The 144179-nt window shown below is 39.7% G+C and overlaps 4 protein-coding genes across 8 annotated transcripts; all 4 read right to left on the minus strand.

Annotated features, from left to right (window-relative positions):
• Nucleotides 1–3119: 3119 nt before the first annotated feature.
• Nucleotides 3120–95741, minus strand: LOC139471631 (neprilysin-1-like). 5 transcript variants are annotated; one of them, XR_011653858.1, is made up of 23 exons: nt 85439–85668; nt 77747–79000; nt 53254–54732; nt 47298–47339; nt 42300–42461; nt 38772–38855; nt 38022–38227; nt 34108–34287; nt 32360–32446; nt 29948–30072; nt 29683–29785; nt 17289–17408; nt 16162–16260; nt 15559–15636; nt 14460–14563; nt 14026–14084; nt 12135–12186; nt 11174–11241; nt 8438–8568; nt 5580–5645; nt 4912–5007; nt 3590–4449; nt 3120–3434 (listed from the first exon to the last, which is right to left on the minus strand). XR_011653858.1 is itself a non-coding variant. In XM_071254029.1 (22 exons), exons 3-22 carry the CDS (start codon nt 53516–53518, stop codon nt 4273–4275), a joined length of 2304 nt encoding a protein of 767 aa, XP_071110130.1. In that variant the 5' UTR covers nt 53519–54732; nt 77747–79000; nt 95652–95741; the 3' UTR covers nt 3120–4272. The 5 variants fall into 5 exon arrangements, 4 of the variants coding, with proteins under 4 accessions (XP_071110130.1, XP_071110129.1, XP_071110131.1 ...); XM_071254029.1 differs by lacking the exon at nt 85439–85668 and adding an exon at nt 95652–95741 and having other exon boundaries at nt 3120–4449; XM_071254028.1 differs by having other exon boundaries at nt 3120–4449.
• LOC139471953 (uncharacterized PE-PGRS family protein PE_PGRS46-like) lies at nt 73093–74562 on the minus strand. The gene has a single exon (XM_071254464.1). The coding sequence runs from the start codon at nt 74560–74562 to the stop codon at nt 73093–73095; it is 1470 nt and encodes a 489-aa protein (XP_071110565.1).
• Nucleotides 95742–101525: 5784 nt separating the features above from the next.
• Nucleotides 101526–108840, minus strand: LOC139471591 (ceramide-1-phosphate transfer protein-like). Its single transcript, XM_071253968.1, has 2 exons — nt 108714–108840; nt 101526–105341 (listed from the first exon to the last, which is right to left on the minus strand). Exons 1-2 carry the CDS (start codon nt 108830–108832, stop codon nt 104831–104833), a joined length of 630 nt encoding a protein of 209 aa, XP_071110069.1. The 5' UTR covers nt 108833–108840; the 3' UTR covers nt 101526–104830.
• A 9289-nt stretch (nt 108841–118129) lies between these two features.
• Nucleotides 118130–137063, minus strand: LOC139471710 (uncharacterized). Its single transcript, XM_071254179.1, has 3 exons — nt 136616–137063; nt 123059–123440; nt 118130–121011 (listed from the first exon to the last, which is right to left on the minus strand). Exons 1-3 carry the CDS (start codon nt 136772–136774, stop codon nt 119492–119494), a joined length of 2061 nt encoding a protein of 686 aa, XP_071110280.1. The 5' UTR covers nt 136775–137063; the 3' UTR covers nt 118130–119491.
• Between the last annotated feature and the right edge of the window lie 7116 nt (nt 137064–144179).

The following is a 144179-nucleotide window of genomic DNA, read 5'->3' on the forward strand; positions in this document are numbered from 1 at the left end:
AAACAGGAATGTGTGGTCTAACAGGAACAACCGCCATTATAACACACGGACAAAGGTACAGCAAACCCAGCTGTGTATTTCAATCTATCATGTTTTTAAAAAAGGTGCGTTCTGTATTCATTTTCTGGTGAAACACATCTTGTTTTGTGTACAAAGTGATATGTTTATACTGAAATACAACGTCCTTGTATCAGCTTTTCAGCAAATATCGATGGGATACTAAATATTTATGAAAGCGTCGTCAATGATTTATGTAGATATTTCCAACAGATACATGGAAAATGGATGGTGCTGATCTTTTTTCCAGATGTATAGATAACAACCTGTCGATATCTGCATCACGATCTAACAATGTAAACAGTCATGTTGGCGATACCTTCACATATGAATCTTAGATGATCGTATTCTTACACATGTGGATAAGACAAGATGCAATACAATTACGTCACTTGTCACACAGCGTCTATAGTTTTATCATGTTTTGTCTTTCTGTAAAGTGATTAAATTCCTTATTCATGCACTCCTAACAACATACATTGTACCACCATATAGCCGTACCATGGTAACGAACAGGCGTGTGTCCTCTCTGAACTTGTGTTTAAAGTTGGTATGATGGTATAATGTATCTATTAACATTTAGCAATGTGTCATGATGTTAGTTGTGAAGATTTTTGAACCACGGTATTCATTCTTTTCGGTGAATTCACAGTTTTTACCTGAGTTCGTTAACTATGCTGTCATGTTATTTTTGTGCGTACCTTGTTGTCATCTTGACTTATTTGTTTGACTGCTAATAAAGACATACCAGTTTTCTCTTTCATCTTTTGTCTAGTAGTTGTGATGTTTTTAATGCTTTATCACTTTTTGTAATGGCAAGTGACAGAGTGAATTATTGACGATTTATTATTTGACCTATTATTGAAATATAATAGCATGTGTGTATCTAAGACCAAGAAGTCATACTTTCCCACCTTGAAGCCAGGATATTTATTCTGGTTTTATGTCTACCTGCAGGTGTTAAACTAATTTCTGACTGTGAAGTATGCTTTTTGGTTGCAGCTAGCAAAGACAACTTTACCATTATTTCCATTTGTTCATTACTTGGTATTGCCGATTCAACACGATGTCGTAAGTATTTTCTGAAGCTAAAAATAACAAAGCTGTCTGTGTATGATATATAGATATAATATGTGTACTTCATGTAAGACAATATCTACTTCAGTATGTTTAAACATAGAAGCAGTTGCCCACACAAATGTCGAATTGTCATTTCGTTAATATGAATACCTTACCAGAATTCCTCCAGTCGTAATTCCATGTGAATTCAACTTGAAGTATTGATAGGAATGTCAAGCCTCAGATAGCTCAGGTTGACAAAAAGATATAGAAAGGCAGGCCAAGGCTGTCTAGCAATCCAATCCACATTGCAAATAAACTTCGGAAGAAAAACTATAAAAAAGTAAGTGTAGTTTCTCTGACAGTCGGATCATAAAGTTATTTTTTAGACAAGAAAACCGTTTCTTTGCCGTTCCAGTATTAAACGTTAAAGACAATTGCGATGTTTCATTAGCTCGGTGATGTGGAGGGGAAAGAGGGTTGTTGTCGAATCCTTGTCAGTTACTTAATTACCTGGCTTGATTGTATCCTCTGGTGAAAAGGTACGATACAAATAAAGATGCTATTGTCAACAGACCTTTCCGCTAAGAACAACGATGCTTAGTGATTTACGATGGATTGATTAAAATAGATGGACTGATGAAATCACAACCCCTACAACCCAGTTAATGTATGATACGATCATAAAATAATCACAAAAACTCAATATATCTTTTGAGATGATAAAACTGAAACGCTGTACAGTGTTGCGGGACTTACACATGCCAGGATCCGCTGGTTATAGCTTCGGATAATTATTTTTACCCATTATCTCAGCATGTATCTTGGTTTCACAAAAATGATGAATGCCTCTTGGGCCCTTTTTCCACATAAAGCTGACATATTCTGATAAAACTAAAATACTGTCAAACTGACTCCCAATGAATCACTGTGCCTAATATGGGTTTTCTGTTTGCCTCACCTTAATGATACTTGACATATACAACTAAAAGAAGTTGAAAAATACATCTGCTTTTTTGTCATATTACTGAAGTTAATGCCATGACTGATTAACTACAGTAATACGAAAGAATTGGGATTTCTTTAACAGCTCTTGAATAGTATATTTTAATTGACTCCACTTGAAGTTTGGTTGATTACTTTCCATTTTGAGTATCAGCATATCCATTAACTTAAGAATAAGAACGATACAGCTTTAACTAAATAGTCCGTTTCAACAACTGGTTGTCGAACACATGATACACACTGGCACCACAAAACACAACACATATATAGTCCTGTCTTATACAAACATATCAAATTAGGGCAAGAGTCTGTCAAAGCAGGGACCAGTCATTTATGATGAGATGACTCTGTCTTTACCAAGATTGGGGCTGGGTTAGATCTGTGAGGTGGCCAGGGCTATGGATAGTGGATGGTTGTAAAAAACAAATGCACCATTTCGGAGGGTAGCCAAATCATTTTCAAATGAGATAACTGTATGTCATGCACAATGGCAAAACATCCCCTGCTATAGTTAATGACTGGTCCCTGAATATGTAATGATAATTGATACATGTAATATACAGCATACAGTCCACGGACTGACATTATTTTTCAACAGTGAACAAGAACATGTACATGAAAGAAGTCATGATATATTGCACACACACATCTTCATCATTGTCTAGCCAACCACCAGCAAATGCTTCAGTCTGTCGGCTTCAAAAACCTATTTCAGATGCTACCTGCTGTCACAGTACCACATCATATATACTACTCAAAAGAAGTTAAGGATCACCCGATTCTTTCATATTGGTAAAGTTAATCTGTCATGCATGAGAGATGAACTATTGTAATATGAAAGAATCAGGTGATCCTTAACTTCTTTTGAGTAGTATATATCCTAATTGAACAAAGCAGCTTGAAGTAATATACATACCATCATTGATGTTCCTTTCCCCCTAATCTTTCTACCAAAATGGACCAACAAAACTAATAAAGTATAAATATTTTACATTTCAGTTGCTACCTCAATGGGATGAAACACAAAAATTCAGAATATTTCTGTTATTATCATCTGGGGCCAAGGCTATAATGATCACATTGTTTCATGAATAGCTTTCTGTTTATTAAATTTAAACTTCAAATGGTGTTTCTAGCAATACATAAGCATTTTAAATCTTTGAGGATAACACCATATTTCTTGTGGAATCATGAACTCCTATTGGAACCAAAGAATATTTTCATCTGAACAATTTCCTTCAAGAAAAAACTTTCATTGTCCAAATTTCCCCCTCCGTATATGACTTTTCCTTTCCTCCCCTTTAAAATATGGCCTTTCCACTCCTCCCATCCAATATATATGGCCTTTCCACTTCTCCCATCCAATATATATGGCTGTTGCACTCCTCTCATCCAATATATATGGCCTTTCCACTCCTCCCATTCAATATACATGGCTTTTCCACTCCTCCCATTCAATATATATGGCCTTTCCACTCCTCCCATTCAATATATATGGCTGTTCCACTCCTCCCATTCAATATATATGGCCTTTCCACTCCTCCCATTCAATATATATGGCCTTTCCACCCCTCCCATTCAATATATATGGCCTTTCCACTCCTCTTTCAGTATACAGCTTTTCCATCTTCTCCGTTCCACACATGGCTTTGGCTCTCCTCTCTCACCCACACCGTATTATTCATTTCTCACCACTACTCGTCTTTTGCACAGACATTGAGAGCCATATATGTCAATTCCCTAACAAGTGTTCACCTCCATATATGGTATTGACAATGTCCAGGTTTCCAACATCTCCCTGTATGGACGGACAGACAGGCAAGCATCACGTCCATATTTACCCATTTCACCACCACACCAAATTTAACATATATCAAAATATTACCCATGTAAAAAAAATGTCATCAAGATTCGGCTCCAGTATATTGCAGTTTGAATACATATTGAATGAAGTTTCAGTTCAGCATGAAAGTGTACTGAGTTGTTCAGGAATCTTGAGTTCCAGAGTAGAGACTATACATCCTCTGCTGTCACAACCAATGAGTCACGGAGAAAACACAGCTGATTCTCTTGAACTTTAATCTTTGCTTGGCTCGAGTTCGGTGTGACCTTGAATGAAGGTCATCATCATGGATGAATCTCACACTGGAATCACCACACAGAGCACTTTTTTGTCGGATTCATGCGACTTCCGACGGGACAATTATACGCTTCGGCAAAGTCAAGTGAGTTGGAGAGCGGCCCCAGGATCCGGAGAGGTCCGGGACTGTGGACTGCTGTGCGTATCTTGTGAAGAGCTTCTTCATCTCGCATCTTCCCACACCAGATCTGGAAAGACAACATGAGGGCACAAAACATACACAACTTTGAACTGATAAATAAGCACTCAATTAAAGAAACCAGAATCTGAGATTGTTTACATTGTCATGAAAACAGCGAAGGGAACGTCCTAAACAAACATATCTTAAGGGCCCAAGAAAGAAAAAGAAAATCAGTATGCAGTATTATCACACGTAATGTTGACAGGCCACAGATCATATTGAGTCAATTTACCTCTGAATGTCTACCAAACAATTACCCGTACTGGAATGACTAAAACAGATCTTTGATGGTGAAACCTTCATTGAAAAGTTTAGCTTTTTGCAAACTGCAACTGTGTGACATTTGAATGTAGGTCTGTGGTTCCTGATGACTTCTGAAGCCCTCTAGAATGTAATGATTACATCTATCACGTCTTGAAATCGCAGCATATTGCTCTGAAATTTACTTGAAGACACTTGAGTCACCTACCTGAGCATAGTTGAGGAAGAAGAGCTGGTTGTGACTCAGTCCGATGCCTGGTAGAAGCTGCTCCTCTCCATGTTCCTGCACCCACTTCCTGTAGGCCTGCAGGTAAATACAAATCATTTGGGACTATATGATGTGTGGGGTGCCTCACTCTAACTTTGTATTCATGACTGGTTTCTAAAGTCACTTTAGTGAGGGCAAATACGTGTGAAACATCCATCATACTTTTAGAAAGACATTAGGTGAGGTGAAATGGGGTTTAACATTGCATCCAAGATTATTGCACTCATATGGCGACGTGCAATGCAAGTGTGTGTGTTTGTGTGGCTGATTGTACTAGTCCGGACTAATGCCATTTTGAAGTGCTACCCCACTGAGATACCATGTTGCAGTTTAACATGAATACCCCACTCAGACACAGTATACTGACTCCGAGCCGACTAGTCCTTGTTTTAGACCCTGAGTTTCAGGCAGTTCCGTCTTTCAACATCTTTTGGTATGATGCAGCTGGGGATTGAACCCTGGACCTTTTGCTCCCCAGGTGGATGCTATACAAGACCATGAAGGCAGTCAAGAAAGGCGTTAAATCATAAAGAGCCTGGTGTGTTTCCGCGTTACAGTTATCATATATTAGGAAAAGAACATGTGTATAGAAAAGAGTAGCAACTCACTCTGTATGCCTGTTTCAGTCCTCCGTTATCTGCGATGTTCTCTCCCTGGGTGTTCTTACCATCAAGCTGGAAATAGAAATAGAATTACCATATTTAAATTTTCTTCTAATGTTCCCTCATTTTCCCTGTGGTTTGTCGTACCAGATACTGCAGACAGTACCCACGGAAACCATCCTGATAAGGTACCTTCCTACTTGGTACTCATATACTGCTTGCAGAAAGTGTCCCTTTGGTTTTTTGAGATGTTGGGACATCTTACGCATCAAACAATCACAGCTTTGTTCCCTTTGTGACATATTGTGAATAAAATACACATAACAGCACACCATAAACCACTTTATTTTAAGCTGCTTGTGTAAAAAGATACCTGAAAAATTTCAAAGCCCCTACAATACTGTGCATAAGTACCCAAAATAGCCTTTTCAACTTGCACAGCTTATGTCTTCACAGATCCTTTTTCACTGATTGAATGCATGTGTACATGATCTTTATTGCAATCAATAATGCACAAAAATGCTTCATCTCCCTAAGGCACTATCGTTGTTGTGAGCTTGTGACACAACTGGGACAGCAGATGAACAGATGCAAATTGGAAGTCTTCTGAAACCACATTTCCAGCAGAATGGATTCTTGCAATTAAAGTTTACTCACTGGTTTACAAATACCTTACAGACTAGACTACGGGAGTAATAATTGCCGCTGCTATATATTACATACAGTTACTGGACAAAACTAATATGTCCTCATGTTTCACAAAAGACAAATTGTTGGCTGGACATGCTTGATGTCCTGAAAATAGATTGTGTTGTGAAAAAATGTAAACTGTTCCGCTATTCCTGTGTTTTAAAGTTGTGACTGCAAAAGATATCCTGTCTCTTGCAAAATTCCCAAGGCCCCGAGATATAAGATAGTGGGTCCCATAGAGGAACATGCTGTGTGGCCTCCAAATGATTTTCAAATATTTTGTGACAGTATGTAAACTATTGCCATTGTCAAATGTATGATAGGCTTATCTATAAAATAAAAAAAATAACTTGATCTAGCCTAAAGATTGCAAAGAAAGCAATCCTGATAATAAAAATGTGTTTATCTACATGTACTCTGAAAACTCAGGAAACATTTTTTGAGGCAATGTCATGTCAAGGTGAAGATGGATCATGCAAAATGTGTTTATCAACCATTATGAGCGTAACTGGATAGATGAGTGGGTTGGAGATCAAGCTTCAAGCGAGTGAGTGGGTGAGAATCTGTAAACCTATAAAAATAGAATGCATTGACTTATGCCCCCATTTCACTACGACCACGAATATCCCGAATATCCCTAATCACCGTGAATAGGAAGTCTTCAAAGTTCGTAGATAAATCTCAATCATTTCTTGAAGTTCTTAAATAAATCTTATTTGATTTCCAAACATTCGTACAGTTTGCGGGAGTGCGTCAAAACGGCGAGAAAGTTTTTGTTTGTCAAAGACTTTCATTGAAGGATCCCCGAATTTCAATTTCATGGCTGTATCGTAATCCATTCGTAATTAATTCTTATGTTCCTTTACAGCTTCATAATCGATTCTTTTGCATTCTTGGCTATTCTTAGCGATTCGTGGCTCCCAAAATTTCTTGTCCTCAACCCCAAAACATCCCGAAACAACCACGAATGTCCCGGGTCAACTATCATGTAAGAATTAAGTAAGAACAACATTCGGCATATTCGTTACTCAGTCGTAGGTGATTCTTACAATTCGTGCATGATCCGTACAGGTATCTTGTAATTCCTATATGTCTCTTAACCAATTCCTGGTATTCTTCATATTTTTCAACCCGATTAGCCACGAAAGTTTGCATTATTGGCAGAATCATCACAAATTTTGAAAGTTTCCGATTCGGGTAATTCGGGATATTCGTGGTCGTAGTGAAAGGGGGCATTAGTCCAGTCAGGTACAGAGTCAAGCAGCTGAAGTCTGGTCAGGTATAGAATCACACAGAACATAACTAATCCGCTCCATACATGACCTGTACTTTTCTGCTGACCAAACTTAAGAAATATCAAGACCTGGTAATCGAACCAACGGCTCTGGACAATCCATGCAAAGGAGGGGTGGAAAGTTTATTTGTGGGCAAGTTGGTTGTGTTTGCTGGCTGACGACCATTAAAGCTACAAATCTATGATTCATATCTTAGCAGTCCAAGACAGCCATCTTCTACAATCACTTCACGAATGTGAAAAGCTACAGTTCACGTGTTGTGTTGACATGCTTAGATGAACACATGGAGAGCTTGAACATGTATGTCGTCTATGTATGGAAATGGGTTCTTCCTTTCCGCATGGAATGCCTTCTGTCTCAAAACTTGCACAAAATTAAGTTATTAAGTTAAATCATCTCACATCATGTCCTATTATAGTCATCACATCATACAACATGTTGTTTAGGGAACGATCTGGTTGTCTTTTTTGCAGTTTGACCTCAATGACATAAATCTCAACTACTTCATCAATTAGACAGAATGATAGATAGGTACATTTGACAAATGTAGGCATACTTTGGCTGACTTCTTTCCAGTCAGACAAAAGTACAAACAAGATTAACGATGTTTCAGACCATGTTTGTTTGTTTGCATTCCAGTTATCATTGTAAATACTCACATACATTCCTGTCTGCTCAGGCTTGTAGCTGGAATACTGGTTGATCATAAACTGGGCTAATGTATATCCTCACATACATCACTATCTGCTCCACCTTGAAGACGGAATACTGGTTGATCATGCACTGGGCAGGTGTCTATACTCGCATACATTCCTGTCTGCTCATGCTTGTATCCGGAATACATACTAGATCATGCACTGGGCTGGTGTATATACTCACATACATCCCTATCTGCACCAGCTTGTAGCCGGAATACTGGTTGATCATGCACTGGGCCTGGTTTCGGAACGCTTGGATGGTGTCCTCGTCCCACCACTGCTTTAGATTCCCATCTTTGTCGTACTGACGTCCTAGAGGAGAATAACATGTCACATGGTATTGTGTTTCTTTGAGTGAGTGAGTGAGTACGGTTTTACGCCCCTTTTAGCAATATTCCAGCAATATCACGGCGGGGGACACCAGAAATGGGCTTCACACATTGTACCCATGTCGGGAATCAAACCCCGGTCTTCGGTGTGACGAGCGAACGTTTTAACCACTAGGCTACCCGACCACCCCTGTGTTTCTTTGAAAATACACAATCAAACCTACAAATAATTACATCTGATACTGAAAAAGCATTACAATCAGTGTCGAGTAGATGAATGTTGTCTAACGTGGCAATATTCATCCTTATTTATCCCAACTTACAGTAAATAAACTGATGGGCAAATGAAAGTGTACCCTTGTTTGATGGTGGCTAAGAAATGAAACAAATAAGATATAGTTACTTGATGGTGATGTTTTTTATATGGGTATCAATCATAGCTGTGTTTTGTACCTCAGGTTTGCAGAGTTTCGGTAACCGTTTCTCAGCCTAGCAATGTTTTGATATCATTTGTAATTTTGGGTCAAATCCAATTTTCATGTGTAAACTTAGTTAATTGCAGCTTTAAAATGAGTTAAATATGTCACTAATCTATCATGAACTGATGTCACTTTTAGTGTAAGATTTCCATTAATGTGGCATTAAATACCAGTTCCCTATAATTTTAATATGTTAAATCAAGGATTACTTGTTTCCTCTTGAGAAAAGTTTGTTTGTCCTTTTTTGAAGCAGAATCAGCACTTCCAGAAAACCACTGCAGCAGAGTTCCAATTACAGTGAAATTTTGTTTGTCCTGTTAATCCAGGAACTTCGCCTCTTTACTGGTAGAAGCATCAATCTACAGTCAAGTCTCGTTAATCTGACACTCTTTAATCCGACAATCGGCTTTATCCGACACTGATGATGGGAACCGATGACATCATTGCCATTTAGACCCGTTAATCCGACAGTCTCGCACTCTGACTCCGATACACCTAATTTGCAACAAATTACCGAAATTTCTCATTAATCAGTCTCGTTAATCCGACACAGTGATCAGCGTACTCCATGGTCATCTGCCCGCGAGTACACAGCCCCTGTTTTGATGCGAGACGAGTCGGCTGGTAGCTGCATATAACAACGGCTGTAGAGATAAACTTGCTGAACAATAAACAATTAATGAACAATTAATGTTTGCATCGTTATCTATCGTGTATTTGTCTGATTTTCGATCACAAACGTTGATACTTAATTTTGTTTATCCGACATACTCGTTTATCCGACATAATCATATGCAACCAACCATGTCGGATTAACGGGACTTGACTGTATATCAGGACATTACCTGGTATCAGGTACTTTGTATACTCGTAAATCCGAAAATGTGTTACCGGTAATCAACACAATTTTGCTTGAAACAACACCATCCAGATTAACGAAGTTTCACTGCATGACGATAGTATGGTCACTGTGTATTCATTGTGTTCCAAATCGTGTATCTAGGGCTGGGACTGGTAACTTGTGTAAGACTCACAGGACTGCCCTGCCCTGGTCACATCGTACATTGTTTAATGACAGTAACATTGTTTACACTACAAGTCGCTTATGTTCACAATCTTTCTGACTCTGCATGCATTACTTCTGGCTTTCATTTGTGTAAGTAAGATAAAGCTTCAGTCAACTTCTGTGTATGCATGACCAGATCATTTTATATGTGTATGAAAATAGTTTGTGCCGGACCTCCGATAGGGGTCAACTTGTCCCAGCCCAGGAACATTCATAACATTGCTTCGTACACAATCCTCCATCAATGGGGTACCCAGCAATTTGATTCATGTCCCTCAGTCTCCATCTTGTTTGTCTGTTTGTGCATGTCTGTTGTGTTTTTTTGTCTTTGCATGTCTGTTTGTCTGTCTGCGCTTGTCTGTTAAGTTTGTCTGTCTGTGCATGTCTGTTTGTCTGTCTGTGCATGTCTGTTATGTTTGTTTGTCTCTCTGTGCATGTCTGTAATGTTTCTTTGTCTGTCTGCATGTCCTTTTGTCTGACTGTGCAAGCCTGTTATGTTTGTTCGTCTGTGCATGTCTGTTATGTTGGTCTGTGCAAGTCTGTTGGTCTGTCTGTGCTTGTCTGTTATGTTTCTTTGTCTGTGCATGTCTGTTTGTGCATGTCTGTTGTTTATTTGTCTGTCTGTGCATGTCTGTTATGTTTCTTTGTCTGTCTGTGCATGTCCGTTTGTCTATCTGTGCATATCTGTTATGTTTGTTCGTCTGTCTGTGCATGTCTGTTTATCTGTGCATGTCTGTTGTTTCTTTGTCTGTGCATGTCTGTTTGTTTGTCTGTGCATGTCTGTTATGTTTGTTTGTCTGTCTGTGCATGTCTGTTATGTTTGTTTGTCTGTCTGTGCATGTCTGTTATGTATGTCAATGTACTCGTTCATGCTTCGTCTAATTACACAGTTACAGTGTCAAAGTTTCACACACAGAACTAATTTCAATATTTAAATCTTGACACAAAAACGGCACCAGATTGGGAGTAGTCTCCTTCTCGTTGTTATCAATACAGAAAACAATCACTCTTGACTGGAATGCTGAAATGACAACATCAAATACCTTTGTCATCAAATCCATGTGTTATTTCATGTCCAATCACCACACCAATACCTCCATAGTTGAGTGACCTGTAACATGAAAACCATTACTATATAAGGCAGAAGATTTCAGATAATGAATGATCCCTCAAGTGAATGCTGCTTCGAACAATATTTACATCACAAAGTGTGTGAGTGAGTGAGTGAGTATGGTTTTACGCCGCTTTTAGCAATATTCCAGCAATATCACGGCGGGGGACACCAGAAATGGGCTTCACACATTGTACCCATGTCAGGAATCGACCCCAGCTCTTCGGCGTGGCGTGACTAGGCTACCCGACCGCCCCTACATCACAAAGAGATCTTACACTATTAAATTATTTACAAAAGCAAATCATGAGGGTATACAACAGACTATGAGTCCAATTACGAAAGCTAGATGTTTGTGAATGACAAGTCTTTATTTGAATATTGATTACTTTTCATTTGCATGTTGGAAATATTTCAGCCTTTTCCAGATCAGATTTTTCAATTTGACTTTTTGAACCTGTGCTTCAGCATTCCCACTATATCATCTCCTCAGTGATGATCTTATATAACATTTTAAATGTACATTGCACAATAATCAATCCAATCCAGCCATGTTGAGATCATGTGACCTTAGGTCTGGAAGCCTTTCAGTTGCCCTTAGTGATTATCTTTATGATATGATGGGGTTGGGGTGGATAGGTGGTGGGTCACTCTCTCTCGCCCACACACACTCATAGTATAAAAGACTTGTTTGTTGACAAAATTATAATTACATGTTTGCTGAAAAAGGATAAACCTGGTATATAAATATTCTAAATGTGATAAAGTGTTCGGGTTTTTGTAAGAAAAGCTTGTAAGGATCTCAAAAACGAGAAAGAGAGAAAGCTGAAATTCTGTTAGACTTGTTATGAAGAGACTTACAACAAACTTAAAGCAAAGTGACAGTTCCTTACTTGGGGAAATGTCTGCTGTAGAAGAGCGGCTGGAGGATGCCGGCTGGAAACACTGCAACATCAACATGACATGTCAGAGATATCCATTTGTTTAATAGAAGAACGACAGTAACACAGCTTCTTGTGCTCATTTAGGAGATACACTTTCATTTGGAATTGACAGCATTGGTCAGAGGTGTCAAATGTTACATTTCCTCAATAACATAAAGGTTATCAGTCGTTTTCTGAATCTCTCTCTCCCTCCCTACCTCCATCCCTCAAACCAATATCATCCCAGTAGGGATTGTAGAAAGCATTCACAACATACCGATATCATCCCTGTAGGGATTGTAGAAAGCATTCACAACATACCGATATCATCCCAGTAGGGATTGTAGAAAGCATTCACAACATACCGATATCATCCCTGTCGGGATTGTAGAAAGCATTCACAACATACCAATATCATTCCTGTTGGGATTGTAGAAAGCATTCACAACACACCAATATCATCCCAGTAGGGATTGTAGAAAGCATTCACAACATACCGATATCATCCCTGTAGGGATTGTAGAAAGCATTCACAACATACCAATATCATTCCTGTTGGGATTGTAGAAAGCATTCACAACATACCAATATCATTCCTGTTGGGATTGTAGAAAGCATTCACAACATACCATTATCATTCCTGTTCGGATTGTAGAAAGCATTCACAACATACCGATATCATTCCTGTTGGGATTGTAGAAAGCATTCACAACACACCGATATCATCCCTGTTGGGATTGTAGAAAGCATTCACAACATACCAATATCATTCCTGTTGGGATTGTAGAAAGCATTCACAACATACATATATCATTCCTGTTGGGATTGTAGAAAGCATTCACAACATACCAATATCATTCCTGTTGGGATTGTAGAAAGCATTCACAACATACCAGTATCATCCCTGTAGGGATTGTAGAAAGCATTCACAACACACCGATATCATCCCTGTTGGGATTGTAGAAAGCATTCACAACATACCGATATCATTCCTGTTGGGATTGTAGAAAGCATTCACAACATACCAATATCATCCCAGTAGGGATTGTAGAAAGCATTCACAACATACCAATATCATTCCTGTTGGGATTGTAGAAAGCATTCACAACATACCGATATCATCCCAGTAGGGATTGTAGAAAGCATTCACAACATACATATATCATTCCTGTTGGGATTGTAGAAAGCATTCACAACATACCAATATCATTCCTGTTGGGATTGTAGAAAGCATTCACAACATACCAATATCATCCCAGAAGGGATTGTAGAAAGCATTCACAACATACCAATATCATTCCTGTTGGGATTGTAGAAAGCATTCACAACATACCAATATCATTCCTGTTGGGATTGTAGAAAGCATTCACAACATACCAATATCATTCCTGTTGGGATTGTAGAAAGCATTCACAACATACCAATATCATTCCTGTTGGGATTGTAGAGAGCATTCACAACATACCAATATCATTCCTGATGGGATTGTAGAAAGCATTCACAACATACATATATCATTCCTGTTGGGATTGTAGAAAGCATTCACAACATACCAATATCATTCCTGTTGGGATTGTAGAAAGCATTCACAACATACATATATCATTCCTGTTGGGATTGTAGAAAGCATTCACAACATACATATATCATTCCTGTTGGGATTGTAGAAAGCATTCACAACATACCAATATCATTCCTGTTGGGATTGTAGAAAGCATTCACAACATACCAATATCATTCCTGTTGGGATTGTAGAAAGCATTCACAACATACCAATATCATTCCTGTTGGGATTGTAGAAAGCATTCACAACATACCGATATCATTCCTGTTGGGATTGTAGAAAGCATTCACAACATACCAATATCATTCCTGTTGGGATTGTAGAAAGCATTCACAACGGCAGGGTCCTGCTCCCAACTGAAATTAGAACAGGTTTTATCATTTAATAGCTGGTGTTATCGGTGTGATAAACTTAGTATCACGATCCGATAAATATGCAAATGATGTCACCTAGCTCCAGGAACTACTTTCATGCTCCATACATTGATGTTATGCCTTCTTTCTTAGTAAACTGCTTACCAATGTTCTTAATAGGCTTACATAGGGGTTTCCCAATGTGTCGTGTTACACGTCATTTGGCATGACAGATTAACTACAGTAATATAAAAGAATCAGAGTGACCTTAACTTCTTTTGAGTGGTATAAAACCACCTCAAGATAAGAAATTAACTGCCTCATTGTTCCCGGGCATTTATGGAGTGCTTCTTTCAATACGACATCAGTGGGACTTACGTGTCCTTCCTGACCGGTTCACGCAGTTTCCTCATCATGTTGATGGCGCTGTATTCCTCCACTCGTAGAATGTTCCTGAAGTACTGCTGTGCGTCAAACTGCAGCTGAACACAACAATCGGAACGCACATATGCAAATATTGTCTTAATTTAGAAATAATTTATATATCCTTAAATCGTTTAGATTTGTAGTAATTAAGTATTTCTGCCTCTATATATTCACATCTTAAGTAATTACTACAGGTCTGAGAGAGCTTAGGTAACTATATATACTCCTTTTCTCTTTCATTCACTCTTTGAGTGATGACTGACGATGGTTCAATAAGGTGAATCAGTGAGAGTCTAAAACTGCGATGATGTTTACATTTACGAGCATCTGCCCAGAGAGTGGAAAGTCGGTGGTTCGATCCCCGGCCACGTCATATGTAAGCTGTAAAAAGATGGTACTTGTTGTTACCCTGCCCGGCACTCGGCATAAAGGGTATAAAATAAAGATTGGTAGGCTAGGAGTCAGTATAGAATGTCTGACTAAGGTATTCATGTTAAACTGTGGCATGGTATCACCTCACCTCACATGATGGGTACACCAGTACTCAATGGACTTTAATGGACTGGAGTCCTTTGCCAAAAACTGAAGAAGCCAATCAGGGGAAATGAGACAGACGTGCAATAGTTTATTTACATCTCCAGTTTATGTACATGCTTGTTGCAGACTGGAAGAAAGCGGTCCAATGTCTGGACACAAATTGATAAGAAGAGGGTTAGAGACAGACACTCATAATTGGGAGACACCTAACTTTCCTTAACCAGCAAAAATAAAACAAGTCAGATTCGCCTTCACTTTCGAAACGGTTTCGACATTGCAATCACTGACTAAAATCCCAACACACATGTTCTGTACATTGTACAGCTTCAGAGCGGCAAATGTCTACCACTGAAATCAGCCACGCCAGGGGTCCGCAATCCGCAATAACCTTAGAATCAAAACACGCAAAATTAACGGATCCAAGACTGAACACTGTCTTGGGTTACCTTAGCCACCATTGCATGCTGTAAACAAAATTCCAGCCGTATTATTGACTTCACTACTAGACACTAACCAGGCTATATTTTTCATCCAGTTTCTTGCTGTCCTTGATGAAATCTGGGTAGCCGATTCGTTCATTCATAGCATTGGCCTGCAGACAAAATATTCACCATTTATAACAACAACAACAACAACAACAACAACAAGCCTGATATACTCATATTCCCCGCCAACATGACATGTCCAGTTGCGTGCAAGGCATTAGGCCTCCGGAAACGAGCACAACTGCCATTTTCAGTCTAAGTCAAAGTCATTACAATGGAAACTCGAAAAATAAATTTTTCAAAACTAATGATAAACCTATCTATGTACCAAGTTTTGTGAAGAAATTTTCAAGATCTGCTCCAGAAAGGGGCACTACTGCCATGGAAATAATAATAATAGATGATGATAATGAAGGCAATCATTAACACTTGATGCTATTTGAAGGTATTTAAAGTTTGATGCCAGGGTTGAAAATTTCAGAATCAGTATTCAATATACTGCAAGAGTAACTATTAAAAAAGTAACAGTTTACGAAAGATCAAGATTTTTTTACAGGCCTTAAATCCTTGGTAATGAATTGTGCATTCAAAAGGCATTTTCAACTCCCTGGGGAGTGTACATAACCCAGTACCTTCTCCTTGGCAAATGACTTGGTGATTTCATCCATCCAATGGTTCTCTTCCAGGAGTTCGTTGAAGGCTTCTCGGATATCGTGGATCATCTCCAAAGCCTGCTCAAATACAGTTGATCCAGTCAGCTTTGAATTGTTCAACTTTTTTATTTAGGTCCCACGTTCGATAATAAAATAAAACTAAAAATCATAAAATTCATGATATCTTAAAAAAATGTTGTCGAGTAAAATGTAAATGAAGAAATAAAACTGACATTGACCTTCTTTGAATTTTGTGTCATTACTGAAATAGAGAACGATGCAAATACACAAAAAATAAAATTATGTAATATGTCAGAAAATTAGGGTCAATATATAATGTGCCAGAGTCCATTCTCCAAATGAATGCTGATGCCGCAAAGTTATTGTTGTCCCAGTCAATGGATCAAGTTTCATTCTCAGCTTCCTGGGGAGTATACAAATCAAGTTGCCATGTGAGGCACAAGGAGGTTTATTATCATGTTGCCATCTCATCCTACAGGGTACCCATTCACTGCTGGGTGAACAGAGGCATATTGTGTACAAAGTCTCTTGCCTAAGGTGACACCTCATGTAACATAAGACCGAAGCAAAAAAAACTCTCAGAAGATACTATAATAATTATCTTTCTATGTTTGGCATCAAAACTGGTAGCTTGTGTAGGTGATCACCGAGGAGGAACAGCTATAGGTAACTCAATGGTCTAAGGTGCTGTAACTGTAACTTACTAAGAAGAGTCTTGTCCCTTGGCCATGCAAGAATCTGCTGTTTGTAAGTTTGAGACCAGATTCAATCTGGTAATGATTATTAATTTAATTGTCAGAACAATACCTGAGTTTATCGACCTGTACCAGTGTCTCAGGCCGAAGACACGGGTTCGATTCCCGACATGGGTACAATGTGTGAAGCCCATTTCTGGTGTCCCCCGCCGTGATATTGCTGGAATATTGCTAAAAGCAGCATAAAACCATACTCACTCACTCACTTACTCACTGTACCACTGTCGGTTTTCCATCCACATTAACCTGACATGCCATGATATAGCTGAAATATTACAAAGTAGCATAAGAACTGACACGCTCAGTCCAGCAACATTTCGTCCATCATACCGTGTCCTTGCTCTCCTTCTTGAAGTTGTCTCTGATGAACATGCTGCCCACCGCCATGCCCATCCGCTTGTTGACGTACTCCACACACTTCTGCCAGCGTATCTTGTCACGTTTCACGCCCTGTGTTGTGGGGTAAAAATAGCTTTCATCACAGCAATTATTACTTTTCAATCAAAGTTAGAGGCTGTGTATCTGAGCACTATTCATATAAGGGGAGGACAGATGCCTGGAGGAGAAAACATGTATACCTCTATCATTCCAAATCAAACGCAGACATGACCACACCGGTTTGAGTCAGGGGGGATGGCAGTGAGATTAGTCTTAGGACTGTATAATATTCTGCCCCAATTTAATGTAACATTTTTTCATGACCCCTATAATTAATTACCAGTCTCTGAATATGTTCATTTTATTGAAAAGAAAATTATTTGAAACCCTGACTTAATCTGACCAGGCCCCCCTCCCCTCCAATAAATTACCCTTTGTGCCCATACTTTTAATTACTGCCTACCTGTGGGGCTGATCTAAACACTGCCTACCTGTGGGGCTGATCTGAACACTGCCTACCTGTGGGGCTGATCTAAACTCTGCCTACCTGTTGGAGTCATTCAAACACTGCCTACCTGTATGGCTGATCTAAATACTGCCTACCTGTGGGGCTGATCTAAACACTGCCTAACTGTGGTGCTGATCTAAACACTGCCTACCTGTGGGGCTGATCTAAACACTGCTTACCTGTGGGGCTGATCTAAACACTGCCTACCTGTGGGGCTGATCTAAACACTGCCTACCTGTGGGGCTGATCTAAACACTGCCTACACTACTGCCTAAAAGTTCATTCCCCTAACACGCGTTGAGAACGCGTGTAACACGCAAGTGACACGGGTGCTCAACGGGTTGCACACGGGGTGAGCACCCGTTGGACACGGGTGTGCAACGGGTGTGCGTCGCGTGTGCAACCCGTTGCACACGCGTGTGCCACGCGTGTAACACGGGACCGGGTTCCAGTTGAAGTTGACAAATTTATCAAATGAATAGTGAGATAAAACAAAACAGTGAGATGTGAAATTTGAGTTAATGAGCGGCCATTGAGCTGTGCTCACCAGACCGTAAATACAAGGTCGGCCCATCTTAATTAGTGTTCGGTTGCTAGACTTTTATGGCATGAACCATTCCACTAGGGTCCAGTCTAGCCATTGTGGCTAGCCGACAGTAGAACAGTAGTGAATTTAGATGCGAGTTTATTGCAAGGGGAACCCCCGTGTTGACACGATTGTCGCGGGTTGGTAAATGTTCGCCATTAATAAAATGATTGTTTGTGGATTGCGAACATATTCATTTGCCCACACGAGTCATTCCATTTGATTGCAAATATAACGTTTTTCGTTCGCAAAATTTATGCTTTAGACAGTACAATTATGATATAGCCGTCACCACTACTAATGTCTCATTATTTCACGTAGGAATATGTCCCATTTCCCCACACCCCACTTTCTGTGTTGTATTTTGAAAGAATAAATAAAAGAAGGTTGACTGACTGATATAAAAGATTTAACGTGCGCTTTCCGACTACAGCGTATTTCGCACACGGGCCTGGTCGGACCATTTAGTGTATTCCGAGAAGGGTGAAAGTGGTGTGTGCAACCCAAGAGGGGGCTTTTAGGGGTTGCTTATATTGATTTTTTGAAATTTTTAAATTTGGAATAAATGCCGAGGTGGGTGGAGGAGGGAACTAAGGGAGCCGGGTGAGGTGGGTGTTTGTATGTTTATTGGATTTTGAATTGGTAGATTAATTAATTTTTAGATGCGCTTAATTAGGTCTGTTTTGATTAGGAATACGCCTAGGGCCTTGAAGTTTTCTAGTTTATTTTGAGGGTTTAGTATTTCATCTAGAGTAGGAACTTTATTTAGATTGAGGGCGGTTTGTAGTGTGGTTCTGTGTGTTTGATAGTGGGTGCAGTGAATGAGTGCGTGTTCTGTGGTTTCGGGTTGTTTGCAGTGGGGGCAGTTGCCTGTGGTGTGTCTTTTAAGTTGTTTTAGGTGGTTATTTAGGTTGGTGTGTCCTGTTTGGAGTTTTGTAATTAATCTGTCAATTTTTTTAGAGGGGTGTAGGATTTTAGGTTTGGCTAGTGGTTTTCTGAGCACTTTTTTGATTTGGCTATTTGAGTTTTGATATTGATTATGCCATTTTTTGGTTATTTTTTGTTTGTTTACACTTTTAATTTCTGATTTTGAGATGGGTAGGTTTAGGCTTATTTCTGGTATTTTGAGAGATAATTTAGCTGCTTTATCGGCGCTTTCATTGCCGTAAATTCCTACGTGGGCGGGGATCCACAAGAAGGTTATTTGTTTGCCTGCTTTTGTTAGGTCGTTGGAGCTTTTAAGTATTTGGTTTATTAATTTAGGTCGTTTTTTGGTATTTTTGTTTTGGAGGGCTTGTAGTCCACTAAGGGAGTCAGTGAGAATTAGGATTTTTTTGTTGTTTTTAGATAGTTGGTTATGCAGGGCTGAGGCCATGCCCATAAGTTCGGCCGTGAATATAGATTGGTTGTTAGGGAGTCGGTAAGATTGTGTGGATATAACTGGTTGTGTGGTATGGACTCCGAAGCCTGTGTGGTTGGAGATCGGGTCTGAAGATCCGTCAGTGTATATGTGACACCAATTTGGCCAATTTTCGTGTATGTATGCAAGTGTGGTGGTTTTAGCTATGTTTGGGTAGGTTTGTTTATTTATTTGGTTAGCTAGCGTTGTGTCTATTTGGGGTATTTTGAGTTTAGGGGTGAAGATATTTGATTTTTTGCAGTTTTGTTTAAGATTTTGAGTTTGGTGTTCATTGAGGTAGTTAGTTATTCTTTGGGATATTGGGGTGAGTAAGGGGTGTTTGCGAGCTAGAGCTTGGTTTCTTGGGCTAATGTTTTGGTTAATTAGGTTTTGGATGAGAGGGTTTGTTTGGGACGCGGCCCAGAAGTTAAGGCTTAGATGTTCCCTGCGTAGATTTAGTGGCATTTCTCCTGTAAGGGCCTGAAGTGAGGTGTAGGAGGTGCCATGTTGGGTGCGTGTAATTAGTTTGAGAGCCTGATATTGTATTGAGTCAAGTTTTTTAGAAAGAGAGTTGTTTAGGGTATTGTATTTGGCACAGCCGTAGTCTAGTTTTGATCTAATTAGTGTTGTATATAGTGAGAGGAGGGTATCTTTGGAGGCTCCCCAGTTAGAGCCGGTGAGACATCTTAATGTGTTAAGGTCTTTGCTGCATCTAGTTTTTAGGTTTTGGACGTGAGCCTCCCAGGTGAGGTGTTGATCGAAAATAAGTCCTAAGAATTTTGTTTGTTTTTGGAATTTGATTGTTTGGTTGTTTAGCTGGAGGATTGGGTAGGCAGGTTTCATGTTTTTATGTTTGAATACTACTCCTGTTGTTTTATCTGAGTTAAGGGAGAAGCCCCATTTGTCTGCCCATTGTTGTATTTTATTTAGAGATTTTTGGATTAAGTTTTCTGCCATTTTAATGCTTTTAGTGCGGATCCATAGGGCTCCGTCATCCGCGAATTTTGAAGTGTTTAGTTTAGGGGATAATCCCTCGAATAGATCATTTATCATTATATTGAAGAGGGTTGGGCTGAGGATGCTGCCCTGGGGAGTGCCATTTTCTAGGGGACACTGGTCCGATAGTGTATGGTCTATACCCACGGTAATTTTGCGATTGTTTAGGAAATCTTGGATGAAGTTTATTATTTGACCTTTTAGTCCTATTTTTTTTAGTTTTTGTATTAGCCCGTGGTGCCATACCATATCGAAAGCTTTAGAGAAGTCGAGGAATATGCCTATGGTGTATTGCTTGTTTAGCTGTCCTGTTTTTATATCCTGTTCTAGTCGGGCAAGGTTATCGAGAGTTGATCGGCCAGGAGTGAAGCCGCTTTGGTCAGGATTTATGATGTTGTTTTGGTCTAGGTAGTGCTGTAGCCTATTTTTAGTCATAAGTTCCATTATTTTGCAGAGATTTGAGGTTAAGGAGATGGGCCTATAGGAGTTTGCCTGATCTGCTGGTTTATTTGGTTTAGGTATTGGGATTACTAGAGCTTCCTTCCATGAGGATGGGACCTGTCCGTTTAGGTAGACTAGGTTGTATAGTTTAAGTAAAGTTTGGAGTAGTTTGGTAGGTAAGTGTTTGATTATTTGGTAAGAGGTGAGGTCTAGGCCAGGGGCTGTTCCTTTTTTTCTATTGTTTAGTACGTGATTTAGTTCTTCTATGGTGTAAGGTTGATTTATTTCTAGGTTGTCTTGTCTGTTTTCTTTGGAGAATTTGGTTTCTTTATTTAGTTTATCTTGGAATTTCTTACTGAAGTTACTGTTGCTGCTAACTTTAGAGAAGTGTTTGGCTAGGTTGTTGGCCTTTTGGGTGGGGTTAGTTGAGTTGTTTATATTGGGGCTTTTTTTGTGCCGTTTGATGCCTCGGATGGCGTGAATTTTGCGCCACACCTTCCTAGCGTCGGTGTGGTGATTTAGCTCCTCACAGAATTTTTTCCAGTTTTTGGTTTTAGCAGTTTTAACTAGGTTTTGCACTTGGTGGTTAAGTTCATGAGCTGTTTTGAGATGAGAGGGGTCTCGTTTAGCTCTGTTGAAAGCTGATTTGCGTTTTAGTCTAGTTAGCTCTATTTCCTCATTCCACCAAGGGACAGTGGGTTTTCCTGGGTTGGATGATTTGAAGGGGATTGCGGATTTGGCTGCGTTGATTATGAAGTTAGTTAGGTTTTGACAGAATGTTTCGGGGTCTGTTGTTTCTAAATCGTTTAGATTAGCTTCGTTGCATAATTCTTGGAATTGGTCCCAGTTGGCGTTTTTGTACTGAAATTTAGGTTCCTGTTTAGGGGTTTGATTTGGTACTTTTATATTTCCTAGGGTTATATTTATGGGAAAGTGGTCGCTGCCTAGAGGTACTGGGTGGACGTCCCACATCAGACTTTGTGCTAAGTCTGGCGTACATATTGTTAAGTCGATAGCCGACATGGTGTGGTGGGTTTTGTCGTATCTAGTTGGTTGGTTATTGTTTAATAGTATTAGGTCATTTTTTTCGATCCACTCTGATATTAGTTGTCCATGGTTGTCTAGTTTATCTGCAATGCCCCAGGTAGGATGATGGGCATTGAAGTCTCCTAGGAAGATGGTTGATTTATTTCCTAATTGGTAAAGGACATCTAGGTCTGTATCTTTAATTGGTTTTAGTGTTGAGTGATAGATGTTAATGATTTTTATTTTTTGGTTATTGATGGTGACTTGGATTCCATTAGCTTCTAGATTAGGAGTGTTTACTTTAACTTCCTCGTAGTTAATATCCTCTCTAACGTAGATGATTAGACCTCCTCCTGTTCTGCCTGGCATGGTTTTGGACCTGTCGGTTCTCACTGCGTTATAATTTGGTAGGTTGAATTTAGTTTTATGTGAGAATTTGGTTTCTTGAATACAAGCTACATGGGGACCTTTATCTATTTTGAATTTGGCTTTGAGTTCAGAACCATGGCCGGCGAGGCCATTGGCATTCCATTGAAAAATGTTTAGGCCTTCCATTGGGAAACTGGGTGGATTTATGTTTGGTTTAGGCTTGGTTTAGGTATTTACTTTAGTAGGTTATTAAGGTTGCTGCTGAAACGGTCGAAAGAGGTGGTGACGAGTTTTAGTTTATGTGCTACACCAAAGAAGGCTTTGGAGCTGGCTTCTGGATTAGACTGCCTTAACACGTAAGCTAGTAGGAGGACTAAGTTGTTTAGATTTTTGCTTGCTACGTTTTGGGTGAGTTTTTTTCTATAGCTTTTGGTTTTTGGGGCTGACAAGGTAAGCTCGTTTATTTCCTCTGAGGATGTGTACTCGTCCTCTTCGGTTAAGTTGTCTTTAGTTTGGTCAATCTGTTCGGTGGTGGGTTGCATGCTGGTTTTGGGTGCGAGAGTCTGAGTGGTGTCTGTAGTTTCCCTGTTGACTGGTTGTTCGGGGGTTGCCTGTAGGTTTGGGAGTGTTGTTGCCCTTGTGGCTGTGATGGCTTGTGTTGGTGCTGGTTGTGTGGTGGTCGTTGTGCGTTGGGTTTTGCTTGCGGGTGTAGATGTGGTAATTGTAGGGTGAGAGGCGGGGAGGGTGAGAGTGTGAGTTTGTGGGATGTGTGGGGTGTTTGTTTCATTTGCGATGTATGCGTCTCGCTGATTTTGGTCCCATACGGAGACTGGGTATACTGTTTTGCGTGCGTGAGTGTTGTTGTTTGAGGGTGGTGTTGGTAGTAGTGGTTTGAAAAGAAGGTTTTGTGTGGGACACTTTTATACTAATTATAAGAGGATGTTGTAAATGAATATGAACAGCCATGCTGTCTGACAGTTGATAGAATTTGAGATCTTAACAATCACCGGGTGTGACCATGTTGACAGAATCTCGTTAGGGTTTGTGATTTTTACATTTGCCCAATGACCATGGTGACTATTGCTGGGGATACCAAACGTAACAGTTTATTGTTAGAGGTTGTGAGTACCTATACCACGTAGATAGGATATCTTTAGGATTTTAATCCTTCTTTGAGAGGCATTTCGAAGTTGGAGTACTACGTTAGGAGAAGGTGACTTTAATCCTTTCTTTCTCTGTGGGCAATCCTTTCATGTTGATTGGAGGAAGTCACTCAACCAGGTCATGACAGGTCGTGAGTTTACTCACTAACTACTGTGAGCGTTTTTGGCTTGACATCTTTTCTTGTATAAACATAGAAACGATGCTCACTCACTCACTGTTAATCTTCTGCAGTTTGCTGGCAAAGTGGGGATAAACCTCAGTGTCAAAGACGATCAAATTTAGTTCGAATCCTTGTTTATATGTGACATCTCCCAAATGGGGACATTTTCATAAACTTGGCAAGTGATGATGAATTTGAATATTAATATTATTATAGTTTATGAAATTGTTAATAAAACTTTAATAAAATTGTGCTTCACTCTCACGAAAAATATATTGTCTGTGAGTAAATTTATATGTCACGTTACATCGGCATTTTTCAGTGATATTGGGACTACATGAAACATGGCTGGTTTTACATTTCTGATACAGGTGCTTGACTGACTGAGTAGTTCATGATCAATAAGATATGTTTAAATCAGTCAAGTTTGCAACAATAGATGAATAAGTTGATACATTTGGACCGCAGTTACCGATTACCAACTTAAGACATAGAGACAGGGAGGAGATATATAACCAAACCTATGATCCTGTTGAGACAGTTGACAGTTAGAACGTTGGATTAAATGACAGTAACTAATTTGAACATTCCCCAGTTATATCATAAAATACATCATAACTCATAACAGTCCGAGAGACAGCTTCCAGACTTATACTAGTATTGAAGGGACAATAGCTTTTGACAGTTTAAAAGTAAACTCACCTTAAGGTGCTTGGCAAGTCAAAACTTACCTCCCTGTATATGTTTTTTAGGTTTGACAGCAACTATGCTTGTAGATTTCATAGATAGACATGATTGGTTAGCTAGATGTTATTACAATAAGCGAAAATGTCTTAAAAGTCCACAGTTTGTTTAAAAGTACAAAAAGTGTGTTATAGATCTATCAACGTTTTCTTTTATTGAACATAATATTTGCACTATATTGCTGTAAGCTGTAAATAATCTAGCCTCCCCGTGTACGTAACTTACATATATTTATGTATGACCAGAACAGCAAATAAAGTTCTGGTAGATAGGTACCTCGGAGATTTAACGTGCGCTTTCCGACTTTAGCCTATCTCGCACACGGGGAAGCACTTATACTATTAGGGTAAAAAAGCGTAATGATTAAATAAAGAAGTGCAAACTAAAAGTGTTTACTACTATAAGGTGTATGGTTGGAGGCAAGATCAAAGGCGCCGCACAGCATTTATTAGATAACAGACGGGGTCGTCCGTTTCGCTTTAAACAACCACCCCACCTGTCTGTAGGAGTTATATAATCAGTGCGCAAATAGCTGTGTCAAGTCCACTGCCGGGCTGATGCGGTGTCAGTGTCAGCGATGAACATGAATGCCCAAATCATAGACCTGTAGCACTCACAAGTTGCTTAGCCAAAATATTTGAAAAGTGTATATTCAATTCTCTGATAACAGCAAATATAACCTTAGAAAAAGATTCAACATACAAACAATCAAATGTAGAACACAGACCTATGCTTATTATCATTTCTTCTGGATATGATCAACCTGCGGAACCCTCTATCCGATGAAGTAACTAATGCTCGCTCATTAAAAGAAATCAAATCCTTAATTAATCGTTCTGATGCAATTATTAATATTTTTGACTTCAAATATTTTCATAGATCATGCCAAATTGTCCACTGTCGCCTTAGGCTCGGCTGCAGTGACTTAAACGCTGATAAGTTTAGACGACATGTATCAGACATACCAGACTGCACTTGTGGATATCACCTTGAAGATGCAATTCACTTTTTCTATAACTGTTAAAAAATACGATAATATCAGAAACACTGTGTATTTCTACACACATGGGTATGGTCTAAAAAGGATATTACGAGGCAGTACTTAAGCAGTTCTACAAACATGACTCTTCTTAAATCAGTTCATGACATCATTGTCAAAAGCAAAAGGTTTGAGTAGCTTAATTTTATGCATGTAGTAAAGGAAAACTGCATTACCTTATTTCACAGACACCACTTGCTTCAGTGTACTGGCTTCGTGTATTTCATTTGTGCGTTTTGTATGTTTATGTTCATCACTCTCTTATATATATATATATCCAGCTGTTGTTAAGTTGTTACCTGGAGAGGTATTACATAAGCAAGTTTTGCTTGTTTACCGATCCAGATTTCTTTTGAAATAAAAATACGTTTAAGCCAACACAGCTAACCCTAAAACACATGATTGTAAACTATTCAAAAAGGAGCACTAATCTCTGGCTTCTTCTCGGGTGTCGAACTCAAACTCAAACTCATTTATTCTTAGAATAACATGACATACAATTATCTACAATTTTTATTATGTACAATTTAACAAAAATAATAAAAATAGGATACGTGGACACTAATACAATTTACCAATTGTATTGTACACATTGTTAAGGAATTTAGATAGGCCTTTTAGATTTCTTACACTGTTAGTGGTCATAATTTTCTTAAATGTTTGGAAACTTAAGATATTGCTTATTTAAGAGTTCATATCGCCGTTGGTGTAAAGCTTCACATCGGAATGAATAATGCAATTCATCTCCCACAGCGATAGAATCACAGAGTGGACACTGGCTGTCTTCCCTGGGAGTGTTCAGCCATCGACCAGTTTCAACTGGTAATCCTTGGTTAGAAAGTTCTGAATTTTAGTATTGGGAGAAATATTGATTTTAAGAGCAGTAGATATTTCGCAAATGAAGGTTGATTCTTCAGGTAATACGACCTTTGGATTTCCGCTTGGGCTTACTAGCTGCCGTGAGTCAATTTGCTCGTTAACGCAACCGAGCGTGACAAGAGACTGGGCTACCAGTCTGCAAGGACAGCTAAATAAACTTACGCATTTTTGAAAACTGATTGGTTACCCGTGATCTATGAAGATTTCAACAAAGGGCGCATGGTAATTAATTTCTTCAGCCTAAACAAACAGACAAATAACGGCGAAAGCTCATCGGATGTCGTTATTTGGAAATACCCCTGATTGTTACAGTTTGATAATAAAAAAAGTATCCCTGAGTGAAAGCATTTGCGGATTTCGGATTGCGTGGATGATACAATTACTACTCCCTTGTTGTCATCCACATTTTCTGGTATAACCCTACACTTCTGTATTTGTCGTAATTCACATGCTGCTCATTTAATGAATTTATATTATGTATACTCAGTTGTAGCACCACTCAGATTACCGGATAAAGGTTCAAATTTGGTCTTTCTTGTACCTGGGATAATTATTTAATCTAAATCCAGGTTTGAAGTGAGGTGGAATGTGAATTATGCACGTGGCAGCCCAGCAAGAGATGTATGATCAGTTGATTTACTTTTTTTGTAAATCAACTGATCATTCCCAGACATCAAAGGATCAACAGGAAATACGTTGATTGATTAATTACTGTTATCTTGCACAGTGGATATGTCAAAAGTAAGTGTTTAATGTGAAGGTAGGGTTACTAAACCTAGGGAATACACTCATATCATGGCGTGAAGTACAGATGTAAAAACAACATACTTTGTTCAAAGGGTAACCGATAATACACTGACTGGTTGTTCATTGTTATCTAACTCAATGTATGTTTTTAAGAACCGTGGACATTATAAAAATAGTTGTCACGTGGGCTTTCTCAGCTAACTTGGCACCTATGTGAAACAACTGAAACAAACTAAGTGATCAGTTAAGAAACAGACACGGGTTATAATATTCGATACATTTAAATAACGTTTAAAAACGATATATTTAAATATTTTAATATATTTCATATATATTCCAAATATTGTTTCCAAATAATTATTATTAAAGTATTTGATTCTCACATAGACATTTGACATCGAATAAGTATTTTTGTACAGCTGCAGACGCAATTGATATTGTTCCTTTATGTTGATATTCCCGGATACATTATAACTTTGGTAGGTTGTAATAATGATATTTGCATTTTGTTTTCATTCATTCGCTGCAGCTTTGAACAGAATCATTCTTGTTCCTTTCCGTTTGGTTGGGAAGTTTTTCGATGCGCGATAGACGTTGTTTTCACAAGTATTTTCTTTTGTAAGCGTGTATATGTTACAGTCAATGTGTAAAATATGATTCACTCAGGCAATTTATTAAATATCTAAATATTTCAGTCATTTTACAAATTGACTGAATAATCCATTCATTTATTTAACCGACTGACTAAAAATGATAAAGACGACCAAAAGAGCTTAAACACATCACAATATATTAATTATGCTAAGAAAAGAAGCCAAACAATACAGAACTGTACTTGGTGATGATATTAAACATAAACAAATATTTGGAATTCGTTATCATATTAATAAAGATGGACATATTTTTCAGTTAATTTGTAAAATAAACTGAATATTTAGGCGTTTAATACATTTCCTTAGTGAAATCTGTTTACATTTTGAATGTAAACATATACACACGGTAAAATAAGCAATGTGCAGATGAAATATTTACTTTGTGTTGCAAGTCAAAATAGTGTACACGAAGATCGCACAATTACCAAGCAAGTGACTTATCAAAACTGCATCACCATTACCGATGCTCCCCACAAATATACCTACATTTCAAAAACTGTATTTCATTTTTGTTGATCAGTGTGACCATATGTCCTTCTACTTTCAATAAAAATGCGCTTACGAATGGCGAGCACAGGTCGCGAACAAGTCTAGATTTCTGCTATATCATCCGGGTACTCACTGAGAAAATACAGTAATGCACAGGTAACAACTACTCCCGCGGAATTGCTTTAGATCAGTGCTCTTTTGTACGTTGAAATACTATATATTGTGAATGCCAAAATGATGTATCAAGGATCAAGTAGAAGATACATTGACCGTTGCACTGGGAGTTTATTCAACAGACCGTGAAAATAACACTGCTGTATCTTATTATTTATTTTAGATGACGCAGTCAAAGCTCACTTCTGGCGGCCATTATCGAACGGCCAGCTAAAACACCACCCCGCGCTTACGTCTACAGGTCTCTTCCTGTAGTACGGTAATTAGTATTCTCTCCCTCAAGTGTATCCTCAATGATATAACCCACCCTCATTAATTACATGCTGCTCTTTTCCAACCTCACGGCTATGGAGCTGTGATAAAGAGTCCAAGTCATCATAAAGTAATTAGGGTCCAATAAAAACAATGCGCCGCCAAACCTCATACATATTATCACTGAAAGTCGTACTACAGGCGGTTAATGTCAAATCACAATAAAAGCATTTCAATTGCAATAACATGTTCCAGGACCATGTATTCTCTTAACACCATCGGATTTAGAAGCAATGGTCGTATAAAACAAAACACATCTATTTGATCACAACAGTATTCATGTTATTCCCACAAAATCACATAAAGAAAGGAGACATTAGGAAATGCATGTGCATTATCATTTTTCGTCAGGATAACAAAATCTTCTCTCCTTGTTACCACCTCCAGGTTCAGCTTAAGACGGGTCCTCCTTTGGTCAAAAGTTTGTTCCCCCTCTAATGAGTGTGTCACGCGTTGCACACGAGTGGCGGACGGGTTGCACACGGGTATCACACGCGTGACCAACCCGATGCACACTGGTTGCGTAACGCGTTGCCCATGCGTGTAAGGGGAATGAACTTCTAGGCAGTAGTGTACCTGTTGGAGTCATCCAAACACTGCCTACCTGTGGGGCTGATCTAAACTCTGCCTACCTGTGGGGCTGATCTAAACACTGCTTACCTGTAGGACTCGTCTGTACTGGCGTCCCACGTGTTGATAGGATTCTGTCAACTCAGCAGCAAAGTTTAGAATGACCCTCCACATGATGTAGTTGACGACTGTCCTGAGAGGTGAAATCAACAAAACTCATTTTCAAAACTTTCGCTTGGTTTGATTTAATTTGGTATGCAATCTGTCTTTTGTTGTGAGGGATATATGTGAAAGAGCATCACAGAGTAAAGCAATATGACATGATTCATTGCAAGTGGGAGAGCATGGGACTTACTGTCTGTCTGTTTCCATGACAGTGTTAAACATGTCGTGAAGGTACTCCGCAGCAAACACAACCACTGGCTCCTGCTCTGTGATTGGGTACGGCATGAACAGGTTGAAGTATCGCACCCAGTCAAACTGCAGCATACAAACACAACTATCAGCACCTATGAATTAACATTTGACAAGTAGACATCATTGTATAATGTAAATATGCAATATTTGTTTTCACATCCGAGTGGGAACAGAGATTAAGAGAGTATGACTTCAGTTGTAAACTCAGTGGAAACATAAATGGACTGACCATTTGATATTCTGTAAGAGGAAGAATATAATATGGGTCTCTTCTTTAAGACATACAGTTGAAAAAATTGACCCACAATATATTTTCAGACCGTACACTCAATAACATTTTGTTATAACTGAAGGCCAAGTTTTTTTCCGATATTTTCTGGAACAAATTATTTTTGAAAAATGATTTTGCAGGCAATTCCAGAATTTCAAATGGTGTGCTTGGCTAATTTAAGGTGAAGATGAGTGCAAATTTGTGCGAATCACTCATAAAATATATGTTCCAAAGCTGTGAACATGCTTCACAGAGAATGGCAGTAACTCATCATCAACTGAAGAAGAGCAGACTCCTGAAGCTAAATTTGTTGTTCTCATCCCATTGTCAGGTCAAACCTTTTTTCTTTTGTCTTATGGCTTGTTTTGGCCCAAAAAATATATATATAAAATTCCATTTTCAAATATTTATTTTGGTTTTCTCAAAAAGTTAAGTTGGTAGGAAAAGAAAAGGATGGGAGTTTTTAAGATAAAATTTCAACAGGTTTTAAACAAAGTATTTTACATTATTTATATTTAAAGCAACAGCATATGAGGATTTTACTTATATCTTATACTATATATACTTATATATACTTATATTTTTATACATTTCAACTTTTTGTAGTTGGCAGATTCATAATCCAAGTTATGTCTGGCCTTGGAGACTTTTTTAAATACTTAAATAATACATGCTACAATGTAATTACAAAATCGAAAAATCACTACTCTTTTTTCAAAAGTAGGTGAATATAGAGTGAAAAATGATAATATACACATAATAAAATAATAAAATGTTACATGTTAATTTATTTCATAATGGAAGTCACACTTTGACAAGCCATTCAAAAGATGTCATTTTGATATTTAGATAGTTTTTTCTTCAGTTTAATTCTTTCCAATCATTTGAATACCAGGACAATTTTATCAGCAAACCCAGTGAGAGAAACAAAACATATACCTTATGAAAACTGAAGCAGTTTCATTTCCTCTTTTTTTGTATTACCCAGCATGAATGATGTACATTTGTATTCAGTACACAATGTAACAAAGATTAACATAACATAATGGTTGATAACAGATATAATATACAGTAGTAGCAGGGTTTATAACAGATTTTTAGGGGCTGTCGGTAGCCTATTGGTTAAAGCGTTCGCTCGTCACGCCGAAGACCCGGGTTCGATTCCCGACATGGGTACAATGTACAATTTCTGGTGTCACCCGCCGTGATATTGCTGGAATATTGCTAAAAGCGACGTAAAACCATACTCACTCACTCACTATAACAGATTTTACATACAGTGGTAACAGATTTATAACAGATATAGCATATAGTGCTACTGAATCCTTTGCAGATTTTGCATACAGTGGTAACAGATTATATAACAGATTTAACATACAGTGGTAACAGATTCATAACATATTTTGCATACATTGTTGGAAGATCATAACAGATTTAGCACACAGTGCTACCAGATTATACAGTTTTAGCATACAGTGGCAACAGATTATATAACAGATTTAGCATTCAGTGTTAATAGATTATATACAGTTTTAGGATACAGTGGCAACAGATTTAGCATACAGTGTATCCGATTATGCAGTTTTTTGCTATACAGTGCTGACAGTTTATTTATCATCTAAAACTGGCTCCCACAGGAGATATTGCTTGGGTGAGATTGAGCGATATCTACATTGTAGATATGTTGCTGCAATGAAATTGCATCACAATGCATTGTAGGCCATTGTGACCATTGGTTACCATGACGTCACAATCAAATGACATCAGTAATGGCTCTGCTACTGAAGCTGTTAGCAGTTCTTTCTACACTTGAGAGAATGCTTATTACTGTCTACAAACTGAAAAAGTTGGAAGAATGATGTTGGATGATAAGTAAAATCTCACCCTCGTGTCTTTTGAGATCAAATAATATATATCAACACTCGTTGATAAAAGTGGAAGAAACTCCTCGTCAAGCCATGTTTTTCAACGTTTATCGACTTGTGTTGATATATTTGATATCAAGAGATACGAGGGTGAGATTCTCTATGTAACAGACACAGTACTGGAAGTTATAAATATCATCTGTGAAGAACTTACGGTTGGCGTCACTTGCTGTAGCTCCTTAATAGTCATCTTGTCATAGATGGCGCCTGTATCATGGCGCTCAGACTGAGGTTTTGTCACCTGCAAACATGAGGAAATGGTCAAAGTAGGATGAGTAACCTTGACCCCCCAGGATCTGCATGACTTAAGGAATCAGTAAGATGTTTAGTTCATATTATCAGTTCATATGAATGAGAATTATATTTTGTTCATTTCAGAATTTGCATGTTTTGGATGCAACCGGTAGGGCAGGACATAATTACCCTTTGCATGAACACCTGGTGTCATCACTCATTTTCAGTTATCTCCCACTTTTTTTCCTTCAATGTCCTTGAATCAGTTTTGACATATAATCAAGACTGGTTATTCTCTTGCGCAGATGTTTTATACTGGACTAATGACAACTCCTAATGCTTAGGCAAGGCTTTAATGTTATAAAAATATTTATCTTAAAGGTTTTTCAGGAAGCATTTTTTCAATATTTGAACATGACCAAGTCCTTGACCCAAGTTGTTTTTCTCGAAAAAGTTATCTAAGACTGGAATAGTAAAAAATTCACCTTTGTGAAGAACTTGTTCAATGTTAGATTTTCTCTTGAAGTTTAAAAAATCACTAATTACAGTCAAACTTTTTTTACTGTTCATGTCAGAAGTCCACAACTTGTAAGCCTAACAAAGTTAAAGGGCTAGCTATCAGCCATTATTTGGACACATCTGATAACCTTCATACCAATATTTCAAGTTTACTGTCACCCGTGAAGATCTGGGTTAGAATAGATCTTGAACAACCCATGCTTGCTGAAAAGGCGACTAGCATGATTGGGTGGTCAGGCTTGCTGACTTGGTTGATGCATGTTATCTATCCCAATTGCATGGATCGATGCTCATGATATTAATCACTGGATTGTCTGGTCCAGACTTGATTATTTACAGACCGCTGTCATATAGCTGGAATACTGCAGCGTTAAACAACAAACAAACCAACCAAAGTTTTCTGTCAATATACAATTTGACATTTACAGTGGGCTGAATAGGATCCTAGTTAATCCGAGTTACATCCCAATTCAAATCAACCACTTCTACTCCAGCTAAATAAAATTCATCGTCTATCAATGTTCATCATGTTGTATACTATCAACATATTTCTCCTGCATTTTTCTACCCAAACATGGGTTTTACTGAGTGTCCTCATGGGAAGTAGCAGACATTGAGATTGTGACAATGAGGGTTCAGATCAGGGGACCCTTTCGCTCAGAAATGAGTAATTACTTTTTACATGGTCAATGACCCAGACCCTTGGCAAACTGAAACACCGATAATATGCCCATGAAGATCCGGGTTAGAAATGGTCTTCAGCAACCTATGCTTGTTCCTTGTAAAGATCAGGGTAAGAAGTCTTGTCATAAGATGTGACTTTGTTTGTCGTTAGAGGCGTGTCATAGTATCCCAATTGCATGGATTTTAATGGATATTTACAGACCACCATTATAAAGCTGGAATATTGATAAGTGCGACGTCAAACAACAAACAAACAAACACTGATGATGTGACAAAATGTGCAACTTAAGCCACTTGATCAAAGCCAAAAGAAAGTCTGATTGTTTCAGATTAGAAAGCTCCTCATACCACAGCCCATGGGTCAGGAGAAAAATGTAACTGAAGTGACAATACAAGACTGGAAGAAGATTAAAAGGTTCTGGAATAGGTTATTCCCTAAGTGTTATAATGAATACAGGAACTCACATTTGCCAGCTTGATCTCGAACTCGAGGACTTCGTGCAGCTCGTCCTGCGCCTTATGCATGTCTGCCCCAAGCAGGTGCGCCACGTCCAGCATGTACTTGTAGTACGCGTGGAAATACACCTTGTCCTCCGCCTGCAGGTAGTACTCCCGACTGGGCATCCCCAACTTTGGCTGATCTATCTGTAACAGTGAGTGAGTGAGTGAGTGAGTGAGTGAGTGAGTGGATCATGGGTGGTTGAGTGAGTGGGTGGGTGGGTGAGTGAGTGAGTGGGTGGGTGGGTGTGTGAGTTAGTGAGTGAGTGAGTGAGTGAGTGGATCATGGGTGGTTGAGTGAGTGGGTTGAGTGAGTTAATGGTTGAGTGAGTGGCTGAGTGAGTGGTTGAGTGGTTGAGTGAGTAAGTGGTTATGTGAGTAAGTGAGTGGATTTGTTTTTGGGTATTTTGGGTGGATGTTTGGGTGGATATTTGAGTGAGTGACTGAGTGCTTAGGAGTGAGGGTGCGGTTGTGAGTGAGTGAGTGAGGTAGTGTGTGAGTTAACAAGCGAGAGGACCCCTTGTCACGTCCTAGTATAATGCCAAGTCATCAAGATAAACATTGACAGAACCTCCAAACAATGAGTTTATGTAAAATGAAAAACAACCACTAAATACCTATTTCTTAGTGAATGAAATGGTTATTTTCTTTACTCGATGCATTATCAATGAATTATGGACATATAACTTGTTACTGAACAAAACTTATGTCTGTCAAAAACATTTCTAAAACATTAAGATATGAACCTCCAAACAGGGAGTGCAGTAAACATACCATTGTTCTGTCTAGATATGACATTGAGTTAGTAAATTGATGAAGCTCAGGATATAGTTTTATTTCATATCATTCGTCACCAACTCTTCCAGGACAAGTCGAATAACGACTTGTGACCCTCTTGTGGCCATTTTTTGCAACTGGGTTCCGTCAAATGGGCATAGCTAAAAGAATTGTCAACTCGTTACGTAATGATCATATATATATTTCCCCATGTATATATTTTCCAGATGCTATTTAAAACACATCGAGACTTACAGTAATATACAGCATGTTTGAACACATTTAACTGTTTGTTGGGTATATTATCAGATGCAAGACATATGTTAAATCAAAAATTATTTCTGAGGGATTCTTTGACCGAAGTACTTGAAGTCATATGGGCATTCTGATTGGTTTGTCGTATTTTCGCACATAACATTCATCAATAGGGGGATGAGTCTTCTTGCAGGTTACGGAAAGGGGCGAGTGGTGATGAAGATATATACAAGTCCTCAATTACAAATACAACTTCCATGATTGGATAAAATATGTGATTACACATCACAAAGCAGTCCTTCATGTGATGGTAATACACTTGAAAGCCTAAGATGCAACATCACAGAGGAAGTGGGTACTTCTCATTACTCTCGTTCACGGGACATTGTGCATTCAATTGGATTCTCAGCTCCCTGGGGATCATACATCACAAGCTGCAGGAAGGTTTCCATTGACGTCACAATCTCATCCTATCACAGATCATTTCACAGCTGAGGGAACAGAGGCCATGTTGAATAAAGTCTCATGGCCATGGAGACACAACTATTTATATCTCATCTGACCTTTATAATCAAAACAGCATCAGGATGTCTGTTGTGTCATATCATCAGATGAACAAAACCTTCCAAATGGCGTGCTGGTTTTCTTGGGGGAATTAGTCAGCAAAGAGCCGGAGTCACAGGAGACTAATCACAATTTTATTTACAAGAACAATTAACAATTTACAATATCTTAAAATATAGCTGAGGGTGCCACAGAGAGTCGGTACAACCCTCTGGGCTGTGGGAGAGAGATCTGCTTGGTATGAGCATCAAACCCCTTCTGCTTAACATTTTGCTTCTGTATGTGTTTAACAAAACTTAGATAAAAAAAAGGAATATGATTGGTTGATACATGATGGGGTGTGCCCTATGATTAATGAATGGCTAGACAGAGGGGAATACTTAATCCTGTTAATCCTGTTAATCCTGTTGGACTTGCACTAATCTTGTTCACATATTTAATGGGTGCTTGGAAAGAGATTATGGCATCACTATAGACAAGCTTGTATGGGGGCTAATCATTAATGAGTCTAAATTGAAGTAATTGCTGAATGTTATTCCCAAAAAGGTGATGACAGATTTACTTTAACAAAACAGTTCAAGGCAATCTATAAGACAATGTAGACATATCTTCTGTCTTATTGGATATTATGTCTGGGAGATGGGATCTTGATACCTTAGGCTAGTATTTATCTGAAAGCTTTAAATCTATTAAACTATGTAGACATTACTAACATATCTAAATTGTTATGACTGAAACTATTTTGTATATGCATTTTATCCAGGTCAGGTGGGTACTGAAAAGGATCCAGGTACCCACAGGACTACCCGGACCCGTGGTTAGTCACGTAATATATTGTTTTATGACAAAAATTATGCACCCATTCCTTTTGACTATATATGGCTGTGTAAAGATATAACTGAAGTCAACTTCAGTGTATACATGACCAGATTGTTAAATATGTGAATCTAAAAACGTTTTGCCAGGGCTATGGTAAAAAAATTCCCAATCGGACATTTTGTACCTATCTCTTGAGGCCTACAGCGAGTACAAGGGTAGGTTCAGGTAATAGGGTGGTTGGTACCCAGGTAGTAAATTTGGACTCGTCCCAGCCCTAATAATCAGATAGGCCATTCTATTTAAACATACACTTGACACGAGTATCCGTTTTGAGTATCATGGAGAGACAAAAATATCCCTATCAAAGGTGGAGAAGTACATTTCTGGTAAGTTCAGCGCATATGCAGCTTGTTATTCATGCAAAATCAGTATGGGTGTATTGCAACAAAGGTCCGTACAGCAGGTACCAGGTTAGCTTCACCACAGCACTGCTTTGTTATGTTTGGTTTACATACAGCCCATGTTTAAGTGTATATTTAAAAAGAATGACATTTCGGAAAAATCGAGTCCTTTAATATCTGTCAGCATGCAACTGACTGCAAAATAAGCAACCATGGTTGGCCATTTGAAAAGTTTGATCAAAACCTCTTCAGCAGATTTGGTGTCATTTTGGGTAGATGGATTACTCTCAGTTTCAGCTTTATCAGTCCAGTGTTAGAAATATAATATGACAGTAATCTCCCCTGGCGTATTTTCGTAGCTGTAACATGCTATTTTATTTGGATAGAAATTAGTTTCTAATGACACTTTCTTGCTGAAATCTGCTACAAGAATCGTGATTGATCAAATGCAAGCACCTAGCCTTAGGCAGCCAATTACTTACAACCATAGATACCGTCCAAGTACGTGATAAATTTCATATTTAGGTGAAAGGTTTTGGTTAAATTGTGTTATTCTTAATGTTTAAGTAAAAAATCACAACCAATATTAAAAATATGGAACTCCGTGGAAGTATTATGCTAGGTTACGACCTTTGATACAGAATGCTCATGCATACATTTTGGCATGTCCAAGCCTTATAATGGAGGTTACATTAAACGTCATGGCATGAAAAGATGGTAAGTTTGACAACTTTTAGATAAATTTTTGTTGCCTTTATAAAAATAATTTATTTACAGATTTGCTTGAAACATCCTTATGTTGCTCTTTGATATGTGTGATGTGGACCCGTTGTCCCAAAGCATGTGTCCTAGAAATCTTTGTTTTCAATAACATTGTGGGAAATAGTTTTAAAATATTTTTAATCAATCGATAAAATATGATAAGTTGAAATGAAATACATATTTTAAAAAATTGTGAAAAATGATAGATTTAATCATGAATGATATGACAGTTAGGTTCATAAAATTATATCTGTGTGTCTGGGGACTCGTCGTTGAAAGAGCTAATAGGTGCCCTGTTTCTACCTGTAGGATGTTGACGGAAGAGTTTTTGTCATCAGCGCTGACCAAGATGTCCATAAGAACTGGAGCGTTGTACTTCCCTCGCAGTTTCCCAAGCAACACTTCAAGGTCAAAGGTGGATGGATCCCAGCTGGCATCAATGAGTGGCCATCCTCCCAGGCTCTCCAGCACCTCCCGGAGCGGGGTATCTCCGACTCGCTCCACTTGGGCTGCAACGATGTTACACAGTACGGCAACCAATGTGTGTGTGTGTGTTTCATGTTGCACTCACAATGTTCCAGCTGTATGTAATTAATAAAGTATGAACCAAACAGACAGATCGTATCCTGGGATATCTCGGATATATATTCAAGAGTTCTTTCTTTTGCCTTATTCTTTCAAAACTTTTCACACAAATGTCACCCGTGAAGATCAGGGTTAGAATAGGTCTTCAGCAACCAATTCTTGCCGTAAAAGGCAACTATGCTTGTCGTAAGAGGCGAGTAACAGCATCGGGTGGTCAGGCAGGCTGACTGGGTCTATGCATGTTATCATATCCAAATTGCGTAGATCTATTCTTATGATGTCCATCACTGGATTGTCTGGTCCAGACGTGATAATTTACAAACCACCATCAAATATCTGGAATATTGCTGAGTGTGGCGTTAAACAACAAACAAACACACAAAAGTCACAAAAAGGCTGAATGCAGTAGAACGATAAGACCTCAGCATCATGTCTTCACAGATTATTTATGCCACAAAACATACTTACAGACATTGATGCAGGATCGGTACAAGACCTTGGCCTTGAGAGTGGCCTCGCAGTCATGGGGGGTAGGGTATTCCTCCAGGAGACCTGTAGAATAATAACTTTATATGAGAGTTATTATTTTTTATGTGAAAAGGCAAATATCATCCTTCTGATTTAATGATATTCATGATAGCCAAATAAGAAATATGTACATATTCATTTATTCTAAATGTATTTTTTCACCCAACCAACATTATACATGTACTCAGAGATCAGTTTAAAAAAACAAATTTATGAATTAAATCTTTCACTGTTTTAGACCTCAGGGAATGGGTAAAGTTTCTTTTTTATAGGATAGGACAATTTCATTCATCTAATTTATATTTGTGCTTCACAAACAATGCATGAGACAAAACAAAAAATATAACTACACGGCTTTGTAGCTCACATGAATATAGAAGAAATAATGGCAGCTGTGTTTAAAATCAGATCAGAATTCTGTGAGCATTATACAGAGACAACATAGCTGGGATCCAGGGCTGGGACGAGTCCAAATTTACTACCCAGGTACCCGCCCACCTATTGCCCGACCCTACGTGGGTACCCACTGTAGGTCTCAGGAGATGTCTCAAAATGTCCGATTGGGAACATTTTTAGAATAGCCCCGGCGAAATGTATTCAGATACATGTATTAAACAATCTGGTCATTCATACACTGAAGTTGAATTAAGTTTTATCTTTATTCAACCATATGAAAAATCAGAAGGAATGGGTTCATAATCAGAAAGAAATGCGGACATTAGTGACTTGTAGTGTAACCATAGAGTTCTAGATAATACTTGTCATTAATCAATATATCATGTGACTAACCACGGGTCCGGGTAGTCCTATGGGTACCCGGGCCCTACTCAGGACCCACCCAACCCGGGTACCCAAGTCACCCGTCCTTGCCCTACTGGGATCATTTACCCAAAGTTTCAGTTCCATACAACTTGTAGTTTCAGAGGAGATGTGGAACATGTGAAGGTTAATGACGGATAGACAACACACCATGACATCAACTAATTTGATTTTTAGTCAAGTAAAATCTGAAACCTTTGGTTTTCTTTTATTAAATGATGGACAACAAATGACTTTAAAGAAATATTTATGAACTCCTATATTTATCTTAATTACCAAAATGAACTATAACCTATAAGTGATCAAAAGAAAAGACCTTCCTGTGAGGTGATTACTTTCAATGTATTGTAAATGCATTCACACTTTCAATACTTGCAGAAAAAACAACTTCGCACATTTTCCTTCACGTTAAAAAACATAAAATATCTTGATCGACTGTTTGGGGCAAATTAACCTAAGTTTTCCTTATATAAGAGTAATATTTCATGCAACAGTAATAACATATGGAGGTATTTCTGAATATTTTTTCAAGTCTTGGCAAAATATCAAGTGAAGAAAAAGTGAAGAATTACCTTTTGACGTGACTTTTTCTTTTACATAACTGATGATAGAGACAGAATATTTTTTGTTTTATATTTCTTTTTACCAGCAAATCTACGGTTTTGTAAAAAATACACCTCTTTGTTTTTTCCGTTGATTGATTGTAATGCATCACTAATTGTATTATGAAGTCAACGATGCACATGTAACTGAACACTGGGCTCCACTGAGAAAACACAAATTCCCACAACACAAAAAGCTACAAAAAATATCAAAATTAAATAATTTTTTAAAATTTTTTTAAATAGTTTATTTCTGTAAATGATGCCATTGTTTAACAATGACCTAAATAACCCCAGGAAGTACTTCGTCCTTTTTGCAGAAGTAAATGTCTGATCCCCCTGACTCACAGACAGTGTGAGTGAGTGAGTGAGTTGGTTTTAATGCCGCTTTAAACAGTATACCAGTTATATCGCGGCATGTCAGCTTAATGTGGGAGGAAAGCCCGAAGTGATGCAGGTCTCAGACTTTTTCCCACTTTGGTGAAACCCACGAGCACGGGTATGGTGCTGACAAACCTAGAAACATAATCGGGGCGAACCACGATTCGAACCCACAATCAGGTTTCTGGCGTGCCCAAGGGACGCAACTCTGCACAGTGAATTGCGGCGCCTTAGACGACTGGGCCAAAATAATGTGTGAGTAAATTGGGAGATAAACATTCCGTGATTTCAGTGAAGATCCCTGCTTTCAAAAACCTACATGTTAAAATTATCATTTGTGCCTACTGACTATGACTGAGAGGGATTGGTACTTTCCTACGCATATTTTCTTTCTCAGAGATGAAGACATTAAAGTATCTGTTTTAATCTAGATTGTTGTTGTGATTTGAAACCTCTGAATGTAAACAATGAGAAAAAAGTTTTCATTCAAACTAATTTTATGTTGCTGCACTATGTATATTCAGGCTACAAATATATTAGTGGCTTTATTTCTTATAATTTTCACCTGCCAATTTTGATATCCCCTGTCAAATATTAATCTCAAGTATGGGCAAAGCTGACCAGGGTTCCTCTTCAATGTGGTATCATCTTCTTGATCTTTGATACCTCTCTGCATGGGCTCCTAATAACTTGACAATTTTTTTCCATTGGCTGGGACATAAACACCGATAGGTCAAATATCCCGTGCTTGACCAATGTCACTCTCATTCAAGGGTAAATGTTAACCCCTGATCTGTTCATTTTCTGCCCATGCTGCTGCCGTCCAATCTGTGGGTATGACCAGGAGAACAAAAGTTTCCACTACCCAGGGCATATTTAGAGGAGGAGCAATCTGGCATGTCCCCCACCTATGATATAGAGATGACGGTTGCTGTCATCTTCCTGAGGCAAGGACTTAATTGACGATGTCCAGTTTCCACCCTTGCCGAACTAGGCTGGAATTCCGTAGTTACATTTTGGCTGGACTAATGAGTCTATGCATAGTCCAATCAAAATCGCGTAACAAGCTATACATCCGGTTCACAAACAACATCGATTTTAACATGCAGATTTCAGTCGACTGCAGGATTTGCAAAGCATGTAAACTGCCATTTAGCACCAACAGACATTTTCCAAATGTTTTCATGTTTTAAATCAATGTGCACCAAGTGATTTCATGCGCTTCGTGAGGTAAGACCTGTTCTATTACAATATACATCTTGATTATCGACCATATCATCTTGACTGGGTGCTGATAGTTTGTTTGAAGCAGAGCCTGATCCATGTTATTCAGAGTTGCAAATAAGAGCCTATCCCGTCATCTGTGATGGGTTATTTCAATAAGAACGGGTGAAATACAAAGTGGACTTGTCCTCTGGAAGGCCATATTTTTTTCTGCCAATAATATCTCCATGTTGTCCACTTTTTACAAAAACTAAACAATCCCATTCAAGTTCCCAGTGATAGACACCAGAAAAAGAGGTGGAAGTCTGTCATAATCAGTTCATACTGCAGGCATGAGGTATTTCAGACCCATGCTGATCCAGACATTATGACTTCATATTCACCTATAAAGATGTTTACAGATCCTGAAGAATTTGCAGTGACACAAACATGCATTGCTCACCTTTTAAAATGATCTGTAGTTCATCATGCAGTTTCTCAAAGGTGTTGAAGCTGGACTTCTCCTCGGGGATGACATAGGTCTTGTCCCACTGACCACAGGCGAACTGGTAGAAGTCCTCACACGGGTTGACCGTCACATCCATCATGTCCATCAGCTGGGACGCTAGCACATGAAAAAATACCACACGGTGACATCAATAGCTCATTTATATAACAAAAGAGCAGAGGAAACACTTTTACATACATATGCAAAAATTATGTCCAATGTAATTCTCTAATTTGACTTGTACCATATGTACCTGTTTTTTTTCAGGTGAACTATTGACTTGCCTTTGCACGTGTCTGTGATGGGTGTCACCAGTGGGGTAGGATATACTCACCTTTGTGGGAACACCAGGGCCCACTTGCACAAAGCAATCTTAGCGCTAAGATGATTGTAACTCCCATACTTTAACATAGGCTTACAATAGTTGTAGTGCTAAGATCGCTTTGTGCAAGTGGGCCCTGGTGTCATCACTGGTAGTGATGCTCATGAAGTAGCAATCATAGAAGTAGTAAAAGAATCATAGCAGAGAATTCTTACAATTATGGAAATAGTTTTCTTCATTTTAATTATGACAAACAGCGCCGAACACAAAGAATGAAAATGTGGACACAAATCATTTCTGTTCCTTTCATGTTTAACAGAATCTGTTTCATATAACACTGGAAAGCTGAGATATATGTTTTTAGTTGCAAGACATATGACAGGTTAGCCTGACTTAAAGTGTAGTACCAATGCCAGAGAAACATTTCATTTGAATTCTAGCCTTCCCCAGTAGGCAAATTTGGGTCATTTCTTGGTTTTCTGTATATCTTAGTTAGAAGTTGCCCTAAGGGGAAACAGTCATATCGGTCATGGTACAACCAAACCAGAAATTGATATGATTTTTCCATATTTCACTTCTCTTCTAAATTCCTACTTTTCTTTTCATATATTTATCTGGGAGAAGAATTAAAGCTGTAAGTCACAAGAGCTTTAGTCATGTCAAGTGACACCAGAAACAAAGAACAAGATAATGAGCACAAATCAAGGAATTGAACCCAGTCATCACGGTTTGTCAGCCAGGCAGGCAGCGCATCATCCTAGTTTGGCTATCTCCATGGATACAATCTTTCTTGCAAATTTTGCCCTATTATTGATGCTTTTGACACCATCATAATCTGTAAAGATGGAGTCTTGTTTGACGCTATTGATAAATATTTTTAGCCAACAATTACCGGGGTAACCGCAGTGGGATTTCAATTTTATAGCCATCCCGTATCATTTTCCTGGGTAATAAATATCATATTTTCAAATATATTCTCAAGTCAAATAAAAACATTTTCACTTTCAAAGATTCAGAAATTTGATCTTGCACCTTTAAAACTGATTAACTTTTATGATTGATTGGTGGCTTGTGATGAAAAAGTAATTGATTTTAGATTTTCATCCAATCATCCCTTATATTCACACATGACCTTTACTGTTCTGTTCCTGGAAGTCTGCAAGTTGGGATGTGTTAATGACATATTCTTGTACTGGAATTTCCAACTCAAAAAGCGATTGCATTCAACGTGAAAACTGAAACCAACCAGTCCCTACAGCTTTCATGAGTGCAAGAAATTTGAAGTTTACCCAAATTAATTCTATCTAATTACTAACTACTTGGGAGATAAACAGGCTGTGTTTTCAATGTATCTAATGAGTCAACCAGCATCCTGGATTTACATTCTCGGAACAAGATTAATGATTTCTGTATCTCAAAAACAAATAAACAGTGAACTACATCAGCGTTCGAAATACCTGCCTGCCCGATTGTCCGAGACGGGTTGATTTCAACTCGGACTGCCAGATTTTCAAATCCCCCTGCCCGACGGTCGGGTTATATTTCGTAGGTGAAAATACTCTTAATATTTCCCGATAATAAGCATTAATTCACATGTAAAGATGAATGATAAAATGTAACCAAAAAGAAACCCCGTTAGCTTTTAGACAACCTAACATTTAGCGATGCGCTTATGCTACAAGCAATCAGTTTCCATATTTTTAATTAAATTATCCTGAGAAACATATGATTATAGTGGGCAGGGAGGTTTTGGTCAGGCTGGCAAGTATTTCAGGTAGCCAGTCCTGTGGTCTGGCTGAAATTTTTGGGAGTTTCATACCCTGACTACATTCATATCCAACACGCTTATAATGAACTGACGGATATAACAACATGTATTTTTGGTCCTGGACATTTGTGGTATGATAGCTGTATGTATATGCTTATAACAAACTACAGTTAAAATTCGTGGTCCTTTCAGTTTGGTCTAACCGTAGTTTACTGTAATCTGGGAGTTCCAGATGCAACGCCATGAAGACATTATCAATACATCCTGTTGCTTCCTCACCAAAAGGATGAGCTATCGATGGAATATTTATGTTGTTTTCTTTAGTTAAGACCAGAATTTCTGAATGCAGGTGGTAAAGTCATAAAGCTTAATCATTATAGAAGCTGACTTCTGATTGACCCAATAACCATACATCATTTAGTTAGATTGGGTGGTCAAAGTTCACTCACAGTTCACTGTGATCTAAGGAGGTGCCCTCTTTTCTAAGTTTCAGAGTATAAGATCTGATCGTAATGAGATTGTAAAGGTTTCAACATGTATCCACATTTCCTCTAAGGTAAACCTGATGCCTCACAGGCCCATAGCGAGCAAAGTTTTGTTCAGAATTCTGATATACCCTGGGCCAACCAGCTACTGAAATGTTAACAGTGATATTTTTGGCTATCCTCTTTGTTGATTAAAATTTTTAAAAGTTTGATCACCAAAAATAAAAAAAATATCCCAAAAATATAATAAAATTAATAACGAATTGAGGTGGCGTGATCAGAGTTATCCCCCTTGATCTTGTTTGAGTGATAGCTCTGTTACTGTAACATTGGTTGTAATTTCGTGGTTTAAGCAATCAAACTTTTGACTAGCAAAGTCAAACATTGCAGAAGACAAAACTTAAACTGGTATATCTTTAAGCAAGTGTAAACATGAAACTGGCTAGCTTACTCAGCTGGCCAGCAATGTTTTGCGATTATTTCACACACAGATCTGGGGTAGCAGAAATTCTGCTGTCCTGCTCTAAAGGGAACTATACAATACTACTCAACTTTTGATAGGAAAACGGGATATTTCTTACTGATGACCTGCCATGCGCACCTGCCTTACACACTGTTCATGATTGTTCGCAAAAGGTCAGTGGATGTTGTTAGGTGTAAGTGAGTGTGTTAGTGAGCATTATTTTATGTTGCTGTTAGCAATATTACAGCAATATCAAAGCAGGGGACAACGGAGGTGAGCTTCACACACTGTACCCATATGGGGAATTGTACCCGAGTCTTCGGCGTGACAAGCGAATGCTTCATGTGTAAGTACTTTTAGTAGAGAGAGAACTGTCGTAAATATATTTGTATTAACTGTCAGTGGGAGAAAGTGGTTAAACTGCTGGTAAAAAAATGTAAAGTGCTGTCATGGCCCAATTTGAACAGTCAACAGTAGAGTGGAGCTTTCTAGAAATATTTTGCAGTTGACTTAGAGTTATCTGCCCTTGTTGGCAACATGAACATCGCAGGCTTGATAATTTAGAAGTTTCTGGACAGGACAGCAACAAGAGGGTGATTCGGGCATTTTTGACCTGACCGCTGCCCTGGTCTGGTTGATACAGCTTCTACCCGGAGAGAGGAAGGTCAGTGGTTTGAACCCTGGCTGCATCATGCCAAGATCTTACTCTTACTTTGTTACCTTGCCTGGCGCTTAAGGGGATTAAACAAAGACCGGTCAGCTCAGAGTCCGTATACTGTGTCTGAAAGGGGTATCCATGCTAATGTGGCATGGTATCCCTCTGGGCTAATACTACAAAACCAGCAATAGTCTGGACTATTCCAAGCAGATACCTGTTTGGAAACATCAAGTTCCTGCCAACTTCCAACAGTATTCTGGATTCAAGTACGAGACCGTTCTCCTTCAATATATTCCACAGTGACAATATTCTGAATCTTTGTGAGCATAATCATTAGTACTAGGGCCTGTTACCTGTTACTGCTGCTACAAATTACTTGACCTGCTGTATTGACCTTTTATTTGTAATACAAAAACTGTGTGTAAAAATACATTGTTTGATCTTGTGTGGCCATTTACTGATTTCACAACCTATTCTGTGGGAACAGTTTTGCGGTTAACCTCTGCGCTCAATTTGGAAATCACCTTGTAACAATGGTTCTCGATCAGAAGTGAAAACATTGATAGCTTGCAGGATATTTAATATGCAGGTAGATATAAACAATCACTGTCTGCCAGGTCAGTTCATAGTGGTTGTGGTTGTGGTGTTGGTGCCCTTGGAACCTACCTAAACTCTAGCTAGGGTGAGACCACTGTTTTTCTTCATCAATAGATCATGGTTTTTATAGCCAAGGTCATCTGACATTGATAAAGTCATAATTATAAACAACAGTATTAATGAGGAGTGACACAGTTCAGCAAGCATGGGGGCAAAACAATTGAACAATCAATTTGAGGATGATTAAACAAAAGAAAGAAATATATTTTTGTACATATCAAGGGTAAATAAGGCTGTCAACCATCCCCACACCACAGAAAAACCATGTTGAACACAAATTTGGTACTTCTTTCAGGGGATATTTTGGCTCTCAGAAGTTGCAGGGAGTACAAAATATTGACAACAAAATAATTGTGGGGCCATAATCATCTACATTCAGAACCAAACATTTGAATTCAAAAGCCTCAACACAGAAATCAGATATGTTAGTGACGAGAATTCAAAAGCCTCAACACTGATCGGCTCAGGTCTTGAAGAACAATATTGTAAAAAATCAGATTTTGATTAAATTGAATCAAGTCCCATATTACATTTATGATCATAAGTAATTCTGCCATATAAATCATGGCTGAAGATAATAAATGTTAAGTCTCATATTACCTGTTTTAATGCAGTCAGCTGTTAAACAGTGTTTGGATTCTTCTGAAATACAAACATACATGGCACTATCAATAATTCATAACTGAATGTTCAGGTGAGTGTATGAGTCAATTATTAAGCTGCTTTTCACAATATATGCAAACAACATTGAGTGGGAGCACCATTAAATGAGCTTCACAACTTGTACCCAGAAAAGAATCAAATCTAAGTCTTATCAGAAATAGGCCAACTCTCTCCTGTACACACTGTTACATGTGGTACAGTAGACCCTGTGTAGCAGGCTAAACCTTTACCACACCAGACGAAACAGCCAAGGCTAAACCCCAGGGAATCTTGGTCAGATCCTTCTCTTCTGGATTTCAGGGGGCACAGGTGGCACAGTCGTCTAAGAGTTGCGTCCCTTGGGCACGCCAGAAACCTATGATTGTGGGTTCGAATCCTGGTTCGCCCTGATAATGTTTCTAGGTTTGTCAGCACCATACCCGTGCTCGTGGGTTTCTGAGACCTGCATCACTTCAGGCTTTCCTCCCACATTATGCTGACATGCCGCGATATAACTGGAATACTTTTAAAAGCGGCGTTAAACCCAACTCACTCACTCTGGAATTCAGATATACTGTACATAAGACCATGCAAATTGGATTCTAAGTTTTCTTGGATTTTGGACATGAGTGCCTTAACTCACTGATGATGATGTGCAGGTCATGGGCCAGAATCACAGTTGTGCCATGATAATGACCATTAGTCAGTGGCACCAGGGATTTCTCCAGGATTCTAAACTAAATACCCCCTGCAGGCAATTTGGGAGAAAATGGCTATTAACAGTTCAAAACTGGGATTCTTAAAGTTCTTGTTTTCTTAAATTCAGAGGTAGGCCTATCATAACATTGTATTTTGAGATAGCATTCAATACAATAATATATAACTAAACATTACAACACCTTCCTTTTTGTTCGTCTTGTTACAAGTGAAATACATGTTATCTCTACAAAGCTATAAAAGTAGTTATTGGTTATATATATTAACATAAATTGGGAGACTTATCATTCCATTTGCTCTTAATATTTGACTGCGTGTTGAATATTGGCCTCAGAGCCTGTCTTGATAAATCCCTGGAAGCACCATAATTATGCTTGCAGATTTGAGACCAAAGTGATTGTTGTCTTGGACCTGCATCATTTTGGGCTTTCTTCAGCATTAGCAGCTTTGTCCAAGGTACTGAGGATGTCTGCTGGAATTGGTTTTGGTTCACTGCGCAACCCCAAATGTCATTAATCATGAGGAAATCATGACATAGTCAACATCTACCTGTCGTACAGATGACATGGTACAGTTGAGAATCAGAGATCTATACAAAAGTAGATATTTGTGAATCAGGCATGAATGTACACAAATCAATAATTCCCAATATCTTCTTACTTTTGAAATAGTGATTTTTTACAAGGCCCTCGAAACAGGGACTGAGTGGCCAATATGACTGTGTGTGTCACTGTACCATGAGTGAACCTATCTATGTTCGTGCTATCAACCACTGGTTTGTCTGGTCCAGGCAAAATTAAACTGCATGCTGTCGTGATATATCTGCATTACTGATGACTTAAGCAATCCATGCACCCATCAATTCATTGATCCATCCATCGATCACCTCATCAATACATTATCCAACCATTCACCAAACAATTCATCAAACCATTCATCACCTTATCCATCACTCCATCCATCAATACAAATATCAATACATCCCTCCATCCATTCACCCTTCCATCAATTCATTGATCCATCCATCACCTCATCAATCCATCAATACAAAGATAAATACATCCCTCCATCCATCAATACAAAGATCAATACATCCCTCCATCCATCCATCAATACAAAGATCAATACATCCCTACATCCATCCATCAATACAAAGATCAATACACCCCTCCATCCATCACCTCATCCATCCATTGATACAAAGATCAATACATCCCTCCATCCATCCATCAATACACAGATCAATACATCCCTCCATCCATCACCTCATCCATTCATTGATACAAAGATCAATACATCCCTCCATCCATCCATCAATACAAAGATCAATACATCCCTCCATCCATCACCTCATCCATCCATTGATACAAAGATCAATACACCCCTCCATCCATCACCTCATCAATCCATCAATCCAAAGATCAATACATCCCTCCATTCATCAATACAAAGATCAATACATCCCTCCATCCATCATCTCTTCCATCCATTGATACAAAGATCAATACACCCCTCCATCCATCACCTCATCAATCCATCAATACAAAGATCAAAACATCCATCCATCCATCCATCAATACAAAGATCAATACATCCCTCCATCCATCAATCAATATAAAGATCAATACATCCCTGCATCCATCCATCAATACAAAGATCAATACATCCCTCCATCCATCACCTCATCCATCCATCAATACAAAGATCAATACATCCCTCCATCCACCACCTCATCAATCCATTGATACAAAGATCAATACACCCCTCCATCAATACAAAGATCAATACATCCCTCCATCCATCAATCAATATAAAGATCAATACATCCCTCCATCCATCACCTCATTCATCCATCAATACAAAGATCAATACATCCCTCCATCCATCACCTCATCCAACCATTACTACACAGATCAATACGTCCATCCATCACCTAATCAATCCATTAATACAAAGATCAATACATCCCTCCATCCCTCACCTCATTCATCCATTGATACAAAGATGAATACATCCATCCATCCATCCATCCCCTCATCAATACAAAGATCAATACATCCATCCATCCATCCATCTGAACCCAGTGAAACATCTGCCTTAATTTATTAAAAGAATTCTGTACAAGATAATATCTGTAAATAATCAGGTTTATACCTGGTAAAACTGTTTTCGTAAGTAGATAAAAATGTTTTAAACATGCTTCAACCAAGGCAGCGAGTCTGTTAGTACGTATGACAAGCGTAGTAACCTTCTTCTGCAAGCATGTGTTACTCGTGACCTTTTCTCTATCCGGATCTTCAAGGGTCCTTCACAATTAGAAGTGAATCCTTTCACCACTAGCCTACCTCACTGACTGTCCATAAAAATTGGGATTTATGTTAAGATATATCCTATAAGTTTTGCCAGTATGATAACATACATTACTCACCCAAACCCTTTGGAAAACATACCCAGGAATACTTTTTCTCATATTTATTGAAAATAAATCCTGCCTGTCATGTCTGTGTAACACAAATACTAACTTTCACATGTTTCAGATTCCTACAAAAGAGAAATTTGGACAAAATGTTTTTAAAAAGACACATTTGCAAAAAATAGAAAAATATATCAGTAGCCATCATTTTTAAATTCAGGAAATGTAAGCATCTGTCTACTGTCATACTGTCACAACTTTCTATTATCTGAAGACACCCACCAGCAAGATATCCATCTATTTGATTAGCCATCGCAGTTACCATGCTCTCATACAACACAGTTCCCACCACCATCAGATGAAATATAACTCCTGGCGACTGTTCGTCAAATCAATTACAGCAGCATTGTCTTGTTGAGAGGAATGAAGCCAGCATGTGGTTGTCACAGAACCACCCGCAGTGGAGCGGAAGGTACTGGAGACTTATGAAGTGTTGTGTAAACTAACTCTCCAAACTCACATGTTGAGATGCTCTCTGCAGAGAAAGGGGTTTGCAATTGACAGAAACTGAAACATTCTTTGTAGTTCTTATTTGTTCCATTGCAAACAGTGTAGCCACACAGGCTCTGTGTCCCTCAGTCACTGTGCCACCTGACACAAACCTATTTGCTGTTATATAACCAGTTTAGCTTATATATAACCTATCTGTTATGTAACCTATCGAGTTGAATTTTTTGTTATAACCTTTCTGTTATATAACCTATTGAACTGATTTTTTTGTTATAACCTATCTGTTGTAAAACCTATCAAACTTATTTTTTTGTTATAACCTATGTTATATAACCTATAGAACTGAATTTTTTGTTATAACCTATCTGTTATATAACCTTTCGAGCTGAACATTTTTTATAACCTATCTGTCTGTTAGGTTACATGTCAGCTGTCTAGCTGATTTGTTTGTTTGTTGTTTAACGCCACACTCAGCAATATTCCAGCAATACGATGGCAGTCTGTAAATAATCGAGTCTGGACCAGACAGTCCAGTGATTGATATCATGAATGGGCATGATCCACACTGATGGGTTTGATGACATGCATCAACCAAGTCAGCGAGTCTGACCATCCGATCCGTTAGTCACCTCTCACGACAAGCTAATATGTGACCTATCTAGCTGATATGATTTATATAACCTATCTATTTGTTATGTAACCTATCTATCTGTTATATACCAGTTATATAAGCTGTTATGTAACCTATCTAGCTAACAAGATTCATATGTTCGATGTAGCTTAATATATATATAGCTATCTAGCTGTTATGTCACCTATCTAGCTAACAAGATTCATATGACCTATGTAGCATAATGTATGACTATCTAGCTGTTATGTGTGTGTGTGTGTGTGAGTAAGGTTTTACGCCGCTTTTAGCAATATTCCAGCAATATCATGGCGGGGGACACCAGAAATGGGCTTCACACATTGTACCCATGTCGAGAATCGAACCCGGGTCTTCGGCGTGACGAGCGAACGCTTTAATCACTAGGCTACCCGACCACCCCTAGCTGTTAAGATTCATATAACCTATGTAGCTTTATATATATAGCTATCAAGCTGTTATGTAACCTGTCTAGCTAACAAGATGCATATGTTCAATGTAGCTTAATATATATAGCTATCTAGCTGTTATGTAACCTGTCTAGCTAACAAGATGCATATGTTCGATGTAGCTTAATATATATAGCTATCTAGCTGTTATGTAACCTGTCTAGCTAACAAGATGCATATGTTCGATGTAGCTTAATATATATAGCTATCTAGCTGTTATGTAACCTATCTAGCTAACAAGATTCATATAACCTATGTAGCATATATATGGCTATCTAGCTGTTATGTAACCTATCTAGCTAACAAGATTCATATGACTGAGGTAGCTTTATATATATAGCTATCTAGCTGTTATTTAACCTATCTAGCTAACAAGATTCATATAACCTATGTAGCTTAATATATACAGCTATCTACCTGTTAGGTAACCTATCTATTTGTTATATATGTATCAAGCTGATATCTATGTAGCTTAATATTTTGCTATCTAGCTGTTATGTAACCTATCCAGCTGATATGTAACATATATTGCTGTTATGTAACCTATCTAACTGTTATGTAACCAATCTACCTGGTGCATAACCTATCTATCTGATACATAACGTATGTAACATATATTGTACTGTATCCTAACTGTTAGGTTATATATAGATATATAACCTATCTAGCTGTTATGTAACCAATCTACCTGGTGCATAACCTGTCTATCTGATACATAACCTGTGTAACATATATTGCTGTAATGTAACCTAACTGTTATGTCATTTATCTAGCTGATATATAAACCATATACCCTTGCCATCACCCAACCAACACTCATCACACTGTGGACACTTAAACCCAGTTTAACTGCATGAGCACAATAGTTCTTTCCTTCAAGGTGGACCCAGGTGGCCCAGCTGACCAAGGCCCCACACTTCGCTGTGCAGAGTTGCGTCCCTTGGGCATTCAGAAACTTATGATTGTGAGTTTGAATCCTGGTTCACCCTGATTATGTTTCTAGGTTTGTCAGCACCATACCTAAGCTCATAGATTACGCTAAAGTTGTAAATGTCAAAGACCTGCAATACTTTAGGCTTTTCTAATAACTGGCTTACAGTCAAAAGCAGTGTTAAACCCACCTCACTCACTCTATTCTTCATACCAAATATGGAAACTAGCAAAAATACACCTCCTTACCAGACCTTGTAAATGCTACAGCAATAAAAGCGATGCATGCCAGGAAGAGCAGTGTACACACAGCCATGAGATACTTCTCTCTGCTCGTCCACCACGATGCCGGCACTTCCTGCACAGACATTCTTGGAAGGAACCCGAGCAAAGTCGGGTCGTCCCCCTTCTCCACATCTTTCCCTATCATGCCTTCCGTATGATTCGAGGTCATGACACATCCTGTGCCACCATTGCACTTGTCCTGGGGTCTGAGGTTACACCCTGATGGCATGGTTGAAGGCCTCCTAGAAAGTCACACCTTCGTCACGGTCATCAAGGTCATCTATGGACCTGTATTGTATACGTGGAGGTGTGTAGTATCACTTTCCCCAAACCAAATCACACTTGAACAAGGAAGCCATTATCAAAATATCTCATCTCACTGTTGGGGTGTTCTACTGATGGCTCCAGCTTGTTGGAAGAGGGAACAGAAGGGTCCTGTCCATGAAGAAACATCTCATTCCCAGTAATCACAGGTGATCTGAAATCACAGATTTGATTTCGAAGGTCTCAGAAAGGAGACTTAAGACTGGTAGGTTTCTGGGTTAAAAAAAATATCACTTGTTTCAAAGTTTCACAAAAAAATGCATGTCTTGTTCAGTTGTTACAAGTTGCAGCATGAAATAGAGTTTCAACCAGGACCTAAACGACACTGGCACAAAACGTCTTGGCAAGGTTATCCACGTCAAAAAGTCATTGTAAAACAAGCTTGTTCAAGGTGACTCTTCTTCCCTGGTAACACAATGAATTTCAATGAAAGGAAGCCCAAGAAACATAAACACGGTATCCTTGAACTGCTTGTTACACAACACAAGATATCCAAAGCACACTAATATTACAATTGTCTTCTCTCTTCTCAGAAATATCCAATTTCTTACCTTCTAGAACATGTGTACAACTAGTATCGAAGGCAACTAACAGTTAACTTGATTCCTCATTAATCCAAATGCACAGTTGTTGATATCAATGTTCTATTTCTGAAAAGCGTTGGCAGAGCCGTCATCCAATGTAATACACCCTACTGTACACAATCACTTCAGTCAGTGCAATGGAGTAGGGATCTTCTCTGGCAGAGCAGTAATCCAATGTAATACACCCTACTGTATACAATCACTTCAGTCAGTGCAGTGGAGTAGGGATCTTCTCTGTCAGCCACCTTTACAAAGCCTCTGCCTCTTCACACATGTAATCATTCAATACTCTTTAACAAAGAGTGTGCCTCTGTCAAGCCTTCAATGTGTTTGGCATTTTCCAATCAAACAATCCCAAACCAAACCCTCACTGGTCGTCGATTCCCACCATGAAATATCATTTCAGTTCCTGCTGAGAATATGGTATAACAAGCTCTGATGTTCTCCGATCCTTCCATATTAAATCTTGAATGAATGGCATTTGGGTGAGCCAACCATTATCACTTTGCGGCATCAGACAGCTCCAGCTCCATATCTGAAGAAAAATAATGTCTAGCTTTAGGGCATAACTACAGTAAATAAGGCTATAGCAAGGCTTGTTAATATTGTACTTAATACTGCATGCAAATGAACCTACACTTCACCGACCCCACATCTATCACTCCTGCTGTCCTGCAACATCGTTGACAGCAACGTCGACAACGCACCGCAGACTGGGCTGCAATCAATTAAGTCTTACCTTTGTCTCTGCTCATAACAAGCAACTAGGCATGGGGCAGGGCCTGCACACAACACAGCATTGTGTTACATAGTCAGTACACACTGGGAGCTAGTTCTACATTGTGTTAGACATGTGATGGAGGGAAAACACTGGTCAGTACACACTGGGAGCTAGTTCTACATTGTGTTAGACATGTGATGGAGGAAAAACACTAGTCAGTACACACTGGGAGCTAGTTCTACATTGTGTTAACACTGGTCAGTACACACTGGGAGCTAGTTCTACATTGTGTTAGACATGTGATGGAGGAAAAACACTAGTCAGTACACACTGGGAGCTAGTTCTACATTGTGTTAACACTGGTCAGTACACACTGGGAGATAGTTCTACATTGTGTTAACACTGGTCAGTACACACTGGGAGCTAGTTCTACATTGTGTTAACACTGATAAGTACACACTGGGGGATAGTTCTACATTGTGTTAACACTGATCAGTACACACTGGGAGCTAGTTCTACATTGTGTTAACACTGGTCAGTACACACTGGGAGATAGTTCTACATTGTGTTAACACTGGTCAGTACACACTGGGAGCTAGTTCTACATTGTGTTAACACTGGTCAGTACACACTGGGAGATAGTTCTACATTGTGTTAGACATGTGATGGAGGAAAAACACTAGTCAGTACACACTGGGAGCTAGTTCTACATTGTGTTAACACTGGTCAGTACACACTGGGAGCTAGTTCTACATTGTGTTAGACATGTGATGGAGGAAAAACACTAGTCAGTACACACTGGGAGCTAGTTCTACATTGTGTTAACACTGGTCAGTACACACTGGGAGATAGTTCTACACTGTGTTAACACTGATCAGTACACACTTGGGGCTAGTTCTACATTGTGTTAACACTGGTCAGTACACACTGGGAGCTAGTTCTACATTGTGTTAACACTGGTCAGTACACACTGGGAGTTCTACATTGTGTTAACACTGGTCAGTACACACTGGGAGAAAGTTCTACATTGTGTTAACACTGATCAGTACACACTTGGGGCTAGTTCTACATTGTGTTAACACTGATCAGTACACACTGGGAGCTAGTTCTACATTGTGTTAACACTGGTCAGTACACACTGGGAGTTCTACATTGTGTTAACACTGGTCAGTACACACTGGGAGATAGTTCTACATTGTGTTAACACTGATCAGTACACACTGGGGGCTAGTTCTACATTGTGTTAACACTGATAAGTACAACACTGGGAGCTAGTTCTACATTGTGTTAACACTGGTCAGTACACACTGGGAGTTCTACATTGTGTTAACACTGGTCAGTACACACTGGGAGATAGTTCTACATTGTGTTAACACTGATCAGTACACACTGGGGGCTAGTTCTACATTGTGTTAACACTGATAAGTACAACACTGGGAGATAGTTCTACATTGTGTTAGTTATGTGATGGAGGGAAAACACTGGTCAGTACACACTAGGAGATAGTTCTACATTGTGTTAACACTGGTCAGTACACACTGGGAGATAGTTCTACATTGTGATAACACTGATCAGTACACACTGGGGGCTAGTTCTACATTGTGTTAACACTGATAAGTACAACACTGGGAGATAGTTCTACATTGTGTTAACACTGGTCAGTACACACTGGGAGATAGTTCTCCATTGTGTTAACACTGGTCAGTACACACTGGGAGATAGTTCTACATTGTGTTAGTTATGTGATGGAGGGAAAACACTGGTCAGTACACACTAGGAGATAGTTCTACATTGTGTTAACACTGGTCAGTACACACTGGGAGCTAGTTCTACATTGTGTTCACACTGATCAGTACACATTGGGGGATAGTTCTACATTGTGTTAACACTGGTCAGTACACACTGGGAGTTCTACATTGTGTTAACACTGGTCAGTACACACTGGGAGATAGTTCTACATTGTGTTAACACTGATCAGTACACACTGGGGGCTAGTTCTACATTGTGTTAACACTGATAAGTACAACACTGGGAGATAGTTCTACATTGTGTTAGTTATGTGATGGAGGGAAAACACTGGTCAGTACACACTAGGAGATAGTTCTACATTGTGTTAACACTGGTCAGTACACACTGGGAGATAGTTCTACATTGTGATAACACTGATCAGTACACACTGGGGGCTAGTTCTACATTGTGTTAACACTGATAAGTACAACACTGGGAGATAGTTCTACATTGTGTTAACACTGGTCAGTACACACTGGGAGATAGTTCTCCATTGTGTTAACACTGGTCAGTACACACTGGGAGATAGTTCTACATTGTGTTAGTTATGTGATGGAGGGAAAACACTGGTCAGTACACACTAGGAGATAGTTCTACATTGTGTTAACACTGGTCAGTACACACTGGGAGCTAGTTCTACATTGTGTTCACACTGATCAGTACACATTGGGGGATAGTTCTACATTGTGTTAACACTGATAAGTACACACTGGGGGATAGTTCTACATTGTGTTAACACTGATCAGTACACACTGGGAGCTAGTTCTACATTGTGTTAACACTGGTCAGTACACACTGGGAGATAGTTCTACATTGTGTTAACACTGGTCAGTACACACTGGGAGATAGTTCTACATTGTGTTAACACTGGTCAGTACACACTGGGAGATAGTTCTACATTGTGTTAACACTGGTCAGTACACACTGGGAGATAGTTCTACATTGTGTTAACACTGATAAGTACACACTGGGGGATAGTTCTACATTGTGTTAACACTGATCAGTACACACTGGGAGAAGGTTCTACATTGTGTTAACACTGGTCAGTACACACTGGGAGCTAATTCTACATTGTGTTAGATATGTGATGGAGGGAAAACACTGATCGGAACATAAAGAGAACTGGTTCTACATTGTGTTAACACTGATCAAAACATAAAGAGAACTTGTTCAACATCGTAATAACATTGATCAGAAAACAAAGAGAACTAGTTCTACATTGTGTTAACACTGGTCAGTACACATTGAGAGCTAGATATACAATGTGTTAGATCTGTGATGGCAGTTTTAACACTGGTCAGTTATACACATCCAGATTGAAGGTGGTCAGTACACCAAGGGAACACTCCCAGCTGAGAGCCATTTTCCAACAGGGACATAAACAAGGTACTCATATTCTACAGAATCACAAATCATTGTACTTCAAAGGTTATTTATTCTTCCTGAAGTAATATTATTGAGGTAATTATTCCCATATCAACAGTCTTTCATCACATTCAGGGTCAGACAAGCTGGCTGCTGGCAGAATATGGGTCCTTGGGGAATACGAGACGAGATATATATGGGTATTTATTGCTGCATTTTCTGGGTTGTCTCACAGATATAGTTCACTGTGTCACTGCTGGGATGGAGATCTGGGTCACTGCTGGCTGAGAAAATGCTAAAGCACACATGTGATACCTCCGATCTGTCTGGGAGGCTCACGGATTAGTGAACCTTATAAAGGTCATCCACCAGGGTGGGGGGGGCCCATTTAACCCTGATGTATTTCAGTCACAGGGAGTCCTATCAACAATTATACCAAATAAAAAATCGAACAAAATCAGCAAGTTCATAGCTTTATGACCTTTATGAGCAGGAGGTACCTCCAACTGAAGTTTACGCGACTACACTGATATATGCCTTCCACAAGATGGGATTTTGATACACTGCCGCATGGCGATGACTGAGCAGTTTTCAGGGGAAACTATTCTATCCTGTCTATGACATCACATTATCTCTGCACCATTCATAACTATCGCAGTCAGGGCTTCCAGGTCATTTAGCTTGATGAAACCTGGGTGTTTAAGAATCATTCCACTGACTGCATGTGGCTACCGTCAGATGGACAAAAAGCACCCATGGTCCCATCAGGTAGAGCTAATCGATTCATTGTTTTGCACGCCAGAACCCGTGATTTAGGGCTTACTGATGAATGTGAGCTAGTTTTCGAGGCGAAAAAGAAAACTGGTGATTCTCAAAAGGAAATGAAAGGTGATGTGTTCATAGACTGGTTGGAACATCAGCTTCTGCTCAATCCGAACAACCCCTGTGTCATTGTCATGGATAACGCCAGTTAATATAACGTCAGGAACCAGATACTGTCGCACCAACCATGAGTAGTCTGAAGGTGACCATGCAGGAATATCTGACATCTTGCAATGTCGACTTCAGACCATATGAAACAAAAGTTCAACTCAAGGAGAAACTTTGCTTGAATAAGAAACCAGTAAAGTACAAGACATATGTGTTGGCATCACAACATGGTCTTGTTGTCTTATGCCAGTCAGACATTGTGAGCTCAAACCAATTGAGCCTATCTTAGCTAACAATAAAGGGTTCCTGGCAAGACATAACACGACATTCCAACTTATCTTATTCGACCTAATAAGCGCCCAGGTCGCTCTCAAAATTAGAAATAGGGGGCTCTTATTAGAATATAAATGTCGTGAGAAAAGAAACAGCGTTGAAAATTGTAAATTTTGTTACTTTTGCTGACAGACTGAAATGATATAAAAGAAGAATCTGTGCATATTGTACATATTAGACATATTTTCGAGAATTTAATTGCCAATATAACACACGATTATAAACGAATGAATACATCTTGTATACATTGATCAATCGGAAAAGGTGCTAATTATGATTGTTCACTTGCCAATATATTAGCAAATATCCCCGTGGGCCCTTATTTACTGCGGGGCGCTTATCACGTCGAATACGGTACACATGTTAAAGGGAGGATTAATGCAGTCTTTGCTAGATATCAGTCTTGCTCAGCTAGTTATCATACCTTTGGGTGATAGTACAGATTCATACACGTCATCAGGGGCATCAGATGCTATCTAAAGAAATCATCTGTTGAACAACAAATACTTCTTAATTAAAATACGCAACCTTCCAATACTCATCCCGTTTCATAGCTTTTAACTATTCCAAGCAAAGATATTGCTGTACATATATTAAATTATTAACCCGTCAACACATATCTCAATAAAGTACAATAAACAGCAATATTTTGAGCCCATCCCCAACTCAGGTGATATTTGCACCTGTGAGAATGCATGAGCATACATAGATAATTACCTCAGGTAACAGGCTGTTTCACACATGCATGACAACACATGAATGTTACCTGCATCATTGGTCGGTATAGCGTTAAAACAGCGAATGAAACAACCAACTCAGACAATTTGTTAGATTTCTGGATCGTGATGAAACAATCAAGGAGAGACTTGGTGATTAAATTACAGCCTCGGTGTTCGGAGGTGCTCGTCACCAAACTCAGTTATCATAATAAATATACAGTATGGTAGAAATATCATCATCATCATCATCATCATCACAAAAAAATGGGCATACTGCTACTGTTCACAGCTGCTTTGCTTGTTTGCAAAGTATTTTCAGATCAGTGCACATACACAAAACCAAACCTGCTTCACAACCCAGCCACCATAAAGATCACAATCAGCTTAAATAATCAATGAATTTAAACTGCTACATTATTAATACAACACTGCTTCCACAATACTTACAGAATTCAACAGCATCTCAACTGAAAAATCGTCTTCCTTAACCAGAGAGCATCTCTCACCTAGGGCTAAGCCTTTAGAGAACCAACTGGTAAAATTTAATAATCTTGAAAATTCTACTCCAATCAAAGCACTTTCCATACAATAAAAAATGCTTATTGAAATACGATTTCCATTTGCGCATAGATAAAAACAAATATAATTCTCCCATATCTGTGATATAACTGCGAACAGCTCAACTAAATTGGATAATAAATGAATAACTAGGTGTCCCTGGGGCCCTACATACATGCCCTAAATTCTTTACCTTAATCAAATTGTGTCTCCTTCCAAGAGAATATCCTGTTTTTGCATTTCTGAGCCAACTTGTGGAGGCTATAGAACCACAGGCTTGCCTTCGTTACATCCTGGAGGGGATCTTATCTAACTTTCATCGCGGATTAACCATTGAGCCTAGTTGGAGAATCTGCTCATGATAGGACAGAAGATGACGACACAAAATGAGTTATCTAAAGCTAGTAGACCCGCGGGATGAGTCACAGGCATATTAGCTCCAGATTTATCCCTCCTAAGTAGATGAAGACCCCTCAGATCACTCTGTTTGCTTTCACGGCACATTGTCTGTGGGTGATTTGTGCTGAAACATCTGTTTGATGAAAACAATCAAAAATATTCCAAATCCTTTCCATATTTCTGCCTTGAGTTTCAATCAGCGGCACTTTGTACCCTGCCCTTTTCTGTTAAAGGCGTTCTCCCATTTAGTCCAAGTTAAAGTCCCTCTCCCTTTCTGTCACAGTTAAAAGGCCTTTACCTTTTCAGTCACAGTAAAGGCCCTTCCTTTTTTCACAGTTAAAGACATTCCCTTGTCTGTCACAGTGAGAGACTCACCATGTTTCTGTCACAGTTACAACACTCTCCATTTAAAGGCCTTTCCATTTCTCAGCAAAAGTTGAACCGTGAAGATTCCGGGGTAGAATAGGTCTTCAGCAACCCATGCTTGCCGAAAAAGGTAACTATGCTTGTCATAAAAGGTGACTAACATGATCGGGTGATCGGATTGGTTGATGCATGTCATCGATCCCAATTGCGTGGATCAATGCTCATGATATTACTCACTGGATTGCCTGGTACAGAATTGATTATTTACAGACCGCCATCATTTAGCTGGAATATTGCTGAGTGTGGTGTAAAACAACCAACCAACTCAGCAAACGTCATTCCTATTTCTGTGACAATCCCTCTGCCCTCTGCCTCTGCCCTCTCCTTAAAAGTGAATACTGAAGGCCCTACAAATTCAATGACAGTTCTCATGGTGCTTCCCATTTCTGCAATAAGGAAAGGCCCTCTCCATTTCAAAGACAGGTAAAAGCCTGGTCCATTTCTCAGCCAAAGGTCCCTCTCCGTTTTAGAGACAAGTAAAAGCCTTGTCCATTTCTCAGCAAAGGACCCTCTCCGTTTTAGAGACAAGTAAAAGCCTTGTCCATTTCTCAGCAAAATGCCCTCTCCGTTTCACAGACAGGTAAAAGCCTTGTGCATTTCTCAGCAAAAGGCCCTCTCCATTTCAAAGACAGGTAAAAGTCTTGTCCATTTCTCAGCAAAAGGCCCTCTCCGTTTCAAAGACAGGTAAAAGCCTTGTCCATTTCTCAGCAAAAGGCCCTCTCCATTTCAAAGACAGGTAAAAGCCTGGTCAATTTCTCAGCAAAGGACCCTCTCCGTTTCAAAGACAAGTAAAAGCCTTGTCCATTTCTCAGTAAAGGACCCTTTCTGTTTCACAGACAGGTAAAAGCCTTGTCCATTTCTCAGCAAAAGGCCCTCTCTGTTTCACAGACAGGTAAAAGCCTTGTCCATTTCTCAGCAAAAGGCCCTCTCCATTTCAAAGACAGGTAAAAGCCTGGTCCATTTCTCAGTAAAAGGCCCTCTCCATTTCAAAGACAGGTAAAAGCCTTGTCCATTTCTCAGTAAAAGGCCCTCTCCATTTCAAAGACAGATAAAAGCCTTGTCCATTTCTCAGCAAAAGGCCCTCTCCATTTCAAAGACAGGTAAAAGCCTGGTCCATTTCTCAGCAAAGGGCCCTCTCCATTTCAAAGACAGGTAAAAGCCTGGTCCATTTCTCAGCAAAGGACCCTCTCCATTTCAAAGACTGGTAAAAGCCTTGTCCATTTCTCAGCAAAAGGCCCTCTCTGTTTCAAAGACAGGTACAAGCCTTGTCTATTTCTCAGCAAAAGGCCATCCCATTTCTGTCACAGTTTTGCATCCTTCCTTATTATGCAACATTAAAGGCCTACACCATTCTCAATAAAAGATCCTCACCATTTCTGTGACAGTTAATGTCTACTCCATTTCACAGTGAAAGTCCCTCCAACATCCGTGACAGTTCCAAGTTAGATAACAGTTAAAAGCTTGTTCCATTCTCATTGGAAGGCCCTTCCCATTTCTGTAAAAGTAAAAGGCCCTGTCCATTTCTGCGTAAAAGACCATCAACAGCTCTGTGACAATTAAAGGCTTACTCCATTTCTAAGTAAAAAGCCCTACAACTTCTATGACAGTTAAAGGTCCTTGCCATTTATCAATAAAAGCGGTCTCCATTATGCCCTTTTACATCTCCAGGATATCAATACCTCTGAAACTATTATTGTATCATGAATAATATATTCCAATATGATGTTATTTTAGTTGCAGCTTTTACCATATATATTTAAAATAACAATAACCATAAGCGTAGCACTTCGGTGTAGCTGATTGCTATTGCCGGATATTTTTTTTCTGCATGGAACAATTTGACTAGTCACTGTGGAGGCTCCCATGCTCGTGATCGTGAGACCTACATATCGACATAGAATCATCAAACTAAAACAAATATGACTTTTAACAAGTCAAAGTATGACATTTAAGATATATGTATCCAATATCGGTAATATGACTGTGGTTGCTGTATATAACTGTGGGTTGTGTGATCTACTGATTACTTCACACACGATTTCACCAAATTTTTATTTTAACAATATTGAAAGAAATTTTGAATAAAATTAATGAAAAAGGTTACAAACATAAGTCCAGATATACAATGAACACTTTTATAACCAGGCAGTGTAATTACATTGTGAACTCCAGAACAGATTTGTTTGACATGGTATTTCCGGTGTTACGTGCTCACTCAAATGTCTTTGCATTTGGGGAAAAAACATCAAAACTCTGGAATGTATAATGCACACCCTTTCTTCACAACTGTTTTTTTTGGAAAAAGAAAGTGTGCATTATACTCAAGAAAATACAGTAATCTGCCAATGATAAAAATACCCAAGACTGAAAATAGCTTCTTTTACCCAGCTGCTATCATCTAGCCTATTGCTGACCTTTACTTTGTGTGAATATTTCATTGAACCATGTTGTGGGATTCAATGATAGAGTTGTACATTGTTTTTGCTACTGCCTACCCACCCACACTGTATTTAACAATGAGTTGTTGTACGTGTATGTTGGGATTCAGTGATAGAGCTGTACATTGTTCCTGCTACTGCCTACCCACCTACACTGTATTTAACAATGAGTAGTTGTACGTGTATGTTGGGATTCAGTAATAGAGTTGTACATTGTTCCTGCTACTGCCTACCCACCAACACTGTATGTAACAATGAGTTGTTGTACGTGTATGTTGGGATTCAGTAATAGAGTTGTACATTGTTCCTGCTACTGCCTACCCACCAACACTGTATTTAACAATGAGTTGTTGTACGCGTATGTTGGGATTCAGTGATAGAGTTGTACATTGTTCCTGCTACAGCATACCCACCAACACTGTATTTAACAATGAGTTGTTGTACGCGCATGTTGGGATTCAATGATAGAGTTGTACATTGTTCCTGCTACTGCCTACCCACCAACACTGTATGTAACAATGAGTTGTTGTACGTGTATGTTGGGATTCAGTGATAGAGTTGTACATTGTTCCTGCTACAGCATACCCACCAACACTGTATTTAACAATGAGTTGTTGTACGCGTATGTTGGGATTCAATGATAGAGTTGTACATTGTTCCTGCTACAGCATACCCACCTACACTGTATTTAACAATGAGTTGTTGTACGCGTATGTTGGGATTCAATGATAGAGTTGTACATTGTTCTTGCTACTGCCTACCCACCTACACTGTATTTAACAATGAGTTGTTGTACGCGTATGTTGGGATTCAATGATAGAGTTGTACATTGTTCCTGCTACTGCCTACCCACAAACACTGTATGTAACAATGGTTTGTTGTACATGTATGTTGGGATTCAATGATAGAGTTGTACATTGTTCCTGCTACTGCCTACCCACCAACACTGCATTTAACAATGAGTTGTATGTGGATGTTGGGATTCATGACCCACAACCTAAATATATTATGAAAAATGGACATTTTTTAATATACATTTACCAAACGCTACATCTTTAAATTAAATAACTATACTTTAGCAGACTATTGGTTTTGATTTAGGTAATCAAAATTGTGAACAAATTAAAAGAATATGCATTTCTTTCCTTTTTAGGCAAATCTTTAAGACACATCTTTAAAGCCAACTAACTGTACATTCATATGGTAAATAACAGAACTTTTAAAGAACCAATTCTGTATCTCTTGAAACATGTTTGAACATGGCTAATGTTTTGGTTGGCTAGAGACAATTAAATGTGATCACATTAGCAAAGTGGTGTACACATCGAACGTAGCACAACACAGTCACACCTTGCTCTGCATCCACTCTCAGACTTACAGCTACATCTCAGAAGCTCTTGGCATGACTTAGACGCTTGTGGTAGTGTAGTCTGATTCCGATGTTAGGCTGTTCATGTCCTTGCCTGATTCCATTTACAGCATTTTTTAATAAATGCAAATTCTGTTCTTTAAATATTCTGTCATTGTCATTGTATTCACCATATGGGTAGACAATATATAGTTAATTGGCCCTCATGGAGTATCTCTTAAAGATATGCTGGAAAAATGCACTTTTTTTGTAACATTTTAGATTAACTAAATCAACATGAATAGTCTATAGTGATAAAATTATTCACTTTACAGTTGCAGTGTTGGGAAAATATATTCCCAAAAGTTCATTTTTGTTTATATATTTAGGTTGTGAGTCATGTTCACATTACATTCCTCCATGGTGGCCATTTTGGATTTGGTGCCAACATTGGATTTTTTTGAGTGGCCTGATATCCGAATCTCGCTGAACCATCCCTCAACAGACACAGACACATCACTGAACCCTCCCTTAACAGAAACAGCCACATCGCTGAACCCCCCCTCAACAGACACAGCCACATCACTGAACCCTCCCTCAACAGACACAGACACATCACTGAACCCTCCCTCAACAGACCAGCCACATCACTGAACCCCCCTCAACAGACACAGTCATCGCTCAACCCTTGTCAACAGAGACAGACACACCACTGAACCCTCCCTCAACAGACGCAGCCATCACTGAACCCTCCCTCAACAGACACAGCCACATCACTGAACCCTCCCTCAACAGACACAGCCACATCACTCAACCCTCCGTCCACAGACACAGTCATTGCTCAACCCTTGTCAACAGACACAGCCACATCACTGAACCCTCCCTCAACAGACACAGCCACATCACTGAACCCCCCCTCAACAGACACAGACACATCACTGAACCCCCCCTCAACAGACACAGCCACATCACTGAACCTTCCCTCAACAGACACAGCCATCACTCAACCCTCCCTCAACAGACACAGCCATCACTCAACCCTCCCTCAAAAGACACAGCCATCACTCAACCCTCCCTCAACAGACACAGCCACATCGCTCAACCCCCCCCCCCCCCAACAGACACAGACGCATCACTCAACCCTCCTTAAACAGACACAGCACTCACTCAACCCTCCTTAAACAGACACAGTCATCACTCAACCCTCCCTCAACAGACACAGCCATCACTCAACCCTCCTTAAACAGACACAATCATCACTCAACCCTCTGTCAAAAGACACAACCACATCACTCAACCCTCCCTCAACAGACACAGACACATCAGTCACTCAACCCTCCCTCAAAAGACACAGCCATCACTCAACCCTCCCTCAACAGACACAGCACTCACTCAACCCTCCTTAAACAGACACAGTCATCACTCAACCCTCCCTCAACAGACACAGCCATAACTCAACCCTCCTTAAACAGACACAGTCATCACTCAAACCTCTGTCAAAAGACACAACCACATCACTCAACCCTCCCTCAACAGACACAGACACATCACCCAACCCTCCCTCAACAGACACAGCACACACTCAACCCTCCTTAAACAGACACAGTCATCACTCAACCCTCTGTCAACAGACACAACCACATCACTGAACCCTCCCTCAACAGACACAGACACATCACTGAACCCTCCCTCAACAGACCAGCCACATCGCTGAACCCCCCCTCAACAGACACAGCCACATCACTGAACCCTCCCTCAACAGACACAGACACATCACCCAACCCTCCCTCAACAGACACAGCACACACTCAACCCTCCCTCAACAGACACAGCCACATCGCTCAACCCCCCCCCCCCCCAACAGACACAGACGCATCACTCAACCCTCCTTAAACAGACACAGCACTCACTCAACCCTCCTTAAACAGACACAGTCATCACTCAACCCTCCCTCAACAGACACAGCCATCACTCAACCCTCCTTAAACAGACACAATCATCACTCAACCCTCTGTCAAAAGACACAACCACATCACTCAACCCTCCCTCAACAGACACAGACACATCAGTCACTCAACCCTCCCTCAAAAGACACAGCCATCACTCAACCCTCCCTCAACAGACACAGCACTCACTCAACCCTCCTTAAACAGACACAGTCATCACTCAACCCTCCCTCAACAGACACAGCCATAACTCAACCCTCCTTAAACAGACACAGTCATCACTCAAACCTCTGTCAAAAGACACAACCACATCACTCAACCCTCCCTCAACAGACACAGACACATCACCCAACCCTCCCTCAACAGACACAGCACACACTCAACCCTCCTTAAACAGACACAGTCATCACTCAACCCTCTGTCAACAGACACAACCACATCACTGAACCCTCCCTCAACAGACACAGACACATCACTGAACCCTCCCTCAACAGACCAGCCACATCGCTGAACCCCCCCTCAACAGACACAGCCACATCACTGAACCCTCCCTCAACAGACACAGACACATCACCCAACCCTCCCTCAACAGACACAGCACACACTCAACCCTCCCTCAACAGACACAGCCACATCGCTCAACCCCCCCCCCCCCCCCCCCCCCCCAACAGACACAGACGCATCACTCAACCCTCCTTAAACAGACACAGCACTCACTCAACCCTCCTTAAACAGACACAGTCATCACTCAACCCTCCCTCAACAGACACAGCCATCACTCAACTCAACCCTCCTTAAACAGACACAATCATCACTCAACCCTCTGTCAAAAGACACAACCACATCACTCAACCCTCCCTCAACAGACACAGACACATCAGTCACTCAACCCTCCCTCAAAAGACACAGCCATCACTCAACCCTCCCTCAACAGACACAGCACTCACTCAACCCTCCTTAAACAGACACAGTCATCACTCAACCCTCCCTCAACAGACACAGCCATAACTCAACCCTCCTTAAACAGACACAGTCATCACTCAAACCTCTGTCAAAAGACACAACCACATCACTCAACCCTCCCTCAACAGACACAGACACATCACCCAACCCTCCCTCAACAGACACAGCACACACTCAACCCTCCTTAAACAGACACAGTCATCACTCAACCCTCTGTCAACAGACACAACCACATCACTCAACCCTCCCTCAACAGACACAGCCAATCACTCCCTTTTCCCACAGAATCAATACGACACCGAAAGCAGCCCTGTCTCATTGACTCTAGTGAACTTACAATTGCTTTTAAATGAAGAAATCAATCCAATTTCAGTCGATGATCAGAGGACACTGCAAGCTATTCACTCCGTCTCTGCTAAACCATCCTCCATGGCAAGCCTTGGGTATACATCCTGTAAGTCCACACCACAACAACTGATGGTGGCAGTATCTTTCACCCAACTGGTCACACAGTGGCTTGAGAACCATAAAATATTCATCTGAACTGAAGCGCTCAATCTTCCTGCTCTCATCGTGCTCATATAACACCCAGGACAGTGTGGAGGCATAGGTTCCTTGGATCTGAGACCCTCATTTATGTTTTCATTGTCATTCTCTTCAGGGTCTGCAACAAATAATCCTGCGGAACAGCCACACAGTTCTCATCAAACTTTCATTGTAGTACCATCATTGCTTAAGTTGCTCACTGGTCTTGATACAACTGGAATATTGTCAAAAGCAGCATTAAGCCCTATTCACTCAGTCCTCTGAACTGAGGAAATCTCTCTTCTCTCTGACTCACTACTGTCTTGACAGTGCCAATTCAGTGAACTATGTTTATAACAAACACGCTTATAACGGACTAATGGATATCAAGAACATATGTTTTTTGTCCCAACCATTTGCTGTACATATGCTGTATAAATGCTTGTAATGAACGACGGTTATAACGAACTCAAATTAGTGGTGCCTTTGTGTTTGTTATAACCGTAGTTTACGGTATATTCATTGAATCTCAGTTTTCACTTTCATACAACTCTCACTTTGGTGCCACAGTTCTTTTACAAAAGATGTCAGTGCATAATAACCCTGCATAATAAAGCTTTCATGACACAGGGTCACTTGAAATCGATTGATTTGAGAAAGCCATATTTCAAAATCCAGAGAAATCTTTAATTATTCATTCTGGCAAAATGTTACAGGCTATTAAAAGCTCCTCAATCTCCTCATTTATTAATAAATGAGTCACTTATATCTGGGCTTTTAGTTTTGACAACTTCATGATTTTGGAAGATGGCTCCTCAGATCTCATCATCAGCAACAACACGCTCGGCATAAAGGGGTTGAAACAGGGTCTGGTCAGCTTGGTGTTAGCATACTGTGTCTGAGCGGGCTATCCATGTCAAACTGTGGCACGGTTTCTCAGTGGGCTGGTTCTAAAAATAATCTGTTGTAGTCAAAATGAGTACAAGCGGACACACACGTGCATGCAGGTCATCGTGTGAGTGAAATAATCTTGAACACAACGTTTAACCCCACTTCACCTCACCTCATGACACCAAGGTTCCAGAAACTGCACACTGCAATCTGAATGCAACAACTGCCAGACCCATCACAGCACTAACACAGCATGAACACAGCACTAACACAGCACTAACACAGCATGAACACAGCACTAACACAGCACTAACACAGCATGAACACAGCACTAACACAGCATGAACACAACACTAACACAGCACTAACACAGCATGAACACAACACTAACACAGCATGAACACAACACTAACACAGCACTAACACAACACTAACACAGCATGAACACAACACTAACACAACATGAACACAGCACTAACACAACACTAACACAGAACTAACACAGCATTAACACAACGCTAACACAGCATGAACACAACACTAACACAGCACTAACACAAAACTAACACAGCATGAACACAGCACTTACACAGCATGAACACAACACTAACACAGCACTAACACAGCATGAACACAGCACTAACACAGCATGAACAGAGCACTAACACAGCATGAACACAACACTAACACAGCACTAACACAGCATGAACACAACACTAACACAGCATGAACACAACACTAACACAGCACTAACACAACACTAACACAGCATGAACACAACACTAACACAACACTAACACAGCATGAACACAGCACTAACACAACACTAACACAGAACTAACACAGCATTAACACAACGCTAACACAGCATGAACACAACACTAACACAGCACTAACACAACACTAACACAGCATGAACACAGCACTTACACAGCATGAACACAACACTAACACAGCATGAACACAACACTAACACAGCACTAACACAGCATGAACACAACACATGGTATCATCACTTTTTGATAGTAATTCATAAACACCTGCTTATGATTTAGTCGGAATCATAAAATGGACTCTGCTTTTTGAAGAGATTTCTTGAGATTGTAAATTAAAGCAATAAAACAAGTTTTTCAGACCCAGCAATCACTATGAGTTGGCTAACATCTGATATATGAAAAAAGAGTGTTAAGCTCCAGGATCTGATGTCAATTTCAAAGTCTATTTAGTGTCCAGTGTGATTTTTGTTGTTGTTGTTGTGGTTATTGTTGTTGTTCAACGCCGTACTCAGCAGTATTCCAACTATATGATGGCAGTCAGTAAATAATCAAGTCAAGACCAGACAATCCAGTGATTGCCATCATGAGCATCGATCTATGCCTTTGGGATATGATGACATGCATCAACCAAGTCAATGAGCCTACCCTCCAGATCCTGTAAGTCGCCTCTTATGACAAGCATAGTTGCCTTTGCCTGGTGTGAAACTGAGACATAGTCTGTGTGTAATTACGGAAATTGTTAAATGTGATTTAGTGGACAACCAACATTACGGCTAAATGGGTTAATCATGCTTGCTTTGACTCAGAATTTGTTCAAGCATTACAGTCATAATTTAAGACAAGTAGCACTTTCTGACATTCATAAATTCATCTTATATATTGGATTTCATTAAAATGTATGTTCAAAATAAAATACTAATGTCATTCAATTTCTACTAAATAAAGAATAACTATTTAATTTATTAAATCGTGCAATTGTGATCCAATCAAAATGTCTGAATCAGTCCATGGATGAAATCAAGGTGTGTGTGTGCGTGCGTGCGTGTGTGTGGAGGGGAAAGTTAAATGTCAAATTAGCATTCAAAATAAACATAATTTGGCATTGTATTTGCAGTGTAATGACACTTAAAAAGAGCTTATAGATTACTATGACCAAAGGGGTGAGTGAGTGAGTTGGGTTTAACGCAGCTTTTAACAGTGTTCCAGTTATATCACGGCATGTCAGCTTAATGTGGGAGGAAAGTCGAAGTGATGCAGGTCTCAGACGTTTACCACTTCGGTGAAACCCACAAGCATGGGTATGGTGCTGACAAACCTAGAAACACAGAACCAGGACTCGAACCCACAATCATTGGTTTCTGGCATGCCAAGGGACGCAACTTTGCACATCGTATTTTGGCGCCTTAGACGACTGGGCCACCCGGGCCCCCCTATGACCAGAGGAAGTCTAAAAACAAAACAACCATACAATGACGTCAAACCAAATAAAAACACATAGACAAAAAACAAAGTAATTTCTCACCCAGAATCAACCTTCATGAAGAAGCACTTCAGTCTGAGGGTGTTAACGTCACAGACTTATATCCCTGCAACAATGCCAGCTTAGACTGCTTATAACAGAAGAGGGGGTCGCCATACAAGCTCACAATGACAGCTTTTTACCAGCCACCTCATAGTTACGTCCAATCAACTTGGCGTCAATGTTTTACCAAGTCCGTAAGAACATGACCAACATTCACATGAGTTTGTACTCTTAACAATACCTTATCTGCAATATTTAAGGCTGTCTCCATTTCAATGCCATAATTACAGACATCTTAAAGGACAACCACTGCAAGGGTCCAGGATTTGGGTTTGAGATCAGGATTGTTTTTTTTTATGTTCAGGAGCTCTATTTTTTTTCCTCTAAAATTAACATGTGCTCACTTATTTTTATTTGGCAAATAAATAAACAGAACAAACTGTATTCTGTGGACACTTTCCTGCAAGAAAATGGTAAATTATATTTGTACAACAATGTGAAGCATATGTACATTGTATTCAGTAAAAGGTAAAAGGGGGGCTTCATTATTATTTTACAAGAAATCCCAACTCCTCCCTGCTGAAAATGAAACAGTTGCTCCGTAATGGCAATGACAAAGCACATGTAAAAGAAATTCAAGAAAAACTGGGGGCTTGATTAATATTTTTGAAAAAATCCCGCCCCTCACCCTGGAAAATGGCTGCAAAACTGCTGTTGTGGCATCAAGCAAAATTCACTCACTCACTCACTCCCATGAAAATCAAATGGTTGCTCCCTTACTTTAAATGGCAATGATGCCACCAGTTTCGGTAATCGATGTGTGTGAAAAGTTTCATGAAGATAAGTATAGATCTTTTCCAGGTTCCAAGTCCTACCATATCTGATTGGTCTTGTGGGAATATGATTTAGTATCAGAGCATGAGTGAGTGAGTGAGTGTGTATGGTTTTACGCCACTTTTAGCAGTATTCTAGCAATATCACAGCGGGGGACACCAGAAATGGGCATCAGAGCATGAGGACAGTTTGGTAAGCGAGTATATATTTTCAACTTGTGTCACTTGATGGTGCTCACTGGTCTACAGTTGGTCTGTTACAGTTTGGGCTGTGTAAGTTATTGTAAGAATTCATACATTACAAATAACAACAATAATAATAACGATTATATACTGATGGAAACTAATAAGGGAACAATGAAAAATATGAGCAAATAAGCTTTACTGTACATTTGAAAAAGTGCGCAGACAAATTCAACACGTCAGAATCCAATGTTGCGATGTGTTGGTGTGCATTGTTTCCAAATATTCGTGAACACCCCCAACATAACTCCATTCTCCCAACATGACTCCGTTCTCCCAAACATAACTCCGTTCTCCCAACATGATTCCGTTCTCCCAAACATGACTCCGTTCCCCCAACATGACTCCGTTCCCCCAACATGACCCCCGTTCCCCCAACATGACTCCGTTCCCACCAACATGACTCTGTTCCCGCAACATGACTCCGTTCCCCCAAACATGACTCCGTTCCCCCAACATGACCCCTATCCCCCAACATGACTCCGTTTCCCCCAACATGACTCCGTTCCCCCAACATGACTCCGTTCCCCCAACATGACCCCCAATCCACCAACATGACCCCCAATCCCCCAACATGACCCCCATTCCCCCAACATGACTCCTTTCCCCCAACATGACTCCGTTCCCCCAACATGACTCCGTTCCCCCAACATAACCCCGTTCCCCCAATATGACTCCGTTCCCCCAAACATGACTCCGTTCCCCCAACATAACCCCGTTCCCCCAATATGACTCCGTTCCCCCAAACATGACTCCGTTCCCCCAAACATGACCCCAATCCCCCAACATGACTCCGTTCCCCCCAACATGACTCCGTTCCCCCAACATGACTCCGTTCCCCCAACATGACCCCCAATCCCCCAACATGACTCCGTTCCCCCCAACATGAATCCGTTCCCCCAACATGACCCCCATTCCCCCAACATGACTCCTTTCCCCCAACATGACTCCGTTCCCCCAAATATGACCCCAATCCCCCAACATGACTCCGTTCCCCCCAACATGACTCCGTTCCCCCACCATGACTCCCTTCCCCCAACATGACTCCGTTCCCCCAAACATGACTCCGTTCCCCCAACATGACTCTGTTCCCCCAACATGACTCCGTTCCCCCAGAATGACCCCCAATATGACTCCGTTCCCCCACCATGACTCCGTTCCCCCAACATGACCCCCTTCCCCCCAACATGACTCCGTTCCCCCCAACATGACTCCGTTCCCCCAACATGACCCCCATTCCCCCAACATGACTCCTTTCCCCCAACATGACTCCGTTCCCCCAAATATGACCCCAATCCCCCAACATGACTCCGTTTCCCCCAACATGACTCCGTTCCCCCACCATGACCCCCTTCCCCCCAACATGACTCCGTTCCCCCAAACATGACTCCGTTCCCCCAACATGACTCTGTTCCCCCAACATGACTCCGTTCCCCCAGAATGACCCCCAATATGACTCCGTTCCCCCACCATGACTCCGTTCCCCCAACATGACCCTGTTCCCCCAAACATGACTCCGTTCCCCCAGAATGACCCCCAATATGACTCCGTTCCCCCACCATGACTCCGTTCCCCCAACATGACCCTGTTCCCCCAAACATGACCCCCGTTCCCCCACCATGACCCCCTTCCCCCCAACATGACTCCGTTCCCCCAACATGACTCCGTTCCCCCCAACATGACCTCCAACATCAATGGTTGGTCCCTTACTGGATCAGCTCCCTCCTCTGAATAACAGTGATTTTAACTTTACACCCATCACAACATTCTAAGTCTGTTGCAGCACAATACACTGATTGCTGAGAATAAGGGGGATCTGGTGTGAAATCAATCAATGGCTCATAGATGAAAGGGAAACAGTGTCATCAAATGTGGCTGTGTCACACTTATGATGTTGTGATATTCGGACCTGATTGCTGCTGGATGCCCTACTTAGCCCTTGCTATTGGGCCGTATTACACCATTCAGTAACCAACAATTAGAGGTATTGACCTACGGTGCCAAACTAATCACTGGCCAATCCCAAGCATCAACACAGCTTTTATCTCTTAATGTATCTGGGCTTTCTACACGCTGTATGAAAACGTGCCCGTTAGCAGGACTGATAATGAGGCTGTTAATCTAGTTGCTTCTGGTCACTTGAGATTTGGGAAGCAATAAGCTAGAGAAGCGTTTTTGCCAATCACTTTGTCAGCGTGCTGTCCAATAGAGCAGAGTGCCCCGCTGTGACTCTGCAGTCTTCCAACCAATTAAAGCCCACTAGCCAGTAGCTGCTTATTGATCTCAATAAACACCAGTAACAAGTAACCCGCTTATGTCGGAGGAAATATCCTCTTGCACCTGTTCATTTCCCCCAAAATGACTCTGTTCCCCTCAACATGACTCCGTTCCCCCCAACATGACTCAGTACCCCCAACATGACTCTGTTCCCCTCAACATGACTCTGTTCCCCCAACGTGATTCCGTTCCCCCAACATGACTCCTTTCCCCCTAACATGACCCCAATCCCCCAACATGACTCCGTTCCCACCAACATGACTCCATTCCCCCAACATGATTCCATTTCCCCCCAACCCCCACATGACTCCATTCCCCCCAACATGACTCCGTTCCCCTCAACGTGATTCCGTTCCCCCAACATGACTCTGTTCCCTCAACATGACTCCATTCCCCCCAACATGACTCCGTTCCCCCAACATGAACCCGTTCCCCCAACATGACTCCGTTGCCCTGACATTACTATTCCCCCCAACATGACTCCGTTCCCCCAACATGACTCCGTTCCCCCCCAACATGACTCCGTTCTCCTGACATTTCTGTTCCCCTCAACATGGCCCTAGTTTCCTCAACATGACCCGATTTCCCTCCACATGACCCCCCTTTGACCCAACATGACTCTGTTCACCCCAACATTACCCTAGATTCCTAAACATGACCACTGTTCCCTCAAGATGACCATCAGTACTCACAACATGACACAATTCATATCATACCAGCTGCATGACACAGTTCATATCATACCAGCTGCATGTATCACACTTGATATCAATATCAGCTGCATGACACAGTTCATATCATACCAGCTGCATGTATCACACTTGATATCAATATCAGCTGCATGACACAGTTCATATCATACCAGCTGCATGTATCATACTTGATATCAATATCAGCTGCATGACACAGTTCATATCATACCAGCTGCATGTATCACACTTGATATCAATATCAGCTGCATGACACAGTTCATATCATACCAGCTGCATGTATCACACTTGATATCAATATCAGCTGCATGACACAGTTCATATCATACCAGCTGCATGTATCATACTTGATATCATACCAGCTGCATGACACAGTTCATATCATACCAGCTGCATGACACAGTTCATATTATACCAGCTGCATGTATCAAACTTGATATCAGTATCAGCTGCATGACACAGTTCATATACCAGCTGCATGACACAGTTCATATCATACCAGCTGCATGTATCATACTTGATATCAGTATCAGCTGCATGATACAGTTCATATCATACCAGCTGCATGTATCATACTTGATATCAGTATCAGCTGCATGATACAGTTCATATCATACCAGCTGCATGACACAGTTCATATCATACCAGCTGCATGTATCATACTTGATATCAGTATCAGCTGCATGATACAGTTCATATTATACCAGCTGCGTGTATCACACTTGATATCAGTATCAGCTGCACGACACAGTTCATATCATACCATCTGCATATATCACATCTCTCATCAGTATAAGCTGCATATATCACATCTCTCATCAGTATCAGCTGTGTGATACAATTCATATTTTACCATCTTCATATAATAACATTATATTCTTCAAGTACATCACAATATGACAAATATCAAGAATAGCAGTTACTTTTGCCCCTGAATATATATAAATGCATATGATATTTACCACTTGGGATTAATCCTGTGCATAATCCTCACCAAGACTGTATTATTGCATACACTATTTCCAATGTGATGATTTTGTAGGCAAATAATGAATAAATATTCATGATGTTTCCCACCTGGGAGGAATTCTGTTCCTAATCCTATGTATATAACCAACAGTGGATGAGCATAAATACTGATGGAAATCAATACACCAGCGTTTACATAGAGCCACATAGAATACTCATACCTGATGACAGATTGTTGAACCATTGAGATAATTATATCCACCAAATTAATAATCCTTGTTTCAAATAAATAGCTGAGATCGCAGCTGTTCTGTCAACAAATCAGATTCAATTCTAAGACAATCACAGAAAGATTCAATAGGCAATTATTCAAAAGATTACTCACTGGCATAGAAGACCTGGCTGGATGACATAGAGTAAAGCAGTGATCAGACAGCCGAGTGGACACACAACTCTCTGTCACACTGGAGTACTCCTCACAGGAGAACAAGGATCTTGGCGCTTGGATGGCATCACAAGCTGGCATTTAACCATGTATATGGAAATCCTCTCTTGATCCTTGCAGCACGATGCACATGTATAGCGAGGCATCTTGAAACGTTGTCACATAAAAACTTGTTTTTGAGAAAGTTTTATATTCCGACCTATATATATCATGAAAAGTTTAAAAAAATATCTTTCCTAAAAAATTATAATGAGATTTCATAAAAACTAAAACAGTAATCACTACAGGAGGTGTGTGTTTTAGAAGTAATTACAGGCGCAACTTTGACAGCTGGACATTAAAGCTGGCCCCAGCTGGCTCAATTCTACTTGAAATAACTACAAACACAAGGCTGCAAGCAAAACTGCAAAAGTAGCTACTTTACCTATATGACAGGGGGACATCAAAGCTAGGACCATTCTGTGATCATCTGTGACGTGTAACTCATGTGATGAACGTCATGTGATGGAACGTTGAGTGATGGGGTAATTCCACTGCTCAGTTGCTGTCATGATTGTGTTCTGCCAGTTAAAATACTTCAAGGATGATGGTGTCCTAGCTTCACTGTGACGCACTGGTGTCTTATTTTGACAGTGATGCACTGGTTTGATAGCTCACACTTTTCAATGTCTCCTACCAAAAAGGAAAATGCTATAGATCAGGTACCTCCTTGGTGGTAAAATGGTGTGGTATTGCTTCCAAAATGCTGTGTTCATGAACAATCAAGATAGACACAACTTTGTGTTCATGTGCAATCAAGACTTTATGAAGCATTTAATCTGATGAGTCCATGGATCCTGGTGGACTGTCAGGACTTTTAACTCATGTTACTGGTGGACCATCACAATCTTTAACTCTTGTACTGGTGGACCATCATGATCTTTAACTCTTGTACTGGTGGACCATCATGATCTATAACTCTTGTACTGTTGGATCATTACAATCTTTAATTCTTGGACCATTCAGGTCTCACTCTTGTTTCAACAAATTTCAAAGCCTCAGTTGTGTCACTGTCAATGTATCCACGTCATGATGAAACCTCTGTACTCTTGGGATGGCTGGGAGTTAGGTACAAGGGAAATAAATTCTGAAATCATGACCGTTGTCCTGGAAACTGCTCATGCACAATCCTGTCTATAATCCATTCTAGATGCAATAATAACCCAAAGAACCCCACAGGTCAGAGTTTTATTCTTCACATCCACAACACCATCCCGTGAGGTCACTGACCCAGCAGTCTTCTAGGTCACTGACACAATGTCCTCCGAGGTCATCAATGCTGTATAGTATGGTAATGAAGAATACCGATAACCGTATCCAGTTATTCAATTACAAGCTCCCACAATGAGCTGACAATTCCTCAACAAGATGTTGGCATCATTTATCCTGCAGCGACCACTATCTGGTGTGTATATGTCCCATACTGTTACAGCTCCTGCTGTAGCATCTAATCCACTTACTCCATTGTTATCATCCCATCCTGCATGAAGGCATGTCGTTTCACAATGGAAGCAGTCACGTTGTGGAGAGATAAACCACTTTGGCCCATGATGCTGATGATGAGGTTAATATCCATGAACTCTGTGACAGAGTGTGTCTTGTCCCCAGTGAACTCACACACTCAGTGAGACAAGCAGAGCTGAAATCAATGAACATTAAAAGTGAATTCTTGAATAATTTATCAAAACTGTCATTTCTTCCGTTCCCCATTTCAGAGGTGATGAAAACACATCTAGTTATGGCACTGACTGATAGCATCTTTTTTATCAATTAAATTTGTAATTATATTTTTCACACTTAGTCTGTTCTGCTATCTCAAGAGATTCTCGGAAGATTGTAAGATGAATAGGAGTGTGAGTGCTATAATCTGATTGGTCGAATATGGTTTTTTTAGTTTTAAATGGGCTTGAAAGCCCGGATATCTTCTGGACTTTTAATTTCTTGAGAAAAGTTTTTGACATCATACTCATGGCATGCAACATGAAGTTTACATCCATATTGAATTGTTTTCAAAACATTGTATTAAAAAATGTTACTCTGCATTCTGCTGTCCATGCAGTTCTCATGATGTAGCAAAAAGGTCTCACGGGTAATTGAGGACACATAGTTTACAATTTAAATTTAAAAGCCTCTGCCATAATTTAAAATGCGGGGATAAAACATAGATGACTTCAGCTAAATAGATCTGGATCCAGAAGTTATGCTGAAAATACATGGGTTGATGACAATCAAATACTGAACACTATGGGACAACATCAGCTCATAATAACCTTCACTTCATGTCAGATAAAAAGGGAATTCAGATTAGACAAAATTGCATACGATATTTGAATGAAAAAACAAACAAAAGGAGATACAAAAAAACAGTCCCTTTCCCTTATTCTAACATTCCAGCTGTGTAACCCGTGAAGATTCGGGGTAGAATAGGCTTTCAGCAAGCCATGCTTGTCATAAGAGGCAGCTACTGGGATCGGGTGGTAAGACTTGCTGACTAGGTTGATGCATGTCATCAATCCTAATTGCATGGATCAATGCTCATGATATCAATCACTGGATTGTCAGGTCCAGACTTGATTATTTACAGACCGCCATCAGACGAGCCTGATCACCTGATCTAGTTAGTTGCCCCCCGACAATCATAATCGCCCCCATTTTTCATTTTGTTAGTTGCATGGTGAACAGGTCAGGTTTTGAATTTTACATTTATTGTTTTCGATCCAAATATATATATGTTGATGTGTGTTCACCACAAAATCTATCTGACTAAAACTTTTGGCCATGAGTGTATTAACTGACTCACATACACACACATGCCCCTCCCCCGTGCTGCTTCCCCAATTACCATCATAATCATGAAACTCCATAGTACTCCTCCTATCACATTACCGGACCACCTCCATGGTCTGGTGGTAGAGCGTCCGCCCGGAGAGCGGAAGGTCCGGGTTTTGATCCCCGACTGCGTCATACCAAAAGACGTTAAAAGATGGTACTTGTTGTTACCCTGTCTGGCGCTCAGCATTAAGGGGCTAAAACAAGGACTGGTCGGCTCGTAGTCAGTATGCTGTGTCTGAGGGGTATTCGTGTTAAACGGCGGCATGGTATCTCAGTGAGCTAGCACTATAAAACGGCAGCAGTCCGGACTAGTACAAGCAGCCACACACACACACACACACACACACACGTGCATGCACATCTCTATATAAGTGCAATAATCTTGGATGCGACGTTAAACCCAATTTCACCTCACCTAACCTATCACATTACCTCACCTCACCTCACCTCACCTATCACATTCCCTCTGTCAACTAAAAACACTGTGACTCCAAGATGCTTATAATCATCCTCCCCATGATACCAAATAATAAAAAAACATTGATAGTGGATAAATATAATAAGGTATCTTTTTTAACGACATGGTTTATGAATGCTTTTTTCCAAGAAAGATCAATTGGATTTACCTTGTTTTATAAAACAAATCAAAGAGTTGTTATCTTATATGTCTTTACTTTGAAGTTTTTTCCTTACTGAAATAAGTTGTCAGAAAGATCAAGAAGACATACTTTTGAAATTTAATCCACATTTGTGAAATCTGAAAACCAAATATTAAAAAATTGACCAAATATTAACCATATTTTAACTGTTAACTCTCTGTCATTGTCCCCAACACTTTCAAAAAATAAACTTGCAACAAATTTATTTTACATAATCGTAAGTAATCTGAACTAAAAGTAGTCCATTGCACTATTCTGACTACATGAGTGAGTATGGTTTTGTGCCGCTTTTAGCAATATTCCAGCAATATCATGGTGGGGAGCACCAGAAATGGGCTTCACACATTGTACCCATGTCGGAATTTGAACCCGGGACTTCGGCGTGACGAGCGAACACTTTAACCACTAGGCTACCCTAACCGACCGCCCCGCCTGAGGTCATGACATGAGATTACAATGCAGTGATGTCATAGCTAAAGAACATTTCAGTGCTACTCTCATTAACTTTTTCCATACACACTAATTGACCTTTTGTAAAATGGGAATTAATTCCCATTATTTTTGTAATGCAATATGTCTGACTCTTTGACTCTAAGTCTTCTCACCTCAGCTTCGTTGTTTCATCTTGGCCACCGAATGACATTAATATGTTGTTAAGCATGCTGTTAAAGGCCTCGCGATAGACTCACGATACACGTCAGTTTGAGTTGCGTAGTGAACACAAAATCAGGCCAATGGACATCCTTAAAAAGAAACTGTGCCTTACAGTCTTGGACCTATTTTCAGTCGAGGTCTAGACTGTAATTAGTGCAGTTTGTGAAAATGAGACAATTTCAATGTTGCAATGCCAGCTTCCTAGTTTAAATTGTTTGATAGGCATTACTTAGAAGTTGACAGATGACAAAGTAGACACAATTTTATGGATAATAACTTCTTTAATACTTTAATGCTTGACAACAGTATAAGGATCTATACCGAAACGTTCCTTTTTACAGTATTAAAGAAGTTGTATCCATAAAATTGTGTCTACCTAGCTTCCTAGTTTAATCAACATGATGTCAAAACACTTCTACTGTGAGGGGTTGCTGGGGTGTGCACTAAGTTGAAATACAAAGACATCATGATACAATAGATGATACCACATGATTCAATCAAAACTGCACTTGCCTGGTTAGCAGAATATGGAAAAAAATCAACTGAATTGAAGTTGTTCTGGTAAATATTGATCAAACTTAGTATTTAATTAATGTGGTATCCATTTCATCAAGTCTAAAGGACATTTTTCAAATTTGGAATTGAGAAAAAAATGTACCTGATCAAGAATGAGTGAGTGAGTTTGTGGTTTAACGCTGCACGGCGGTCTGTAAGTAATCAAGTCTGGACCAGACAATCAAGTGATTGACATCATGAGCATCCATCCATACAATTGGGATCAATGATATGCATCAACCAAGTGAGCGAGCCTGACCACCCAATCCCGTTAGTTGCCTTTCATGGCAAGCATGGGTTGCTGAAGACCTTTTCTATACCAGATCTTCGCAGGTCTACCTTATAAAGAAAAGGACATATACGGTGAAAGGTCTGAAAGATTTCCTGTATGCAAGCCACATACTAATCCAACCATCTTCAGCTTGCACATTCTTTAAACTGTATCATGACGTCATAGCATTCCAAAGTGACATCTTTTCTGTCTCATAACTGGAGATGGTACTTGTTGTTTCCCTGCCTGGCACTCGGCATTATGGGGCTAAAACAAGGACTGGTCACCTTGGAGTCAGCATGGTACCTCAGTGGGCATCACATGCTTTGTAAGTGCAATAATCTTGAACTCAACATTAAACCCCATTTCACTTCACCTCACCTGTCTCACAACTGTTAACAAGCATGAAATACTCACATCCCCCACCAATATGACATGTCAGGTGTGTGCAATGCATTACCTCCTGTGAACTATGTTCACTGGGCCTTTTTGTAAATGGCCTAATTGCTGCACTAAAAAAAAGTTATTACTGGTGTTGTTTTTCCATCTGCAGTTTATGATAGAATATGTTACTGAATTTGTAATGAGTAAGGATGAGACATATGGATAAACAACTTCTTTATTACAATTAGGAGCGATGGTTTCGGTGTAGGTTCTAACACCGTTATCAAGCAAGTGAAGGACAGAGTATGGTTGACAAGAATATATCTTGTTTATACATTTGAGTAGGTTGAAGATCAGTTACACTGTTGTATTTGTAATGAGTTGTGTTTCTGTATGCAGTTAGTCAGTGAATGCAACAACTGTGTCCATGACACTTTTGGAGGAACATACACTCAAGCAATGCAGAACTCACCAACAAGAAAGGAAATGTATTCAATACTGTGAGATGACATGTGCCAAGCTTGGTAAAGAAATATAGATCTGCTCCGGAAACGAGGACTACTGCCATTTTAACCAGTTCAACACTAGATCTATCTATGTGCCAAGTTTGGTGAAGAAATATGGTACGGTTTTCAAGATCTACTCTGGAAACGAGGACTACCGCCATTTTTAGTCTAAATCAAAGTCGTTGCCATGGAAACTAAAAAAATAATTTTTTTGAAAATCCCAAACTATCAAAAGGCACCAGTTCAACACTAGATCTATCTATGTGCCAAGTTTGGTGAAGAAATATGGTACGGTTTTCAAGATCTGCTCTGGAAACGAGGACTACCGCCATTTTTAGTCTAAATCAAAGTCGTTGCCATGGAAACTAAAAAAATAATTGTTTTTAAAATCCCAAACTATCAAAAGGCACCAGTTCAACACTAGATCTATCTATGTGCCAAGTTTGGTGAAGAAATATGGTACGGTTTTCAAGATCTGCTCTGGAAACGAGGACTACCGCCATTTTTAGTCTAAATCAAAGTCGTTGCCATGGAAACTAAAAAAATAATTGTTTTTAAAATCCCAAACTATCAAAAGGCACCAGTTCACCACTAGATCTATCTATGTGCCAAGTTTGATGAAGAAATATGGTACGGTTTTCAAGATCTGCTCCGGAAACGAAATGTGACGGCAGGACGGAAGAACGGCCAGACGGCACCCATTCCTATATCCCCCTTCCACTTCGTGGCGGGGGATAATAATGAAGAGAGAGAGACTGGTGTAGACATTAACTGATAACTTTCACACTATCTACCTACCAGCCAACACTGGACACCTGTGCTGAGGTCCCCATCATATAAATGATGACCCCCATCAAATGGTGCACAACATCATTTCACTACTCCAGAAATAAAAACTCCAGCAAAAGAATTTCAGAACCAAGGGTACAAGGCAAGTTTTCAGACATTGAAATAATGGAGAAAACAGAAAACTACTCATATTTCTCAGGACTTATCTGAATAATAAAATTAATGACAATTTTACAAATTAGAAACTATTCATTTGAAGTAAACATGGAACAGATTGCTTTAATTGCCAATTACATTCACCAGCACTCTATTGCCTGCCCCCATTGGGACCTGGGTTAGAATAGGTCCCCAGCACTCTATTGCCTGCCCCCTTTGGGACCTGGGTTAGAATAGGTCCCCATCACTCTATTGCCTGGCCCCATTGGGACCTGGGTTAGAATAGGTCCCCAGCACTCTATTGCCTGCCCCCATTGAGACCTGGGTTAGAATAGGTCCCCATCACTCTACTGCCTGCCCCCATTGAGACCTGGGTTAGAATAGGTCCCCATCACTCTATTGCCTGCCCCCCATTGGGACCTGGGTTAGAATAGGTCCCCAGCACTCTATTGCCTGCCCCCATTGAGACCTGTGTTAGAATAGGTCCCCATCACTCTACTGCTTGTCCTCATTAAGACCTGTGTTAGAATAGGTCCCCATCACTCTATTGCCTGCCCCCATTGGGACCTGTGTTAGAATAGGTCCCCATCACTCTATTGCCTGCCCCCATTGAGACCAGGGTTAGAACAGGTCAACAGCACTCTATTGCCTGCCCCCTTTGGGACCTGTGTTAGAATAGGTCCCCATCACTCTATTGCCTGCCCCCATTGGGACCTGTGTTAGAATAGGTCCCCATCACTCTATTGCCTGCCCCCCATTGGGACCTGTGTTAGAATAGGTCCCCATCACTCTATTGCCTGCCCCCATTGGGACCTGTGTTAGAATAGGTCCCCATCACTCTATTGCCTGCGTGCGTGTGCGTCTACATGCGCTCATATATTTCTGAACGGAGAGACAGTACTTCTCATGCAAAGAAGAGTATTTTGATATCGTAGTTACTTTGTTTTTCCTATTCATAACATACACACCAAGGAATTATGGACATTTTATGTATATATACATATCTATCTCTACATCAACAGCAGACTTGTCTGACACAAGCAACTATGTCAGGACATATGTATGTTGGCATCTGCTTTCAGCACCAGACTACACTTCAACTGCCTGACATGTTTGTGTAGCTTTTGTTATACAACATGTCTGTCTTTGATAAAAAGCTACAGCTTGTTTTCACACATGACCTATTTTAATTATAACGCACTGATCATTTAATCACCAGGCCATAAATGTTCATAATGGCTAGTAACAACCTGGCTATAAACACTGCCTACCTTAGAGAGCTGATGCCATGCTGGTAGGCTGCCCAATACGCAGTACAGAGCAACACGACTGTCAGCCGTGCAGCAGTGCGCTGTTGTGATCACGATTCTAATAATATTCTTTGAACAGTGATTAGTTGGCCGAGGCACGAATGAGCTTTTAAACTTAATTTCATTTTGTGGTGAATTTCGTGGACTGCAATGAGGTTGGAAAGACTCAACTGGGCCTTTCTAATTGCGACGTCATCACGACACTAGGGACTAGCCAGCAAGAACACTGTGGCAGTTATACGGCGCCGGGCAAAGACATTGATTAAACCGCCACATCGGCAGGGATCAGAACATGAAAGACGTCCCCTGACAGGATGCTGACACTGTTTGTCAGCTGACTTTAACAACCAGAGACTTCAGTCAAAACAAACCTTCCCTGGGACAAAGTGGTGGAGGCATATCCGGACAATTACTGGTGTTTAGATACCAAAAAAATCCTTTAGCTTCATTTCTGGGTGATTTCAGAAGGAAATGAAATCCGAAATCTACTCATTTAAACTTCTAAGTGTGACCATGTTCTTTTGTAAGGGTATCATTCTTGTCAGAATTTATTCACAAAATTGGTAAAAATTAGCGTCACAGAAGCCCACCTGGAATGTGGTATAAACATTCAGGCAATATGTTCACCTTTACAGCACACATTCTTGTAGCAAGCAGTCAGCTGATGGGCTTCTGCAGTACTGAAATACTTTAATTTGCTTGGGGGACAGGTATTGATGGCCCAGTCATCCCAGATGCTGAATTCACTGAGCAGTTGCGTTCCTTTGCCATGCTGGAGTCATATGGTTGTGGATTCAAATCCCAGATTCACCCTGACTAAAATTCAGCCCCATACTTGTGCTCGTGGGTCTCACCAAAGTGTTTAATATGCAGAGTTTCATCCCAATTAAACTAAAACACTGTGGACAAATTGCATCGGGGCTTTAAACCCAGTTCACTCACTCAGTGTCAAATATTTGTTGTTAAAACCAAAACTTAGCAGTCATGCTCTTTCCAATCTGACATGCAACTATGAGTCTACAAATGTTTCTAATGCACACTTTTTATGATATTGAAGTAATAAATGAAACCTTGACAATAACAAAACAGCACTGTAGCTCACCCGATGCATAAATATTCAGACACATTGTAATGTAAGAGAGGAGTGTTTGGATAATCAGATCTGTGTCTGTGTAAAACCCATTTCTGGTGTCATTTAGAAATATATTACTTCCATTTAAATTTTTTTTAAATTTTTCATTGAACATTAATGGGTAGACTATGTTTAAGCTTCAAATGTTCAATGTTTCTTAATTTGTTGCTCTGCAATATTCGAGCTATATGATGGCAGTTTGTAAATAATCAAGTCTTGACCAGACAATACAGTGATTGATATTATGAGCATCATCCTATGCTGTCCTATGCTTCACCTGACCACCTCATCCATATCGTTGCCTTAAGAGAATCATAGGTTGAAGACCTGAGTTCTAAGAAAAAGAGTAACCATAGCAACATGCATGTAAGAAAAACAATATCTGGAAATTATGCATAAATGCTTATTTTCCAATAATCTGCAAAATGTCTGACAAGTAGTCAAAAGCAGAGTTTGCAATATCACTTCACGAGCAATATATAATTTTTTACCTCATGTAAATAAAAAAATGTGTCACAGCACTGTAGCTCACCTGGATAAGCAATCAACACTCTAAAATGTCAACTGAACACTGAACAAAAGATGTTGTCAGCATTGAAATATTCCATTTCAACTGTTTTAAAATGAACACCAATATTTAACAAACATAACAAAACATGACGTCATCATAAGGAGAAACAATGGGCGATCTTTTTGTTCCAAAGGGCAACAACTCTCATTTTGAAATGGTAGAAGCAACGGTCCAACCTCAGTTGCATCCGGTCTGGTTCCCGGATCAATGCGCGCTGCTACATCTAGTGACATGTTGAGATGGAGCCAAGCAAAAGCGTCACCCTGTTGCACCTTCATTCAAAATCTGTCGTTTACAACTGATTATTTTAAACTAGCACATATTTTGTAGTGATTATTAGTCTAAAATATCAATTTGTTGAGTCTTCCAACTAAAATAAAAATTGACACGATGAAAGATAGCGGGGAAAATGCCATGACAAACCATATATTGCCACAGTATTTTCTACGTCAGAAAACAGCTAGACATTCTATCGGTCTGGGCTAACATCGCATCCATATGATATAGCTGATCCGCGATATACTACAGCATAGATATGGGTACGCATACAATAAAATTCTTCTTCATTTTCATAAGTGTGATATTCAAACATCAAGGGCATCACTTTCAGAACCGATTGCAAAACGTGAATGACCTGGAATGAACAATCAGCTGATATCACCGCCTCGCTTTGTATGACTACCGATTGGTAAACTATACAATATAAGCAGTTGAGGACTCGTGGTCCTCTCTGATGTATCACTGAAGCACGAATATATATTTCCTGACATGACAAACGATAGATCATTGTTTAGGCAAAAAGATATACTGTCCATCCATTCATCAACCAACCGCTAACCAATTGTGTACCATCTCAAATACATCTTGAAATGTCCTGTAGCAAAATGATTCTCTCCCTCCTGACCAAATGCAAATTTAATTTCTACAATATGTGAGAAGAACACTTTGAGTCAGTATAAATACACATAGTAATAGTATAAATACATCTTGTGTCAGGAAAAGTACAAACTGTGTCAGTGAAGTAGTCTTAATTACTTCAAAACTACAGGAGAAGTACACCTTGTGTTAGTAAAAGTACACCTTGTGTCAGTAAAAGTACACCTTGTGTTAATAAAACTACACCTTGTATTAGTAAAAGTACACCTTGTGTCAGTAAAAGTACACCTTGTGTCGGTAAAAGTACACTTGGTGTCAGTAAAAGAACACCTTGTGTTAATAAGACTACACCTTGTGTTAGTAAAAGTACACCTTGTGTCAGTAAAAGTACAACCTTGTGTTAATAAAAGTACACCTTGTGTTAGTAAAAGTACACCTTGTGTCAGTAAAAGTACGCCTTGTGTCGGTAAAAGTACACTTGGTGTCAGCAAAAGTACACCTTGTGTTGGTAAAAAAACACCTTGTGTCGGTAAAAGTACACCATGTGTCGGTAAAAGAACACCTTGTGTCGGTAAAAGTACACCATGTGTCGGTAAAAGTACACCTTGTGTCGGTAAAAGTGCACCTTCTGTCGGTAAAAGTGCACCTTCTGTCAGTAAAAGTGCACCTTCTGTCAGTAAAAGTACACCTGGTGTCAGTAAAAGTACATCAAGTGTCAGTACAAAGTACACCTGGTGTCAGTGAAAGTACACCTTGTGTCAGTGAAAGTACACCTGGTGTCAGTGAAAGTACACCTGGTGTCAGTGAAAGTAAACCTTGTGTCAGTGGCAGTACACCTGGTGTCAGTGAAAGTACACCTGGTGTCAGTGAAAGTACACCTGGTGTCAGTACAAAGTACACCTGGTGTCAGTGAATGTACACCTGGTGTCAGTAAATGTACACCTTGTGTCACTAAAAGTACACCTGGTGTCAGTGAAAGTACACCTTGTGTCAGTGAAAGTACACCTGGTGTCAGAAAAAGTACACCTTGTGTCAGTGAAAGTACACCTTGTGTCAGTGAAAGTACACATGGTGTCAGTGAAAGTACACCTTGTGTCAGTGAAAGTACACCTTGTGTCAGTGAAAGTACACCTTATGTCAGTGAAAGTACACCTGGTGTCAGTGAAAGTACACCTTGTGTGAGTAAAAGTACACCTGGTGTCAGTACAAAGTACACCTTGTGTCAGTGAAGTACAGCTTGTGTCACTGAAAGTGCAACTGTATCAGAAAAAGTACACCCGATGCCAGTAAAAGTACATGCATTTTCAACAAAAGTACTAAAACACTGTATTCAGTCTAACACATTACTGTATCAGCCTGCTTGCAATCCTGCCAAGCACTCACGATCATTGATGAATTCATTTGGGACACAATCTCATCTAAATCAGTCCCAATCACCTCCGCTCGTCAAGGCCAAAAGCCAAGTTAATCAATCACCACAGTTTCAGTTTCGTCCTGAACGCCAATATTATATTTCAAGCATGTTCAGTGAGTGAGTGCATGTTGATTGATGACTCACCCCTGGGGAACCAGTTTTGTCATTTTGTGCATCAATATGCACAATGTAATCAATATCGAAGAAAACATCAACTTCATCACATTTTGGAATTCAAAACAGCTTTCTTTGCATGGGCTTGTCGAGCAGTGAAAGATATATATAAGGAACATAAAATTTGATGCTCGGGGGAGTCAGGAGTGGGGCTGCTTTGGGGTTAAGGGCTGGTGATTTGGGGGACCTGCTGTAAGTGTCAAGAGGTGGGGACAACATGGTATATTGTTTTACCAGAGCCCTGGCAAAAACTGTTCAGATATGAGATAAAAACGATCTGAAGTTGACTGAAGCCTTATCTCTATTCAGACATGTAGAAGTCAGAAGGAATGCCTGCATGGGTCAGAAAAAATGTGAACATTAGTGACTTGCAGTGTACCCATAGAGTTATAGTGATATTTGTTTCATTAAACAGTATATCACATGACAAACCACGGATCCGGGTAGTCCTGTGGATCCCCGAGTTCAACTCTGTACCCGAGTTATCTGTCCCAGTCCGACTGAAAACAAATAGCCTGTCATCAGGTTTTACCTAGTCTGACATACACACCCTGAAACAATACAGCCCAAGCAAGTCTATAATATTTGGTAAGTCTAGATTACTGCAGTATCTGAAAATGAAGAAAGTCTCTTGGCTCCTTCTTATAATATGTTATGACCATAGTTTTCCATCTGATATTTTCTGTAAAATATGTTTACTTCAGAGAGTTTTGTTTCAGACAGAATATTTTGGCAGGAGATCTTCAAGAACCACATTTTGTTCTAGGAAAGGAGCCACAAAATCAGTTTGAATCCACAACTCTTTATTTTTTCAGGACATCTAGCCTGTCCATTGAACAATTATTTTAACGGGTGTTTTGTAATAATAAAACTCAAGTCATGATAAGATGGTTACATTTTTTCACTTTTCTCATGCAGTTGAGCTAAGATACCCATCACACCCATGGGGGGAATAAATTCCGGGTCTTCGGCGTGACGAGCGAACGCTTAAACCATAAGGCTACCCTACTACCCTGATTGGACAGATGAATATTACTCATTGTTACTAAACCACAACATTATTGTTGCAGAGCTCCAGATAAGATGTGTATTTGCGCAATGTATCCAAACAAAATCACAATCCAATTAATTAATTTTTTACAAATGCACATGAAAAAATTTGATCATTCAGAATTGTAACACTAGGCGTACTTACCCAATGAAGCTTTTTCAGCATGCGTACATGTTTGTCTTTACAGATCTTTTCTTACTGACAGAATGCAGGCATCACATTTACATGAACTCATCTGCAGTGAATAACACACAGGTTTGCAACATCTTGCTCATTATACAATAGACATGTATCACGGTTACCGTATTCGACGTAATAAGCGCCCAGGGTCGCTCTCAAATTTAGAAATAGGGGGCTCTTATTGGAATATTATATTGGTGAGAAAAAAAAGAGAGTTGAAAGAACGTAAGTTTCGTGGTTTATGCTGACAGCCTGAAATGTTTATACACGATTCATATATTTAATTGCCCATAAATAAGGGTGCATGTAATACACAAGTGCGTATTTTACACGAATAAATAAGTCTTGTGTACATTGATCAATTGGAAGGGGTGCTTATTAGGATTGTTCACTAGCCAATATATTAGCAAATATCGCCATGGGGGCTTATCAGAGCGGGGCGCTAATTACGTCGAATACGGTATTAGGTTATGCGACATGTGACGAGCTTGGGGCAGAACATGAACAAGCTGATTAGAAGCTACTGACACAGCAAAGGAGTAGAATTATTTTTAAAATGTCTGCTCATCAGTTTATGAAATCCAATAGACTTGACCCCATCGAGAATGAATCTGTTGAATACCCCCCAAAAATACCAAAACCCAACTTGGATGATAAATTGTGAGGAAATATCAATGGCTCAAAAACATTACGGCCCAGCTTATGGGGCTTTTTTTATTTGAAGTAAAGCTTTTGCCAGCTACCTGGGTCATCAAGCCAGGACTCAAATGGACACATTTAGTTACTAAAAACCTCAAAGTTCCAAAGAAAGAAAATATAAACTCTCATCAATTAAACCCCAATGCTTTTTCAAGGGTTATACATCATAACATAGACTAACATCTTGTCTCTGAAATGAACATATTAACATCTTGTCTCTGAAATGAACATATTAACAATGTGTTGGTCTGACGTTGATTAATGAATAATTTGCATACTCGTATATGCAAGAGGCCGACGTATGCTTCTCAGTAGGAAGTGACAACTTGGAGACGATGGTTTGCGGTATATACAGTTTTACTTTATACATGTAGATATATACATATAAAAGAAACTATGTGCCAGGTCAGCACATAGTGGTAGTGGTTATTGTCTAGGTGCCCCGGAGCACCCAGCCTAACCCTAGCTCGGCTAAGGGTAAGAACTTTCTTTTCTCTCTCAATCTCTCTGGACCAAGGCTTATATAACCAAGGTCACCTGACATTAGTAAGTAATAAATATAAATGTAAACAGTAAATCATCAGTGACATACTTGCACATCTCGTTCAGGATGGCAGACGGTCGATGTACACAAAAATGGGAATTAACAAATAGGATTAGCATCTTATAAATAACAGCAATAAAGAGTTTCAAGGCATATAGATGTCATGGCTCCAGGGTAATGAGCCTTTGCAATTAAATGTTCTTCAGACAATGGATGTCGTAAATCAGTCGCTATGACAGTATCAAACAGGAAATAACAGTTGTTCAGATATCTTAATAAAAATATCATAAAAGGGAGCCCAGTGATTCCTTTCATTTCCAGATACTGCAGAAATCTTGACTTGCCAAACATTTTAGACTTGCATGGGCTGTATTTGATATATATTTGTATCAAGGTCTGTAAGACAGACTAATCATAACATTCAATCAACTGGGAGAAACAACCAATAAGAAATTACTTAAATGAATTTTTGTCATTCTTATAAAAACACAAAATCAAACAAACAAACAATTTGTTTTGGCTACACATGTTTATAAATGTGTCAATGTTTCAATGCCTTGTCTACGAAACTGTGGTTCAGATCTTAAATACCAATGTTACATGCGAGTCAGTGTTGCAAGACTTGACATGGTCCTCACGCAAGTCCTATCGCAACTCACATACTTTAACAGACTGACAACTGTCGTTGCGCTACAATACGATTGCCTTGTGGAACGGGCCTTGCACCTCAAAGTTTACAATAACGTCACAATACCCGATGACGTAATTTGTGGAATTTTGTTGCAAGATCCATCGGCGAAACAATGCCATGTGACGTCAGCCTAGCAACAAGGTTGCTGGGGTCATCGAGTGTGCATAAGCTCCTCTCAGTGATCTATCAACTCCACTATCAATATCATTGAATAAGCCAAGGGATGTTGAGAGCTTTCAATATTTGTTCGTGAAAAGTGTTCCGAGAGTACATAAGCACGCGTTTTGGTTTTACACAATGTGTAATACAGCTGTATGTTTATTAAACGGGTGATCTCTTCACGGGCAAGTAATAAACATAATTATATCTAAAGTTACGGCTTTGTGGAAGTGTCTTGTATTTCACTGACACAAATGGTGAAGAAACTTTAATGTTTAGTTTTGCATTGTTGCATTGAATGCAATGTTAAAATATCACTGTACTCAAGAAAATAAAAACTGTAAACATCTAAATTGACTGACAAGAGCAGTAAGTTTGGAATCCTAGATAATTCCCTGTTGTTTCATGCTAAATTGATTCCTTTGACAAATAAGCTAGGGTTGTCCAAAAATTAAATATATATACTGTGTACACTGAGCTACCGGTATAATTAAGCACTGCATGATGGGGACAGTTACGCATGCTTGCATTGAATCCTAGATAAATCCCTGTTATTTCATGGTAAATTGTTTCCTTTGACAAATAAGCTGGGGTTGTCCAAAAATTAAATTTATATACCATGTATGTGCATTTAATTTTATTTGGAACAGAACTATTATTAAACACTACACAAGATGGACAGTTACACACGCTTGCACTGATAGTGATTATTTGTTTTTTCATAGATATGTGCAACGTATACAGTTCTCTATCAGAGGTGATATCCACTCTATAGCTTGCATCATATACAATGTTTAATGTATATAGGTAGATAGTTGCAAGAAACAGTATTAGTTGTGGTGCCACAGAGAACTAACCTAGCTGATAGTGAGACTTCCTCCCTTTTGTCTTTGGACCAAGGCCTGTTTTGTCAAGGTCATCTGACCTGAGTTAGAGCATACATATAAACAAGAGTGTTAATTAGGAGATAAACATACTGTGTTTTCAATGTAGAGCTAGGTTACCTGTAGATTTAACCGCACTAAATTAATTCCAAATGTTAAATTTAGCGCGGTTAAATCTACAGGTAACCTAGCTCTACATTGATAACACAGGATGTTTATCTCCATTCTACCATGACTAAATAAAACGGGAACTCTTTGGTGTCTCCAAATACATTAAGTGAAGCGGCAGTTGACTCCAGTGTTTTAAGTGTGTTATCGATCTGAATTACAGAATCACTGAACAAACTATGTCGCTCTATATACTCAAGCAGTTTGTTTACACCGTAATACTTCACTCGAACATATGACAGGCATTGAAAGCATATAAGCACGGCAAATTGGTAAGCTAACATGAGGTGGGCATCCCTAAAGAAAACAAAGCAAGGCTTTTGCTCTACATCGCACGTCACCATTATGACGTCATATTGCTCATTGTGACGCAAAAGTTATGATGTCATAGTCGTATATAGAAAAGCGCCAAAATTCCAAGCTCTCTGTTGTCTCCAAAACGTAAATACATTCCCTTTGTAGATTTCTGTCATGTTTTCTGCACGAAATGTATTGCCACATATCCTTTGAATATTGTAGTAACCGCATCTGTGCATTTTGTAACCTGTAATTGTAGATATAATTATTTAAATATGCCTACCGACAATGGCTGATAAAAGTGATATTCAATGAATATTAGCTCCAACGGTGATGCGGCCATCTGACCAGCTGTTTCGTGTTTATTGTGATTTAATAGCCTCTGATTGACCAATCAGAATCGAGTAAATTCCAAATTCATGGTAGAATGAGCAGTAACTGCTGCACAGCTCGTTCGGCTGACAGTAAATATACAATACAACTGAGATGAGTTATAACAATTAGAATGCACACCTGTTGTCATGAATAGTCTCCGGGGACAGTACTATGTTGAGGTACAATGATCCAAGCACCAAACCTGATTAAAGTCAAATTTGACCATTACTATCTTAAGAGAAATCAAGATTCACTTTGGGCTTAAAAAGGGTTACAAGTGGAATTACTTTGGTATTATAATAATTTTTATTTCTTTTATTAAGGTTATTGTTATTATTATCATTATTGTTGTTGTTTCTGGCTCTTCATATTTCATATTACGTCAGCTGTAGAACAATTAATATTTTACAAACGCTTCAATCACTTTTCAGATTTTCAAAATTGCCTGACAATCTCCGCGACAACGTGGCAGATTAAATCCAGCAACCGTTACAATGAAAACAAATGTAAAATTTAGTGATATTTCTTATCTAATAACATTTCACGTATAATATCTTAGCTCAGGGACGATATCCATTACTGTTCGTACTTGAGGCTAACCGTCAGTTTTTTTCTTTTGGGTGTGTTATCAAATATCTATTTCATAACTTTTAAAGTTGAAACATGTCAATTGTATACCTGGTATATGTATGTCCAGCAATCATTTGCTGTCGGCGTGTCTAAAGACTCACGGGGTCCCGTTTCATGAAACTCTCTTGAGGATACCAATCTTAGGTTAGGATAAGAAAAAAATGTCTGCTTTACCTATAGAAAGACCCGGAAATTTGATTGCGGAATTTCTTGCTTTACTTCAATAGAGAGCAACTGTTTTGTCATGGTTTGTGATGTTTAGTCACATTTGATTATGCATATCTCGTGAAATAAACTAGAATGACGCCTGGGTCCTTAGTCGAACTTACCGATATTAAACCAAAGATTCAACGCCAAACTCGGAGATCGTGTACCCCTTCACCCCAGCGCCTGTGATTTTCACGCCAGGTCATTTTTCTTTTCTGAGACTGGTGAGATTCATCCAATCTGCATCTCCAGTGTGTCGCGGATAATCTAGAACACCACATCAGTGTCTCGGCAATATTCGCGATGTCAGCGGCTCATCTGAGAGAAGGGGACGATGGAGCCGTAAGACACGTGACCTTGCCGCTTGAATCGTCCAGACATGTGAGCAGCAAATGACATCATGACCTTTGAACCTACGTTCAAACCAACGCTTCTTTGCCTTGTTGCATTTGAATAAAAACACTGCATACTATGATGACGAGTAGAATGCTTCGCTCTGATGTTGTAAAATGTCCGCCACATCAGAAATGACCTCATGGTTTGGGAAGAGGTGGAAATCTGATGAGTAGTTAGGATAGATAGTTTGAAGCCACAGCCGTGCATTGCAGCTATGGGGGCAACAGACTTATATGTCAATGTGTCACCTTGCTGATTGTTTCTTGTGCATTCTGCCATTCCGCATTCTGGCCCGGATTTTATTATTCATGGGTTGTCCACTCACTCACTCACTTTTGAGTATAACACTCATATTGCCTCACTCACTCAGTGGCCCAGAATTGATTATTAACAGGTCGCTCACTCACTCACTGACCCACTGCGATTCTCGGGAAGGGCGAGGCACAGATGGCCTAGTCGTCTGAGGCACCACAATTCGCTGTGTAGAGTTGCTTCCCTTGCTGTGATTTCGGGTTCACTCTGATTATGTTTCTTGGGCTGTCAGCAAACGTGTGAGACCTGCATCACTTCAGGTTTTCCATCCACATTATGTTGACACGCCTGTATGTAACTCAAATACTGTTCAAAGTGGTTTTAAACCCAACTGATACCGGGTAAGAGTAAAGGTCTCCAGCAACCTGTGCTTGTTGAATGAGGGGATGTGACTTGATGACTTGGTTGAATGCATGTCATTGCAGTTGCGTGGATGTCAATCACCAGATTGTCTTGTCCATTGTCTTATTTCCAGAGCAATAAATTGTACAAATGCATCATACAACAAACAAACAATTCACAATCATAACAAAGTGAGTTTAATTTATTTCAAAATTTATTCTGTCAACAAAAATATGTGTCATATAATAGCAGCTTTGTTATTAAACAAACAAGCACAATACATAGTTGTTCAGTGAAACTGGTCATCAAGGCCACAAATAAAACAATAAAACACACATTAAACCCATAAAGCAGGACATATATGGCATGACAAGTTGTCTTGCTGGACTAAAGTTGACACCAATTTACAAGATGGCCCTAGCAGCCACACCCTTAATGGCAAGGAAACAATTTGTCTAAAGACACAGTGTCATAATTAGTGAGAAGGACCAATCTGAGGATAAGACTTATTATTCAATCTTTAACATATTAAAATCATATCTTTTGCTCCATTTCTTACACTTGTCATGCAGAGGTATCAAATCAGAAGATTGGATGGTTTGCTCCAGTTACAGTAAAAGATCTGATTTTAATGAGATATACCCTTAACCAATGAAACATTGCATTATCACATGATGACCACTACAATCTGGGTCAACTTACTGCAGACGTGGGGCCGTGCGCTGCACATGCAATTCATGCAACATGTGATATGTAGCTCTACTGGAAGATGGAGAATTTGTGAAAGTACATTTTTGAGACAAAAAGGATTGACACGTGAAATATATGTGAAAGCTTCCGTTGTGCTCATGGCGCTACTTGTATATCCAGATAATACCTCCTGACTTGTCCTCTATCTTGGACAAATGAAATAATTACTTGGCAGAATTCAATAAACAATCATCTACACACAATATATATTAGGTGTAATTATTTTTACAAAATCACTTACAAAAAAACTTGTGCAAGGCTTGTTATGTTCAGAAAATGGTATGAAGACTTATCTTCAATCACAGGTCTGATATGAAATGAATATTCAGGCCATTACGTGAGACATATGATATTCGGGGGCTGGGGATTTTAAATAAAATAATATGTTTTGAAAACAAGAGAATAAAAATAATGTGGCTGAAAATTTAATGTGTTGGCACCTCCTTTCAGAGAAGAAAATAAAACATCTTGAAGTGTTGCTCCAAAAGTCTGTCTCTAACAAAAACTGAAAGAAAGTTATCTGACACCTTAATATGGTTGGGGGATCAAAATAATAATAATAATAATAATAATAATAATAATAATAATAATTATTATTATACATGAGTTTATATACTCTTCAAAATCTTCACGTTTCTCACCACTTTTTGCACTTCATAAGCTAACATATTCATGTACAAATCACAAAATAGTCATCCAGTCTACAAAAAAGTTAAAGGCAAAGATATATTGTCATCTCATACTCAAAAGACTTTGAAATGTGTAAATTATGGCAGTTATTAATTACCGGTAATCAGACAAGTTTGATAAATATATTTAGCATCAAATCTGTGATCATTTATTGAGTTTTCTATAAATTATAATGTATAATTAACAATAAGTTGTTGGTAGTTTTACAGTTGACATGATAGAATTGTTCCCCAGCATCTATTCCTGTCATAAGAGGCAACTTTATGGCTAGGATGGTCAGGATCGTTGCTTGTAATGTCAACCACTGCATGGATTCACTTGTTCAGACTCAATTTTTCACAGACCGCCGTAATTAGCTGGAATATTGCTGAGTGCGGTGTTAAACAACAAACAAACAAAGAGTTATATTCTAAATCATGATTATTTTTGTAACTTTTAGATGCCTAATCTGTAACCATGGTAACACATGTTCATGCTGAACAGTCACACATTTAATGTATCGATGATAGTTTGATGCATATCTGAATAATTTCTTGCACAATCATTACGGCCACAAATGTCTGATAGTGAAATATATCAATAATCAGTTGTAATCGATCACTAACGCTGAAGTCTGAGTGGTGTGACGTATGTGGGGACTGGCGCAGGAATACCAGTTTCCTTGACCCAGGACTGTCCATCACGCTGGGGACCAATTCAAACCCACAATCCCCATAGGGGAAAATAGCATCTGTTACTTTGGACAAAGGACTTGTTTGGAGATTGAAATTTTAACACAAACACTCAGTGATTAGAACCATTAGCAACATCATTAATTCTGTGTCATAAATTAATAAAACATGTTAAAAGCATGACTAAATAAATAATCTGTGTTACATAGCTGATTAACTTACAAAGATACAAGTACATATCTAAATTACAAAATTCTTTTCTATTACCATATTCATCGTAATAAGCACCCTGGATGCTTAATAAGACCACACACAAGTCAAATTTGTTGTTAATGAAACTTAAATTTTATATAATATTTTTTTTATATTCCCTTCTACACTGTTGTTTTCTGTAAAAAGAATCTGTAAAATACACAAGAAACTACCGTAAGGTTTGTGATGGCTAATGGAGGCTTATAAACATCACTCACAGATTGGTCCAGAAGTTGATTACGAGGCACTGACAGGAGCAGGGCACTTATTACGGCGAATACAGTACATTGAAACTACTGAGAAATATAACTTTTGTTGACATGAAAACACACCCATATAACACCATTGCTTACATCTTACTACAATCCACCAACACCTGTTCCAAGAAAAAAATCTTGAAAACAATAACAAAAACCAGACTCTGTTCTAAATCACAAATAAACGGTGATGAAAGAGGAGAGGTAGGTGGGATCAAAACCTGTTGTGTGGAAACTGTCTGCATAAACACAAGCTGCATAACATTTCATCACACCTGCTATTTGTCTATGAAGCAACACATCACAACACTATACATAGGAACACAAATCACTACTACCGTCACAATGATCACACATCACCACATCACACCTCCAGCACCATCCTCTATTATCCAGGGTATTGTATCCCCTTTCCATTTGGATCAATACCCTGATTCCCCACCATGGCTTGTGTTGGAGGAATGTGCTCTCCTCACCTCCAGGTTCACAGAGGAGAGGGTATAAACAAGACAGAGAGGAAGGTACAATGCAGTCCCAGCACATTCTGCGTTTCCACGATCGCAGAAAAATTGGCAGAAAATGTAAATGACCACAGACTTGCAGACAAATCACAGATTTTGCTTTTTTTTTATCAATCAATACACTAACTTTCATTATTTTCAACCTCTTCTATAACATTTTGCACTCTATGATGCCCAAACATTAACATAGGATTCAAACACACAAAATATGAATCCTACAATAAACAAAATTTGAAATCATTTTCACTTTTAAACGTTATTATCTCTAATGTGTTAACATCCAACCATAACTAAATATCAGTGACACTAAGCAAATGAGTTTGTATTTTAGGGGGAAATTTACCGCAGAAAGAGGTAATCTCAGTTGCAGAATTTCGTAAATTTTACTGCAGGCTTTTGATCAGTTTATCACAGAATTAGCCTGGGACTGATAATGAGGAAGATATAAAGAGGTCAGTACAAAGAAGAAGATATAGAGGGGTCGATATAAAGAGGAGGATAAAAAGGGGTCGGTATAAAGAGGAGGGGATGAAGGAGTGGGAAAAAGAGGAGGATATGAAGAGAAGGATATAAAGTGGGGGTATGGAAGTGGGTATAAAGACGAGGGGATGAAAAAGGGGGATGAAGGGGAGGATATAAAGAGAAGGATATAAAGTGGGTATAAAGAGGAGGGGATGAAAGAGTGGGTATAAAGAGTGGGGATGAAGGTGAGGATATAAAGAGAAGGATATAAAGTCGGGTATGGAAGTGGGTATAAAAGGGAAGGATGAAAGGAGCAGGTATGATGGCTTGAGTAGAAAGGAGAGGTTATACAGTTGCAGTACACGGGATGACATACACGGATACAGAGGAGGATGTAAAGGAAGGGGATAGTTAGTACATAACCAGAAACCAGGTCTCAAGAGATGTCCTTGAAAACAAATTCAATTTCTGGGGGTCATGTGACATTAAGACAGAACGGGGCTGTGCACTAGTTCAAACTGGTTCAAACTGGTCCCTGACATGGTGAGTAACCTAAGCTAATGAGGCATGATCTAATGGTTCACAGTTTCTACATCTATTCATAAAACAGTCAATTAAAAACTACAACCAATAAAACATACATCTAATGTGATTTTGCCAGAACCAACAAATCACTAACTATAAACACTTCTACCCATACTTATACGAGTTGAAAGCGCTAGCCTATTAAAACTGTGTTCAATCTTACTCCACTTATATATATATATATTCGATACATAACTCCTACATGATAAATTTGATAATATTCCTACATGTTACATTTGATATATCAGTTCTGGTCCTGAATCATATGATATATGACCATGTTATAACATATTTGATATATATCATTCTTGTCATTGATATGGTTAATGTATAATCCAAAATAAGTTAGATATATCTTACACAATACACTCAAACCCTACATATCAGGGTACAGTCGAACATCGTTGTGTTGAACATGTTGACAGAAAAAGTTGGAATGCTTGCTTATTCATTTAGCTGTAAACCCGACTTGATAAACGTCAAGGTCAATACTTCAGGTTTGTATGTTCTATGTTCCTCCATCACCTTGAACACATACCGTATTTGACGTAATAAGCGCCCCGCTCTAATAAGCGCCAACAATCCCAATTAGCACCCCTTCCGATTGACCAATATACACAAGACTTATTTATTCGCGTATAATACGCACTCGTGGGTTATATGCACCCTTAATTATGGGCAATTAAATTCTGGAAAAATATATGTCGTATATAAACATTTCAGGCTGTCAGCATAAACCACAAAATTTATCCTTTAACTCACCAAAATAAATTTCTAATAAGAGCCCCCTATTTCTAATTTTGAGAGCGCCCTGGGTGCTTATTACGTTGAATATTTACTTTACTGTGCAGTTACTATGTATAACCAATGAATCAAGCCACAGTCTGGCACCAGCAAGGTTTGTTTGTTTGTTATTCAAAGCTGCACTCTGCAATATTCCATCTATACGATGGCGGCCCGTAAGTAATCAATATTGTGAACAGCGATCCACTCCAACAGGGTATGAGGACATGCCATCAGCCAAGTCAACAATCTATTTGGTCACCTCTTACTGGCTGCTGTGGACCTATTATAAACTGAAATCACAATGACTAGCATGGGGATCTGGGGAATATTCTAACCTGGAATCCTCATGTCTAGCATAGGTTGCTGGGGACTTATTCTGACCTGGAATCCCCACGACTCGCATAAGCTGCTGGAGACTTATTCTGACCCGGAATCCCTGCGACTGGCATTGGCTGCTGGTGACCTATTCAAAACCTTCAATGCCCATGACTGGCATTGGCTATTGGTGACCTATTCTGACCTGGAATCCCCACGACTGGCATTGGCTGCTGGTGACCTATTCTAACCTGGAATCCTCGAGTCTAGCATAGGCTACTGGTGACCTATTCTGACCTGGAATCCCCACGACTGGCATTGGCTGCTGGTGACCTATTCTAACCTGGAATCCTCAAGTCTAGCATAGGCTACTGGTGACCTATTCTGACCTGGAATCCCCATGACTGGCATTGGCTGCTGGTGACCTATTCTAACCTGGAATCCTCGAGTCTAGCATAGGCTACTGGAGACTTATTCTGACCTTGAATCCCCACGACTGGCATTGGCTGCTGGTGACCTATTCTAAACCTTCAAAGCCCATGACTGGCATAGGTTTTAGGGCTGGGACGGGTAACTCGGGTACTCAGGTAGGGTGGGCCCTGAGTAGGACCCAAGTACCCACGTGGTTAGTCACGTGATAAAATGACAAAAACGTACTATAGATCAGTGGTTACACTACAAGTCGCTAATGTTCGCATTTCTTTCTGACGATGCACACATTCCTTTTGACAAGTTTTGACTTGTATATCTTTAAGTAAAGATAAATCTTCAGTCAACTTCAGTGAACACATGATCTGATTGTTTGACACATGTATCTAGTTTTAGCTAGGGCTGCGGTAAAACAATTACCAATCAGACATTTTAGTACCCGGGTAGGGGACCAATTCTAACCGGGAATCCCCACTGGGCCAGCGTGAAGGAAACCAGTGACTGCTCTGGCCAATGAGCATTCCATTCACACCTCTTGACATTGTATGCAACATCTTCACAACTATGCAACCTCTACTATAGTGAGTAAGTAGGTTTTTATGTCGCTTTAAGCAAAATTCAAGACATATCACTGCAGTGAACACCAGCCTGCTGCATGGCCTCATTTCATTAGCTGACATCATACAAACATGATCACAGTCTCACTACACAAGATCTTGACCCAATGTATTCAGGGTGATAGAAACACAGAGAAAGAAATTAGCACTAGCCTGCTTGCCCGCATCAGTTTTGTTTAAGTTAAAGGTATCCAAAGGGCTCAGAGAATTTTTTACATTTTGGAGGTTATTGCTGTATGATATCACAATTCAGGCTAGCAGAATTTCTTGGTTAATTTCTGTAAAGAGTTGACATCAACTTGGCGATGGCCAAACTCAACACAGTGGTGATTGACTGTACAACTGTGGGAATGTTGGACGCTGAGATCAAGCTTACGACAAGCATGGGTTGATGAGACCAATTCTAATCCGGATCTTCACAAGGATTCAAAATTAAAGTGGTCCTGGGGTCCATGGGTTTTACTGTAGTTGTATCTTGGACCCCAGAAATCTCAGTTTTTACCATTAGGGTCAGAACAAATGCTGTATACATGATGTTGGTTTTAATATATCCCAGCTGTAACCATGTAAAAACAAATACTGCAGGACCGCATAAAAAGCTAAAACCCAACTAAAACTCTCTGTACTTTCACTGTTAGCCCACTAAGATTTTGTTTATCATATTTTCTGATTTAAGTGTTAAAAAAAATAATAACTTTTCAAAACATAATAATGTAAATACATGTGGTCTCATTTGTTGTGCAGTGTGTAAAGATGTGCTGTTAGGTGTAATAAAAATATATATCATGAAATGGATAGTGTTATCGATGTGAAAAACCAATCACATAAACTTGGATTCATGACCATATGAATATGCAAATGAGGTCCCCGGGCAGGAACTACTTTCAAGCCCCATACATCAATACAATGACAGCATACTGAATAAATTATTGACTATCGCTTCAAATAAGTTTAGGTAGGGGTATTCTGTAGACAAGAAACAGCTGCAACTAATTTGGCACTATATGATAAATGGGACGTTTTTCTCAAACATTGGATTCAAATGCAGTTTCTCAAGTTACTTCTTCGAATAAAAATATGTCTTAAACATCGATTATGTTTAGACTGACATATGATGAAGAGATTATTATCATCATGTGTTTTGTATCATAGTGAGTGAGTGACTGAGATGGGTTTAACGCCGCTTTAACAGTACTCTTGTAAAATCACGGCGTGTCAGCTTCATGTGGGAGGAAAGCCCGAAGTGATGCAGGTTTCAGACATTTACCACTTCGGTGAAACTCACGAGCACGGGTATGGTGCTGACAAATCTAGAAACATAATCGGGGCAAACCGGGATTCAAATCATAGGTTTCTGGCGTGCCCAAGGGAGGCAACTCTGCACAGAGAATCGCTGTGCCTCAGATGACTGGGCCACCTGTGACCCCGTTTCTGTAAATATCATATGTTAGAAATATATGAGGCCAAGGCTCTAATAATACATTTTTTTTCCAAACATATGACATTTGTGATACTGGTGCACACAAGGGTTATAATCTCTATTTACCTTGTTGCAGAAATAAAATCATGGGACTTCTGGAGAGACATGTAATAATTCATGGACTTAACAGGTCCTTCAGTGTACTTCCTCAGTTATCTATTATGATCATGATGATAGCTACCTGGGACCCATTCACCATCATATGATACACTGGATGAACTAAAAACATTAAGCCTGGAACTTTTGACATAACAATATGGAACCCTTGACTTTCATGCATATTTCAAACACTGCTTACCACAAGTGACTAATAATAAGACTACAAGTGTTAGCTGCAGAAGTTGTATAACCCAATATTGGCACATGCCCTATCACATAGAAGATGGAATCATAGATAGGAATACACTGTAGGATGTGGACAAATACCTAGGAGGAGTTATGGTAGATCAAGCAGGTTTCTATCTGCATACAGCACCTGTGTTTCAGTGTATAAATTATCGGCCAACGAAATGATCTCTTTCAGGACGGCCTGAGCTCGTTCCTCCTCCTGCAACTGCATCCGCTGCAGCAGTTGAGTCCTCCCCGGCAGTGTGTAGAAGGAGATGTGGACACCCTTACGGATGAGCCATGGATGGTATTTAGCAAGTGTTCGATTGTAAGCTTGCAAGGAGACGGTGGCCATCTTGGTGTCTTTATCCCCCTTGCATATCTCTTCCAGGATCTGCACGATGAATTCCAGGGCCCGATGTAAGCGCAGTAGGGTGCGAGACCCTGATGGCTTATCTTTCCTGGCGGTGAGATTGTTCTTGACCTCGTAGTCCAGCATGGACTTGATGGAGTCAAAGTTCTCTGATTGTCCTGAGCTCCGATGGGCTCGGAGAATCTCAACCTTGCTGGTTACATCAGAGTTGACAAAACCAAAAACACTCCCAAATAGAACCAGAAGTCTGAAACATTATGACAATGTGTGAATACAAGTACCACTATCGGCATGACAAATCAACTGATGCTAAATTTTAACATTGTTTAAGAAAGAAATTATCATCATTAACAGTGGGCCTACAGAAATAACATTCTAATGCCCATATTATTATGGAGTTTCGGATGATAAGATATAACTGCAAGCACTGTTAAAAATATTTTCTAAACCCAACTTAAACACATCAGTTTGATGGTTTATTATCTGTTCATAAAAATTGTCTATTTTCCTCAGATTACATTGGACTAATTTGTTAAAAGAGGCGAGAGTGCTAAATTATATGCTAACCCACAAAACTATACCCAAGATACAAGAAAGAGGTACTAACCCAAATGATGGGAAATGATCATAAGATCAGTGAAGTGAGAGCCAATATTAGCACCATATGCCACACCCAGTAAATTGCAGTCTTGTCCCTGCTTTTAGGCCTTCTTCGACCTCAGTTGCAAATAATTCTATTCCATAGTTTAGCTAATTTCCTTGGTTTCCAACGGCAGTGGATGACTACAATTGTGGGCCACTAATCAACAGGAGTAGTGCACTTTACCGGGTGCACTTTTTCATATTTCAATTACTGGAGAATCGAACTCATGTTGCCAGCTTGAAGCTAAGAAGTAATGAGTTAATCTAATTAAGCTACACCCTACTACTGGACCACATGTGCTATCACAAATAATCCGTGTTCATATACCAAATCATCAGCACCCGATTGTTTACCTTTATGTGCATATGCAGTAGCCATTTTCTTCGCAAAACTCGAAACTAGATAAAAATTGTATGGAGTTTCCTCAAATTACATTGAATTTAGAAGTTAAAACAGACAGCTAAACAATTTGCTTCCTAACAACTGACCCTAAGGATCGTAAGGTGTATTTGATCGGGAAGTGGTGCCCAACCTTAAAGGGGCACTGATCTAACGCAATTCCCCGGGACTGGTTGTTGCCTTTGTTATTGTTTTTTCCCAGTGAGTACCCGGATGTAGAGCAGAAATCTAGACTAGCTCGCAACCTCTGTTGCGCCATTCGTAAGCGCATTAGTCACTTTTATGGATACCGGTAGTAATAAGAGCGTATGGTCACATTGATCAACAAAATGAAATACAGTTTTCGAGATAATAAGGAAATGTAGGTATCTTTGTGGGTAGCATCGGTAATGGTGACGAAGTTTTGATAAGTCACTTGCTTGGAAATTTTGCGATTTTCGTTTACACTATCTTGACTTGCAACACAAAGTAAATATTTCATCTGAGCATTGCTTTTTAATAGTGTGTATATTTTTTTACTGTCAAAATGTGTAACATATTTATTAAACGTATAAATATTCAGTTATTTTACAAAGTGACTGAAAAACATTTCCATCTGTATTATTATGATAACGAATTCCAAACATTTTGATGTTTAATGTCATCACCAAGAGACTGAAAATGTTACGTTGAAAAGTACATTTCTATGTTGTTTGGCTTCTGATCCTACATAATAATCTGTTGTGATGTTGGTAGGCCCTTTTGATCGTCTTAATCAATCTAGACAGATTTTTTAGTCAAAAGGACTGAAATATTTACACATTTTATAAATTGCTTGAGAGAATCACATTTTACAAATTGACGGTAATCTATACACGCTTACAAAGGAAATGACCTGTGAAAACAAGGTCTATCGCGCATTGAAGAATTTCCCAACCAAGACGTAGAGAAACAAGGACGAAACGGTTCAAATGAAGGAAAACAAAATGCAAATACCATAATTACAACTTACCAAATTTATGTGTATAAATAGGCAGCTTCCTTGTTCGAGGAATGTATCCGTGAATATTCACACAAAGGAATAATGTCCCACTCATCTGCAGCTATACAAAATAACTTATTCGATGTCACGTGTCTCTGTAACTATCAAATATTCTAAAAGATATATATCGTTTCGGGATATTATAACCAGTGTTCGTTTCTCAACTGATCACTTGGATTGTTTCAGGTGTTTCACATAGGTGTCAAGTCTCAAGGGTTGGCTGAGAAAGGCCACGTGACAACTATTTTCATTACGTCCACGGTTCCTAAAAAATCCACTGAGTTTGATAACAATGAGCAACCAATCAACGTATTATCGGTTAACCCTTTGAACAAAGTATGTTGTTTTTACATTGGCACTTCACGCCATGATATGAGTGTATTCCCTTTGTTTTAGTAAACCTAGACATGTAAACACTCACTTTTGACATATCCACTGTGCAAGATAACAGTGATTAATCAATCAACGTATTTTCTGTTAATCCTTTGATGACTAGGAACGATCCGTTGATTTACCTAAAAAAGTAAATCAACTGATCATTCATCTCTTGCTGGGCTGCCACGTGCATATTACATAACGCGCATTTCACCTCACTTCAAACCTGGATTTAGATTGAATAATTACCCCAGACACAATAAATGCCAAATGAGAACCTTTGTCAGGTAATCTAAGTGGTGCTACCACTAATTGTACCTGTAATAAATTCATTAACTGAGCATCAAGTGAATGACGACAAATACACAAGTGTAGGGTTATACGAGAAAACGTGGATGACAACAAGGTAGTAGTAATTGTATTATCGACGCAATCCGAAATCCGAAAATGCTTTCACTGCAAGGATACTTTTTTTTAGTATTAAACTATAACCATCTGGGGTATTTCCAAATGACGACTTCCGATGAGCTCCGCGGTTCTTTTTGTCTGTTTGTTTAGGCTGAAGAAATTAATTAACATGCGCCGTTTGTCGAATCTTTATAGATCACATTTAACCAATCAGTGTTTATTAAAAAATGCGTAAAACAAATATTGCCTCCAGCCTCCAAGTTTATTTAGCTGTCCTTGCAGATGGTTGCCCAGTCTCTGGTCACGCTCAGTTGCGTTGCGTATCATCCGGGTACTCACGGGGGAAAAAACAATAACAAAGGCAACAACCAGTCCGGGGAATGGCGTTAGATCAGTGCTCCTTTAAGGATCGTGATGGGGTGTTTGATCGGAAAGGAGTACCTAACCATAATAATCGCAAAGGGGTGCTTGATCGGAACGAAAGGGCTACCTACCCTGTGCCTAACACGACTAACACTAAGGATTGAAGAGGTATGTGAGATCTGTGAAGCGAGAGCCACAGTAGGCAGCCTGGGTCAATTAGCGTTATGGTTAGCTGCGCCCGTTAGCAAGCATTGTTGTCAAATCAACAAACGAATATCACCCTGTACTCGTCAACTTCTCGATCACCTCCTCAACACAGAGGTAAGGGTGATCGAAAATCGGACCTTCATATGCTACCGTCTGGTGTGTCCATCAAAAACAGACAGGGATCGAATTACTGATATTCTTACTTTCCCAGTTCCTCGTATGCGTCAACATACATGTCTATTAGTATTTCGTTCTTCTCTCCTCGGCATGTTCTCAAAAGTGACAAAAGTTTCTCAACGTTGAATGCTTCCGCAGCGGCCATATTTATATGTAAACTCCGCACAGCGATGATCAATGCATCGACCCTGCAAGGAGTAATACGCTAGCCTTGATTCAAGCCTCGACTTGAAGGGTGACGATCGTCAAACATCATGCAAGGGTGCTTCGAATCTCTCTTGCCCAGTAATTCGTCGCTGTAACACAGAGAAAATATATTATATGGTCTCTGCTGTACACAAATATAATATGGATATATGGACCACGGAAATAATAAATATTTATTTGTGTACATGTCGCAATGTGTTTGTAGATATTCACTTAAATCCTCATAAAACGTGTCTGTTCTTTAATAACTGAGAGGTATGCTATTTTCTGTGGTCAGCGCGGGCGGCACTTCGGCCACTGTTGTTGCTTTAGTGCTAAAGAGGTCGCCTTCTGACAGCAATTTCGGCTGACCTGTACCTCTTTGGGACTCGTGTGATAGTAGGATATACATATCTATTGGAGCTTGGGCGGCACTTCAGCCACTTCTCTAAGGTAGGTGACTGCATGGTGACTCCCCTGGAATAATTGTTCCAAATTTTGCTGACTCCCTCTTTCGCGCTGTGTCATTTTTTCATGCCCCCCCCCCCCCCCCCCTTCTTTATCACACACACACACACACACACACACACACACACACACACACACACACACACACACACACACACACACATACACACACACACATACACTAAAAAAATACCACTGTAATGATGTACATATCGGCCATATATTTTAAGAGCAAAATCCCTACTGTGAGAATAATGATCTATCATTTCTTATACGCCAGGGTTTATTGTGAGTCGGTGTACATGATTTCAGCAACACCACGTCATGTGGGAAATAAAACCCCGGTCTTTGGTGGACAAAGTAACATCAAAACCACTCAGCAACAAACTGATCTTTGTACAGTATTTGAGTCACATCACAGCGTGTCAGCTTCAAGTGGGAGAAAAAACGATTAAGAAGCAAACAATACGAGCAGCTTCGTGCTTCACAAACATAAACTCGGATTCTACCCGACCCAAGGAAAAATGTCATCTTTTTAGAAGCTACCATGTCATGTCATCTTTTTAGAACCTACCATATCATGTCATCTTTTTAGAAGCTACCATGTCATGTCATCTTTTTAGAACCTACCATATCATGTCATCTTTTTAGAACCTACCATGCCATGTCATCTTTTTAGAAGCTACCATATCATGTTATCTGTTTAGAACCTACCATGTCATGTCATCTTTTTAGAACCTACCATGTCATGTCATCTTTTTAGAACCTACCATGTCATGTCATCTTTTTAGAACCTACCATGTCATGTCATCTTTTTAGAACCTACCATGTCATGTCATCTTTTTAGAACCTACCATGTCATGTCATCTTTTTAGAAGCTACTATATCATGTTATCTTTTTAGAAGCTACCATGTCATGTCATCTTTTTAGAAGCTACCAAGTCATGTCATATTTTTAGAAGCTACTATATCATGTTATCTTTTTAGAACCTACCATGTCATGTCATCTTTTTAGAACCTACCATGTCATGTCATCTTTTTAGAAGCTACCATATCATGTCATCTTTTTAGAAGCTACCAAGTCATGTCATATTTTTAGAAGCTACTATATCATGTTATCTTTTTAGAACCTACCATGTCATGTCTGTGTGACAGATATGCATTTCCATGTATATAGGTTGTCATTTCAGGTTGTTAGAATTGTGATTGTTTATAGTTTTACCTCTAATAGTATCATCTTCAAGCGTTAGCCTATAGTTATTTTTAAATCTTTGTCACGTCTATTACGGGTATAAGGGGTGACAGGCTGTGTTGTGTCATTGCCTGTCTTATGTTCTTTGTCTTGCGCGGCCCCTTGTGTTGATTGGCTTGTTTTTAAAATACTAAAAGCTACTTGCACGTCAGCCATTGCACTTCACAACAATCAGAGCACGTAAACGATCGCATCTCAGAGCACTTAGGACTAAACAACAAATCTAAAGGTTAGTATAATGTTTGAAGGATTGTATATATGTTATGTACTGTGTAGTAATGGTATTGGTGTAAATTGATTATTCTAGTGCATCATAATGTTTGCTAAAATGTATAATCGTGTAGTTGTGTATATTTTGTGCAATGGCGTTTATACATAAGTTTAACACTGTTCAGCATTATTTACATAACGCATATACTTTAAAATGTTAGTTAAGGTGTTTAAATAGTTAAATGAAAGAATGAATTAATGAACGAATGATATGACCTGACATTTCATATACTTTATCGTCATGAAGTTTATTAGTAATTTACACAATACCAAATTCAATTTTATTTGTATGTATGTGCGCATTTAGAATATTCTGAATGTGGTTTGTTTATTTTTATAGCTGCGATCTATTCCTCCAGAGGAAGTGGAATAATCTACACCCCAGTGTCACCCACAGGGTACGAAACTTAATAATTATTGTGTCATTATATTGCAATTGTGTAAGATACATAGTTTCTCTATCTGTAGCATTTAATTTGTTTAACGTTCATCGCAACGTGTACATTAGTATGAAGTATTTGCCTTGTGTTTCTCTTATAAAGGAGTTGTCGTTCTTGCATGGTTGCCTCAATTAAATGTGCTGTGTTTTCTGATGAACGATATTAAAATTACTCCTACTCTAATAGAAATGGTTTGTGATATTAATTTGTTGTATTTATTTATATATGTGTACATGTTTATACTGAACTAGTATGTATTCCCTATACATGTGTTTCAGGGTGTCTATCTGTCAATAGACAAACAAAAAAAGTCTCACCTCCGTAGCCTGTGTCTGGTCTTCCTGTATACCTACACAGTCCCGGTTACATCATCTTTTTAGAAGCTACAATGTCATGTCGTCATTTTAGAACCCACCACGTCATGTCGTCATTTTAGAACCTACCATGTCATGTCGTCATTTTAGAACCTACCATGTCAGGTCATCTTTTTAGAACCTACCATATCATGTCGTCATTTTAGAAGCTTCCATATCATGCCATCTTTCTAGAACCTACCATATCATGTCGTCATTTTAGAACCTACCATGTCATGTCATCGTTTTAGAAGCTACCATGTCATGTCATCTTTTTAGAACCTACCATATCATTTCATCTTTTTAGAAGCTACCATGTCATGTCATGTTTTTAGAAGCTACCATGTCATGTTGTCATTTTAGAAGCTACCATGTCATGTCGCCATTTTAGAAGCTACCATATCATGTCATCCTTTTAGAACCTACCATGCCATGTCGTCATTTTAGAAGCTATCATGTAATGTCGTCATTTAAGAAGCTGCCATGTCATGTCGTTATTTTAGAACCTACCATATCATGTCGTCATTTTAGAACCTACCATATCATGTCGTCATTTTAGAACCTACCATGTTATGTCATCGTTTTAGAACCTACCATATCATGTCGTCATTTTAGAAGCTACCATATCATGTCATCTTTTTAAAACCTACCATATCATGTCGTCATTTTAGAAACTACCATATCATGTCGTCATTTTAGAAGCTACCATGTCATGTCGTTATTTTAGAACCTACCATGTCATGTCGTCATTTTAGAAGCTACCATATCATGTCATCTTTTTAGAAGCTACCATATCATGTCATTTTAGAAGCTACCAATTATGTCGTCATTTTAGAAGCTACCATGTCATGTTATCTTTTTAGAAGTTACCATATCATGTCTTCATTTTAGAAGCTACCATGTCTTGTCGCCATTTTAGAAGCTACCATGTCATGTCATCATTTTAGAACCTACAATGTCATGACATTATTTTAGAAGCTACAATGTCATGTCATCATTTTAGAAGCTACCATGTCATGTCATCATTTTAGAAGCTACCATGTCATGTCAATTTTTTAGAACCGACCATGTCATGTCGTTATTTTAGAAGCTACCATGTCATGTCGTCATTTTAGAAGCTACCATGTCATGTCATCATTTTAGAAGCTACCATGTCATGTCAATTTTTTAGAACCGACCATGTCATGTCGTTATTTTAGAAGCTACCATGTCATGTCGTCATTTTAGAACCTACCATGTCATGTCATCGTTTTAGAACCTACGATGTCATGTCATCGTTTTAGAACCTACCATATCATGTCGTCATTTTAGAAGCTACCATATCATGTCATCTTTTTAGAACCTACCATATCATGTCGTCATTTTAGAACCTACCATGCCATGTCGTCATTTTAGAAGCTACCATGTCACGTCATTTTTTAAAAAGCTACCATTTCATGTCGTCATTTTAGAAGCTACCATGTCATGTCGTCATCTTTTTAGAAGCTACCATGTCATGTTGTCATTTTAGAAGCTACCATGTCATGTCGTCATTTTAGAAGCTACCATGTCACTTCATCTTTTTAGAACCTACCATGCCATGTCGTCATTTGAGAAGCTATCATGTCATGTCATCATTTAAGAAACTGTCATGTCATGTTGTTATTTTAGAACCTACCATGTCATGTCGTCATTTTAGAACCTACCATATCATGTCGTCATTTTAGAAGCTACCATATCATGTCATCTTTTTAGAACCTACCATATCATGTCGTCATTTTAGAAGCTACCATATCATGTCGACATTTTAGAAGCTACCATGTCATGTCGTTATTTTAGTACCTACCATGTCATGTCGTCATTTTTGAAGCTATCTTGTCATGTCGTCCTTTACGAAGCTACCATATCATGCCATTTTAGAAGCTACCAATCATGTCGTCATTTTAGAAGCTACCATGTCATGTTATCTTTTTAGAAGCTACCATGTCATGTCGTCATTTTAGAAGCTACCATGTCATGTCAACTTTTTAGAACCGACCATGTCATGTCGTCATTTTAGAAGCTACCATATCATGTCGTCATTTTTGAAGCTACCATGTCATATTGTCATTTTAGAAGCTACCATGTCATGTCATCTTTTTAGAAGCTTCCATGTCATGTTGTCATTTTAGAAGCTACCATGTCATGTCGTCATTTTAGAAGCTACCATGTCATATCATCAATTTAGAAGCTACCATGTCATATCATCAATTTAGAAGCTACCATGTCATGTCGTCATTTTAGAAGCTACCATATCATGTCATCCTTTTAAAACCTACCATGTCATGACATTATTTTAGAAGCTACCATGTCATATCATCATTTTAGAACCTGTCATGTCATGTCATTTTAGAAGCTACCATGTCATATCGTCATTTTAGAAGCTACCATGTCATGTCATAATTCTAGAACCTACCATGTCATGTCATCTTTTTAGAAGCTACCATTCCATGTCGTCATTTTAGAACCTAATATGTCATGTCATCTTTTTAGAAGCTACCATGTCATGTCGTCATTTTAGAAGCTTCCATGTCATGTCGTCATTTTAGAAGCTACCATGTCACGTCATCATATTAAAACCTACCATGCCATGTCGTCATTTTAAAAGCTTTCATGTCATGTCGTCATTTTAGAAGCTATGGTGTCATGTCGTCATTTAAGAAGCTGCCATATCATGTCATCTTTTTAGAAGCTACCATGTCTTCTTCATTTTAGAAGCCACCATATCATGTCGTCATCTTTTTAGAAGCTACCATGTCATGTCGTCATCTTTTTAGAAGCTACCATGTCTTCTTCATTTTAGAAGCCGCCATATCATGTCGTCATCTATTTAGAAGCTACTATGTCATGTCGTCATTTTAGAAGCTGCCATATCATGTCATCTCTTTAGAACCTACCATGTCTTGTCGTCATTTTCGAAGCTACCATGTCACGTCATCTTTTTACAAGCTACCATGTCATAACGTCATTTAAAAAGCTACCATATCATGTCATCTTTTTAGAAGTTATCATGTCATGTCGTCATTTTAGAACCTACCATGTCATGTTATCTTTTTAGAAGCTATCACGTCATGTCGTCATTTCAGAAGCTACCATATCATGTCATCTTTTTAGAAGCTATCATGTCATGTCGTCATTTCAGAAGCTACCATATCATGTCATCTTTTTAGAAGTTATCATGTCATGTCGTCATTTTAGAACCTACCATGTCATGTTATCTTTTTAGAAGCTATCATGTCATGTCGTCATTTCAGAAGCTACCATGTCACGTCATCTTTTTAGAAGCTATCATGTCATGTCGTCATTTCAGAAGCTACCATATCATGTCATCTTTTTAGAAGCTATCATGTCATGTCGTCATTTTAGAAATTACCATATCATGTCGTCATTTTGGAAGCTACCATGTCATGTCGTCATTTTAGAAGCTATCATGTCATGTCATCTTTTTAGACCTACAATATCATTTCATCTTTTTAGAACCTACCATATCATGTCGTCATTTTAGAACCTACGATGACATGTCATCGTTTTAGAACCTAACATGTCATGTCGTCATTTTAGAAGCTACCATGTCATGGCGTCTTTTTAGAAGCTACCATATCATGCCGTCATTTTAGAAGCTACCATGTCATGTCATCATTTTAGAAGCTACCATGTCATGTCATCATTTTAGAAGATACCATGCCATGTCATTTTAGAAGCTACCATATCATGTCATTTAAGAAGCTACCATGTCATGTCATTATTTTAGAACCTACCATGTCATGTCATTTTAGAACCTACCATGTCATGTCGTCATATATGAACCTACCATATCATGTCATCTTTTTAAAACCTACCATGTCATGTCGTCATTTTAGAAGCTACCATGTCATATCGTCATTTTAGAAGCTACCATGTCACGTCATCTTTTTAGAAGCTACCATTCCATGTCGTCATTTTAGAACCTAATATGTCATATCGTCAATTTAGAAGCTACCATGTCATGTCATTTTAGAAGCTACCATGTCATGTCATCTTTTTAAAACCTACCATGTAACATTGTCATAGTAGAACCTACCATGTCATGTCGTCATTTTAGAAACTACCATGTCATATCATCAATTTAGAAGCTACCATGTCATGTCGTCATTTTAGAAGCTACCATATCATGTCATCCTTTTAAAACCTACCATGTCATGACATTATTTTAGAAGCTACCATGTCATATCATCATTTTAGAACCTGTCATGTCATGTTATCTTTTTAGAAGCTATCACGTCATGTCGTCATTTCAGAAGCTACCATATCATGTCATCTTTTTAGAAGCTATCATGTCATGTCGTCATTTCAGAAGCTACCATATCATGTCATCTTTTTAGAAGTTATCATGTCATGTCGTCATTTTAGAACCTACCATGTCATGTTATCTTTTTAGAAGCTATCATGTCATGTCGTCATTTCAGAAGCTACCATGTCACGTCATCTTTTTAGAAGCTATCATGTCATGTCGTCATTTCAGAAGCTACCATATCATGTCATCTTTTTAGAAGCTACCATGTCATGTTATCATTTGAGAACCTACCATGTCATGTCATCGTTTTAGAAGATGCCATGTCATGTCGTCATTTTAGAAGCTACCATGTCACGTCATTTTTTTAGAAGCTGCCATGTCATGTTGTCATTTTAGAACCTACCATGTCATGTCGTCATTTTAGAAGCTATCATGTCATGTCGTCATTTTAGAACCTACCGTGTCATGTCCTTTAAGAAGCTACCATGTCATGTCGTCATTTAAGAAGCTACCATATCATGTCATCTTTTTAGAAGCTATCATGTCATGTCGTCATTTTAGAACCTACCATGTCATGTTATCTTTATAGAAGCTATCATGTCATGTCGTCATTTCAGAAGCTACCATATCATGTCATCTTTTTAGAAGCTATCATGTCATGTCGTCATTTCAGAAGCTACCATATCATGTCATCTTTTTAGAAGCTACCATGTCATGTTATCATTTGAGAACCTACCATGTCATGTCATCGTTTTAGAAGATGCCATGTCATGTCGTCATTTTAGAAGCTACCATGTCACGTCATTTTTTTAGAAGCTGCCATGTCATGTTGTCATTTTAGAACCTACCATGTCATGTCGTCATTTTAGAAGCTATCATGTCATGTCGTCATTTAAGAAGCTACCATGCCATGTCGTCATTTTAGAACCTACCATATCATGTCATTATTTTAGAACCTACTGTGTCATGTCATCTTTGTAGAAGCTAATATGTCATCTCGTCATTTTAGAAGCTACCATGTCATGTCATCATTTTAGAAGCTACCATATCATGTCTTCATTTTAGAAGCTACCATGTCATGTCGTATTCTTTTTAGAAGCTACCACGTCATGTCATTTTAGAAGCCACCATGTCATGTCGTCATTTTAGAAGCTACCATATCATGTCGTCGTTTTAGAACCTACCATGTCATGTCGTCATTTTAGAAGCTACCAGATCATGTCATCTTTACAATAGTTAGAAATTACAATAGTTAATTTGTCATGCCGTGACATATTAACAATAGTAATGTGAAGAATCGGGTGTTGATTGACTGGTTCCAGAAATAGAAATAAAAATAGATCCTTTTTGTTCACCCGTTGAACATCGACCACTGACTGTTGTTCCTTGTTTCATTGGTAATTCTTGTTTTGCAAATACCAAACACTGACTGGTTTTATTGTGTCGTCAGATCTAGTTATATGCGACTGTTACGTGATTTTAGCATGGTTATGATAAACAGTTGAATTTACGAAAGCAGTTTATGGACATATTTAGATCATGCATGTTTTGGACATTTTTGGACATATTCAAAATGTGATTTGATTTGGCTTCTCCCAACCATCCGTATAGCTTACTTTACTCACTTATTTATTTATTGTCGATCTGATTGTGAAACACACAACGTATCTCTGTAATTTTCCATCTCTTTCTGAGCTTTAAAGCGGAGACGATTGCACATTTCTTGCTGTTCGTCACCACTCGCATGTTTCTGAATCCTACAACATTCGGCTTGTCCCGAAATGGGACGAGTTGGTCATGAATGCTTTCTCACAACCCGACATTCAGCCTGTCCCGGAAGGACCGGAGTAATCCTGAACGATGCATTGTAGTGTGACGAAGCTGTGGTCACTTTGACTCGCCGTCGTAAATGCAAATATGACAATCTTTTTCTTATTTAGACTATGATATGCCGTTTTAGTAAAGGAATCTGATTCGCTTTATTCCTCACGAGTAACCAATAGGGTGGGCCTTCTTTCAGGCGTGTTGACGGACCAAACGTCATAATCGAAGCGATTCTCGACATGTAACCCGCATATCCTGATACTACCAAGGGACATAATCTATCCAATAACAATTATTCCGAGGTAAAACTTAATCGAGACTACATCGCAATTAAACAAGGTTCACCAAGTCGGGATAGTTGAAAAATATATTTAATAATTCAAGCATCGCAAAAACAAAAAAGCACTTGTGTGTATTAGAATGCGTACGAGGTGCATACTTCTCCCACAGAAAACTTGGTCACAAAGCACCATGTTTAGCTCAGACCCTGACGGCTTTATTTACCCTGTCTTCACTGTGTAATGATTGTTATTTATTTATTGTTGTTTATTGTTACTGCATTAAAGGACTGGAACGCCTGGTAGCCATGTACCACGTTGGTGAAACCCGTTCTGACAAGCCAAGGATCGTAATCGTGGAGAATCACAGTATCCTGGCAGGGCTAATGGGTGCAACTCTTCACGGCGATTTTCTGTACCTTGGACAACTGGTTTGTCTGTGTCCCTTGCCTTGGGAAGATGACATTCATCCAGTACTAAGTGATCACAAATATACCCCTTCTTTATCAAACGAATGTAAAAGTTCTTTGTAAGGTGCTAATTAAGGAAATGCGCACAAGAATATATCCAAAGTAACTTAAATTTCTACACCGACACCCTGTCTCCGTGAACACATTGCAGGTGGAGAGATGAAGCATGAGCTGGAGAGGACAGCTTAACACGGTTGCCACGGAGGTCAAAAGTCCAAGTTGTGTCCAGCGGCAAATACACGACAAAATGTAATGTCATCAGACAGACCACATACCGACTGTATATCAGATTTCAGAACATGACATGCTGCAACCTCTGGTTAATGGGGACAAGATAATATTTTCAGCATTGGCCAACCGGGAACATTGTGTGAGAAATGGCTAAAAATTATCGCCAAGCTTCAATGTTTTCTAAGACACACAGCACAAAATATCGATTTTCTTATCAAAGTATTAAGATGTGTCCCTTTAGTTCCGTCGTCAGGTATTGAGGGTTGTAATAACTTCTCAGAAGTGATATTCAATATTGGTAAATCTTTCAAGCACCATGACTTTCCCTTGCTTCTTTGTTGAGTACAAAATAATATTACGCCAGCCATTGTTCATAACATTGTTAACGTGACGACCACAGTGGGTAATATGTAAAACGACCTGCTGGGCGCGTAGTGTTTTCCTACTAATTGTTCATTAAGAAATGTTGAAGCATGTCCCTGGTTCTTGTCAATGCAAGTTGGACGAATGTAACACGATGTTTATCAATTGCAAAACGTTCGCCTGAATTAAATGGATGAGTACATATATTTTCACAATATTTAAGTTTTGACAAGCCGCGTCAGATTTTTGTCGGGATGTCAAAATGGCGGAGGTCGTAGGCGTGGATTATAACGGCTTGAATGTACTGTGTGCGACTATGGTGGAAATGCATTAAGCATTGAATTCATAATAATGGCATGCTTCGGTGTGAGAGCATCTCTAACTGCAGTCACAGCGGCTGGATGGACAATATGGGGGATTGTGAGCGCAGTTCGTCTTACACCAGTTTGTCATTGCAATCTGTCCTGTCCACTCTCCTATTGCTCGGCAGTTGTCGTAGTTGGTAGTTGGAGCCATCGTTGATGCTCCACAGAGGCAATGAGAAGCCGGGCAGTTCCCGAGGGCGCAGTTTGTCTTACACCAGTTTGTCACTCCAATCTGTCCTGTCCACTCTCCTATTGCTCGGCAGTTGTCGTAGTTGGAAGTTGGAGCCATCGTTGATGCTCCACAGAGGCAATGAGAAGCCGGGCAGTTCCCGAGGGCGCAGTTTGTCTTACACCAGTTTGTCATTCCAATCTGTCCTGTCCACTCTCCTATTGCTCGGCAACTGTCGTAGTTGGAAGTTGGAGCCATCGTTGATGCTCCACAGAGGCAATGAGAAGCCGGGCAGTTCCCGAGGGCGCAGTTTGTCTTACACCAGTTTGTCATTCCAATCTGTCCTGTCCACTCTCCTATTGCTCGGCAACTGTCGTAGTTGACGTTGCTGGGAGAAGTTGTTGGTGCCAATGTTGCTGGAGCTGCAGTCGATGGTTGAAGCGTGGCAGCTGGCGTCGGAACGGGAGTAGTATGTGGGGTCTGGTTGGGGGTCGAAGTTTGGAAAGGGCCCGGAGTCTGCGTCTGAGGTTGCCCGCTGTTGGAAGTTGGAGCCAACGTTGATGCTCCACAGAGGCAATGAGAAGGCGGGCAGTTCCCGAGGGCGCAGTTTGTCTTACACCAGTTTGTCACTCCAATCTGTCCTGTCCACTCTCCTATTGCTCGGCAGTTGTCGTAGTTGGAAGTTGGAGCCATCGTTGATGCTCCACAGAGGCAATGAGAAGCCGGGCAGTTCCCGAGGGCGCAGTTTGTCTTACACCAGTTTGTCACTCCAATCTGTCCTGTCCACTCTCCTATTGCTCGGCAACTGTCGTAGTTGGAAGTTGGAGCCATCGTTGATGCTCCACAGAGGCAATGAGAAGCCGGGCAGTTCCCGAGGGCGCAGTTTGTCTTACACCAGTTTGTCATTCCAATCTGTCCTGTCCACTCTCCTATTGCTCGGCAACTGTCGTAGTTGGAAGTTGGAGCCATCGTTGATGCTCCACAGAGGCAATGAGAAGCCGGGCAGTTCCCGAGGGCGCAGTTTGTCTTACACCAGTTTGTCACTCCAATCTGTCCTGTCCACTCTCCTATCGCTCGGCAGTTGTCGTAGTTGACGTTGCTGGGAGAAGATGTTGGTGCCAATGTTGCTGGTGCTGAAGTCGATGGTTGAAGTGTGGCAGCTGGCGTCGGAACGGGAGTTGTACGTGGGGTCGGGTTGGGGGTCGAAGTTCGGAAAGGGCCCGGGGTCGAAGTTTGGAAAGGGTCCGGAGTCTGCGTCTGAGGTTGCCCGCTTTGTGTTATTTCAATGTCGGCACAGTTGACGAAGTGTTCTTGAGGACCCTTGCCTAAACCACAGTCTGAACCTTCACATCCCCAGTTGTTGCCTAGCAACGAAAAAAAGAAAGTATTAAATAGAAACACGAAATGGCATTTATCTTGAGAGCACTCAGTACAGTCATGAGGGAAAGTAAGAACCACGTATGTTTTAGCTTTGTCTGTTAATATCAACCACTATACAGTCATATCAATATTTCTAAGTATAACTCGGTTTTAGGAAGGTAAAGCTGTCATATTTCAAAGCGGACTTTCCGTTTTGAAACAGAGGTATTTTATCCCAAATAGATTAATTTGTTTTAAACCACATAGTATAATTATTACACTGGATCCAACACCAATATCGTCACACCAGTGCACGAATGTATCAAGCAGTGCAGTATATGCCTTAAATATCGACTGTTTTCCTGCACTATCTGCGCTGCGGCATATTCTTGATATGAGAGAAAGGTATTGATATTCAATGTCATTGTACTTTGCGAATAAAAACTTATAATTGGAACTTCCTTCTTAGCGATAAATACCAACCTTTAGGTCATGTCACTTTGTAAGGGTAGACGAACACGAACAATGGTCTCAAGAATCTGTTTCCTATGACAATAAATGTCCTGGTGATATTTTTACAATATACTCATTTACTTGTGTCTTTGAGAGACAGAGGAAGTCAAACGTCACGACTTTCACAGTCCTCGCAATACATCCCCCCTGATCACCCGGTAGGCGATACACATGGGTGGGTTGCGATCAGGCTGTGCAACGGGTCGGAATGTTGAAAGGGGAACGATTATGACATGTTTGCGTCACATGTACTGGTACCCAGTCGAGTGAGAAGGCAACTATTATTTGTTCAGGAATGAGGAAGACGGTGAAGTCAAATACCAGTAATTAGAGCAGCTGATAAACCATCAACCTTCAAGCAGTTTATCACGACTCAGTTTGAAGTTGAACATCTGTTAGTAATACAAATTATGTAGATAATTGGTTCGTCTGCATTTTCAGTCTTGAAGCCTGTTTACGACATTTATTTTGTTTAATATAATCCCTACAAAACCTCATTCAATTATGCTTGCCTCATTCAATTATGACGTCATTGTATTGTGTACGCAGAATTCCCCAAAGATCCGTGCAGCAATTTCTAGTTCCCGATCTGTAGCGTTTTCAGTCTTGAAACCTTTTTACGACATTAATTTTGTTTAATTTAAACCCCACAAAACCTCATTCAATAATGCTCATTGTATTGTGTATGCAGAATTCCCCGTAGATCCCGATGATGCAGCAATGTCCAGTTCCCGATCTGTAGCGTAACGAAACTTTTTAATTTATAATTATGAAAATGATAGAACATGCCCATGTGTCAATGATAGTATCCCCGGTGTGATTTGGCAACATTTACATAAAAATACGAGCTGCTGAAACTGCATCAATATGAGTTGAAAACATTCACTGATGCGATTTTTATATGGTTACATGCTGCCCAGCGCCGATTAAGTGAGTTTCTCCTGGTGGCCACGCCCGAAAACAGAAGTACTCCCCATCGTTCTTAAAAGAAGAGGGTCGGTCGGGTAGCCTACTGGTGAAAGCGTTCGCTCGTCACGCCGAAGACCCGGGCTCGATTCCACGACATGGGTATAATGTGTGAAGCCCATTTCTGGTGTCCCTCGCCGTGATATTGCTGGAATATTGCTAAAAGCGGCGTTAAATAATACTCACTCCCTCTTAAAGGAAGTTGTTAAACCTAACATATTCGATACCTAACGACACTATGACAATCACGTTTTGATTTCGCATTTCTTTGCATTTCTTATCATTATTATCTCAGTGGTCGGGCAAACACAAACCGGCATTAGTACGGACTAGTACAAGCAGCCACATGCACGCATGCAAGAGACATCCACGCACGCACGCACGCACACACGCACGCACGCACGCACGCACGCACGCACACACGCACACAAACACACACATGCACGTGTCTATGTAAGTGCAGTAATCTCGAATGCGACGTTTTACCCCACCCTGCCTGTCCGAGATGGACGTACTGGACACAGATCGCCAGGCTATTCCTAAACTCTTTATTTGTCACTGAAAGAGACCAACCTGTCCGATACTTCCATTGAAAGATGCACTGGGAGCATGTGACGCCCTGAGGTAGTAGAACGTTCATCCGGAAGGTGCCGGTACCCGTGCCGAGCTGGTACTTGGTTGCCATCACCCCGTTAACCTCCACTTGTAGCAGGTGTTGATCCAGACAGGCCTGGGTCGCCGGTGTGTGGACATTGTTGTGTGGACACAGTCGGAACTCAAAGTAACCCTTGTGGTTGGAGGTGATGACCACCTCCACAGCCATCCGACCCCCCTCATTGTAGGTGTTACTTATAATGCCACTGGCGTACTTTCCCCCAGCCTCGTTCTCCTTGTCGGTGGCGTCCCAGGGGTCTCCGCATATGCCACACCTGCCACCGTTCCTGTTAAACTGTCTCTGGAAGTAAAAGGTTGATTAGGATGTAAAATGTTCGTATGATGGAAAACAAACATTTCTTTAAAGATTGTTTGATTGTTTGTTGTTTAACGCCAAACTCAGCAATTTCCAGCTATATGACGGCGTTCTGTAATTAATCGAGCCTGGAGCAGACATTCCAGTGATTGATATCATGAGCACCGATCCACGCAATTGGGATACGATGACATGCATCAACAAAGTCACCCGTTCCCGTTAGTCACCTCTCACGTTCCTTTAATGAACTCTACACCTCGTTGTTGTTGTTGTTGTTGTTGTTGTTGTTGTTGTTGCCATCATGTGCACTTCTTTTTGTTTCATTTTCAGTAAGAACTCAAAGCATCTTGTTCTGAATCTCAGGCCATGGACCAGAGAATCCAGTGATTGACATCATGAGCATCGATCCACGCAATTGGAATACGATGACATGCATAAACCAAATCAGCGAGCCTGACCACCCGATCCCGTTAGTCGCCTCTAATGACAAGCATAGTGGCCTTTTACGGCAAGCATGGGTCGCTGAAGACCTCTTCAAACCCGGTTGACTTCATGCATTGAACCGCCTCCGTGGTCTTGTGGTAGAGCGTCCGCCCGGAGAAGGTCCGGTGTTCGATCCCCGACCGCGTCATACCAAGAGTCGTTAAAAGATGGTACTTGTTGTTAAGCTGTCTGGCGCTCGGCATTAAGGGGCTAAACAAGGACTGGTCGGATCGGAGTCAGTATACTGTGTCTGAGTGGGGTATTCATGTTAAACTGCGGCATGGTATCTCAGTGAGCTAGCACTATAAATAAGCATCAGTCCGGACTAGTACAAGCAGCCACACAAACACACACACGTACATGCACGTCGCTATATAAGTGCAATAACCTGGGACGCGACGTTAAACCCCATTTCACCTCACCTCACCTCCTGTGCATTGTATGCGACATGGGTAGCCCAGACGCCCAAGCGTAGCAGGACGTTGTGCAAAGTTGCGCCTCAAAGACATGCCAGAAACCTGTGTTCTCTCGGTTCTCTCCGTTTGATTCTTGGTTTGTCAGAACCTTTCCCGTACTCATGGGTTCCAACAAAGTGGTAAACGTCCTGCATCACCTCGGGCTTTCCTTCCACATTAAGCTGACACGCCGTGATATAACTGGAATACTGTGCAAAGGGCTGTTGAACCCAACTCACACTTTTGAGGTATTGTAATATTATTTATATCACACTGCTAGATTGACATACAAATAAAGTCGTGTTTAGGAGATCTGAATCTAAATTGCTGAGTATACCCCGAGGCTTTTCTTTTTGTCCGACATCATCAGACCCAGGTACGCTTGTAATTGGGGGAGAAACTGGTGATTTGATACCAGTCGTTTTATGTTACCAGTGTTGTTCATTAGTGTCTGGTCTTCATGGGGTAATTGAGTCGGATCTAATTGCAGCTCTGGCTCGTTTCTTTCAAGTCATTCAAAGTCAGTGATTCAACAATTTCAACTACTTACTTTGCAGTAAGAATTTAACTTCGCATTCAGTTAATAATGACTCTTATAAGCATGGCAAATGTTGCTTGATGGTATCCCCACCCGACAACTAACATTTGTTATCTAATCACCTGTCTGTTACGCGATTTTGATTGGACTATAGCCAAAATATAGCTCCATAATTCCAGCCTCGTTCGACAAGAGAGGACACTGACCTTTTATAGTCAGTTAACTCCCTTGCCTGGGGAAGATGCTACTGAACTGACAAAATATTCCGAAACTGATAACTAATGATGTTGATGATATTCAAATCAAACACACACAACTTTCACGCGCTCACTTACACATGGGACAAATAGCAGTGGCCTGTGTATACACTAGGAACAGCCACCAGACCGAGGGGGAAGCGAGAACTTCTCCAGGGACGGGTTTATTTTGAACGTGTGTCACAATCTTCACTAAAAAAACGATTCCGTGGTGTTGTCGATAGAGCCGCTGCCCGGAGAGCGGAAGGTCGGCTGCTTTAATCCAAAATACGTTAAAAGGGTGGTACTTGTTGTTACCCTGTATTGTTCTCGTTATTAAGAGGCTGGATCAAGGACTTGTCGGCTAGGAGTCAGTATACTGTGTCTGCGTGTTAAACTGCGGCATGGTATCTCAGTGGGCTAGCACTACATAACCGGACAAGTTCAAGCAGCCACACGCACACACAACACGTCGCTATATAAGTGCAATAATCTTGAAGGCGACGTTTAAACATATTTCATCTCACCTCGCCTCACCCCACCCTATTCATTGAAAGAATGCTGATTTCACGTTAACTCATTCTATCAAATATATATTCACGTCTTCTGCATCTGCGTGGGAAGATAGAAAATACGCGAAACATGACCTAACGCCTTCGTGGCGTCTTATGTGCCTGTATTCTGAATATATTAATACACTCGGATATTTATACACTCAAGTGAGTGAGTGACTATCGGGAAACAAATCATCTCATGACTTAGGTCACCAGGAATGGGCCTTACACATTGTAACCACGTGGGGAGTCGAACCCGACCCACACTTGAACCGTGACTCCTGTATACCAGTAGGAAACACTTCTGAATTGAGTATAATGATTATATGATTTACCTCCACACTTGTCAATACAATAAAACATCGGAGTGTTACAAGGGTTATAAAAACGTTTCTTAGTGAGAATACATTTTATTTAATCCACAGTACCAACCCATAAAGGTGAGATTGATGAATCTTCCTATTCCCAACAATGTTGAACTACTGCGTGCTACGTGAACCAATAACCGAGATTTGCCTTATGTTGAAACCGTATACAGATGGGATCTTTGTGTCATGCTAACTTCCGCGAAAACTTGTCTCAGGCGAGGCGCATTTGAGCGGCTACAGGAAGTGAATCAGAGCAATATGAGGAAACAATACAGTTGGTGAAGGTTAGTCATATGGAAATAATACTATCCCCGTCCCGAAGTTCAAAATGTGCAATCGTAAGTTAGAACTGTGCTTTTTACAGCAATATGAGGAAAAAGTAATGAAATGATAAATTCGAATGTTCCTCCTGGGAATTTGAAGACATGCAGAACTTTGTGCGTGCGTGCGTGCATAATATTTTGTCTGCTTGTACAAGTCCAGAATCATGCCGGCTTTATGGTGCTAGCCCACTGAGATACCACAGTTGTTTAACATGGATAGTCCACACAGACACAGTATACCGTCTCCAAGCCGACCAGTCCCTTAGTGCCGAGCACCAGGCACGGTAACAAGGAGTTTTGTTTGTTGCAATATTCCGGCTCTGTGACCGCGGTCTGTAAATATTCCATCCTGGACCAGACAATCCAGTGATTGATATCATGAGCATCTATCTACACAATTAGGACACGATGACATACATCAACCAAGTCAGCGAGCCTGACCACCCGATCCCGTTAGACGCCACTTACGACAAGCATAGTCGCCTTTTACGGCAAGCATGGGTTGCTGAAAACCTATCCTCACCCGAATCTTCATGGGTAGATAACAACAAGTATCATCTTTTCACGTCTTTTCTTATGACTCGAGCAGGGATAACCACCAAACTTGTGTTCCCCGGGCAGACCACGAAGAAATCTTGTGATATTTACGTTTAAGAACGTTAGAGTAGAATGAAAGTATTTGTTGTGTGAATGGCCCGGTAATCTGACCTGCATCGGTTCAAAGCATCACCCAATTCAAGTTACACCCTTACCGCGAGATAAACACGTGACAATACAAACGATTTGAACTACTATGGCAGTAGTGCTATAAGTCGCTTATATCAAATATAGTGAGGTATAAAGACATATATGTCGTGGTCCCTGGCGGAGAGTGTTTGCTCAAGGGAATGGGGTCAGCGATGGGTGAAGATTAGCGTGCTGCCTTTTTCCATACACCCTGATAATCCCCCAAACTCCTCAAAAGTCACGTGCAGAGGTCATCTGGTGGCCGAGAGAGTGACCAGAGTGTAAGATATAAACTTGCATTGAGAAATATTTCCAGAAATAAAAAGGCAAGAACGTCCGTTAATCCCAATCCCAATCCCATCAACATTACCCAGAATTCCTTTCGTTGTATAACAGAAGATGCACGTGCACTTCCTTACCTTATTTTAAAGTTTCTCCTCTTTCGACCAGAACATTATATCTCCGCCCAAACACACTTATTAATCATTTTGTATTTTCTGTTTCTAAATCAACGGTGTCAAACAATATCATCTTTATCATATGCACTTTCATCGTGCTTATACGCGTTATATACTTTGTGATTAAATACTGTATATATCTGAAATTATGTGAACTGCAAATATACTTTATGCCAGAACTGCCTCAATGGCACAACGAGGAGTGAGATCGAGCACATATCGAAACAATATAATCAAGAAAATAGTTGTCTTTTCTTGTCCAATAACATGTTTATCAGAAAAGACACAACGCGGCTGTATTTTATTTTTTTAATAAACTTGTTGAAAGTGTATTTTGACAGACATGGTGAGGTGAGGCGAAGCGATGAGAGATCACTGAACTTATGTAACAACTTGTATGCATGTGCGTGCGTGTGCGTGCGTGTGCGTGCGTGCGTGTCTGCTTATGCCTATTTTCTCTTGCTAGCCCACTGAGATGCCATTTTGTAGTTTTAACATGGATACCCCCATGAATCCGAGCTTACCAGTCCTTGTTTTAGCCCCTTTATGCAGAGCGTCAGGCTTCTGTCTTTTAACATGAGTGAGAGAGTGAGAGTGAGTGAGTAAGCTTTACTTACTATTTTTGTCAGTGAGATTAACTATAGTAAAATGATTGAATCGGGTGTTCATTGTATGACAGATTGACAATAGTAATATGAACGAATCGGGTGTTCATTGCATGACAGATTGACAATAGTAATATGAACGAATCGGGTGTTCATTGTATGACAGATTGACTATAGTAATATGAACGAATCGGGTGTTCATGGCATGACAGATTGACTATAGTAATATTGAAGAATCGGGTGTTCATTGTATGACAGATTGACTATAGTAATATGAACGAATCGGGTGTTCATGGCATGACAGATTGACTATAGTAATATGAACGAATCGGGTGTTCATTGCATGACAGATTGACTATAGTAATATTGAAGAATCGGGTGTTCATTGTATGACAGATTGACTATAGTAATATGAACGAATCGGGTGTTCATTGCATGACAGATTGACTATAGTAATATGCAAGAATCGGGTGTTCATTGTATGACAGATTGGCGATAGTAATATGCAAGAATCGGGTGTTCATTGTATGACAGATTGGCGATAGTAATATGCAAGAATCGGGTGTTCATGGCATGACAGATTGACTATAGTAATATGCAAGAATCGGGTGTTCATGGCATGACAGATTGGCGATAGTAATATGCAAGAATCGGGTGTTCATGGCATGACAGATTGACTATAGTAATATGCAAGAATCGGGTGTTCATGGCATGACAGATTGACTATAGTAATATGCAAGAATCGGGTGTTCATGGCATGACAGATTGACTATAGTAATATGCAAGAATCGGGTGTTCATGGCATGACAGATTGACTATAGTAATATGCAAGAATCGGGTGTTCATGGCATGACAGATTGACTATAGTAATATGCAAGAATCGGGTGTTCATGGCATGACAGATTGACTATAGTAATATGCAAGAATCGGGTGTTCATGGCATGACAGATTGACTATAGTAATATGCAAGAATCGGGTGTTCATGGCATGACAGATTGACTATAGTAATATGCAAGAATCGGGTGTTCATTGTATGACAGATTGGCGATAGTAATATGCAAGAATCGGGTGTTCATTGTATGACAGATTGGCGATAGTAATATGCAAGAATCGGGTGTTCATGGCATGACAGATTGACTATAGTAATATGCAAGAATCGGGTGTTCATGGCATGACAGATTGGCGATAGTAATATGCAAGAATCGGGTGTTCATGGCATGACAGATTGACTATAGTAATATGCAAGAATCGGGTGTTCATGGCATGACAGATTGACTATAGTAATATGCAAGAATCGGGTGTTCATGGCATGACAGATTGACTATAGCAATATGCAAGAATCGGGTGTTCATGGCATGACAGATTGACTATAGTAATATGCAAGAATCGGGTGTTCATGGCATGACAGATTGACTATAGTAATATGCAAGAATCGGGTGTTCATGGCATGACAGATTGACTATAGTAATATGCAAGAATCGGGTGTTCATGGCATGACAGATTGACTATAGTAATATGCAAGAATCGGGTGTTCATGGCATGACAGATTGACTATAGTAATATGCAAGAATCGGGTGTTCATGGCATGACAGATTGACTATAGTAATATGCAAGAATCGGGTGTTCATTGTATGACAGATTGGCGATAGTAATATGCAAGAATCGGGTGTTCATTGTATGACAGATTGACGATAGTAATATGCATGAATCGGGTGTTCATGGCATGACAGATTGACTATAGTAATATGCAAGAATCGGGTGTTCATGGCATGACAGATTGGCGATAGTAATATGCAAGAATCGGGTGTTCATGGCATGACAGATTGACTATAGTAATATGCAAGAATCGGGTGTTCATGGCATGACAGATTGACTATAGTAATATGCAAGAATCGGGTGTTCATGGCATGACAGATTGACTATAGTAATATGCAAGAATCGGGTGTTCATGGCATGACAGATTGACTATAGTAATATGCAAGAATCGGGTGTTCATGGCATGACAGATTGACTATAGTAATATGCAAGAATCGGGTGTTCATTGTATGACAGATTGGCGATAGTAATATGCAAGAATCGGGTGTTCATGGCATGACAGATTGACTATAGTAATATGCAAGAATCGGGTGTTCATGGCATGACAGATTGGCGATAGTAATATGCAAGAATCGGGTGTTCATGGCATGACAGATTGACAATAGTAATATGCAAGAATCGGGTGTTCATGGCATGACAGATTGACTATAGTAATATGCAAGAATCGGGTGTTCATGGCATGACAGATTGACTATAGTAATATGCAAGAATCGGGTGTTCATGGCATGACAGATTGACTATAGTAATATGCAAGAATCGGGTGTTCATGGCATGACAGATTGACTATAGTAATATGCAAGAATCGGGTGTTCATGGCATGACAGATTGACTATAGTAATATGCAAGAATCGGGTGTTCATTGTATGACAGATTGACTATAGTAATATGCAAGAATCGGGTGTTCATTGTATGACAGATTGGCGATAGTAATATTGAAGAATCGGGTGTTCATGGCATGACAGATTGGCGATAGTAATATGCAAGAATCGGGTGTTCATGGCATGACAGATTGACTATAGTAATATGAAATAATTGGTGTTCTTGTCTATACCTTTAAGTGGTAAAGCATGAAAACAAAATAATTCACTGGATAAAAGGGGGCGGAACTGAGAAGATTTTACGGAAACGTAATCTCTGCCAGACACACATGGGTACATGAGCACTGATGTAGAACTGCATCAGTGTGATCTGCAGCAGGCGACTGCGCGATGTCTCCGTCTGCCCTTGCCTCCCGAAGCACTGGCATTAACTGAGTGTAAACTGGACTTTTATAGTCACTTAACGCCCTTGACTCGGGAAGATGGGGTCTGCATGTCGACAACTCTATACTGGCAGCTGGTGCCTTGACCTTGGCACACGAATGTCCTTTTTAGCCCTGTGCGTTTTATGTAAAGATTGTCCTTTCATATTATGTAGAAAATGCAATTATCTTTTCTTTCTTTTTTTGGCAAAAGATGAAAGGGTATGAAAAATAAATGATGTCCTCGGGGGAACATAGTGACCCAAAAGATTATTTTGAGCGCATTTGGAAATTTGGAGCTGCCAGAAAAAAAAGATTGAAAGAGATGGGACAGAAAGAAGATGTTTTACATGTCAATTTATGTATGTTTTATCTCACAAAAACACTGCAGCCAATAATGTGCCAAGTGATAGATAAAGTCGTGCATTACATAGCATGAGAAAGAGTACGTTGTGGTAAATAACCGCGGGTAGTCTCACGTAAATACCGTCTCATACGAATATTGGCCATGCTACGTCTATCATTGAGTTAAACATTTACGGCACTGAAATTGAAATTATACAGTATGTTCAATATATTTGTATGTAAAATACACCAGTAACGCAAGAATGCCGTAAATGTAAATGTTAACAGTTGAAATGTCTCAGCATAAAATACTCCCCAGTCCATCATTATTCACGATTCGCTTTTTGTACTTTATTTATTAGAACATGCACATATAATACATGGTTGTTTCAACGCTCTGATTTTGATGTAAAACAATAGCATTCCCTGTAATTATCACAGCTTAGTTACATTCTAGATTTCCCGCCCTTCACATAAATTTATACTTTCTATTACATGTAGTTAAAATCTCTATTACATGTAGTTTATTAACTACTGTGTTATTTTATAAATATATCATACATCATTGTATACCAAAAATGTTAATTCATCATATGTATATATGTGAGTGTATGTAGGTACATGTGTTTGTGTGTTATACTGTATATATATGAATATGTGTGTGTTATTATATTTTCTCATTACTTGTGATTCCTATGCGCTGTACATTTATTCTGCACCACAGAATTCACATATCACAATGTAACGAAATGTATATAGGCGAAGGCCTCGTTAGTGTGTCACTTGTTCCTAATCCATTTGATTTTCCGCAGTAAGATATGTTGAAATCAAATTTATTAGAACAATCCTGTTAAGAAACATTCAAACCAATCGCTATCTATTCATATATGGTTGTCAATTATATTTAATGTAACAAGTCATTGACTGCATCTATCTTGTATTGTAATATTGTTTGAATATCTCTTTATGTACGAAATTTCACTCTGCCACGAATAAAGACTTAAAGGGACTCAACAGCCTTCTTTCTGTTTAAAGGTGATAGCCGAGTAATCAGCTCCTCCAAGTTAATTCCCCACTATATTGGTCATTGTGGCGTAGCAAACGGGACCTCGCCCAGAGATAGGCAAAACGGTTCCGAATAACAAGCTACGTCAGTTGGTGGAGAATCCGGGTAATAAAAAGTCATCTCTTCGAAGTGTTTAGATACACAACCATTGGACAATACAGTGGGTTATCGCAGCTTCCTAACAGGTGGTTGTCACTGTGTTTGCTGAAACTCGAACTTCAAGATCATGACAAATCTTATTTGCAGAAATAGAACTTTTAATACTGACAAGAATGACAACAAACATTTTCGATTCAGTAATTACTGACATGTCACAAATCTCAATTTCACTTGTGATTCTTTTGACTATAAAAAGGAAACACTTGAATAGGAATGCATAGATGGATTAGGACTGCTTTTCCTATTTATTCAGTAAAATTAGTCGTGATATTAAAGGTTTGACACATGGCTTGAATGACATCCGACATAAATTCCAAGTTTGACGGCAGAAAAATCATGATAACCCCTCTTTTGTCAACTTTGCATTACAAAATTATATTCGAAAAATACTTCATCCGAACCTTCGCGCATGTCTTTTACCTGCACCAGAAACAGCAAAACAACCTAAGCTACCAGTAATAGCCACAGGTGAGGTGAGGTGAGGTGAGGTGAGGTGAGGTGAGGTGAGGTGAGGTGAGGTGAAGTGAAATGGGGTTTATTTATGGGGTCCTAGTACTATCTTTTAGTATGATGCTGCCGGGTATCGAACCCCGGACCTTCCGCTCTCCGGGCAGACGCTCTACCATTTGACCACAGAGGCGGTCTATTAGCGTCAGCGTAATCTCACAACCACTCGTGTTGGTTTACGAAACAACATGATAACCCACGATAAGCCCAAAAAGATTTAAGTAATGATGATATGTTTTACAACCTATGGTCAGAAGTGCAGGTCTCAGACGTTTACCACTTCGGTGAAACTCACGAGCACGGGCATGGTGCTGATAAACCTAGAAACATAATTGGGGCGAACCGGGATTCGAACCCACAATCACAGGTTTCTGGCGTGTCCAAGGGACGCAACTCCGCACAGCGAATCGAGACCTTCAAATGTGTGTTTGGCAAAAGAAAGTATACGCTTGAAAACTGGATTTGACCAAAAAATTGCAAACATTATGAAAACTTTCTAAAGCTGAAAACAGTCACCGATCTTCTACAAACATGAAGGCATTAATCCGCATTAAATACATCACCGTCGTTTTTGTTCGTTTCATTATAAATCACCACCAAACATGGGTGTACACTATTATTTTCCCGGCAGTTTATTTTGTGGTTCGTGTTCGTGTGGATTCCGACGCTCTATGCGCTACTGCTCTCACCTTTCGTCAAATGTATACAACTCTCACTGTGTGTGTGCACGAGCGTGCGTGCGTGGGTGGGTTGATACAGCACTGAACAGTCGTACTTCGACAATTAAAAATAGATAGAAAACAGCTGTTCGAATGAGCTGGGGTTAGCTGGCGCTATGTAACGTAACTTCCACTGAAGCGTCCGGCTTTTTGCCTTGATGTGGGGTATAAGGGATTTATTCAGCCTCTTAGAAATCCACGTGCAGCCTGACCTTTTCGTGGCGGGGTGTAAGAAATCTCTCTCTCTCTCTCTCTTCTCTCTCTCTCTCTCTCTCTCTCAATCTGAAGTGAAGCACAGTGACATCCCTCCACCCTCCACCACCCCCCACCCCTCTGTGTAGGTTAATACGGCACTAAATACTCGTACTTAGACATCTACACGGCAACCATCACACAGAGTAGCCTAGATCCCAAATGGTAAAGTGATGCCTCGGAAGCCCGGATTGTTACCACATATGGTTAGAATGTGTACATCTTATCGCTTGTGTCTCCTGTGGTTATCACTCACTCAATCCAGTAAAAGAAGAACTCCGTTTCCCCTCACTCACCCGGCCACAAACACACTCACTCACTCATTCACCAGTCTATTCAGTCACTCAAAGCAACCCTCTTCCAAGATACTGAGAGTAACCTTTTCATCAATACGCTTCTCACTAATGCGCACATATTCCAGGTCACAGTGACCGTGTGAGGGCAACAAGGACAACAATCAACTCCCGCGAGATTACAGATCTAAACCGATCAACTCGACACGCACGTCTACCTGATGTAACAGTACGCCTGAGTGAACTGTTTGGGGTTTTCAGGTCATGAGACCCAAGATGTTATCGACGAAAACCTTACATTGCATTCAAGAATAAAACAAACACTCACAGAGAATGATTGACAGATATCTTCGTACCCGAAGTTTAGACAGTTGTTTTTGTTATATACTTTCGATACTTTAAAGTTTACACTCTTTCTTTCATGCTGATTGGCTGAATAGATAGTCACGTGATCTGATATCTGATATCATGCCATCTGACGTTCTTTATTGTCAACGTTGACCTGTAGCAGTTAAGTGTTTTTTTTGTGCACTGACGTTTTTAAGTACACATTGCCCTTTCTTTACATATGACGTCTTTTGTTTGCGAGTTTTTCATTGGCAGTGTTTTGTATTTTGAATTCATTATTCGTATGTACATAATGACCTTTATTTTTAACATTCATTCTTTTTCATAACGTTTGACTATAATATCTTCGTATTTTTTTACTCGTCAGATTAAAAGCAATATGTCGTCTGTAAGTGACAAAACACGTTTCGCCGATATTTCTTTCATAAAAATGAAAATATACACTTTATAAAATAAAATTTCGATATAACAAAAAAAAATCGATTATTCTTGGCGAGGTCATTATACGAAAACATAGACAACCTCAGGGGTTGGGTCCTCGGGGCCCTGTTATTGAAAAAAGACCTTGCTATGATTAATTATTTGTATAATGTATAGATTCCCTGTTTGCCCGTTATTTATGATCAGTTTCTAGCCACATGCTGCTCAGGCCATTTTCTCTGTGTCAAACCGGTGGCCCAGTCGTCTAAGGCGCTGCGATTCGCTGTGCGAATTGTGGGTTCGAATCCCGGTTTGCCCCGATTAAGTTTCTAGGCTTGTCAGCACCTTACCCGTGCTCGTGCGTTTCACCGAAGTGGTAAATGACCTGCATCATTTCGTGCTTTCCTCCCACATTAAGCTGACACGCCGTGATATGACTGGAATAACTGTTTGTTTGTGTCACTCACTAAGTTAAAACCACATCTGTTACGTCATTACATTCTATTGTTTAAACTATGTCCAAATACAGATGTTACAGAATGTAAAACAGTTATATAACTTTTGGAAGTGTCTGCATCATGCAAATAAGTTCTGATGTGAGTGTGAGTGAGTGAGTGAGTGAGTGAGTTGGGTTTAACGCCGCTTTTGACAGTATTCCAGTTATATCACGGCGTGTCAGCTTAATGTGGGAGAAAAGTTCAGATGTGAGTGAAGTACATACATGTACGTGTATTCTCCATTTGAAACTTGTAGCATATGTCAGTTTATTACTATACAGTAAACTACGTTTATAACGAACACGCTTATGACGAACTTCGGATATAACGAACTGGTTTTTTTGGTCCAAGCCATTTGCTGTATATATGGTGCATATATGTTTATAACGAACTACGGTTACAACGGACTAAAATTAGTGGTCCCTTTGAGTTCGTTATAAAAGTAGTTAACTGTATATCCTACAAAAAACCGTATGTGTATGAGGGGAGCAATATTGTAATTTGAACTGTATATTTATTTACTGATATGCTGTAAAGCTTGAGGTAATTGTAGAATTGAATTGAAATGTTTGTATAATAAGTAAAAGCTTAGAAAATATTGTTATGTTTTATGAAAGCTTTTCTACCAGTAGCATATCGCATACTGTAAACTAAGGTATTGACAGTTTATGAATAGGTACTTGTATGTAATAACATTGATATACAAAGTCTTAAAATCAATTTTGATAAAATTATCGCGAGGAATCAACAACGGAACCTCGTTTATCTGGAGGACGCCCATTGGAATCGTCCGGATTCACAAATATCCAGATGATCGGGTGTCACAATATAGCGTCGCATCGGCAGTGTTGAAACCACATAGCGAACTCGATTATCGACTCGTGGGTATATAATGAAGATCTCCCGGAATACAGGCTTTCCGGATTAACGGGGTGTTCACTGTATACAACTTAAGAGCGACTCCGTACATACCGTGGGACCGCCACACCGCAAACCATTGTCGTTGTAATTCGCAGGGACGGCGAACCCTCCACGCCACATACTTGAACGTTGAAGGGGGACGGAGAGATATCCATGGGGGGTGACGCTCCCCAGTAGGCCGCACAGCAGAAGGCAAGTCTTCAGCACCATGGTTGAGCTGATAAGGCGAACAGTCACCGCCCGGCGATTTCCTTCCTTGTATGACGCTTACAGACTACACAAGACTTCTACAACAGCACTGGCCTCTACACTAACTCTTGTGCACATATATATTGGACATATATATTATTCACGTGACTTTCGAAGTATCCAATGGATCCAATTAATGATTGTATGACGTATGACGTCATGCCCAATAACTGATAAAGGAGATAAGCGTCCGCAAGGCAGTTGACTCCCTTATATGTGTGACATACGTGAGTGGTTATGGCGACCACTGTACTGCGTGATATTCGCTGAGGCTTGGTGACTAAGGCAGTAATTTGATACGGGATCTGATCGTCGTTGTGTATTAGGGAGAACGGGACGGGTGTTGAGGCGGGTTGGGAGGTGGGCAGTCGTTGACGGGTATGCTAATCATCTTGCCTGTCCTGGGTGGCAAGAACAGAAGGAGGTTGGGATACAACGACACCGGTCAATACAATACTATTCATTCTACGTCTCCAGTGTGACAAACCGTGATGAATGTCCACGTAATTGTTGTGTAAGTGTAAATTGGTGGGTGAAGACAGCCGTTGGTATGAGGTAAACAAAAGCATGTTTCAAACACATTGTTGAGGCAGCTGTCACGTTGTCATGCCGTACATGGGTCTTAATATTTTAACACATATCGATTGGTTACTCCAGTGCTTGGCTGTTTTTCAGGTATGAATGTCAACCGCAATTCATTTTTTAATTGAGATAGTTGATCTAGCCTTGTCACCCAAATGTTCGGGTTTGATTCCCCACATGGTTTCAATGTTTGAGGCATCGCATCTGTTTTCAACGCATAACTCTCAGCATATATGACTCAACGTGACCTAAATCCTTCTGTGTAACGCGATAAACTGTCCCTCACTTACAAAAGGGGGCACGGGTTTCCAAGTCGTCTAAGGCGCCGCGAATCGCTGTGCAGAGTTGCGTTCCTTGGGCACGCCAGAAACCTATGATTGTTGGTTCGAATCCCGGTTTGCCCCGATTATGTTTCTAGGTTTGTCAGCACCATACCCGTGCTCGTGGGTTTCACTGAAGTGGTAAACGTCTGAGACCTGCATCACTTCGGGCTTTCCTCCCACATTAAGCTGACACGCCGTGATATAACTGGAATATTGTTAAAAGCGGTGTTAGACCCAACTCACTCACTCACTTACGAAAGGGGTGTTATTTAACACCACACCTGTCACTACAAAGAAAACAATGAAATAAATAAGCCAACTAAACTAATCAAATTAGGTTATATCATATTTGGGTCTGGATGGATTTGTCACAGTCATAACGATCAGATAACACATTCGAAGGCGTTGATCACAGGTGGTCAGGAAACTGTCACATTGAAGGGCGGGTTAACTGACAGTCCCTGCACGTTTCATGACAGACATTCAAACACCACCCTGTTCAACTCAAATGTTACCATGTAAGCTTCCGGGCAAAAGAAAGTATACACCAATGTTTGATGGTGGTTGTAAACAAACAAGAAACGGTTATTCCATCGTGAAGTATGTGATACTAGTGTAAAAGCTGGACAAAGTCGTTCTCTGGGTCCATGTATTTTATTAATATTGAAGATGGTAGACCTAAACAATAATATACAAACTTTTAATATACTTTGTAACATCATGTATGGCCTTTCATAGATGATAATGCTGTATCGTATCTGCATATTATACATGTATATAATAATCATATATGGCTGAAAGTATCAGTTATCATACATTTATATTTCATCATCGTAATACACACAGTGTAGTTCTTTTCAATGAACACAATGCATAAAAGTACAATATAAACATTTGCATGGTAGAAAGTATCTTTTACATACAATGTCAAATGTACCAATAGCACTCACAGTAACTTCCAGTAAAATAATAGATCCAGTGGGTCTGAACACCTTTATAACAGTTTACATACTAAATAATCTAACTAATTACAAAGTAACTAACATAAAGAAAGTATAGACAAACAAATGACAATGTACCCGGCCGTTGAGGTTTATAGACTTACCCCCAGCTACCTCTGTTACATCTGTGAACGACTGGAATGGGCTTCCAGGCCTAGTAGGACGTAACTACAATACAATATGCAAAACTGACAATTCCATTCAATTACAGTCTTAGTAATTAACAACTTATCAATGCCTAATTCTATAAACCACTCTGAGATTCGAGCCTTATTTAAGTCCCTCGCTTGCACGTGGCATTGAAACGTAAACAAAACGGAACAAAAGAAAAACAATGGAGTAGAAGTGTATAATTACAGTACAAGGGGTATTCGCGTCTCATGCAGTACAGCATGACCAACGAGAGATAACTGCTTATGTGATAGATAACTATAACAGTAGTCACTACAACTAAAACCTGTAGTTAATTTGTTAATCTCATAACACAATTTAAATATTATGCACTTCTTTGTGCTCACACAACCATTGAGAAAAGAAATGTTGACTAGGTTACAATTCTACTACTACTACGCTGATGAAAATACGTGTAAGCAATGAAACAGCCTCTCCACGGCGTTCCTATACTGACTATAGTACAGTGGCTGCTACAAGATGCTTAACACAGTTTCTACAACATTAACCTTTGCCACTAAAACCATCATAGACAAATGTACTTCTATAGCATCAAACAACAACATATCAGCTAAAGGGGTGTACTTACTCATTGATAAGGTAGCTAATTAGAGCTGGTCCAAAACAATGTGCTCTGTATGAAACAACGTGCTCGGCTGGCTGGCTAAAACAATGGAATTGGCCTGAGCGCGAGATGGAGTGATAAGCAGAGCATTTTGGGATATCCCACAGTAATTAACTAAGGCCAGATACGTATTTGTGAACTTGTAGGAAATAAACAAATCTTAAAAGGATATGGTTACATTAATGTGACATATAAAATAACTTCTTAATCAGGAATGTTTACAAACCTTTCCGAGCACAGTCGGAAACTGCCGAAGATAATGTAGGCAAAAGTGCGTGTCTGATAGCTACTTTACACTCCCCTGCTTCCTAGTTGACTCCTGGCAACTAGACGCTAAACAAAACTAACTACTTTTCTACCATGATATACACAAGATGGTCCCGAGAAAAGGTATTTCGTCAAAGACAATGTGGTACTCACATATCAGTATCAAGACCAGATACCTTATGACAACATGATTCACTGCTAGGACATTGTGAATCTCAAACTAACATACAAAATAATGTTCCTTTAAAAATACACATAGAAAAATATATTTGGATATAATAGTAATAATGTGCACCACAATTGAAATACTTTTTTGGTAAAAATGTTTGTCAACTGAAATTACATCTCAGATGTCTTTCGTCACTTCTGGACGGAGTTTGATAGCAGTTGAACCAGAAGTAACTGGGTCCTTGTGATGTCAGCGATCACAGATGGATCCAACTGCATCGTCGTGTTATTGGTCGCTTCTTGTTGGAGGACTGATCTCGGCAAATTAAGGGGGTTAGGGTGTTCTCCTGGTGCTCCTGGTGCTCCTGGTGGACCTCTGTGGTGGTGTTCTCTCCAACTCAGAAGGTTCTGCCACTAGCTCCCCTGCATTGGATGAAGTTGTGCTCTTCTCCTCCCCTGCTTCGTATGAAGCAGTACCCTCGAACTTGTATATAGATCACTACTTAAAAATCATAAGATACTGGTTAAAATTACTAAAAATGCCAGTAAGTAGATTGCAAAAAAATGTTATAATATTGTATGAAAAGAATGGAGATCAAAATTGGGCATACAATGTTAAATGTCTACTGTATAAATGTGGGTATGGTTACATCTGGGAAAACCAATGTTTCCTAGAGAATCATGTCATGTTCATATCGAAAATAAGGCAGACGCTTTTTGACATGTACTTTCAAACATGGAGATCTACTGTAGATGTTTCTAGCAAATGCGAATATCATAGATATTTCAAAATGCAAATATGCGCAGAAAAATATTTAACTGATGTAAATATAAGGAAATGCAGAATATCATTAACACAATTTAGATGCAACTCACACAGGTTAATGGTTGAAGTTGGCAGGCACAACAAAATACCCAAATGTTTAAGATTATGTAAACAATATTCTTTAAATGTTGTCGAAGATGAATTTCATTTTCTACTTGTATGTTGTATATATGATAATTTAAGGAAAAAATATATTGAACAGAAATACTATGTACATCCAAATAAATACAAGTTTATCTCTTTAATTTCACATGTGAGCAAAACGGCTATACAAAATCTCTCTCTCTTTATATATCATGCCATGTTATTAAGAAATGAATCCTTGTAACATTCCTAACCGCTTCCACATTGTCATGTATTCTGTACTGTGGGCCTGTGGCCTTACAGTTACATATGAATAAACTGATTGATTGATTGATACATATTTATATATATGTACAGGAGATATGTTCATGTCGATGAAACAGATGTGTTTCGCATTCATTAACATATTAGTCGTATATTAATATTAGTTGTAAGGCACACTGTAATATTTATATGTACAGAAGATATGTTCATGTGGATGAAACGGATGTGTTTCGTGTTCATTCAAATATTAGTTGTAAGGCATACTGTACATATTTGTGCCCCCATGATCATGTGATACTCATGCTCCGCTCATCGTCATCTGAATCCGTGACACCTGTGTAAACTGAACCCAATAACTTTACGAACAGGGTCTTATTCTGCATCACACCGGTGAAGTTGATGGGTGAGATTTTAGCTCACCAGAACATGGATCAGCATGAACGTTTTGTTCGTGTTACAGTTCAGAATACATACGAGTATGTTCACTGAACACACTGTTCCTTTCAGAAAGTGGTCAAATGTATACTGTCTTAGTCAAGTACAAATACTCGTACGTTTTAGGTTGGAGTATTTTCAAGGTTTCAGAAAATACATGTTAGATATTTTAGAACGATAATTATATTTGACATTTTACAACTAATGTGTTGGCTGTTTAGAACAAATATATCGAATGTTTTGGAACTGGTATATCTATTTAAGGACGAATACATCTGTTGTTTTTGAACAAAAGTTGGGTGGGGGGGGGGGGGGGGGGGGTAATTTGAACAGAAATGTTGGATGTTTATAACAAATATAGTCGAAGGTTTTGGAACAACTAGCTTCAGACTGGATTTTCTAAAACTAATATTCATGATAATTTGAAAAGACTAATAATATTTAATGTTGTTTGGAAATGTATGAAATATTTTAGAAAAAAAATGTTTTGGATGTTACAGAAAACGTGCTGTGTAAGCAATTATGAAGCAGTAGATTGATCCTGTCAACGTCACATGTGTGTTATTATTGACGCATCCACGGAGGTTTAAAACATGCAATAAATTAATGTGTCCGTCCTTTGTCACACTGCACTCCCAGGTACACTACGCCGTCACGATAGCCTACTAACAATTGGACTTCTGTTTGGGCTGTTTGAACATAATTTTTTTGCATTTGTAATTGCCATGACTGTTTGTGAAATTCAAACAAAAACATTCTTTGATACATTGTAATAGTTTTGAACCTTTTACCCGTAAACCATAAACATAGTTTATTATTTTTAACTCTGTGTGGAATTATGGTCGTCAATATTAGGTTACCCGGTGCTTCTCCCAAGGAGGGCGTATTATGTACCTGGGATGGGTCTAGTTAATGATAATGACGACGATGAGGATGATGATGATGACGAAGAAGTGGACCCATAGTATTATTAAAGGTGAGGTGAGGTGAAATGAGGTCACGTTCAAGACTGTTGCACTTACGTGCATGTACGTGTGTGTCTGCTTGGTGTAATCCGGACTAATGCTGGGGTCAAAGTGACATGGACACCCCACTCGGAGCCGACAGTCATTGTTTTATCCCCTTAATGCCGAGCGCGAGGCAGGATAGCAAGTACCATCTTGTGGTACGATGCGGCCGCTGTATTTTTCGCTCTCCGGACAGACGCTCAAATCACTAGACCACGGAGGCGGTCCAGTAATGTTATAGTTAAGTGGAAACTATACTGTCCACTTAAACCAAAATAGTCATGGAGTGTTCACGGCATTGTTGATTAATCTTTATTATAATCTTTGGTTTATTTTGGGTAAGACGTCGTGATATTAAGGACATACTGTTGAAGGCCAAGTTAACTCACTCACTCACTTTGGAAACAACGTCGTGATATAACTGAAATACTGTTTAAGGCCTCACTCAGTCACTCACTCACGAATACATACGAAATAAAGTCATGTGCATAGCCGTTGTTATTTCTTTCCATCAGTACATTGTGGAGCCTGGGACGTGGGATACACGAAGGACATCGCGACTTGAGTGAGTGAGTGAGTGTTATGGTTTTACGCCGCTTTTAGCAATATTCCAGCAATATCACGGCGGGGGACACCAGAAATGGGCTTCACACATTGTACCCATGTCGGGAATCGAACCCGGGTCTTCGGCATGACGAGTGAACGCTTTAACCACTAGGCTACCCGACCGTCCCCCGTTACTGAGAGCCTCTGGTCAGTGAGGATTCACTGGTTGCCAAGCCCCAGCGATTTCCTTCATATTTCGAATCTTTATTTGACCCCTGATACATCTAAATTGGTCGAAATTTCAGTGACGCGAACCTATTTTGTTATTCAAATAACAAAACTGACCTGATCAGTCGAAAAGAAAACGTATTATTAATTTATCAACAGAGTTCTTCCAAAATCGTGAACTGTTGTGTACTGTAATGAAATTCACGCCCGATGTAATTCTTTTGGTGTTGGCAATAGTGTTTAGAATACTAGGATAGGTCGAACTTTCGATCAGGTCAGGACAGGTTCGACACAACGGTGTTGACTTGAAATAATATACTGTCTAGAATGTCTGCAAAGTTGTGAAACGTGAATACGTATGTTAGGATTGAACGAAACCTTAATTGAGGTCCCGTGAAGACCCGGATTAGAACTGGTCTTCAGCAACCCATGGTTGTCGTAAGAAGCAACAAACGGGCTCATGTAGTCAGGCTCGCTGACACTGATGTCATCGTGTCCCAATTGCATAGATCGATGCTCATGATGTCAATCACTGGATTGAATGATTATTTACTTGAATATTTACAAATTGACGTCAAATAGCTGAAAATATAGCCGAGTGCGTCGTTAAATAACAAACAAACAATAATGCCATATTGCACTGAGCAATATTCCAGCTTTTTGACGGTGGTCAGTAAATAATCGAGTCTGGACCATACAATCCAGTGACTGAGACAATAAAAAGCAAACCAACCAAGTCACCGCGAGCTTAAGTCGCCTCTAACGACAGGCATCGGTTGGTAGGGAACCATTTTAACTCCGAATCCCTTTCGGGATTAGTTCATGTTGAATAACTATGT

The sequence above is a fragment of the Haliotis cracherodii genome, unplaced genomic scaffold (assembly GCF_022045235.1).
Source record: "Haliotis cracherodii isolate W230 unplaced genomic scaffold, xgHalCrac1.p SCAF_23, whole genome shotgun sequence".
Classification (NCBI taxonomy): Eukaryota; Metazoa; Mollusca; class Gastropoda; order Lepetellida; family Haliotidae; genus Haliotis; species Haliotis cracherodii.

Excerpts from the sequence above, each read along its gene's own strand:
- LOC139471710 (XM_071254179.1), bottom strand. The coding sequence starts at position 136,774 with ATGGTGCTGAAGACTTGCCTTCTGCTGTGCGGCCTACTGGGGAGCGTC. Across the intron at positions 123,441-136,615 it reads TGCGGTGTGGCGGTCCCACG|AGACAGTTTAACAGGAACGG; the intron begins GTATGTACGGAG and ends TTTTACTTCCAG. Across the intron at positions 121,012-123,058 it reads TCAATGGAAGTATCGGACAG|GCAACAACTGGGGATGTGAA; the intron begins GTTGGTCTCTTT and ends TTTCGTTGCTAG.
- LOC139471631 (XM_071254029.1), bottom strand. The coding sequence starts at position 53,518 with ATGCCATCAGGGTGTAACCTCAGACCCCAGGACAAGTGCAATGGTGGC. Across the intron at positions 14,085-14,459 it reads GAACCGGTCAGGAAGGACAC|TTGGGAGCAGGACCCTGCCG; the intron begins GTAAGTCCCACT and ends TTCTAATTTCAG. Across the intron at positions 5,646-8,437 it reads TGGTGCAGATAGGGATGTAT|CTTGATGGTAAGAACACCCA; the intron begins GTGAGTATATAC and ends TTCTATTTCCAG.
- LOC139471953 (XM_071254464.1), bottom strand. The coding sequence starts at position 74,562 with ATGTTGGGGGGAAGGGGGTCATGGTGGGGGAACGGGGGTCATGTTTGG.
- LOC139471591 (XM_071253968.1), bottom strand. The coding sequence starts at position 108,832 with ATGGCCGCTGCGGAAGCATTCAACGTTGAGAAACTTTTGTCACTTTTG. Across the intron at positions 105,342-108,713 it reads GCATACGAGGAACTGGGAAA|ACTTCTGGTTCTATTTGGGA; the intron begins GTAAGAATATCA and ends ATAATGTTTCAG.